This window comes from Pinus tabuliformis, chromosome 3_1, assembly GCF_031772625.1.
Source record: "Pinus tabuliformis cultivar Carrire ecotype Pingquan chromosome 3_1, CPIR1, whole genome shotgun sequence".
Classification (NCBI taxonomy): Eukaryota; Viridiplantae; Streptophyta; class Pinopsida; order Pinales; family Pinaceae; genus Pinus; species Pinus tabuliformis.
In genome coordinates, this window is record NC_142301.1 from 316657861 (window position 1) to 316802039 (window position 144179).

Here is a 144179-nt window from a genome sequence, read left to right on the forward strand (position 1 = left end):
TTTTCTAAAGAGCTTACTTCATATAAGCCTCCAGATTTATTTAACGATAATTTTTTTCTACAGGGTGTTTTTGGGCTAGTTCCTCTCTAAAATTTCAAAATCTTTTAAATATTTTGTGGAAATTTTGATATCTAACTATTAAGAGCCTTAGATTATTAGAACTATGAGCGGAGTTGGACTCATACTCCTCAGATCTGATAGATCTGTAAATTATTTGTATAGATCTATTATTTACTGGTGTAGATCTGAAATTTTGTAACATAATTTTGGATTTTAACACTTAGGTTTTTGGGATTTTCTCTATTTTTGTACATATTAGGTATTGAGTTTTTCTCTTTTCATTTGTGTAGAAATAGATATGAGAAATCAGCCAAGGAAATCTTCAAATCTGAGCTAGATCTAGACCCTGGAAGGCAAGATTTGGGCTCAAAGATTGTTTGCAAGAATAGATCTAAGAAATCAGCGAAGAAAATCTTCAGATTTGAGCTAGATCTAGACCCTAGAGGGCAAGATCTAAGCTCAAAAATTGTTTGCAGGAATAGATATGAGAAATCAGCCAAGTAAATCTCCATATCTGAGATTTTTCAAACAGATATGGGGGTTTTGAGACAGATCTAGGCCCTGTAGGACAATATCTTATCCCAAATCTTTTTACAAGGCCAATCATAAAAGATTTTGCAATAAATCTAAAGATCAGAAGCAAAATAATTTTTTTCAAGTTAGAAATAATTAATTCCTACTTGTCTATGGTTGTAATTTTCTATTTGAGGAGTTTGTTCCTACATAATAGGAATAAGCTAGAATATAGTTTCTCCTAGTTAGTGTGTGGTTGAGAGAATCTCTCAACCACACTATTGTACGTCTAAGATAGCATTTCTATCTTGAGACTATTGATTGTATAAATATGTGTGTAATTTCCTCATTCAATATTAATAGAATATTTTGAGTGTCTGCAATTTTATCTTGGTATCAGAGCCTGTGAGGGCCTGGCCCCTCTTGGGCTGAGGGAAAATAATGGAGTGTATAATTTCATTATTTGTTTGTCCATCGAAAATTGTGTGGGTAATGAGCGATTTGCCAGAGTGGAGCTGATCTTGGATGGCAAGCTGGGCTTGGCGAGTCACTGCATTTCCAGTACAGTGAATGAATGGTGGGCAGTGAAAGCAGGTAGCTCGGTAGCATGCGACAGAAAAGGGATGTTGGGAGTATTTGTTTGCAAGTGCGTGCATTGACAACGGAATATGGGTAAAGTGCTCCTGACGTGTCATGTGCTTGTTACTCTTTCTTTCTCAATGGCGGTGGGCCGCAGATGTGTCAATGGTGACGGCGATACGGGAGGCAGTGGAGTGCCAGGCCTTCTCGTGACAGTGACGACGATCGAGGAGAAGAAAGGGGGGCCTCGCATGCCAAGAAAATCTGCGTGGGCGAGAGGACTATTTATCATTCCGGTGCTTTGGATTGTAAGATCCTTCTTGCATTCGTTCGCCTGAATCTTTTCGTAGGGCCCGAGTTCGAATTCCATGGCAGCGACTCTGCATATGGCTGGTTCCATTCCGGGGTTTCGCGTGAATCCCAATGCTGATCAGCGAGGCGGAGTAGGAGCCTCGATCACGATCGCGCCCTCTGCCATATTTGGGGACAAAGTATCACCTTCTCTGAAGAAGGGATTTCTTGCAGATAAATTTGTCGGGGATCATGGCAGCAGGAGATCGGATACAAGAAAAAGAAGTGGAGAGGCGTTCTCTGTGCTCACAGATATTCCGAAGGAAATCCTGACTTTGCAAGTGCCCAAGTTTGAAAAACCCATTGCAGATCCCAAATCAGTTTGTTCTGTCATATTGGGTGGGGGAGCTGGGACACGCCTTTTTCCAATCACAAGGAGAAAAGCCAAGCCAGCAGTACCAATTGGGGGATGTTACAAGTTAATTGATGTGCCAATGAGCAATTGTATTAATAGTGGCATCAACAAGATTTTTATCCTGACTCAATTCAACTCTGCCTGGATCTCATCAGGACGAAATGGTTGTCGATCGATTGTTTCAACTACACCATGGCGACTCTGAGCGGAGCCGGTGGCGTGGAAGGGAAGGAGAATCTGGAGAAATCCACAGTGATCCAGCTTGTTGATTGATTGAATCAAAGTGATTTCTTGGGGGATGATATAATCCAACGGCTGTTGGACGCAAAAGAGAGCAGATCAGCTAAACAAGTCCAACTCTCGGAGGCCGAGATGCCGACAGAAAAATGGAAAGAGATCGAATCCTTTTTCCACCAGAGGGCTTGACATATTCGAGAGCGTCTGTACCGAGCTCTCTGCTAGAAGAGAACATATTGCGAAGAAGACTGGTGCGCCAGAAAACCTGGTGAGATTTGCTGATTCCATGAATGGATGGAGTCTTGTTGTGTTGAGAGCCAGAGAGGGAACTGGCAAGAAAAGCCGTGGCCGAGATATTGCTGGAGTTGTTGTCGTGGGACCTGTGGGGGATAATAATGATGAGAAGCACGGGGAATTGACGAGAAAACATGGAGGCTGAGAATATCTCAATTTCTGTGTTGGGATCTGCCAAGAAAAATCGTGGAGGAGTCGTGATCAGCATGGACATACGCAATGGAAGCGTGGATCTGACCGCTGAAGCAAAGGAGCCGTGGGTAGCAGCTCTGAGGAGCAGCGTCGTTTGAGGAGGAGATCTGTGTGAGGAGCATCGTCGTTTGACTTGCTCGCTTACAGAGGTGACACGAAGGAGATGCCGCGTGTTTTTTTTTCGCGGAACTTCTCTGACTTGCAAGTCTGGTTTGATGACAATAAGGGAAAGCGCCTGTACATTGTGCTCATAAGCTTGCATGGTTTAGTAAGAGGAGAATACATGGAATTGGGTAGAGATTCTGATATAGGCTAGCAGGTTAAATACGGTGTAGAACTTGCAAGAGCATTGTCAATGATGCCTGGTGTATACCATGTTGATTTTGGGGCTAATGCTGTTGTTTTTTCATAATTAGTATTTCATGTCATGGTATTTTATGTTATTATTGAAGTGACTTTGGTCTGACCAACTATTGTCACAATTCTGAATGTGTGTTGGAACTGGTCATTCCAACACTAAGCAAATTTGCAGGGAATGGTGAACCTGACGTGAAAACGACATCAATTGGAGCTACATCAAAAATTGGAGGATGATTGAGATCGTGTTGCAGATTGTTAGCGAGCATGAGGCAGTATGCTTAAAAATAGTGACTAGCCTTGATACTGTGAGTAGGGGAAGTGGCATTATGTTGCGATGCCAAGAGAATTGGATACTGAAATCCGATGGAGGATTGGACCGTGGAGTCCTGGATTACTGTTCTTGAAGGGAAAATTGTGTTATCTTCGTGTGGCTGTGAGTGCCTATGTTCCGGTTTCTTTATTATTGTTCTTGAAGGGAAAATTGTGTTCTCTTCGTGTGGCTGTGAGTGCCTATGTTCCGGTTTCTTTATCAGTGGACCCCTCACAGATGAGGTAAAGGAGCAGCGACAACGTTTATGGTGGACAACAAAATAGATATTTGTTTGAGTTAGTGTGGTTTGTGGAATAGACTCCCTAGCATGTTATTGTAATAGTCATTGTATGTACCCAGAAACTCCAAAATGTGGAATCAAATGTAAGATTTTAAAGGCATCTGAAAGTTCGTGGTGATCTTAAAACCACTTTGTAATGGTTTATGGTTGGTGGTGAGCCAGAAACCATCTTTTTTCACTGTAAAGTGATGGTTGGTGGTGAGCCAGAAACCATCTACATAGTCTGTGTGACTGAAGTGCCTTTGTGGCCAGCTTGCCTTTGTGGCTGAATCGCCTATGTGGCTTGAGGTGCCTTTGTGGCTGGAATCGTGGATGTCAATGCGTTGTTTGACAAGCTTGCCTTTGTAGCTGTGTGTACACGAGAGCTTTGTGCTCAATTGAGCAGGTGGACTGCAGAACACCTGGCTCGGACTCAGATGAATTTTTCTGAGTAGAAGGGGATTGGCGCATTTTTCACGCTGACAGCAGTGCCAGGAATGCCAACTAGCGAGTCTGTTAGACCATTAATCGTGCCAATGGGCGCGGGTTTTTCATTAAGGATCGTGCCAATTCACCTTCAAGGGGATCCGCGGGATCAGAGAAGTTGTGGATCTGTCTGAGGGCGGCAGATTGTGTTTTTGGAGGTTTTGACATGCAATTCGCCTGATGGTGGTGGATTTGACTATCATGACAAGTAGTCATTAAGGGGGGGAGTTAGAAATAATTAATTCCTACTTGTCTATGGTTGTAATTTTCTATTTGAGGAGTTTGTTCCTACATAATAGGAATAAGCTAGAATATAGTTTCTCCTAGTTAGTGTGTGGTTGAGAGAATCTCTCAACCACACTACTGTACGTCTAAGATAGCATTCCTATCTTGAGACTATTGATTGTATAAATATGTTTGTAATTTCCTCATTCAATATTAATAGAATATTTTGAGTGTCTACAATTTTATCTACAATGATTTCAAGTTTTGGGGCTTCTAAGCCCAAATCTGCCTTCTCCTAGCCCAACGTTAGTTCTATTGGGGCCTAGTGCTAGCTCTCATTGGCCCTAGATTACCTTGCTCCATTTTTTATTTGAATATTTGATTTTCTTAAGCTAATCATTAGTGGGTTTTTGCAGAAAATTTGGTAAAAATTTGTTTCAGATATTGAAATTTTTTTTGGCAACTTGGGCAAAGTGATATTCAAGGCCTAGGGCCTAAGGGTTTGATCTCGAAACTATCTTTTTCCTCACTATTTGCTACAACAGTCATATACCTTTCTAATAGTGGTGAAAAACACATTTAAGTGGTTTGAAATTAACTAAAAATTTGCTAAATACATTAATGAGTCATTTATGTTTGATGTGTATCAATAATTTGGCCTAGGTACACATTTTGAGTCACTGTTATCTCTGAATAATTCTATTTCTGAAGTCTGAAATATAACAGTGGAAAAATTTCATGTGGGTTAGCCTAAAATCAGTTCTTAAATTGTCTAATACATTAAGAAATTAATTTCTTGAGTTGGGCATTCATCATTAGGCTTATTTCATGTTTTAATTGTTGACAGTAATAAGTATATCAGATCTGATATAATTCCGGAAATCACATCACAACAGGCTGAAAAAAAAATTATAATTCATGTGGGCAAGTTTGGAAAAATTTCGGCAAATTTTTGACATAAAGATATCATTGATAGCTTAATGTTTTCATTGTCATATTGCTACTGTCATAAAGTTTTTCTTACTGTTGTCCTAAAAAATAATTTCTGAAAATTAAGTACTCTGTCATGGAATTGTGATAAAATGCATATCCTTTGTTTCATAAACTGAGTATTTTTTTGAGCATCTCTTGACATTCATATCGAATTGCAAAATTGTTTTTGTTCTCTTTGAGCTAAATTGTATCAAGAAAATTTGAAATAAGCTAGTGGTTTAACTATGGTATCTTCAAGAGTTTATTTTCTAAGTCTTCATCTAAAAAAATGTGAGCATTTCATTTGTGTAATTGAAGGCTTTTGCGGCATAAGTGTTTTTCCATTTTCGAGTTTAACTTCATCTCATTTTCCAGTGCATTTGCATATAAGTTAACTTTGCATAAATAAAATTTACTTCCAAACATAAGCTTGGTTGATAAACAGATAGATCTACATGTCTTTTCTTGAGAAACCTGTTTTAATAGTACTTAAACGGTGACCTTGCAGTCGTCAAAGCCACAGTTCTCTGCAGCGCCGGAGACACTGAGTATGTTAAAATTTCAGGAGAGGTATCGTTAATCACACCTTAGTGTGCTTCTCCTGATCTTCTCTCTGTCAATTACTACGAAATAAGGCTCAACATAGAAAGGATTGAAGGGTTCACATTTAAATAGGCATTTAACTAAAATTAACCAAGATTCTTGCATCTCACATTAATTTTAGTATCTGCATGTCATACAAAATACTCATTCATCTAAGCAGCAGTTGCTAATCGATTACTTGATCTTAATTTCCCTAACAAGATCGTTGACTCCATAAGGCACTGGGATCAATCGTTTAAAATCTAATCAAACCCTATAAGTCTTGCTAAATCTTAATCAAGTACTTGATTGCTTCATCGTCTCCCGAACTGATTGGTTCCCAACTAGTTCTTCTTCATTCCACTTTTCCATGGGGTCTACCCCCTTTACCTGTTGTAGGGAAACAGCTTAAACGGAGAGATTAGGGATCAGAGTGACAGCCCCCGATCTGAGCTATTGTCACGGTGCCTAAACATTCTGTGCAACAACATCCGATATTATTGTTATAAAAAAATAACCTCAAATGAGAAAATAACATTATTATTTTTAAATAAAAAAATATAAATTTAAGAAAAATAAAAACAATTAAAAACATAAATTAAATAAAATAAAAATCTTTTTTTTAATTTAAACCAAAAAAAACATTAACAACAACAACAACAAAAAACAAACAACGAGCAAAATTATAAAATACTTCAAATTTTTTATTTTAAAAAAATATATTTTTTTTATAACCATTTAAATATATATATAAAAAATTAAAAACAAATATTTAAAAATGAAATAAAATATAAATTTGACAAATAAAAAAATAGTGAACAATCACCCCTACTCATGAATGAAAAAAAACACTATTAGTAAAGCATCGCTTGAAAGCCAAATACTATTGCAAAAAAAAGTTGTAAAAACAAATAGAAAAGAAAAAAAAATACTTACAGAACAACCAAAATAAAATAAAATAAAAACAAAACATTTTTTTTAAATTACAAATAAATAAATGCTTTAAATTTAAAAATAATGAGTATATATATAAAGCAAGGAATCCCCTCATACTCCCCATAAGTCAAATGAGTGGCCCTATTGATCAAAGAAATGGTTGGTCACTCTTTTGAGCAAGAGGCAAGGTCACCCCAATCTTTCATGGTCACATCCAAAGTGGCCACTTTGAATATGGCACGGGGGTTGTAGTTCCACCCCTCTACTCCACCCTTGGCTACTCAAAGAGCAATCGACCAACCACACTTTGAGTGACAAAAGAGCACATTTTGACTCAAGAAAGAGGGGTTCTTTTCTAATTTCTAATTTTTCCAAATTTGTAACTAAAAAAAATATTCTTAATTGTTTTCACAATTATCTTTACAAATAAGACAAATCATTTTTATGTGTATTCTCTAGTATTAGCAAATGTTTTTATTTCTTTGTAATTGATATTTATTTTTTCTTTTCTAAAAAAAGAGTTCGTTATTTTTCTTTAATTGTATTTTCTATTTTTATTTTTAATCATGATTTTTTTTATGTAAACTTTTCCACCATTTTTTGATATATATATATAATCTTAATATTTCATTTTTTTTCGAAGAGTTTTAAATGCTAAACTCCTTGAAAAATTGAATAAAGCTCTCTTTTGCTCATCGGTGATTGGCTAATGTGTGATATATATATATATATATATATATATATATACAATGTTAAACTGCACTGGAACCAACCGGTTTGGGGACCAAACCGGTCCGGTCCGGAGACCAAATCAGTCCAGTGCGAGGTTCAGAACCGGAAATGGTCGATTCAATGTTGAACCAGTCAGTTCCATATAAGTTGATCAAAAATGTTTGAAACACAATTTTTTTAAGAAATAACAAGAATTTGTGAGTGGGACAACCTAATGTTCAAGTTATGGCCCTAGTATTGATATGCAATTCATGGTAATGTTAAATTCTAAAGTAAAAGTGACACTCCCCTTTATCTTTCATTTTCATCCTTCTACTTAAATTTTTAACATTACCATGAAATGACTCAAGATGTTTGAAAGTGGTTCCAACTTCATTGGATTTCATATGGATAAAGTACAAATTTGATCTCACTTAAAATCCAACAAACTTAACAGTTTTTCAGGATTCAGGATTAAGGTGATTTCAGGATTAGAGTGATTGCAATGTTTCCATCAGATTTGGTGATGTACGTGGGTATGGAACTAGTATTTAATCAAGAGCACCAAGCCCTCTATGTACCTTGATGTTAGTGTCATTGGTTGTCGAACTCCTCTATCACGACCCTACTAAAAATGTAATTATCACTCAAACAAAATCTCGACTCGACATGCTACATTTTTTCTATCTTATTTTAATGCTTAGATGGCAATATTGATGACGAAAATCTCAATATAAGCAATGATTTTGATGATAAGTAGGCATTTGTTATAGAATGATTTTTTTGGGATGCTAGAGGTCATCTAGAGCATATTTGTTGATATATTTTCAGTCCAAACACTGATTGAACTTGATGCTATTTTGGTCATGTGCACTCTTACATGCTATATAAATGAAAACTGTTGTTTATTTGTGCATAAATGATTTGGATTCATATGAATGTACATGAATATGTTTTCCTTTCAAATTTGAATATTTTATGTGTTTTCCATCAACCAATTGTTTGGTCTGATTTTTTTTACCGGTCCCCGATTCAGAGGGTTTTCCAGTTCGTTCACCAATTCCGTTATGATAACATTGATATATAGCTTTTGGTTTTGAAGTTCGTTTGACATTCTTATTCTTATGGCATGATGGTTTGTGCCACAAGCTACTTGCTCTTGCTCTTGCATATCCCTAGCTTGCCAAAAGTACAATACTAAAGTCACCTTCTGGGAGGACGGGCGTATTCTGAATGACCTTTTTAACTTTACTGTCCAAAACATAATAAATACAATGAGAATACAATGGATATTATTTGTCACCAAAGAATAGAGTGGGTATTATGGTGTTATAAATAAGGAATCGCACTAAACTGATTGACCTGACCTACTAAACATAAACATTTGGTACTCGTTTCAATCATTAATGTAACTGTGCCCAAGCACCCTTTGAATGATAGAACCCAAATATTCCAAGAATGTGGATTTTGGCCACCATGTACCTGTGCCAAAGCATCTTTTGAATGATGGAACCCTAATATTCCAAGAATGTGGATTTTGGCCAATGAATTGATTGGAATTTTGAAAACAAAACACCTTAAAGTGTTCACAGCAATATTCACCACGATTTCATTTCTGATAAGGTAGGTTCAATCAATATAGAAATTGAAGTTAAACATCATAGTTTTTCCCTAAGTGATCCTTTTGCCCTTTGAAAGAACGGAACCCGAGTATCATTTTCTTATGACATGACACCAAATATCATAAAATTTGGACTTCTGAAATTGTTTGGGAAAAAAAATTTCAACTACACTTGAACTCGGATGAGCAAAGTTTCTTTGTTGGAAATTAACGCCACTAATCCAGCCATCCAGCACGGTACTCGGAAGAATGTAAGTGCAAGCCTTACGTTCCCGTATCCCAAAAAATCTGGCAGGTTTTATTAAAAGTACAGGACTGTAACCTTCCCAGTAAACAACCATTTTATCAATTAGCTGTCACATTTATCCGCACAAGAGCTGTAACTTCTGGGTGTAACTTAATCTCTGCAACGTAGGTGCCAACTTCACGGATCTCGGGAATAGTGATAAGTCGCTTATCTATATCCCTGTTGGACATCACAAAGTAATCTTGTTACAGAAACTTCATCACAATGACAAAGACGCAGATTTGATAAAAACCCACCAAATTCAGTATACTCACCTCTGTAGCTGCGCCTTTATTATATCGGAAAGGTCTTGTGCAGTGACTCTGACACACGGTAAGGAAAACATTATTAACGCCCTGCTTCTATCTGCAAAATGATATATCTAAAACCTCACAACTATTCCTGTCACAATAACAGAAATTATCCATATAATGGCAAAAGAGTTACGTTTAAAGAACAAAACTATATGATAAAAATAGAAAGGTGCAGTAAAGAGACTCACGAGCCAAATATTAGTTTTCCCTTTCCACCTTTACGCTTCACCTTAAAAGCTCCTGCGTTTTCAAACAGTAATGCCAATGACTCTGCTTCCTCTTTGACCTGATGCCATGCAATGACGCATTAAATAAGCAAGTGGTGTCATTTATCTAGCCAGAACAGTCAAGATGGATGCCGCCCTAGCTAATTCATTTTTAAGAATTAACATTTTTTTTAAACTCCGCTTAGCTTCACTTAAAGGGAGTGTTAAGAGTACATACTCGGTTTAAGTTCTCTTAGGTAAGAAATTAAAAGCTGAATTGGTATATCTGCCAGGCACCTTCTTAATGTATCTGCCAACTACCACTCTTCAGTGCTGGGCTTCTCCCAGTTTATCACATATATGGGTACTCTCCTTATAATTATACAACAGATATAAAACAAACTTAGTCTCTCTCAATTCCTGTTCCCCTGCCATTCTTCTTGTGTAAAGAGTTCAAGCTAACGCATTATCCTGGTTAGCTTCCTTCTCTTTTAACAATTCCCTTCTACTGAAAATAAGGGTTTTCCATGATCTATCATGGGAGTAACTTTCGAAGGGTAAAGAAAACAAGCTCCAAGAAGCCAAAAACTGTAGGAGGCGTGTTCCTATAGTCTGCCTACTTCACAAGGAGAATTTCCTAAAGAGATTTTAACGAGAAATAGAATGATAGAATATATTGTTCTGTCAAGTATACAAAAAGGAGCTTCCTACAAGCGGCTGACTACATAGATACCTCTAACATTGCCTATTGGGTTAAAGAAAAGTGATTTACTCATTCTAGTGAATCCGGTTTAATCTCTATTATTGATCTAAGTGGGTCACGATTTAATCTATGTCTATCACTTTGGAAATTGAGGGTCAGGGTTTTGGCTCAATAATATTATAAAAAAAAATCTTAACAGAGGAGAAAGGCACATTGATTCATTGAAAAAGCAATTTTTTCAAGTGGAGAGTGAAAGAGAATGAAAAGTTGCAGCAAAGAAATTCCGGTGAGAGAATTCTGAAGGGGTCGAAAAATTGGAGAGGGGAAACCGAATTTGCAGGGAAGCCAAAACTCAGCTTGGAAGACTGCACAAGGAGTTGTACAGCCTAGGTGAAGGTAGAGTTATTCTTCCAATGCACAAGCCATAGAGAGCTAGGAGAGAGGAGGCCGAATTGCAAGTTAGAGAAGCTGATTTTCTCAAGGGCTAAAAATTTCTAAGAGGACGAATTTTCAGAGGGACGAAAATTTTAGGGGGGCAAGATTTCCAAGCTTCAATTTGTTATTTAACTTCTGCATTTCTTTGAGGGTCATTTTCTTTGTTAAAGGAGACTTTATTTTTCTTGAGCAATTTAATGAATGATAAATTGAAGAGCTAAAATAAATAAAAAATTATGTTGTGTTTGTGATTGATTTTGACTTGTGTTTTTGCTTGCAAATATTTTTACAAGTTAAATACCAATGCATTTTTATTTGGCAATATTTTCAGAAAATAATTTACTTGGGTGAATAAATTTTTTGGGCATAAAATAAATTGCTTGGAATTTAAATCAGATCTGGTATTGGAAAATTGAAGAGCTAAAATAAATAAAAAATTATGTTGTGTTTGTGATTGATTTTGACTTGTGTTTTGGCTTGCAAATATTTTTACAAGTTAAATACCAATGCATTTTTATTTGGCAGTATTTTCAGAAAATAATTTACTTGGGTGAATAAATTTATTGGGCATAAAATAAATTGCTTGGAATTTAGATCAAAACAATGAACTCTGGAGCGGAAGATCAATTTGTCACAGGTTTACAAAATAAGTCAGCAGTAATATTTTTCTTGGTTGAGTATTTGTTTTGGAAGTTGGAAGGATGGCTGCAACTGAACTAAGATTTGAAGACCTATTGGAGGGTGCATCCAACTACAGTCCTTGGAAGGATAGAATAGCATTGGTATTGATGGATGATTTGGCAGTTTGCAAATCAACAACTCATCCCTCCTATTGATGTTGCACAACTGGCCACACATAACCAAAAGAATATGAAGCCAAAAGGATTATTCTAGATGACATGGTGGATCATGTGATCCCTCATCTTTTTAGAAAGAAGACTGCCAGGGACATCTACGAGACTTTGACAAAATTATATGAGTAACAACCAGAATATGAGGATAGTGCTAAGGGAGAAACTTAGGGGCACCAAGTGTACAGATCAGATATCGTAGCATCTTATCTCACAAGGATCTTACAAGTTCATGATGAGTTGGTCTGTGATAATTCCTTGAAATGCAACAACTGGAATTAATTCTCCTAATTGATTATTCAGTTTATTAATTTTCTGATTAATATTGAATTAATCACACTGCAATTTCTTCACAAAATAAAAATTACGCTGTGGAAATAAAATGTTGGAAACTGAAAAATGCTAGCACACAAAAATTATGATACCATTATTTTTGGACAACTGTCCCCAAAAAAACCCAATGTGGGAAAACCGGTTGCAGCAGCCGAGGCTTATATTATTATTATGCAGCAGAAATTTTGAGTACAATAAAATGTCATCAAACTGGGGATTCTACCCAAGAGAAACACTGGCAAAAATATACTGAGGGATTTTACCCTCTCTCTGAACAATCCTGACACCTGACTACCTCTGAAAAGCAAGCTGTCCAACCTACTCTACATAGACCCTGTGTCACCCTAGCGCAAACCCTCTCACGCTTAGCCTAGAACTGCTACCAATCTAGCAATCCAGCGAGCTGCTGACTGGGAAACTGTCTCTCTGGCACTCTGGAAAATCTTCCCAGCCTCTAGAACTGAAAACGAGCTTCTCCTCAGCTAAATCAAACTGTTATATTGAGGCTCTGCACTACCCCTGCACAGCGTCCAAGAGATTAATTTTGGCCTCCTCTTTCTGACTCTCAGGGACAAGAAAACTTCCTATGGAATAATGTTGTGTTGCCCCTCTGCCACCTGCTACTCAATCGCTGGCTCAATCTTGCTACTGAATCACTTGCACTGCAAAATCGAACTGCCCATATCACTAAGTATTTGCATTGGTGTGTTCTCCATCCACCCATCAACCTCTTCTTATAATCTCCAGTTGGGACTCCAATGACCATGATTAAAACTTAATCGATGTTGAGATCATCTCCAAATCGATCCGTGCGAATTTCTACATGATTCACACCTTTCTCAATTAATTCCTATTAATTAACCACTTTTCCTAAGTTAGACTTGGGAAATTTTTAACAATGGTCGATTAATTTAATTGAACCATCTCTATGTGGAATTTCCAGAAATGATTTTTGGGTTTTAGAGAATTCCTATGTTTTAGCCTCTCCACAAAGTTTCAAGACTAGAACACCATTTGATGCTACAAAAACTACCACTCCCTCTTAGCGAGGAAGGCGTTCTCTCCAACTAGTGTTGCACAACTGTCACAACACCTTGTCTCGCAACATCCTCCAACCACGTTGCTGATGTCTAACAACTGTAGTTGTCTACCACTGTCCACCAACCACTGGCTAACTTTGATTCATCTGCCACTAACTATAGTTCAACCAAACAACTGCATCTGTGTTGTTGTTGACACTACATAGTACATCTTGTATTGATGTCAACTCTACATCTGCACTGCAACTCCCTCTCAATTGTTGTTGTTGCTACTGCAACTCCTGCAACTGAGAAGCATCCAAAACACTGAATCCTCTGTGTCTTTGTGTTGCAACTATCTCCTGAGCATTTGACTGCTACTAGCCTCTACAATGTCCACTGAGAAATTTGTGTTGTCGCCAACTCTACTACTAAACCTCCTGCTCCGCTATCAACACTGCTTTGTGCTCCTCAGTATCTCACTGCAACTACCTGCGACTGCCACTTTGGAACTAACTGCATCAACTGACATTGATCGTACTGCCACTGAATGTTGTGGGCCCTGGTAGCAAGGTAATGATCCATTAGGAACAACCACAGTGATGGAACCGACACAGGTCCAAACACATCACTATGCACAAGCTCTAATATATGTTTCGCCCTCTTACCACCATAGGGAAAACTCACTAGATTTTGCTTCCCATATACACAATTTTCACAGAAATCAAAATCCAGAGAGCTATCAGACATACCTTCTACCATATCTTTACCATGAAATATTTGAAGGCCCTTCTCTCCAATATGTCCAAGCCTTTGATGCCATAGCATGGTCTTTTCTCCAGAGACCACTAGATTTTCTGCTCCACTTTCAGGAACCACATAATTGTTGCACCCATCAATAACAGTGCTACCTTGCAGCTTGTACAGAGTTCCAATCCGAACTCGCTGCATCAATACTAGTGCTCCCCTAGCCATCTTGCAGGTATCTTTCTCAAACATTGTTTTTACAACTGCATCATCCAGCTTGCTTACAGAAATCAGATTTCTGGCTAATGCAAGAATATACAGAACCCCCGAAAGTGTTTTAATCCTTCCACCTTGCAACTTCAAATTGACTTCTCCGCGACCAATGATTCTAGCATTCCTATCATCCCCTAAGAAGACATCACCACCATCATATTTCTCATACTCGTAGAACCACTCTCTATGGGGAGTGAAATGAAAGGATGCACCTGATTCAATCAACCATGCTTCATGATCTACATGTGTACATGAAGAAGAAGCCAAGTACACATCCCCACCTTCATCTGAGGTGGTTTTTGCGTCCGTAGAAGGAGCATCATCAAATCCCTTTCCTTTCTCAGGAGCTTTAGATTTACACTCCCTTTTGTAGTGTCCTTCCTTTCCGCATTTCCAACACACCTTTACAGGTTTTCCTGGAGATTTAGATCTCCCTTTAGATTTCTATCTCCCATTCGAGAACTTATTTTTGTTTCTGTTCTGGGACTGTCCTCGTACAGACAAGGCATCACCATTCTGGCTCTCCATATTTTTCCGTCTCATATCCTCCATCAGCAAAGATGAGACTATTTCATCAAATTGCAAGGCAGTTGCATTGCTACCTATTGCAACAACCAAACTATCCCACAAATCTGGTAGATAACACAACAAATTGATGCAGTTATCTTCATCTGAAATTTTAATATCAACAGATAATAACTGGCTCACCACAATATTAAATGCATTCAGATGCTTTATCACCGAGTCTCCATCTTTCATCCTCAGGTTATACAGCTTTTTCCGTAGGAACAGTTTATTCACCAGAGACTTAGATTGGTACAAAGTCCCTAACTTGTCCCACAAAGCCTTCGCCGTAGCTTCCCCTGATACATTCAACTATTGAATCTGAAACACACAATCATATTGTGCTCTTTGCCTTCTGTTCCAACTTCTTCCAATCTTCATCAAACATTGTCATTGGTTTAGTACCCGGATCTACTACGATCCACTAATCTTTATCCACCAACAAATCCTCCATCTTGAGTTTCCACAACTCAAAACTCTGACCATTAAATTTCTCGATCTCTATCTTTCCACTGCTCGCCATCTTCTTTCACCACAAGAATCGATCTCGCAGATCTCCCACTGAACAAGGTCTACCACAGGCCCGAGCAAAACTCCTCAGCAGCAGAGGCGTCCCCTTGAAGCCAAAACAACTCTTATACCAAATGTAGGTTTTAACCCCGTAGAAAAATTAATCACACTGCAATTTCTCCACAAAATAAAAATTACGCTGCGGAAATAAAATGTTGGAAACTAAAAAATGCTAGCACACACAAAAATTATGACACCATTATTTTTGGACAATTGTCCCCAAAAAAACCCAATGTGGGAAAACCAGTTGCAGCAGCTGAGGGTTTATATTATTATTATGCAACAGAAATTCTAAGTACAATAAAATGTCGTCAAACTGGCGATTCTACCCAAGAGAAACACTGGCAAAAATATACTGAGGGATTTTACCCTCTCTGAACAATCTCGACACCTAACTGCCTCTGAAAAGCAAGTTGTCCAACCTACTCTACATAGACCCTGTGTCACCCTAACGCAGACCCTCTCACGCTCAGCCTAAAACTACTACCAATCTAGCAATCCAGCCAGCTGCTGACTGGGAAACTGTCTCTCGGCACTGGAAAATCTTCCCAACCTCTAAAACTAAAAATGAGCTTCTCCTCAGCTAAATCGAATTGTTATATTGAGGCTCTACGCTACCCCTACATGGCCTCCAAGAGATAAATTTCGGCCTCCTCTTTCTGACTCTCCAGACCAGGAAAACTTCCTATGGAATATTGTTGTGTTGCCCCTGTACCACCTACTACTCAATCGCTGGCTCAATTTTGCTACTCTATCACTTGCACTGCAAAATCGAATTGCCCAGATGACTAAGTATCTGCATTGATGTGTTCTCCATCTACCCATCGACCTCTTCTTATAATCTCCAGTTGGAACTCCAACGACCATGATTAAAATTTAATCGATGATTGAGATCATCTCCAAGTTGATCTGTGTGAGTTTCTAGATGATTCACACCTTTCTCAATTAATTCCTATTAATTAACCACTTTTCCTAAGTTAAACTTGGGAAATTTTTAATAATGGTCGATTAATTTAATTGAACCATCTCTAGGTGAAATTTCCAAAACGATTTTTGGGTTTTGGAGAATTCCTATGTTTTAGCCTCTACAAAAACTTTCGAGACTAGAACACCATCTGATTCTACAAAAACTACCACTCCCTCTTAGCAAGGAAGACGTTCTCTCAAACTAGAGTTGCACAATTGTCACAACACCCTATCTCTGCAACATCCTCCAACCACGCTGCTAATGTCTGACAACTGTAGTTGTCTGCCACTTTCCACCAACCACTAGCTAACTCTAATTCATCTACCACTGACTATAGCTCAACCAAACAACTGCATTTGTGTTGTTGTTGACACTACATTGTACATCCTGTATTGTTGTCAACTCTACATGTGCACTGCAACTCCCTCTCAGTTGTTGTTGTTGCTACTGCAACTCCTGCAACTGAGAAGCAGCATCTGAAACACTGAATCCTCTGTGTCTTTGTGCTACCACTGTCTCCTGAGCATTTGACTGCTACTAGCCTTTGCCATGTCCACTGAGAAATTTGCGTTGTCGCTGACTCTCCAATTGAGCCTCCTGCTCCGCTATCAACACTACTCTGTGCTCCTCAGTATCTGACTGCAACTAGCCTGCAACTGTCACTCTGGAATGAACTGCATCAACTGACATTGATCGTATTGCACTGAATGTTGTGGGCCCCTGTAACAAGGTAATGATCCATGAGGAACCACCATAGTGATGGAAGCGACACAGGGCCAAACACATCACTGTGCACAAACTCTAATATATGTTTCGCCCTCTTACCACCAGAGGGGAAACTCACTCGATTCTACTTCCCATATACACAATTTTCACAGCAATCAAAATCCAGAGAGCTATTAGACATACCTTTTATCATACCTTTACCATGAAGTATTCGAAGGCCCTTCTCTCCAATATGTCCAAGCCTTTGATACCATAGCATGGTCTTTTCTCCAAAGACCACTAGATTTTCTGCTCCACTTTCAGGAACCACAGAACTATTGCACCCATCAATAACAGTGCTACCTTGCAGTTTGTACAGAGTTCCAATCCGAACTCCCCACATCAATACCAGTGCTCCCCGAACCATCTTGTAGGTATCTTTCTCGAACACTGTTTTTACACCTGCATCATCCAGCTTGCTTACAGAAATCAAATTTCTAGCTAATGCAGGAATATGCAGAACACCCGGAAGTGTTCTAATCCTTCCACCTTGCAACTTCAACTTGACTTTTCCATAACCAATGATTCTAGCCTTCCTGTCATCCCCTAAGAAGACATCACCACCATCATATTTCTCATACTCACAAAACCACTCTCTATGGGGAGTGAAGTGAAAGGATGCACCTGAGTCAATCAACCATGCCTCATGATCTACATGTGTACTTGAAGAAGAAGCTAAGTACACATCCCCACCTTCATCTGAGGTGGTTTTCGCCTCTACAGAAGGAGCATCATCAGATCCCTTTCCTTTCTCAGGAGCTTTAGATTTACAGTCCCTTTTGTAGTGCCCTTCCTTTCCGCATTTCCAGCACACCTTTACAGGTTTTCCTGGAGATTTAGATCTCCTCTAGATTTAAATCTCCCACTCGAGGACTTATTTTTGTTTCTGTTCTGGGACCATCCTCGTACAGACAAGGCATCAGCATTCTGGATCTCCATATTTTTCGTCTCATCTCCTCCATGAGCAAGGATGAGACTATTTCATCAAACTACAAGGAAGTTGCATTGCTACCTATTGCAACAACCAGACTATCCCACGAATCTAGTAGAGAACACAACAAACTGATGCACTTATCTTCATCTGAAATTTTAATATCAACAGATAAAAACTGGCTAACCACAGTATTAAATGCATTTAGATGCTCTGTCACCGAGTCTCCATCTTTCATCCTCAAGTTATACAGCGTTTTCCGTAGGAACAGTTTATTCACCAGAGACTTAGATTGGTACAAAGTCCCTAATTTGTCCCACAAAGCCTTCACTGTAGCTTCCCCTGATACATTCAGCGATACTGAATCTAAGACACATAATCGTATTGTGCTTTTTGCCTTCCGATCCAACTTCTTCCAGTCTTCATCAGACATTGTCGTTGGTTTAGTACCCGGATCTAATGCGATCCACTGATCTTTATCCACCAACAGATCCTCCATCTTGAGTTTCCACAACTCAAAACTCTGACCATTAAATTCCTCGATCTCTATCTTTCCACTGCTCACAATGTTCTTTCACCACAAGAATCGATCCCGCAGATCTCCCACTAAACAGGGCCTTCCACAGGCCCGAGCAAAACCCCTTAGCAGCAAAGGCGTCCCCTTGAAGCCAAAACGGCTTTGATACCAAATGTAGGTTTTAACCCCGTACAGAAATGCGCTGCATACGAATTCTAAAAACAGAAAATAAACAATGGCAAAAGCATAACACATAAAACAAATATACACAGAGATTTTCCCCTGGATCCCAAAACCGGGACTACCATAATGATTTTTCATTATGTTCCTTTCAATGTTACAATACATATATATACATGTCGAAGCATCCATATACCTCAATCCATTAAGCTTGGATTAGAACATAACCATAGTTCCCTTGACCGAATCTACAAAATGAAAATACCATGGACCGAAAACGCACCCAATACCATGTGCGAAATCCATGCACAAAACCATAGGTAGGTCCACCCACCTAATATAGGGTCCAAAAAAAAAAGTCTTGAGGCGTTGCCCCGGACCCCGTAGAGGGGGGCTGGCCACCCCCCCTCTAACCCCCCTGGCTTCACTACTGGGGCTAGTCGTGGAAAGAATATAACACAACCCAACACTGCAACTGTCACTCTGAAACTAACTGCATCAACTAACACTGATCGTACTGCCACTGAATGTTGTGGGCCCCTGTAGCAAGGTAATGATCCATGAGGAACCACCATCTGATGCTTACCTCAATGGACCCTACCCAAATCTGCGCAACTCTAGGACTATAGCTCCATATCGCCCCACCTCACCCTTGGAGGTATAGCTACAAACATAGCAAAATCTTCCTCCAGCCTGGAGGACAAGTTGTTTGTCCTTCTTCCTCTGAGGACATTGGGTATTGTAGTGGCCAAACTCAACACACCTGAAGCACTTAATCTTAGATAGATCCTTCTTTTTCATTTTCTCCCCCTGTGAACCTTGTTCCTAACTGGGACCCTTTGATGCAAGGGCCACATTATCTTCCTCCTTCACACCTTTCGATCCCTTGCCGCTACTACCTTTGATGGAGGTCTTCACTAGTGCTCGCCTCATCTCCTCCTACTGCAGGTCTGACCACATCCTGTCCCACCTTGGTAATGTATCTCGTCCTAGAATGCCTTGGACAGATATTTCCCAATCCTCAGAGACATTGTTCAATGCCAAACACACAAGCTCTATATCTTGAGGCATTTTTCCTACGGCTACAAGTTGATCCTGAATTTCTTGAATTCTGGTGAGAAAGAGATCAATGCCTTCACCTTTATGTATCATGATGTTCCGTAGCTTCTCCTTTAGAAACTTCTTCCGTTGCTCGGAAGGATTTTGATATAACCCTGCCAAAGCATCCCACATCTCTTTGGGAGTGTTCTTGCCAGCTATGTGTAAGACTATATGATCTCGAACTCCATCCAAAATCATCCACTTTGCCTTGGCCATTTCCTTCATGAATTTCTCTCGCTGTTGCTGATCAATAGGGTCTACCACAACATTCTCTGCATAGGTCTTCAAACCATGTTCATCGAGCAAAAACGACATCCTAGTCTTCCAAATGACATAGTTGGAAGCACTATCCAATCTATCTTGATCTCTAAGCCCAACCGTGGCCATCTCTGCAAAAACTAGAATCTCCACCTACTTTCTTGCTCGGCTACCTATTCTGAAACTCGCACTCTCTTCTGGAATGCGTAGAACTACTATGTCTGCCTCGCTCTGCTTTCAACTATTTTCTGGAACCAATGATTTAGCCTTTCTGAATGTCCTTCTCCGGAAAACTAGCATATGAACTGTAACCCCAACAACTTGAACTAGCTAGTTTGGGAAACTCGTATGACCTTCAGCAATTGGAAAATTATGGATCTCCTCCATAAAACTGGAACTGGAAATCCTCTAGGAAAATCTGGAAATTCCTCCCTCTGTGTGTGTACTTTCTCTTCCACCTGGCATTGATTCTGCTCTAGCAAATCTGCTACAAGACCCTTCTTGCCCAGACAAGAAATCTACTCAGCGAAAATACTAAGTTGTTGTTGCTCCCTCTGCCTGCTAGAATCATTATTTCGGACAAATCAAACTTTCCTGCAACTGCAACTAGAAAATCGAACCCTTGCCCAGCAATTCACACTGCCTGGCTAGGCACTGCGCAACCCTTGAAAATTTCAACCTGATGCTCCCTCTGAACAACGACTAAGTACAATAAAATGCCGCCAAACTAGCAATTCTACCCAAGAGAAATACTGGCAAAAATATACTAAGGGATTTTACCCTCTCTCCGAACAATCCCGACACCTGACTGCCTCTGAAAAGCAAATCATCCAACCTGCTCTGCGTGGACCCTACGTCACCCTAGCGCAAACCCTCTCATGCTCAGCCTCAAACTGCTACCAATCTAGCCGTCCTACCTGCTGCTGACTGGGAAACTGTCTCTTTGACACTTTGGAAAATCTTCCCGACCTCTAGAACTAAAAATGAGCTTCTCCTCAGCTTAATCGAACTACTCACTTGAGGCTTTATGTTGCCCCTGCGCAATGTCCTGGAGATAAATTTCGGCATCCTCTTTCTGACTCTCTAGAACTAGAAAACTTCCTCCAGAACACTGCTATGTTGCCCCTCTACCACCTGCTACTCGATCATTGGCTCAATCTTGCAGTTGAATCACTTGGACTGCAAAATTGAACTACCCAGATCACTGAGTATTTACACTGGTGTGTTCTCCATCTACCCATCGACCTCTTCTTATAATCTCCAGTTGGGACTCCAACGACCACGATTAAAACTTAATCAATGGTTGAGATCATTTCCAAGTCAATCTATGTGAGTTTCTAAATGATTCACACCTTTCTCAATTAATTCCTATTAATTAACCACTTTTTCTAAGTTAAACTAAGGAAATTTTTAATTATGGTCAATTAATTTAATTGAGCAATCTCTAGGTGGAATTTCCATAAACGATTTCTAGGTTTTGGAGAACTCTTGTGTTTTAGCCTTTCCACAAAGTTTTGAAACTAAGACACCATCGGATGCTACAAAAACTAACATACAATTGGGGAGGCCGTGTCAAATCAAGAATTGGTGAGGACGGCCCTGAATGGCTTCACTTAGCCATGGGCTCCCTTCATCAAAGGTATTGTGGCATGAGAGAAACTTTTGGACTAGTAAAGATTGTGGGATGATTTCATCCAAGAGGAAATTCAAGAGAAATCTCTACAAGGTGGTCAACTAAAGAGTGATGATGAGAACCTTTCCTTACTAGTCAAGCAAGGAAGGGCAAGGGGAAGACCAAGAAGAATTCCAGATAAGAGGCTACCTCAAGCGCTAAAAAGAAGAAAGACGGGTGAAGTAAAATGCTTTGCATGTCATAAATTTGGCCACCATGCAAGTCAATGTTTAAACAAGAAGAAGGGCAGGGGAAGGCATAGATTACAACATCAACAAATCCACAAATCAACAAGTTTTCCACCAAGTTAGAGAAGGAGATCTCGTTGATGTCGTGTCTTTCTAGCACCATATCCAAGGGTGCATGGTTCGTGGACAATGATATTTCTCGTCATATGACAAGAGCATGAGAGTTATTCACTAGTATTTAGAGAGAGATTCAAATCTACATGTGGAACTTGGCAATAATGCCAAGTGTGCAGTAGAGGGGGTTGGAACTATTCAGTTTTAGCTAGAGTCAAAAGGACCTTTGTGTTGAAAATTGGCAGCTAAGGGATGAATTTTCTTGAATAAAATTTCATTTCTGACTATTCTAGAAAGTCTATCATTTAGTAAGTCACTTTGTTTCAATTGGTAATATATATATATATATGATGAAAATCACTTAACTTATCCTTAATCAATCTCAATTGTTTAATTTTTAATTTAATCATCAATATATATATTTAATATTATTATTATCCTTATGATACTATAATATTATTATTAAAATGAAATTCCATGTCACCCTCTCCTACTTGGCACTCAATCATGCCACTTCACATCTCTCTCTCCTTGATGGCAAATCAAACTCTCTCATTCAATGATACGTTACTCTCTCTTCCTCTCTCTCTTTAATGCTCTTATGCACCTCTTACTCTCTCTTACACACTTTAATGACTAATCATAAAAAAATTCCTCTTACACCTCTTTAATGCATGTGTTACACTTCTTAATGGCTCGAATTCTAAGGCATGTGTACTCCCTCTTGATGGCATAAGTTACTAAAGCAAGCATACCTCCTTTATGGCATAAGTTACACTCCTATTTTGTCATAAGTTACTCCTCCTCAAGACATGGGAGTTACTCCCTCATGAATTCGACCTCGCTTTTCTTATATATGTGTGCCTCTCATCCTCTTTATTATTCACTTGTGCATTGTGAAAAGAGAATACGAACTTGAGAAAGAGAGTTAGAAAGACTAGAGAGAATTGTGAGAGAGAGAGAGAGAGAAAAGGCCTTGAAGAGTAAGAGCAGATCTTGGTGAGCCAAAGTAATTCAGATTTTGCATCAGCCACTGTTATCAGATATCTTTTTCAGATTTGGGTAACTTCTTTTTCTCATTGTATTATGTATCTCTATTGAACAATTGATTTCTAATTGAAAAATAATATAGTTGGGTTTTCCCCTTGTGGGTTTTGCCTTGGTCAATGGACCTATATTCTCTGTGACTACTTGTGTTCTTGGTTGTCTTCTATTTTCCATATGGTTTATATGGTGTATGTTCTATCTACAATTGCTTAATTAATATTGCAAAAGAAAGAAGTTTTGGAATAAGTAATTGTTGCATCATAGAACTTCAAAATTTCAACATGGTATCATAGCTTTGGCAAAGACAAGTTCCATTTCCAACTCTCTTTCTACTAGAAAGTGAAATATCTCCTGTTATCCACTCCATTTGCAACTCTCTTTCTGCTGAAATATATTTTGTTGTCAGCTCCACTTGCAGCACTTTTTCTGTTGAAATATCTCTTGTTGTCCGCTCCATTTGCAGCTCTCTTTCTGCTAAAATATCTCTTGTTGTTCCTTCTACTTGCTGCTCATTTTCTGTTGAAATTTCTCTTCCCTTTTATCGCTGAAATATCTTTGTTGTCTATTTCTATTTGCTGCTGAAATTTTGAGCAGATCAAGATGTTTTCTTTTTACTTAAAGAATGAATAAAAGTTGGTCATTGCTTCAAACTTCTTCCCTTGGAAGTCCAAATTGGATATTACTCTTGAGGAACATGATGTTCTAGAGTATGTTGAACGAGAGGTAGCAGAACTAGCTGAAAACTCCAATGTTGCTATCAAGGCCAAGTACAAAAGAGGAGAATTCAAGGCTAAACAGATTATCCTTGACTCTCTTGGAGACCACCTCATCACTTATGTCTCCAAACTGAAGAAATTCAAAGAAATATATGACACGCTAATTGGAATGTATCAAGTGAACAACTTAAGTCAAATTCTTGCTCTGAAGAATTAGCTCAAGGATGTTAAAATGAACAAAGGAGAAACCATTCAAGCATACTTCATGAGGATATTAAAAATCGAAGCTCAATTGTCAACTTCCGGTAAAGTTGTTTTCGATAAAGCATTGGTATTGATTACGCTTGGAGATCTTCCTTCTTCTTGGGAAACTTTTATTACTACCATCAATAATAATGACAAGTTTCCTACATTTGATGATGTTAATTTTAGATAACAATGGTATGTTCAATGCTTGCAACAAGTACTTCAATGTCTTTTTATTAGCCCAATGATAATTTCTACTTAATTTCCAATAGCAATCACATTAACCGTTAATCACATTGACAGTAACTGTAGATAGAACATAAACAATAAATGAAGAAGACAAGCCAATACAAGAGAACACAAAAATTTGACTCAAGCCAGGGAAAAACCTCAAGATGGGAAAAACCCTTGATCAATTCTTCTTATTATAAATATCAAATGTTCAGCAGAGAGAGTACAATAATACAAAGTCAAAGTCAAAATTGACTTGCCAAATCACTATCCAAAACAACCCTATCAAATTTGGAATTCTACTCTCAGTCAACAGCAATCAAATCAGTGCTAACTAGAAAGTCAATCGTAGTCAAAGTCTGGTCAAACTTCTCCAAAACAGGTCAGTCAAAGGAGAGAGGAACTTGGCCTCTCTTACTGGTCAAAGTCAGCTCAAAATAGTGATAAAATGGTTAGTCAAACTTGGTCAAAGTCCGCACTTCTTGTTGCAGTGAACATTGGTCAACTAGCCTAGAAATCCTCGATTTTTGTGCCAATTAATGTGGCCTGCCTAAACAGAACATATCCCACAAAAATCATAGTCAAAGGAGGTCAAATACACCCAAGTCAACATTGGTCAACGCTCTGCAAAAACTCTGAAATTCGACCAATTTGAGTTGTATGAACCAATAGAATGAGGAGAGAGAAGATTGTGTTCAGTGAGTGAGGTGGCAAATGAGGTTGGAGGATACTCTTATTTATATGAGTTGATGAGGGTCAAAAAACATGTCTCTTGGGCTTCATGAGCCTACATGATGATGTGGTCGACCTTGACAATTTGCACATGTGTGGGCTTTACTTCAAAAACATATTTCTCCTTGTCCGAATTTAGTGATCTTTAGGTCGATTTTGGTCCTCTCGAAAAGAGGAATTCAATGAAATAATTATCTCCATCAAATGAGTTGTCCAAAGTGGAATTTGGCACTAGTTGCACAATTTAACACTCCCTCTCAACTAGGGAGAATTCCACCTATCAATATCTGACCATCAATCATCATGTCATCATGTATCATCTCTGCATCTCGTCTCAACTCCGTTGAACACTAATATAGATAATAAGAAGAATTGATCGAGAGTGAGTCACAAGACCTTACCACTCTCCACTAACAAAAGTCAATCCACATAACCAGGGGTAGAACCCCAAGCAAACTTGATCCTGAGCGATCAAGTTGTTGAACATTGTTAATTTTAGGTATGTTCTATGCTTGAGCAATTTATTTAAATTTTCCCAGTTAACAATCACATCAGCATTAAAGTAAACTGCAGATAGAACATAAATATAAATCGCAGAAGACAAGCCAAGACAAGAGGACACAAGATGTGGCACCAGCCAGGGACAAACCACAATGTGGGGAAACCCTTGATCAATTCTTCTTTTATGTTCTTCAAAGTTCAGCAAAGAGAGAGATAGTACATATACAACAGAAGTCAACACTTTGACTTATCTAGATCTGATCATAGATCATCTCCTATACCGATGAGATCAGTTGAAGACATTCTACTTCAATTGATTCTCCAAGGTGACGGCTTCACCTATCATAGTGTTGCCTTTCGTCCATTTGTTGCACATAACTGTGCGACACCATGCTGTACTGTCACATGTGTTAAACCTTGATGACTGAGTTGCTCCTATTCTCATCATCATGCTGCTCATTATTTATCATGCCCACTGTTTCATTCATCATCATGCTATCCTATTGTAACACTGATGTCTTTAGTACTACTGTCATCATTGATAACATTATTGCTGCACCATGACTGTCCCTTAGAAGTTACCACAGAGGTGATCTCTAAATCTTTAAGAAGATCAGGATCTTACAAGAACTTAGATCATGACTTTGTCACTGATCATTCTTGATACAGCTTCTTCCATTATGCTGAGAATGTAACTATCACTGTCATTACTACAGCAGCCTTCAACAAGATCTTACTTGATACTGAAACCATCGTCGTTGCAACTTCACAACTGTATCACCAAGATCACTCACTATTGCATCTTTCCACAAGGGTATCCAGACTGAGACAGTGATCACCAAATATGTGTGGTTGAGTCAAGAATGAAGGATGCTGAGGTACACTGTTATGAGATCATCAAGTTACAAGTATGCTGAGAATGACAGATCCGGTCTTATCATTGTAATATACTCCTATGTCGAGTTATATTGTTGTCTGCTACTGGGATATTGTACCTTAGACCCTCCCGAGGATACTTCTAATCCATTTGACTGCGAATAATAGGTGGACAGGACTGCGTGTATCCTTTGCGTGAACAGGACTGCGTGTATCCTTTGCGTGAACAGGACTGCGTTTATCCTTTTCGTGAATCAGGACTGCGTGTATCCTTTGCGTGAACAGGACTGCGTATAACCTTTGCGTTTTATCCTTCGCGTGAATCCTTTGCGTGAACAGGACTGCGTATAACCGGCTGCACAATTTGTCTGCGTATAGCAGGTCTCCTTGTTGTGTTAGGATGGCTCCATTTCAACTGTGGCTGTGCCTCCTTTTATCACTGCAGCTAGGGCTTATTACGGTCACCTTTATACAGCATATAAGGATCCTCTGTGACTGCATCTATAGGGCCTGCGTCTAGATGTCCAGCATTTCATCTTCATTAGGGCAGCGTAGATATTAGGGCACTCCTTTTAGATCTCTTCTCCATCAAACCCAAAACAGGATGACGAGAGATCACGAGAGAGTGAGTGTATCGAATGACTTAAAGTCTTCTTCTATTTATACTAAAACATGGATGATGAATAGACACGTCTATTGGGCTTTTGAGCCTACTCAAGTTGTTGGCCGACTTGACAATTTGATTTATAACATAAACAAATTCATAACTTCATAAATACTTATCGGAATCGGATGATCTTTAGATCAATCCTACACCTCTAGATGAGAGGAATCCAATAAAAATATCAGCTGCCATAAATAAGCTGACCCACATGGAGTTTGGCCTTAGTTGCCAATTTAACACTCCCTCTCAACTAAGGAGAACTCCATCCGTTGATCCATATGTCCAACTGTACTATCTCTACCATCAGTGCCTTGCACTGCTTTGCCCAGCTCTACTGGCTCTGCTCTGCTCTGCTCAACTCTGCTGGCTCTTCTGGCTCTATTCTGCTATTCTCAACTCTGTTGGTTCTGCTGGCTCTGCTCAACTCTGCTCAGCTCTGTTGGCTTTGCTCTGCTCTACTCAGCTCTGTTGGCTCTTCTCTACTCAACTTAACTCTGCTGAACTATGAAGAAGAAGAATTGATCGAGAATGTCTCATAACATTCTCCACTGACCCGAAGTCAGTCTCAGAGTGCGTACCACTGGTCCCAGACCAGGCCCAACCGACCCAAAAATCAGCGTCATAGTGGGTACCACTCCTACCACTGGTCCCAAACCAGTATCATCAGTCTCAGAGTGTGTACCACTGGTCCCAGACCAGTCTCAACTGACCCGAAGTCAGCGTCATAGTATGTACTACTCTCATTGGTCCCAGACCAGTCCTATACTGACCCGAAGTCAGTCTCAGAGTATGTACCACTGGTCCCAAACCAGTTTCAACTGACCCGAAGTCAGCGTCATAGTATGTACCACTCTCACAGGTCCCAGACCAGTCCTATACTAACCCGAAGTCAGTCTCACAGTATGTACCACAGGTCCCAGACCAGTGTCAACCGACCCAAAGTCAGCGTCATAGTAGGTACAACTCCTACAACTGGTCCCAGACCAGTATCATTGATCCCAGATCAATGAAGGTCATCCTAACATAGGGAGTACAGTAGATACAACGATGCGTCCATCGGTACTACTATGGTCCCTATCCTCATTTCCCTGCTCATTGATCAGATGAGAGGTGCTTCCCATGAGTCCCAGACTGCATGGGTAGGATGCCTCGACAGGAGAACTTGATCAATCCTGTACTCACAAGAGAACTAATCAACTTGCTACACAAACGCCAAGGAGAACACAGGCTTCACAGGAGAGCTAATCATCCTGCTACATAATCGTCATGGAGAACACATCATCTAGACCTCGCAAGAGAACTAATCATCCTGCTATACAATCGTCATGGAGAACACATCATCCAGACCTCACAAGAGAACTAATCATCCTGCTACACAGGAGAGCGAATCATCCTGTCCCATAAGACAGCGAATCATCTTGTCCCAGTGCACACCACCAGGGGAGGGTGAGTCACCCTGTGGTCGTATGTTTCTCCAGTAAGAACTGTAAGCCCCCAGAGCTCCCAGAGCTCAATGTATGAAACATGCAGGACCCTTGTACAAGGGTCTCTCGACGACTCCAAGTTGTTCGGGAAAATCACAAATTTGATCTTTCCCCGGGGCTCTGACAAAGTGTAGCGACCTGTACATCATCTTAATGCGATGGAGCCTCCTTGCTCATCGACTTACCATATCCCAGATAAGGCAGTATCTGATGTCTATCTGCTGGAGCAATCGTCGAATACGAGATTCCTCAAAAATTGAATCCCACCTCTGGTTGTCACAGAGAATCACAGTGGTATTCATCATGTGTACTCACTGAAGAGTTTTCAGAACCAGGAAACTTCATACGAGGTCATACTCGTAGTTATGTATCCGGTCTCGGCGGTACTTATAACAATCGACTTCTGCTTCCAACTTCGCATCAGAATCCAAAGAGAACCAGCACTGAGAAGTGCTCTAGTGTTCCTCCACACTGCCTGCCCAGTCAGCATTCGAATAATCATGCAGTTTTCATATTTCCGGCAATGTATCTCAATCCATGAGAGATTGTGCCCCGAAGATATCTCAGAAGATTCTTGGCACCAATCTAGTGAGGCTCAACCAAATATGAGCTCACCATGCTAACTGCAAAACATATGTCCAGATGGAAGTTCACCAAGAACATCAACGCGAATGAGTTTATGAGACTCAGAGGCATTTCCCAAATTTGGTCCGACATCACTACCATATAACTTCTGAAAGTTGAGATCCTCGAGGTAGTCACAAGTTTGCAGTTTATCATTCCACATACGGAATCCAACTCTCTCTGTCTTCTACAAATGAGAGGGTCTACACCAGTCAGACCTAGGTGCCAATATGAGAGGTCTATCATCCACAAACTTCGGATGGTTTGGATCGATTTCACTCCTAGTGAATCTCAGCTTCATCAGACAATTGTTGATCCTCTCATACTATGCCCGAGGTTTTTTGCTTCAAGCCATAGAGGGCTTTCTACCACCTGCATACATGAGATTCCCGATCATGAATCTCAAACTCCTCGGGTTGTTCCAAACCTGTGGACCTGTGGCATGAGGGGAATGGTCCCCTTGTAATATTTTCCTTCGGTACATCTTAGACATGTACCTTCATGTTCTTTTTGAATTCAGGCATCCCTGTCACCATCTGACTCACAGACCTCCGGTGTTGTGTTAATGGACATGGTCCCCAGTGGACTTCCTGCAACTTGATACAACCCTGAACTCAAAAACATCTTTGAAAAATCTATTTTCAAACACGTACCTTTCCATCGATGAGTGCCACCCTATAACCTTTGACTTCCATTGCTGAAATGGACACCAAGTTCTTCTTGCGATCAGGTACATAAAAGAGATTCTGTGAATGAATCGAGTTACCCTCATTCAATTGAGGGGTAATATTTCCTACACCCTTAGATCCGAACTTCCCAATGAAGTGATCTTTAAGTAGGCCATCAGAAACTTCCGCTGCGCCATTCTGATAATATTCTCTGCTTCCACTTCACCCTTAGGGTGAATTTGGAGAGGGATGAGAAACCCATTGATCCTTTTGTCTTGTCCCAACTATCTTCAGTGATTGTTCTTTCACTCTTGCTTGGGCATTGTCTTCACCTCAACTCTAATACCATGTTAATTTTAGGTATATTCTATGCTAGAGAAATTTATTTAAATTTTTCCAGTTAGCAATCACATCAGCATTAAAGTAAACTGCAGATAGAACATAAATATAAATCGCAGAAGACAAGCCAAGACAAAAGGACACAAGATGTGGTGCCAGCCAGGGACAAACCCCAATGTGGGGAAACCCTTGATCAATTCTTCTTTTATGTTCTTCAAAGTTCAGCAGAGAGAGATAGTAGATCTACAACAGAAATCAACACTTTGACTTATCTAGATCTGATCATAGATCATCTCCTATAACGATGAGATCAGTTGAAGACATTCTGCTTCAACTGATTCTCCAAGGTGACAGCTTCACCTATCGTAGTGTTGCCTTTCGTCCATTTGCTGCACATAACTATGTGACACCATGTTGTACTGTTACATGTGTTGAACCTTGATGACTGCGCTGCTCCTGTTCTCATCATCATGCTGCTCATTATTTATCATGCCCACTGTTTCATTCATCATCATGTTGTCCTACTGTAACACTGATGTCTTCAATACTGCTGTCATCATTGATAACATTATTGCTTCACCATGACTGTCCCTTAGAAGTTACCATAGAGGTGATCTCTGAATCTTTACGAAAATCAGGATCTTACAAGAACTTAGATCATGACTTTGTCACTAATCATTCTTGATACAGCGTCTTCCATTATGCTGAGAATGTAACTATCACTGTCATTACTACAGCAGCCTTCAACAAGATCTTACTTGATACTGAAACCATCGCCGTTACAACTTCACAACTGTATCACCAAGATCATTCACTGTTGTATCTTTCCACAAGGGTATCTGGACTGAGACAATGATCACCAAATATGTGTGGCTGAGTCAAGAATGAAGGACGTTGAGGTATACTGTTATGAGATCATTGAGTTACAAGTATGCTGAGAATGACAGATCTGGTCTTCTCATTGTAATATACTCCTATGCCAAGTTATACTGTTGTCTGCTACAGGGATATTGTACCTTAAACCCTCTTGAGGATACTTCTAATCCATTTGACTGCGTATAACAAGTGGACAGGACTGCGTGTATGCTTTGCGTGAACAGGACTACGTGTATCCTTTGTGTGAACAGAACTACGTTTATCCTTTGCGTGAATCAGGACTGTGTGTATCCTTTGCGTGAACAGGACTGCGTCTAACCGGCTGCACAATTTGTCTGCGTATAGCAGGTCTCCTTGCTATGTTAGGATGGCTCCATTTCAACTGCGGTTGTGCCTCCTTTTATCACTACGGCTAGGGCTTATTAGGTCACCTTTATACAGCGTATAAGGATCCTCTGTGACTGCGTATAAATGTCCTGCATTTCATCTTCATTAGGGCAGCATAGATATTAGGGCACTCCTTTTAAATATCTTCTCCATCAAACCCAAAACAGGCTGAAGAGAGATCACGAGAGAGTGAGTGTATCGAATGACTTAAAGTCTTCTTCTATTTATACTAAAACGTGGATGATGAATAGACACATATATTGGGCTTCTAAGCCTACTCAAGTTGCTGGCCGACTTGACAATTTGATTTATAACATAAACAAATTCATAACTTCATAAAAACTTATCAGAATCGAATGATCTTTAGATCAATCCTACACCTCTCGATGAGAGGGATCCAATACAAATATCAGATGCCATAAATAAGCTGACCCACATGGAGTTTGGCCCTAGTTTCCAATTTAACAAAAATCATGCATCCTGTTGGACACCTAATCCTCAATGGGTTAGTGTGGAAGCAGAATAGACAAAAGGAAGTCCAAGAGACCTTGGGATGTGAAGCCCAACGGCCAAACCATGTACTATAAATGTTTATGTTTTGTTAATAAAATTGTACTCTCATGTTTTATCTTTCCTATTTGTCTTTGCCATGTGTGTGTTTAACATGGTATCAGAGCAGGCGTATTCCTGCCCTGCATAATTACTTTGAGCCATTTGTTTTATGGCCTTTCTGTGCAGAAAAATAAATTCTTTGTATACCTCTCTACGCCTCTGCTTTATTTATGCAATAGTAACATTGGTAATTTCGTTGCAGTTACTCTCTGCGCACTTAAGAAATACCAACACTGACCCTTGCCAAACCTGCACTCCATACATTCTCCAACAGCCAATTTCTGTCCTCACTCTGAACCTGTTGATGCCTGAGCGCGTTTTCCTCCTCGAACCTCTCGCGGGACCAATACTAGGCATCCAACGCAGTCTACTAATTTCCAGAGAAGGAGCGTTACCTACATAAATAATGCGAGTTCTTTTCCACACCTGTCAAATATGCCTCTAAATTGGTCAGATTTTTCCAGTCCAACAGTCTTCTTGACAACATTAATTAATGCCCTATCTGCTTGTCAGAATTGAGCGTTTTATTCCTCATTTTGCGCCTGCCCGTAGGGATCTTGACGCTCCACTAATTTGGTGTAACTCCTCTAGCCTGAATTGCAAGTCTGAGAGGTAGATAACGTGCGGAATCTACCCATAATGAAAATCTGGACAAAGGGATGTGTTGAGTGTCAGTAAGCTGTGCGCCTATCCTGCCCGTTACTCGAATGTGTTGATGAAGTATAGCATTCCATTTGCATTTCAGGAATTCCTTTTTTGAATTGTGAGTTTAACATGGTAGAGTGAAGCGAAGCATTGATATTTAGAATAGTTGTTATTCTCTGCAATGAATGTTGGTCCTGAATCTGGACACTAGTTAGTTGGAATAGTACATGCGTGGTGTATGCGTTGTTCTGTGCCAAGTACCACCAGAGGCGATCTAGTCGTGGGAAGAGCACAACCATGGTCATCAGTATGAGTCCTGCACGAGTCACATTTTCCATTAAAACACTCGCTCAGTGGTGAACATGGAGCCGTTGTAACTGTGTTGTGGCATAGATCTATAATAACGCGTGCTTGCTTTAACAAGCATCTAGGCGGATCAATGAAATAAGCATTTGTGGTCAGTTAAAAAAAATACAGGTCTGTCTTCATAATTGTACCATATATTTGTATCATTGAAACATGAAATAGACACTGCATGAGAAGCGCGTGAGAACTTATGGCCTGGTTTCATGTGTGAAGCTGAGCATATTAGATAGTTGATGGGTTGCATATCTAGTTCAACGAAGATCTACGAGCGACAATTGAGTCACGGATGCTTTCCAAAGTGAAGAAGCAAAGGCTATGTCAAGCTTTAAACAAATTGCTGCAGAACTCGAACTTTGTGCTACATCTGTCTGTCAAACAAAAAATTTTGTTCGGTGTTGGTCTACCTACCGCAGATTGTAAGTCTCAGTTCAGGGGTGCATTTGGTAGAGCAATTGGGGTTGTGCTTGATATCATCTCGAAGAAGCCTCATGTAATACTCCAAGTCAAAATCATCAAAAACAAGTCCCATTTGTTTGTTAATCTCCAAAGCTTCCTTTCCTTTCTCGAGTAATGGCACTTGAACGACAGGTTCTGGCACGGCATTTGTCTTAAAAGATAATAGCTTTGAGGGGTAAATACATTCTGTCATTTTATCATGGACCATTGCCACGAAGTCATCTAGCTGGCTTTGTTGCAGTGTAGTGGCATTTATTTTTTGACATAAAAAATATTGCCTTGATCTTTCTATGTGAGTGACTTCAGTCAATGTACAGGCCTTGCATATTGATACAGCGTTTGCTGACCATGCAGTAGTAAATGAAAGGCGAGGGCCTACTTCAACTAATATAGTTGAGCCAGTCCTCCATTACTATGACCGCTTTGAGGGATTCTGCTCGAGCTTGTCTACTGAGGGAATGAGCATGGCTTGAGGCAACATATCTGTCGAGGCCTCCAATATCGTCATTTGAAAAGTTGAGGAGGACGTCTATGTGAAATGCCTTTCTTTCGTTATGGAAATTTACAACCATTATGATGCCGGTGGAGTAAAGTGTTTGTTTGAATATTTATCTCCTTTTTGTGTTCATTAGGAGGTAATCACAAAGGTGCATGTTAAGACAAAAAAAAAATCTATTCGAGATTCGAATGTTTTGATTCACTCAAGATCGGTCTCATAGAAGTTATGGGAACGAGTTTCTATACACCAGTGGCACGATTTTTACCCTCTTAGTGAGCTGAGTTATTTCAATTTTATTATTGGGCAGCGGACATAGCAAGCAAGAGTTTTCTGAAGAGAAAGGGGACGAGTTACCTAATATATTGTTGTTGGTTGGTCTGTTGGTATTCTGGGTCAATTTCTGCCATACCAGAACGAGTTTGTCTCAGTTTGGATGCCATTTAGAGGTTGTGTGTGTGGTTGTATATTCTTTTCACTAGGTAGAGTATCTGAGTCTATTTGTTGACTGTGGGAAGTGTGACTTACTGCTGGTGTGATATCAGTCAAGGGGATTATTGATAAAGGGACGTGGACTTGTCCTATAGCAAATCATGAACTAGTTGAAGCGTGGCACCTCTGGTAGCAGCGTACATCACTACAAATATATTCATGCAATTATCCCAGGTTGAAATATCTCATGATAGTCTGAGCACATAAATCCAAATCTAGGCCTGTGAGGACGAATTCCATTGTTAAACAGAGTTAGTGTGAAGTCCTTACGAAAAGGGACAATTTCCCTTGAGTTAAAATGTTGAAAGTGTGGCTTCTCTATGGGCTGAGAATTGGCATCATTCTTGTGGTTGAATTCTGTTAAATAAGGGCCAAGTTTCCCTCTGTTCACAGCTAGTTAAAGTTTAAACACACTCCACAAGGTACCACATTTGGAGAGTTTTTCTGTGCTGATTTGGACACTGTTCTAGAAGAGAGAAGGAACAAGTTTACTGCCTGCTGGTTGATTTACCCCTTGTGAGCTGAGTTTAGCAGAGTCAAGGGACGTGTTTATTAAAAGTAATCTTTTGTGGAGAAAAGTTTAGTCGGTTGTATTGTCAAAACATAGTGTTGGTCATGAGTAAACTCTTATTTTTATGTAATGGATTGTAATTGGTGCTTGTTGGTTGCACATTGATCATCTACTGCACATTTATGAAGGATATTGTTGTGTACTGTGAGTGGGTATTACTTTTCTGCATTGAGTAGTAGTTGTGATCAGTTTTTTAAGGTGTAATTCTGACATTTAAAAAAAAATGGCCAGAATCAATGAAGTATTAGAGTTCCTCAAAACTCTAATATTGTCTACTAATCATGATACATTAAAAGTCAGCAAAGTTTCTCTCACAGACATTCAGGTCTGTCTACAAAATGCACAAGAGAAAATTGATTTTTTGCAGCTCGAATCTCAACTACAGCAAGAAGAATTAAAACAAAGGAGTCATTTTGAACATGTTTCTGTTCAGAAGATTGAAACAGAATCCCATAAAGCAGCAAGGTTACATGCAGATGTAGAAGTTCAGCTTGCACTTCCCAAGCCCATCATCAGACCTTGGGAAGAGCTTGTCCACAACAAACACAGAACTGGTCTCGGATATGAGAAGGATTTGTCCTTTCATATTCCAGACTACTCAAAGCCCATTCAGTTTCAGAGCGCTGGATTCCTTCATGACAGTTCACCTCCAACTGTTCTAGATTCTACTCCTCTTCCACAGCAACAACAACAACAACATATTGTGAAATGCCAACACTGTGACCGAGTTGGCAATCTGAAAGATCACTGTTTTGATATTCATCCATGTAAGCACTGTCATAAAACCAGTCATTCTTCAAACAGATGCTTCAGAAACAAACCTCCTGCAAGAACAAAGATTCATCTTGGATGGATCGCTTCTTGGCAATAGGCATCAACAGCCAAGAATATATTCCAGTCACATGTTAGAACTTGTTCTAGAGTATTGAACAGTCTTGCAATTGAGTTTTCTCCATCATCTCACCTTGTATCTAACAGGGGGGGAAATGATGGTCATCTACAAGCTTCACAGTCACATCAAGCGAGCTTGAGCCACAACCTGCCACACCAGTTTCAGAATTGTAGCCAGAAACAAAGATGCCCCTGAGCATGCCTTCAGTTGGTAATCTGGGACACTTCCTCTAGCAGAGGACTTCAGTGTCTTGCCAGTTTCGGAAGAATTCTAGGAACAAAATTGAGAACACTTCCTCTAGCAGAAGACTTCATTTTCTCGTTAGTTTTGGAAGAGTTCCAGGAATTGCATTAAGCATTCCAGAGTTTGTCATCCTTAAACCATCACAGGTTGAGACTTCCCTTTTCAGATTGAAGTTCTCCCTTTTATGTTGGGTGAGACCTCCCTTTATTGATTGAAGGTTTCCCTCTTCAAAACATCAGGAGCACTTCCTCTAGCAGAAGACTTGAGCTTCATGCCAAAATTGGAAGAGTTCCGGGAACTGCACTAAGCATTCCAATGTTGGTGGTCATCCTTAAACCACCACCCTTTATACCAACATTTCAGAGAGCACATTCAGCCTAGTGCTGCCATGCATTTTTACACATTTTGTATTACAGCTCTCTTCTTGGACTCATACATAACCCTTCTGATTAAGGGGGGGAATGTTGGACACCTAATCCTCAATGGGTTAGTGTGGAAACCAAATAGACAAAAGGAAGTCCAAGAGACCTTGGGATGTGAAACCCAACGGTCAAACAATGTACTATAAATGTATATGTTTTGTTAATAAAATTGTACTCTCATGTTTTATCTTTTCTATTTGTCTTTGCCATGTGTGTGTTTAACACATCCTAGTCATAGGGAGCACGACAGTATACGATGCGTCCATCTATAGTGTTATGTGTTGATTTTCCACAATCTTAAGATCTAGAATAGAATCTTAAAATCTCTGGCACTACCAAACCAAGAATCTCAACCAAGTTACTTTGCACAACGGAATATAAACAGCAGTAAATCACACATGCACAAGTATAGACAACTTTTTACAAATTTTAACCAAACTTCATTATATTAATCAACATATAATACAACTGTCTAGGGCTCCCATACAAGGGATAGAGCAACAAAACTTGTAACCTGTTGACTTTAATGTTAAAATACACAAAGGTATTTGCAATAATAATTTAATAATTAATATATATATATAAAATGTACAAGGATGTAGAATGTTACAATGAGGACCTGCATATATACCTAGGCAGGTGTCCTTTCATGACTAGGCATGTCTTTTAAACATGCCTTTTCACTTAACTTAATGACTATTTAACATAATCAATATTTGATTATTTATTATTTACATTATTTATATTCATTTTATTTTATGTAATTTATATTCGTAACATTGCCTTCTTCTTCGAAAAGCTTTGTCTTCTAAGCTTATTGTTGACACTTTTCTTCATGTTGCCAGGTCATTTTCGGCATGTATATTTTGGCGTCACTAATACCTCGGCTTGTACAATTTGTCGGTAATATTATTTTGGAACTAGTTTTTTTTCATATAATTAAATTAACGTAATTATATAATTAATTTGTTATTATTATGTAATTATATAGTAGTATAGTAATACGAACTATATAAATTGTTGTGTTAAGCATATGAAAATCTAACCGGGTCGTCGTTTGACCGTGGAGTAATCGTTTGACCGTGGCCTCTAAGAACAACAGCGGTAGAGTTTTAACTGTGTTAGACTCGGGATTGAAGTTGACGCAGAAGACTATGTTGTTGTGGCCCTTAAGGGTCTTAATTGAATCGCCCATGTGGACATCCCAGATACGAAGGCTCTTGTCGTCAGAAGCTAAGCAGATATAGCAGCGATGGACGACCACGCGAAGTCCAAGAGAAGGGAGATGGTCGAGGAAGATTCTAGCAAGAGGACCTCAACCACGGCTTTCGAATGGCAGCTTTTTGTTCGACATGCTCCTCACAAAAAAATTCTTAAAGGGTATGTCCTAGGACTTAGTAGTAGTATTGTCCTGCACATTGGGTGCTTATTACCATGATCCATGGATTGAAGAAGGCAGGCACAGCAGAATGTATGTCCACATGGAGTAGTCACGAGATCATAAAGCGACTTCAAACATAAAGTACATTCAGTTCTCTAGATTTTGGCCTGTTTAATCCTATTTGTCATATTGTCTGACGATCCTAACCCAATTCGTCTATCTAACTAAGATAATGTTCCCTTCAAGGGAATGTTGAACGGATCAACCTGCAGCCCAGAAAGACGTCTTTCTCTGGCATCATCATATCGTTCTAGCATGATAAGTGATACTGCTTTCCGATAATATGATATTGGCCAACTACTTTAGATTTCATGTAGCTTCTCCGCATCCTTCAAGGCAAGCTCTATGAGCTTTTGAATATATACGAATTGCCTCTTCGAGTTTGTTTTCTCGAAAACTATGTTGCCTTGCAACACGAGATCATATATATTACTCCTCTGTTGCTCCCAATGGTTACTGGAACTCGAATCCCTGAACGTAGGGAGCTCGTCAACGTCGTCGAGCTCGCTATTGCAAACAAAGAAGAAACAAAACTATAGCTTGTACAGATTCCTTGAGGTTCCCTGCCCCTTATTCCATCCGTTGAAGATTGTTTCTTATCATTGTTTGAGGCGTCAACACAAACCTAACTTTTGCTTGCCTGGTGGTGCATCCCAATTGCACTGCTTAGATTGTTTCCAAATTCAGATTTGCTTTTATGGCTTGTTTTATCATACATCAAAGAATGTCCCAAGTCATAAATATACGATGTAGATTTTCGCATCGCGTTGACAGAAGGAGAAAACCTTCCATTGGCCTTGGGTGAGCTCTCAACATGACTCAAAACAGGAGAATTTCTATCATCATAAGCAGAAGATCTAGCACTTCCACGAGGAGATTCATCTCTATGGCCATCCAACCTCTTTTCAGCCTTGTTTTTGCAATGCAATCTACCAGGCTCTCTAGAATGGCCATGAAGTTGATCTAGGTTCCTTCTAAGTCAATAATTTCTAATCCGTAGAGGCTTTTCCTCAGCCAACTTATCTTTGGACTCAGACTCTGAGTGCTTGAATTTAAACCTGCATTCTTTTCTATCAGTGTCCAAACCAATTCCGTGGAACCTTTTGATCTGTTTATCAGCTAAATTGTCCCCTGCCTGAGAGCTCAAAAGAACCAAATATGGCTTTTCATGGTTTAGATTATCATCTTGATGACTTGTATCCAATCCTCTACCATCACCTTCACCAGCTGTAATTTTATTTTTGCAGTCGTTGGTCTCTAGAGCCTTCATGAGTACGACTTAGTCGGCCTTGGTCACGTTGATCTCTCCTTTGATTGTATCGATCATCACGATGTGAACTGTAATCTCGGTCACTATCATAATACTTGTTTTCCTTATAGCAACTATCTGACACCCTCGTAGATCAAGCTCACCCATGGGCCTACTTTGACGGCTCTGCACAAGACCAGGGGTGTGGAGGGGGAATTTTACTAAACTTATCTGAGACACATTTTTTCAGTGTTCGTATGGGTTTGGGTGCTGGAACAAACAATTTTGCTAGGCTCCTATCGCTTCGACATCTTTTATACTTTTCATTAAACAAAAACTGTCGACATTTACAAGTCTTTGGGGACTCTAAGATTGTCATTAATTGGTTCAACTGCATTGCTCCATGCCACGTTCATACACTCAGGAACATATTGGATGATGCATTGTTGTTAAAATCTCATTTTGATCAGATTTCATGTTCTCATATTTACAGGGAGCGCAACCAACTTGCGGATAAGCTTTCTAAAGAGGCAACGCACCATCCCAGAGGGGAATGGCTGATCCGTGAGGAAAGACAGGAGCAGACCTACCAGTTCTACCATAGGCCTTATATTGATCAGGACTTGCAGAGGGCTGATAGGCCCTAACTTATTATAGTTTTATTTTGAGAACTGAACAGAGACTCACTGATGGTGAATTTTTGACTAATTTTTGCAATTTTGCACATATATGTATATGCATACAGACACATGATGGTTCACCCACTTCTCGGTTTATTGTACAGACTATTACAGACTTTTCTTCTTATTGATGACTTCGGTCACTCGTTCTACATATGCCAATGGCATCTACAACATGTAATTTTCCACTATAATGAAAATTACGATTTTTTCCCCGGGAAAAAAAGACTATCTGACACCCTACTTCCCTCTCTGGAATGTTTGTTGTCATATTTGTCAACGACAACATCTCGGGATGGTCGTCGTTCCCTGTGCTTATTATCTTGAAGGTTATCATCCTAGTAACGGTCCTCTATATATGTCTCTTCTCTATACTTGTCATCTTTATGCCTATCATCCCCATACTTATCATCCTTGTGTTCATCATCCCTTTGCCTATGATCTTTGAACCTGTCATCCCATAGTCGATCATCTCTGTAAAAGTGTTTTCCTTCTCCATCTCTATCATCATCTTGATCTTCATAATTTTCATCCACATCACAATCAACTTCATCTAGATTCTCATCTTGATTGATATCATTTTCATCAGAATCATCATCTTGATCTAGATCATCCTCATCCACATCAAAATCAACTTCATCTAGATCCTCTTCATCTTGATCAATATCATTTTCATATTCATCATTATCTATCACATCTTCATGATCATCATTATAATCATCTATTGCTTCACCTTGTTTTGTTTCACCATCGCTATCATCTTCCTTATTATCGATTTCTTTTAGACGTGTTGTAACTTTTGCATATCATTTTTCCCATTGCTGGAGTTTTTCTTGAATTTTACTAAACTGCTCAATGAATTCAGGATGTAAACGTAATGGCATATTGTGCGGCAGATAACGTTTAAGTTCTCGCATGGTTATATTGTGCGACGGATAACGTTCAAAGTCTTGGATGGCTCTGATACCACTGAAGCAACAAAACTTGTAATTTGTTAACTTTAATGTTAAAATACACAAAGGTATTTGTAATAATAATTTTATATATATATATATATATATATATATATATATATATATAATGTACAGGAAGGTAGAATGTTACAATGAGGACCCGCATATATACCTAGGCAGGTGTCATTTCATGACTGAGCATATCTTTTAGACATGCCTTTTCACTTTATCTTAATGACTATTTAACATAATCAAAATTTGATTATTTATTATTTACATTATTTATATTCATTTTATTTTATGTAATTTATATTCGTAACAGATAATGGACCTCAATTATCACAAGTACAAGAATACAAGATACACTAACAATCTCGTTGCAGTCTCTATGTCGTATCTCGTCATGTCGGTCCTTCGCTTGCATTCTGCTCTCTAGCTTCCCCTTAGTCCATCAAAGGACAAAACAGAGTCTCCAAGAGGGCTGCCACCTATCACTACTGCAAGTCGCTTCTGCTGCAATGAACACGGGCTGATCTAATCTACTCTTCTAGGTTGGCCAACACTTGACCTCCAATCTTCCTTTTAGTAGCTTCTTTTGTCCATCAAAGAGCTACACAGGCTCAACAACTTCCCCCAACCTTCAGCGATCAAGCTCTCATTATCACTGCTTGTCAAGGCTAAATTGTGTGTTGTGTGGATGCAGATTCTGAATTCTCACATTCCTCCGGTGCAACAACGTATCCCCAAGTAGAGCCAGATGTTGACCACTACGTGTCAACAACCCATAGCAGTACACCCCCTATTTTCGCAAAAGGGATAGCACTTGATCGATGTGTCTGTGTCGTCCAACTATCATCATCAGCTTGACTTCCAAGAAGTTATATAAACCATTTTTGCAAGTGTATAATGTAAATAATCTCAGCAGACCCGTGTCATGTACGTATTGACCTAGGTAAACTTATCTTTCTAGTGATGATCTTCATTCTAAGAGGTTCTTTGTCTCACTAGTCCATTCTCGGATGGTCGGCAAAGTTTTCCCCTCCTGTCTTACCCCAAAGCTAGAATGGATTTTGTCACTAGGATTTTAAGTGAGTCCTAGTGTTCTAGATCAAGTTTATGTAAAAGTAATTTGGGAATAATCCTAACTATTTGGTTAGGTTATTTTATTACAAATTGTTTGGTCTGCTAGATTATGTTTGTGTCGCATAAGTGGGTAATCTGTGAAGGTTTATTACAAATAGGTCTCCCCTTTATGATGTAAAAATATGAAAAACATGATGTAAAGTGTCTTGAAGGTTGAACAAATAATTTATACCCTCATAGTTAATTAATTAAATTTTCTAGCCAAAAATTAATTAAAATCCTAAGCCATAAATTTAATTAATTCTAGGTCCTAGGTAAATTTAAATTCTTCAAAGGCAAAATTCGTCGATCCTAAAAAATTAAATTTTAAAAGGTCCCGGGACTAAAGTAAATTAATTATTTTGTTAAATTTAAACCTTTGATCCTTGAGGATTAAGTCAAAGTCAATTTTTTGGGGAAATTAACTCGAATATTCTATTTTTTAGTTAATTAAAATGCATTTAATTAAAAAAAATTGAATTTCCCCAAATATTTAAATATTTCGACAGATGAGATTAAAAGAAATTTTAATCTTTATCAACGGTCGAGATTGTTTTGACGAAGATCACACGAACTAGCCATTGGAGGATTTATCTTTAACTAAAAAGTCATTTGTCAGTTGATCCATCCGATCTCTAAGTCATGTGCTAAGCAAAAAGCTCTTGCGTAATTTTTTTTCTAGATAATAAAGAAAGACTTTGGAGTTAAATTCTACTGGTGTTACTCTTCATGGGAATATTATAAGATGTGTTGTTTTCATGCATAATTTTTTCTAAAGCCATTGATAATAGCTTCTGAAGAGTGATTTGAGTACAGGTATCTTGCTCAGTCACTAGGGTTTAAATAATAATTTAAATTTTGAACGTAATAGCAGGTATCTCTATTGTCTGAATTTTATTATTATTTTCTCACTATTTTGATGGCTGAATTGAGTTTTGCAGGGAAATCTTGAATTTTAGAACCTCGGGCGTTAGGGGAAGTTTTCAGTTGGACCAGCCAACTCTCGATCCGTGTTTTCGAAGAGCCTAGCTAAATTAGCTTCGGGCTTATCATAAGATTTTATTAGTGATACACGAAGGGTTTTGAGTTAGCACCTCCTTTAAAATTTAAAAATTTAATTTTTTGTGTGGAATAGATCTGATTGTTGAGAACCTTAGATTATCAGGTTTAGGAGCAGAATTGAACACATACTTCTCAGATATGATAAATCTACCATTTTTGTGTATAAATCTGTAAAAAAAAAAAATTGGTTTTCTGAGTTGGGTTTCTGGGGTTTTATTTATTTTCGTATATCTGGGTTCTAGGTTGTTTTTTGTTTTCGTTTTTACAAGTAAAGGGTGCAGATCTGAAGGAGACTTTTTTGTTATTTGAAGCCAGATCTAGGCCCTGGAGGGTAAGATCTGGCCTCAATACCTTTTTGCAGGGGCATTATTCTAAATTATTTTCAGTTTGAAGATCTCAAAATTTAAATCTGGGGTTTTTCTACAAGAGTTTCGACGACAAATTTTAAGCAGAAGAATATATCATTTTAATCATAAACTTCTGGGATATTTTCTTAGGGTTTTTTGCTACCATTTGTCTCTTGTCTGCTGCCGTATTGAACCTCTCTCTTCTGCTGCTGCATTTTCTCCTTTCTGGGAAAAAAATTATTCTCTCTGACTGCATTTTTGGGTTTATTCCTTTCATCCCTTCCTACATTTTTTTTGTTGCCTGCAAAAAACGCACCCTGAAGCGTCTTCCTCATCTTGTAAATCGATCTGCATTCCTTTCATACCCTTTGTTGGCCATTCCTCCTTGCATTGATCTTTCTGTCCGCTAACCTTTGTCTCATTTTCCTCTAACCTGACGACTCTCCCTTGCTGTCTGAAGAGCTCCATCCATCAAAGCCGCAACTCCCTCCTCCATTCTTCATCGTCGCTACTTTTCTCCTTCGCAGTATCATCTTCCCTCTCCTCTCTTGCAGCTGTCGTCGAAACCCAAAGAGTTCCATTCCTGCCCCATGACTTTTCTCCCTTGCGCGCAGCTCCTTCACTGCTTGACCTGCAACACATTTCATTCTCCTCTGCGTGCTGCCATCATCGTTCTCCTGTCGAATTCCCTTGTCGCCGCCATACCTGCGAGCAAACTCAAACAACGATTTCTCCTTCGCTTTTTTTTTGTTTTGTATGTTATGCATTAGGGTTAGGCTCTTAAAATTCGATTTCATTTTATTGATTTCTTTTATTTTGATTTTTTTTTTAGGCCTTTTCTAGATTCGATTTTGTATTTTTACTTTTTGTTGGTCTTTTCACTTTTCTTTTTTATTTTATTTTTTTTATGACTTTGACTTTTAATTTTCAAATTCGATTTCATTTTTACTTTTTACTTTTTATTTTGATTTAATTTTTTTTTTTTGAATCCTAGGTTTGTTTTATTTTTATTTTTCTCTTTTTGATTTTTTTACATTTGTCACATTAAACCATTTTTTATCATTTACCACATTAAATTTGCTTCATAAGCTTAACACATTAAATTTGCCTAAGGAATAATTAAATTGTTAATTTAAAGTTCCTTCTTGGTGTCTTTTTGTGTTAAGGATAAAATTTAAAGGGAAAATTTTCTGGTATTGACAATTTAATTTCTCTATAGTCAAACACACAATATTTTTTAAATCATCTCTAAAGATTGACTATAGGAAAATCAACAATTTTTTTCTAGATCTGGGTCATTAAAGAAACATCATTTTTCTAGGATTTTGAATTGCTTAGCATTTGAATTTCATGGTTCTTCATGGTATTTAGATCTTTCGAAATTTAATGATAAATTTTTAAGCATTTGCATTTGATCGTTCATGATCGTCACATTTATAAATTGCTCTAAATAACTTGTTTTTATTTAATCTATGGTTAATTGAATATAAAGGCAATGGTCTATAATCATTTCTATCTTGTGGTTCTGTCTTAGTTGTATTAGTGTTTAATCTATTCATCTCAATTAACCAGGACTCATTTACATTCGTCAAGTTGTCCATTTTTAAGTCTCCTAGAGCTTGTGTTTCACAAGCTATCATCATTCATTCACCCCAAGGACTACCCCCCCTTGACTTGTCTAGGAGAGAGTCTAAACGGAGTAAGGATTAGAGTAACAGCCCTTACTTTAAGCCTTGTCGTGGTGCCTAGACACATTGTGCGACAACATTTTTTAGCATCGTTGTCAGAGACAGAGTTTCTCTGTCCTTGGTCCTCTCAATCTCTTCTCGTCATTTGACCCTTTCATCTTCATCTCATTTTCATCATAACATCTTCCGTGTCCAAGTTAGATTCATTTCCAAGTTCCGACTCCATTTCCTTCATCTTCTACAGGGGCGTGTACTAGGAGAAACCCAAGCAGCTTGGCTAATCCTGCTCCGGATACTGAAAGCGCTCTCAGAGTTAGATTAGACAAGCTCTCTTCTCATACACTCCTTGACAATCTCGGCCAAGAAGCTCTCTGTGACATCCATTCACTCTTCTTGAATCCTCTTGTTCCAGACATCATGGATATCTATGAGCCTCTTAACTTTGGTAACATCCAGGGTTATCCCCATAACCTTCCTAATAATGGTCTAGACAAATTACCCGCTTTCCAAGGAAATAATGCAATCACTGTTAAAAACCATAAAAACCATTTATATGCTTTTCAAACTTGGAGGGCTAAATTCGCTAATGCTCATAATTATGAGGGGATGTGCAAATGAAATGCTTCATCTTGACCCTTGAGCAGGATGTTATGGATTGGTTTACGGATAAGCCTGATCATAGCATTGATTCATTTAATTCCCTCCTCAATGCTTTTAAAGACAAATTTGGTGATAAGAAAGAAGATCGATTTCTGGCAAAAGCCATTAGCGTCATTAAAAAGAAAGAAAATGAGACGTGTGAAGAATTTAATAGAGGGTTTAATGGTTTGCTTAAAGAGATATGTACTGATTACAAACCAACTGAAAAAATGCTTCTAGAATACTATCTCGATGCTTTCAATCCTGACACTTCTTATGAGCTAAGAAGGACCAAGCCTGGTGACTACAAGGCTTGTCAAATCATAGTTGAAGAGCTGGAAAAAGATAAGAAGGCTTCTGGCAAATCTGAAATTCCTAGGTTTGATAGATCTATTGTTAAATTAAAAGAACCTAAAGGAAAGGACAAAGAATCCAAAGAAGAACTTATGCAAAAACTACTTAAGGAATTGGAAAATATGGAGTTAAATCAAGCTAGGATGATTGTTGATCATGCTAAAGAAATAACTACGTTACAGTCTAGGTTAAGTCAAATGGAAAGAGCTCAAATGCAAAATCATCAACCTAGGGTCAGAATAATAATAATAGTAATCGAAATAATTGGCAGAAGAAAGGTTAGTCTAGTGAGCAGAGGCCCCCTCACCCTCTTGAAACGAATAATCTTGTGGAGGAGACCCTGCCTTATTGTAGAGCATGTGATGAGCTTCATGAAGAAGCCACTTGTCCTATTATCAAGAGAATCACGCATCATGAGATGCTCGGGACAAGCAAACATATAAATGTGGTTGGTAAAGAATATTGTTTGTCGCAGGAAAATTGGGAAGAAGTCAAGGGAAATAGTCAATCCGTCAGACCTTTCACATCTTCATATAGTATCAATAATTTTGGTCAAGAAACTGATGTCTTAGTTAAACTCTTTGGTAAGAAACCTCAGCCTGAGCGAGTCCTTGAAATCGCTAAGGACAAGGGATTAGCTTATCAAAGGAGAAATCAAAATGATAATCCAGTTAATTCTCAAAGTCTTAACTTTAGATCAGCTTCTGGAACGAATATTGATTTAGGAGGTTGGTTTAATAACTCTCAAGTTTTGGTCCCTATCACCGAAATAGTAAATATCCCCTCCCAAAGGACTAAGTTATTGAATGTTATTAGTAGCACCCAGGTAAATGCAACTCAAGAGGAACCTCCTGAGAATTTCTATCAGGATGCTCCCATATACTTGCAGAGTATGGATTCTGATAATAAATAACACTCTCCGTTCTTCATTACTTTTCTTGTGAACAATTATCGCTTATATAACTGCATGTTTGACTCTGGTGCTTCCGCTTGTGTGATGACTAAGGGAGTCATGGAACAGCGTAACTTAAGGATATCTAGGCTGTACTATAACATATGTTCCATGGATTCGAAGAAAATTGAAGTTCATGGGTTGATTAAGGACTTACAAGTCCATCTATCTATCTACCCTGATATCATGATTGTCATGGACATAGTTGTGGTTGATGTGCCTGATGCTTGGGGTATGCTGTTGTCTAGGAAATGGGCCTCTGATTTAGGAGGGAGCATACAAATGAATTGGTCATATGCTATGATTCCTTCCCCTAATGGTCAAAGATATCTTAAGTTAAATAGAGAGCCTGAAAGGAGATTCCATGTGGAAGATCCTAAAAGTCCCCACAATGAAATCATAAGTGAACAACCTAGCCCAGGGAATCATGCTATCTTGTCTAATTCTATTATTCCCTTGGAGGCCAAGGTTGAAGAAAAAATGGATAATTTAAAAGATAAGGTTTCATATTTATACTTTGATGGTGCAACCATCTAGGCATAGTAAAGGTGTGGGGATTGTCTTAATATCTCCCCTTGGTCATATTTTCAAATTTGCCTATCGGTTAGAATTTGAAGCGACCAACAATGTGGCTGAATATGAAGCCTTCTTGTTGGGTATTGAATTGACAAAAGCTTTAAAAGTTAAATTGCTAAGTATCGAGGGTGATTCAGATTTAGTTATCATGCAAATTAAAAATAAATTTACATGTAAAAATCAGAGATTAAAAAATTATAGGAATGTTGTGTGGGATACCATGGAGTATTTTGATGCCATTAACCTTGAAGCTATCCCAAGGGAGCAGAATTGCTTCACTGACGAGTTAGTTGTTGTTGCTTCTACCATGCAGTTGTCTGATAAATTAATTGAAGATAAAACTAAGACGGACATTATTTTTAAAACTTCTATCCCTGATAAGTCTGAACATGGGCAGGCCTTTGATAATGAAACACATGTTATTCACTTTCTAAGTAATTTGGAGAAGTTTCAAGGTTTTCGAGTAGATTGTACGGAAGACGAATCCAAACGGCTTAATTTTCAGAGAGGGAAGAGTTCTACCATATGCACGATTGAACATGGCACATCTGAAAACCAGCCTACAGATTTGCTTGAACGCAGGCAAATGCTCAGCATGCACTACAATGAACGTATTTGATGCCATGGGGCATCCTTTGTATTGTATTCCTAACCCTACACCTCTTTATTCAGTATTTCATTTTGTAGGTAGAATTATGTTTTTCATGTTGTTAGACTAGTTAATAAATGAAGAGCTTATATCTTTCATGTGCTTAATATTATATGATGATTTTTGGATGGGCGCTATTTATGTTATATTGTGTGTTGCATGGATGCAGATTATGGATTCTCACATTCCTCTAGTGCAGTAACGTGTCCCCAAGTAGAGCCAGGTGTTGACCACTACGTGTCAACGACCCATGGCAGTACACCCCCTTTTTTCACAAAAGGGATAGCACTTGATTGATGTGTTCGTGTCGTCCAGCTATCATCATCAGTTTGACTTACAAGAAGTTATGTAAACCCTTTTTGCATGTGTATAATATAAATAATCTCAACAGACCCATATCATGTATGTAACGATCTAGGTAAACTTATCTTTCTAGTGATGATCTTCATTTTAGGAGGCTTTTTGTCTCACTGATCCATTCTCGGATGGTGGGCAGAGTTTTCCCCTCCAGTCTTACCTCAAAGCTGAAATGGATTTTGTCACTAGGATTTTAGGCAAGTCCTAGTGTTCTAAATCGAGTCTATGTAAAAGGAACTTGGGAATAATCCTAACTATTTGGTTAGGTTATTTTATTACAAATTGTTTGGTCTGTTGAATTTTATTTGTGTCGCAGAAGTGGGTAATTTGTGAGGGTCTATTACAAATGGGTTTTCCCTTATGATGTAAAAATATTAAAATCATGTAAAGTGTCTTAAGAGTTGGAAAAATAATTTATCCCCTCATAGGTTAATTAATTAAATTTTCTGGCCAAAAATTAATTAAAATCCTAAGCCAGAAATTTAATTAATTCTAGGTCCTAGATAAATTTAAATTCTCCAAAGACAAAATTCGTCGATCCTAAAAAACTAAATTTAAAAAGGTCCCAGGACTAAGGTAAATTAATTATTTTGTTAAATTTAAACCTTTGATCCCTGGGGATTAAGTCAAAGTCAATATCTATTTTTGAGTTAATTAAAATGCATTTAATTAAAATTTTCGAATTTCCCCAAATATTTAAATATTTCGACGAATGAGATTAAAAGAAATTTTAATCTTCATCAATGGTTGAGATTGCTTTGACGAGGATCACTAGAACTAGCCGTTGGAGGATTTATCTTTAAATAGAAAGTCATTTGTCAGTTGATCCATCCGATCTCTGAGTCGTGTACTAAGAAAAAAGCTCTTGTGTAATCTTTTTTTCTAGATAATAAAGAAAGAGTTTGGGGTTAAATTCTGCGGGTGTTAATATTCATGGGAATACTGTAAGATGTGTTGTTTTCATGCATAATTTTTTCTAAAGCCATTGATGATAGCTTCTGAAGAATGATTTGAGTACATATATCTTGCTCAGTCACTAGGTTTAAATAATAATTTAAATTTTGAACATAATAACAGGTATCTCTATTCATCTTAATTTTATTATTATTTTCTCACTCTATTTTGATGGTTGGGTTGAGTTTTGATTTGCGTACAGATATCTTGCTCAGTCACTAGGGTTTAAATAATAATTTAAATTTTGAACGTAATAGCAGGTATCACTATTCCTCTTAATTTTATTATTATTTTCTCGCTCTATTTTGATGGTTGAGTTGAGTTTTGCAGGGAAATCTTGATTTTTAGATCCTCGGGCGTTAGGGGAAGTTTTCAGTTGGACCAACCAACTCTCGATCCGTGTTTTCTGAAGAGCCTAGCTAAATTAACTTCGATTTTATCATAAGATTTTACTGGTGATACACGAAGGGTTTTGAGTGAGCACTTCCTTTAAAATTTTAAAAATTTAATTTTTGTGTGAAAATTGATAGATCTGGCTGCTGAGAGCCTTATATTATCAGATCTGGGAGCGAAGTTGGACTCAATCCTCAGATCTACCATTTTTGTGCATAGATCTATAATTTTCTTTTGGTTTTTTAACTTGGATTTCTAGGGTTTTATTTATTTTTGTATATTTGCGTTCTGGGTTGTTTTTTGTTTCCGTTTTTGCAAGTAAAGGGTGCAGATCTGAAGGAGATTTTTTTTTATTTGAAGTCAGATCTAGGCCCTAGAAGGTAAAGATCTGGCCTCAATACCATTTTGCAGGGGCATTATTCTAAATTATTTTTAGTTTGAGGATTTCATAATTTAGATCTGGGGTTTTTCTACAAGAGTTTCGATGACAAATTTTAAGCAGAAGAATATATCATTTTAATCATAAATTCCTGGGAACTTTTCTTAGGTTTTTTTGCTACCATTTGTCACCTGTCTGCTGCTGTATTGAACCTCTCTCTTCTGCTGCTACGTTTTCTCCTTCCTGGAAAAAAATTATTCTCTCTTACTGCGTTTTTGGGTTTATTCCTTTCATCCCTACCTGCGTTGTTTTTTGTTACCTGCCAAAAACGCGCCCTCTAGCGTCTTCCTCATCCTACAAATTGATCTGCGTTCCTTTCATATCCTTCGCTAGTCATTCCTCCTTGCATTGCTCTTTCTGTCTGCTACCCTCTGTCTCGTTTTCCTCTAACTTGACGACTTTCCCTTGTTGTCCGAAGAGCTCCATCCATCAAAGTCGCAGCTCCATCCTCCATTCTTCGTCGTCGCTGCTTTTCTCCTTCGCAATACCGTCTTCCCTCTCCTCTCTTGCAGCCACTGTCGAAACCCAAAGAGTTCCATTCCTGCCCCGTGACTTTTCTCCCTTGCTCGCAGCTCCTTCGCTGCTTGACCTGCAACACATTTCATTCTCCTCTGTGCACTGCCATCATCGTTCTCCTGTCGAATTCCCTTGCCTCCGCCACACCTGCGAGCAAACTCAAACAACAATTTCTCCTTTGCTTTTTTTTGTTTTGTATTTTATGCATTAGGGTTAGGCTCTTAAAATTCGATTTCATTTTATTGATTTCTTTTACTTTGATTTTTTTTTTTTACTTGGACCTTTTCTAAATTCGATTTTTATCTTTATTTTTTGTTGGGCTTTTCACTTTTCTTTTTTCTTTTTTTTCTTTTTTTACGACTTTGACTTTTAATTTTCAAATTTGATTTCATTTTTACCTTTTTTTTTATTATTTTTTTATTTTTTTGAATCCTAGGTTTGTTTTATTTTTATTTTTATTTTTATTTTTCTATTTTTTATTTTTTTACATTTGTCACATGAAACCATTTTTTATCATTTACCACATGAAATTTGCTTCATAGGCTTAACACATTAAATTTGCCTAAGAAATAATTAAATTGTTAATCTAAAGTTCCTTCTTGGAGTCTTTTTGTGTTAAGGATAAAATTTGAAGGGAAAATTTTGTGGTATTGACAATTTAATTTCTCTATAGTCAAACATGCTTAATATTTTTTAAATCATCTCTAAAGATTGACTATAGGAAAATTAACAATTTTTTTCTAGATCTGGGTCATTAAAGAAAAATCATTTTTCTAGGATTGTGAATTGCTTAGCATTTGAATTTCATGGTTCTTCATGGTATTTAGATCTTTAGAAATTTAATGATAAAGTTTTGAGCATTTGCATTTGATCGTTCATGATTGTCACTATTCGTTACATTTATAAATTGCTCTAGATAACTTGTTTTTATTTAATCTATAGTTAATTGAATATAAGGCACTGGTCTATAATCATTTCTATCTTGTGGTTGTGTCTTAGTTGTATTAGTGTTTAATCTATTCATCTCAGTTAATCAGGGCTCATTTACATTCGTCAAGTTGTCCATTTTTAAGTCTCCTAGAGCCTGTGTTTCACAAGATATCCTCATTCATTCACCCCAGGGACTACCCCGCTTGAGTTGTCTAGGAGAGAGTCTAAACGGAGTGAGTAAGAATGAGTGATATCCCTTACTCTAAGCGTTGTCACTGCGCCTAGACACTTTGTGCGACAACAGCTTCCATTGTGAGCCTTTAGGATTGAGTCATCTAGTCATAAAAGTCAAATTTAGTCAATGTCATGTATGAAGGACCCTATTACATGTCCACCTGAGGAGCTGCTATAGGTCCTTAATTAAGAGGGAGCCTGGAAATAAGTTTCCTACTTGGAAGGAACTTGGAAATTCCTAAGCCAAAAAGGAGCTTAGGTACATTCCTTCAATAGGAATGAGTATATTCCTTTATTGGAATAGATGTGTCCTCCCTAATTAAGAGGGAGAGACAGACACATCATTCTTGTCTTCACTTAGGAACACAAAATGGAATATTGGGTAAACATCTGGCATCTGGTGCTCTTTGAGGATGTATTACGACATCCAAGATAAGACTAGTCGTTGAGGACCGATATTCTTTGAGGACTGGGAATCCAAGATAAGAATAGTCCTAGTGGAACACACCCTGAGAACCCGGGTGGGGTATGTTCCGAAAGAGACAATGATGAGGGTGTCTATACATCATTGGTCTCGCCAATATTGTGCTTTGATCTTGTGGAGAGATGGAGCTATTAGTCAAGGCCTTGCTATGTGACAATGTGAAGCGACAAAATTCGTTCTTCTCGTTAAATACTCCAAAGACTTGGAATATAAAGATCTCCATTGAGATACAAGAATATATATTAAAATGTATGAATGAGAATGATGATACAAATGAGAGGGAGAGGCCTACTTATATAATAGGCAGGTACCTCTTCATAGAGAGTCATGTTTCATTAGACATGCCTCTTCAGTGTTAATTACTAATTAACTAATCGTTATTACAATTATCCTCATTATTTATATTTATATTATTTATATATATTTATTTGTAACATTGCCTTCCTCCTCAAAAAAGTTTTGTCCTCAAAGCTTGTTGATGCAAAAGGATTGATCTCTCTTTCGGTTTTGAATATCTTCTGGTCTCGAAATTGTCATCTTCGTTTATACCAGTTGATATGATCTTCTAAGTGACAAACAAAACTATCGCACTGAGAAGGGATCAAACCATCATAGATTAATCTTCTGTGGAGTATTCTGATCACTGGAATTTTGTAACGAATCGTCATCATAGGACTGGATTGAGGTTACATCAATATTCTTTGGAATATCAATTTGTTGTTTCTGTCCTGAATGGTCTCGATACGTAGATTGGTTGAGTTGTCTACTCTCATGATTCGAATGTCGATCGGGAACTTTTTTGGTTTGACTTCCCCTTATTAAGTGTGTGGAAATTTTTTAATTTTCTTCTGGCGAAGATATTGTTGAGTTAGTTACAGAACATTCATCAGAACATTCATTTGGGATGTTCATTGTTTGAACTGCAACATTTAAGTTTGTATTTTCTTCAACTTGTTTGTCTTCTTCCCGAGTTGTGACATTCACTGGATCGATATTTGTTGCTTTTTCGTCAACTTGAATTCCTACATTTGATGCATTCTCGATAAGTTGTTCTACCTTGTTTTCTAATGACTCCTTATCCCTCTTAAGCTTCTTTATTTGCATCATTAATTACCAATCCGACTCTTCTTACGAGAAATTCTTCAAATTGAGAATGACTAAGTACCGTTATTAATACCTTCCTAGTTAAGAGGGAGTGTTGAAAAGTAACTAGGTTCAATCTTCATAATGACATGTGTAAATGTGATTTTATGTAATCGATGAAAAGAAGAAAAATAAAATTATTGTAACACTTGTCTCATGGGTTTCATGAGCGAGGAATTTATTTTAGTAATGGCTTCCATTGTGAGCCTTTAGGATTGAGTCATCTAGTCATAAAAGTCAAATTTAGTCAATGTCATGTATGAAGGACCCTTCTTGGGCATGATACACTTGTATATGAGTCAATAGAAGTGTCAAACAACCCTCCAAGACAAGCACAAGCATCCTCCTACAGGTCGGCTTCAAAGAAATAATAATATCTTCATAAAAAGGACACATCGGTTCACCAAAAGTCATGTCAGCTAATTATGAGACTCCAACCACTATAAATAGGCAGCTCGACCTATTTCAAAGCATAGAAATTTGTTCAAGGTGTAGTCTACAGTCTGAAGTGCGAAGTACAGCAAGGATTTCGGTGGCAATAAAGTCTGCAATTCGGTCAAGGTTTAAGGCAGAAAATAAGTGTGAAAAAGAAGGGACGGCAACCTCTCATCAAACACAGAAAGAAGAAGAAGAATCTTAGTTAGTTTGGCACTGTTTTGGTTACTTTTTCTTCACACGTGTGACCTGCATTAAGGGTTTTGCAATAAGGTTTCTTCAAACAGTAAAGAAGTCTAGAAAGGATCTCTATATCAACTCACATCCTAGCCGAAGTCACTAAGGTGAGTCTCCTAGTCAAGCAAAGAAGGAAGATATCTCATATCAGCTCACACATGGAAATTGCAAGGATATAGATAAGTCGAGAATTGCAGATCTATGGACAAGATTGAAATTGCAGAAGTGCAAATAGTTTGACTTGCTTTGACATAGAAGGACAAAAGTGCAACAAGGTTGTTTCAAGAAGGATCTCATCAAAGAAGGGTTGTGTCTTGGTCTTGGAGTGGCAAATAGGTCAAGGGTCTTGGTCTTGGTATTGGTCAATTGAAATCTCTATAAGAGGAAGAATTTGTGCGGGTTTTCCTCTCAAGTGGGAGAGGTTTTAGCCCTGGCGAATAGCCTACATTTTGCGTCTCTTGTCTCTTTATTGTTTATGCATTGGTAATTGTTTGATGAAAGAAGAGCACAATAATAATCTAAAGAGGAGAATCTAATCTAAAAGGTAAAAAGAATTCACAAGCAGTTATCTCATCAAGAGAAATCACCTAATACTTGATGCCCTAGATTTCTCAACACTTGGAAACCTCATTTGTAACATAAGTGGCACTTATGGAAAAGAAAGAAAAAGGTCATCTAACACAAGGCTCATGATACATTTGTCAAAAGGAAACAACTAATGATGGGGATACTTTAGATCCTCAAGATTCTCTGATGGAATCTTCATTGAAAGATTCACTAATCAAGAGGGGAAGCAAGTGTTTCATCAAGAATTCCAAACTTGTGGAATTCATGGGATGATGGTATGATTACATAAAAGGTGAAGCAGATCAAGGGATTGAAGCTCTTTCAATTAAGGAAAGTTGTTGCAGGAAGTTTGAATGACCCAAAATAAAATGAGGTATGTATGCTTATATTCAATATTGAAGAGGCATGTCATATGGTTGCAGGTAACATGAATCAATGCTCTATCTTGAGAACGTGATCAAAAGAAAAAGGATCTCCTCCTCTGAAAGGATGCAAGAAGGCATGAGTCACACAATGTCTAGATGAAATCAACATAATATGTGCTCATATGTAATATGAAGTGGTTGAAAACAACTGGAGGAATTCTAATTGGGAATTCCTTGGAAAGAAATGTGTGAAAAGGAAGGAAGAGATCATGGGATATGCAACCATGGAAAAAGGCAATCAACATCCAAAGACCAAGAAGATTTGACTATGATATCTCCATGAAAGATATGAAGACTTTAATGGAGTCCAAAAAAGAAAGAAACCCTTGACAACATATATTTTTTGGGAGATGTGTCAATATGTATGCAAGATGTTGATACAAATTAGAAGATGTCATGATGAAAGGCCATCACAAACGTTTGATTTTATGTTCATTCCTTTATTTTTGAACAAATATCTAGATGGGCTTATGCAGGGTTGTCGAGGGAAGATCTGTGGATATCTTCCACCACCGATGCCCATGTAGTAGGATGAAAAGATCCTTAAGGAAACATGGCATGAAGAAGGCAGCATAGCATGAAAGAAGGCTAGATATGGTGATGACATTACTGACTCATGGATGAAAGTGATATGTGGATTGTGCCCTATAAAGAAGTCCCAAACATGAAGACTCCTGAATAACGAAAAGAAGTTCATGACATCGTGAGGAGGAATTCTTCAAGTAGTTGCTTGTCCCATCATCTCCACCAAAGGAGCTTTTGTAGGTCCCTACTTAAGAGGGAGCCTCAGCCTAGAAACAGGTTTCTTACTTGCTAGAAACTTAGAATCGAAATCCCTAAGCCAAAAGGGAGCTTAGGTAAATTAATTTTGCGGGAATCAGTACATTCCTTTAGTGGAATAGATATGTCCTCCCTAATTAAGAGGGAGAGATGGACGCATCATACTTGTCTTCACTTAGGAAGATAGAATGGAGGATTTGGTAAACATCTGGTATCCGATGCTCTTTGAGGATGAGTTAGGGCATCCAAGATAAGAGTAGTTGTAGAGTACCGATATTCTTTGACGACTGGGAATCCAAGATAAGAATAGTCCCGGTGGAACACACCCTGAGAACGCGAGTGGAGTATGTTCCGAGAGAGATAATGATGAGGTTGTCTATACATCATTAATCTCGCCAGCATTGTGCTCAGAACTCGTGGAGAGAAAGAGTTGTTACTCAAGGCCTTGCTATGTGACAATGCTGGTTGATATGATGCTAAACAGATGGGTTACCAATCTGACTCTTCTTATGAGAAATTCTTCAGATTGAGAATGACCAAATACCATTATCAATACCTCCCTAGTTAAGAGGGAGTCTTGAAAAGTGTAACTAGGTTTGGTCTTCATAATGACGTCTAAATGTGATTTTATGTAATTGATGTAAAGAAGAAAAAAAAATTGTAATGCTTGTCTCATGGGTTTCATGAGCAAGGAATTTTATTTTTAGTAATGGTTCCCATTGTGAGCCGTTAGGATTGGTCATAAAGTCAAAGAGATTGAATGTCATGTATGAAGAACCCTTCTTGGGCATGTTCCATATTTGTATAAGTCATTGAAAGAGTCAAAAGGCCCTCCAAGACAAGCACAAGCATCTCCTAGCAAGTCGGCTTCAAAATAAAATAAATGATCTCCTCCAAATGGCACGTTGGCTCACCCTCCAACAAGCCAACTTATTTGATGGGGAAATAACTATAAATAGAGCAGCTTGGCCTCATTTCAGGATCAAAATTCCGGTCATCATCAAGTCTGCAATAAGAGGTGCGAAGTTCATCAAAGAAGCTTATTATCAAGTGATGAAGGGAAGAGTATAAACCGAGCTCTTTTTCTGGTCTATTTTTGGGTTGATTCTCTCTACACGTGTGAGGAAACAAGAGATCAATCGCAGCAAAAGAAGCCAAGACAGGTTGCAGTCCTCTTGGGTAGCCGAGTTGGAAGAATATCAGGTCAAGAAGGAAGCAAAGTCAAGCTAGAAGAAGACCCTATTCAAAGCGAAGGAAATCAAGGCATAAGAAAAGGTCTAGTGCATAAGCTAGGGCTTTTGAATTAGGATTGCAGACCTAATTCAAGAAGGCCGAAGGTCTCAAGTAGAAGGAGGTCGAGATTGAAGAAGAAGCCGAGAAGGAGGAAGGAGCAGAAGCATAGTTGACTAAGGATCTCATCAAAGAAACCTTGTGTCTTGGTCTTAGAGTGGCAAATAGGTCAAGGGTCTTGGTCTTGGTATTCATCAATTGAAGTCTCTATAAGAAGAAGAATTTGTTCAGGTTTTCTTCTCAAGTGGGAGAGGTTTTGGCCCAAGATGATAGCCTATATTTTGTATCTCTTGTCTCTTTAAGGTTTATGCATTGGTAGTTGTTGATGAAGAATAACACTATATATAATAACATAAGTAAAAGAAGATCCTAATCTAAGAAGTAAAAATCATTCACAAGCAGTTATCAATAGAAGAGAAATCACTTAATCTCGATGCCCTAGATTTCTCAACAGTTTGAAGCAATGTTGACAATATCGCCGATATTCGCAAATATCATGATATTTTCGGGGAGATGAGATATCGCCGAGGAAATATCGCGATATTTTGTCTCCCCGAAAATATCGCGATGTTTCCGAAATATTGGCGATATCTTGAGAAAATATCACGCTACGACGCAAAATATCGCCTAGGCGCAGAAAAAAATTGTCGCCGCGGCTAGAAAAGACCGATTTTGTTTTTTTTCATTCATTTTCATTTCTGATTACTGGAGAAGGAAGGGGAGAGTTGTGTGCTTGCTACCAAGGAGGATTTGAGTGTTGAATAGCCATTATCGCCACCAACAACAAAGATTTTGTTGATCTAAGATTGAAGAACAGTGAGACAATTTCATTTCTTCCATTAACAAGTATGTTCAAATAAACCCCTATGTTAATGAATTTTTTGATAGTTTTAGGATTATTCTTGCTTGCCTATTTGCCTACAAACATTTTGCTTGTTTTTTTTTCCATTTGCTATGATTTTCATGCCCATGAGCAAATGCAAGGGTTTTCTCCATATTTGGACAGCAAACTCCATTTTTTTTTTAACTTTCAAATGCACCCTCTTATTGTCATTTATGGTTTTTCATTGAATTCACATTGCAAATAATGTAGCAAAAAAATTATTTTGTAAAATGAGGTGGTTATTACTTATTAATTCCAAAAAAAAAAAATTGGTACCCTAAGTTTGAGTTAGCTCACTACAAAATTCAAATATGTCAAAAGCCTTGGACCCATTTTGGGAGTATGGGGAAACTAATGGTGGGACAAATCGGGCATATCTTACATGCAAATTGTGTGGGACTAGGATGACAGGAGGGGTTACACGATTGAAATACCATCTGGCTAGACTCACTAGACATGATGTTGGGTTTTGTACAGTTTCTAGTCCGGAGCTTATACAAAAAGCTCGAGGCAATTGATGAAAAAGATAAAAGGAAACAAGGTTGAACGTGCAGGTAGATCTTTCGGGATATCTGATCCTGATTTTGATGCTGAGGGTACTGGGAGGGGCTCCACAACATCACCTGCTACTACTAGTGCAAGGTCATCATTTTTTATTCCACGAATAGGACATGGATCACAACCTGGCATAAAATCACTTGTTAAAAAAAAGGAGAAGCAAGAAGCAGATAGAGTCATGGGGAGGTATCTTTTCTGGAGCGACTTACCTCTCAGCATCACCATAACCAATCCATTTTGGCAGCGAATGTGTGATGCTATTGCTATTGTGGGGGCCTAGGGTACAAAAGTGTTACATATGAGGAATTGGGGGGGCCAATTCTTCAAACAGAAAAGCAGGACATCAACTCTAGATTGGCAGAGTTGAAAAAAATGGTTACTGGATGAACAGTGATGTCTGATGATTGGACAGATAGGAAGGGTAGGACCCTTCTAAATTTCTTGGTACATTGTCCTAAAGGTACCATGTTTATTAAATCAGTGGATGCATCAGAACATATCAAAGATGCAACAACAATATGTGAGTTGTTAGATGGGTTCATTTGGGAGATTGGTGTGCAGAATGTGGTGCAAGTCATAACAGACAATGCAGCTAATTATATGTTTGCCAGCAAGATGCTTATGGAGAGGCATCGCACATTGTTCTGGACTCCGTGTGAAATACATTGTCTCGATTTGCTGCTTGAGGATATGGGGAAACTCTCCTTCATCAAGGAGGTTGTTAATATGGCTAGGAGCGTCCCGAAGTTTATTTATAACCATGCTTTTGTTCTTAGCCTTATGAGGAAGTTCACTAGAAACAAGGAGTTGTGGCGTCTTGCAATCACACGTTTTGCCACAAACTTTATTACTCTTCAGTCTTTGCTTCGATGTCAGTTTGAGTTGAAGCAAATGTTTGTGTCTGATGACTGGCGTAATTGTAGATACAGTAGGAGATAGGACGGGAAAGCCATTGCAAAAATGGTGTACTCTGAGACGTTTTCGCGTGGAGTAGAAGAAGCATGCTCAGTTAGTGAACCTATAGTAAAGGTTCTCAGATTGGTAGATGGGGAGAAGCCTGCAATGGCTTATTTGTATGAGGCCATGGATAGGGCCAAGGAAGCCATTTGTTCTTATTATGCAAACAAGGGTTATGCTGGCCTTGATAGGCATATGATGTTATGAGATGTGATTGATAGTCGATGGGCAAGGATGCTTCATCGACCCATTCATGTAGCGGCACTCTTCCTCAACCCCGCATTTTCATACAAATGCGGCTTTGATTTTGATGGCGAGGTGATGAAAGGGCTCCATTCTCGTATTCATAGGATGGTACCTGATCCTGAGCTTCGTAGCAAAATCAATCGCGAGATACAGTTTTATCGGGATTGTGTTGGCTTATTTGGCTTTGATGATGCTATTAGGGAAAGGACCCTCTTCATGCCACGTAAGTGGCAAGTCATCACTCATTAGAAATTAGAATTTTCAATTTATGATTTCCTTACTTAAAATTCTATTTTTAAATTCAATTATGTAACTTTTATTTGAAAGTTTAATTATGTTTTAAGTTTTTGACTTTTTTATTTCTTTATTTTGTTGTAGATATTTGGTGGCGAAGCTATGGTGCAAGGGCACCAAATTTGCAGAAATTGGCCATAAAAATCTTGAGTCGAACATGTAGCTCTTCAGGGTGTGAGTGCAATTGGAGTGTATTTGAGAAAATACACGCAAAAAAGTGCAACAGGTATAACTTTGAGCTCCAGCATTCAGTTGAGCAATTACACTTATTGTAATTTTTAATTTTTAATTTATGACCTTCAAGTGTCAAGAGTCAAGAGTCAAGACTCATTAGTTTTTTTGACACTCTTACAGGTTGGAGTTCGTACGCCTCAATGATTTAGTGTATGTGCATTACAACATCCGACTTCGAGTGAGGCAAACAGAAGCACCAATGGATCCAGATGCCATTTCCTTAGACAATATTGATGTATTGTCTCAGTGGAGGGTGGAGTCTGAGGAGCCCATCTTGGAGGAGTCACCTTCATGGTTAGAGCTATATGATCCATTAGAACAGGGGCAGCAAGAGGAGGAGGACTCGGAGGAGGAGCAGCACTCGGAAGAGGAGCAGGAGGAGGAAGAGGAGGAGGAGGAAGAGGAAGCTTCAGCATTAACACCATCTGCTATAGATATAGGAGAGCACAGCTCCATACCTAGCACTCATTATTTGACATTCGGTGCAGAGGCAGGGCTAGGGCCTTCTACTACTAGGGGAAAGCCTGGCAAACAGCCCATCATGTTTTCCCGTAAAAGGGGGAGAGGGCAGTGATTTCAGATAGATGGCTGCTAGTTTTATTTGTTTTGCTACATATAACTCATGATGATGAGATACTTTTATATATGTGACGTTATTTTGTATTGGTTCTCCACATTTGAGTCCTTGATTGGACAATTATCAGGGATCAGCAGTATTTGGTATCGCCTTTGATGTATCATTTCTATTTGACCTCATATATATCAGTGTTTTCTTCATATTTATGTACCAATGTGTTTATTTCATGTTGTTATTGCTTTATATGTTTAAAAATCTGAAGAAAAAAATGAATATATTATGCATTTTTTATGCTTGCTGATATTTGCTGATATTTTCGCCAATATTGCCGATAAGATGTTTTCTGGACCCTCGTCGATATTTTGCCAGTACCGATATTTTCAACACTGGTTTGAAGTATATTCATGCCCTTAACAATTAAGTATAGTCCACTATGATGCATCTATGGCTATTGTCCCTAATGATTGGTAACTTTCACTTGAGTTTGCGATGGTTTTCCCAGTTGGTCCTTCACACAGCAACAAAAGCCTTGAGGGCCATTTCATGCCTCCACTACACATCATGTTGTTATAGCACCATTTACCACTCTTGGTATATATGATGCTTTGTTTATGGCCTAGGGCAACCCTTCCTTCCAGACTTGATCCAAATATATAAAAAACAGTGTTTTATTCCCTGTACGCTACTTTGCCCTGAACTAAAAGCATGCACACACGGGTCAGTCAATACCCAACTCGCGTATATGTGTTAAAACACTTAAAAAATTAAATTTCCTTAATTTTGGGCGGATTTCACGGGTTTTACCTATTGATTACCTCCTATTGCCCGTGGCCCAATTGTTTCCCAACTAAAAAACTAATTGGGAGAGGTATAAATAGACCTCTATGGGAAGGCCTTGAAGAGGAGAAGAGATAGAGTTGTTATACTGAGATTATCCCTCATTGAGTCTGATGAATCCCTGTGCCTCATGCACTTCCCCAAACTTTAAGAAACCCTTGTTTCCTTGATTATAGATATCATTTCTTTTGCTTGAGATATCATGGTGTTGGTGATGTAAGAAGATTGTTGAAAATTGGGAAAGGACGAATCCGGAGGACAGTTCCACTTGGAGCCAGAGAAAGACTCAAGTGAATTCTCTCCATGTTATTTATAGTTTACTGCAATAAAAGAAATGTTGTCTTGTTTCCGAAATTAACTATGTCTATGCATCAAATTATGTTTTAATTCATATATGAATGTCGTTTTGATGTATGATCAATCATTTGTTTATATGATATAAAGTCAATTTTGTGAATATGCTTTACTTGTATACTGCTATGTATGTTCGAACTGAATGATTTTCAGGATTGAAAAACATCGGGAATTGAAGAGGGTCTAAACCCTACGGGACCTACTCGAACGAAGGAAATTCGGGTACGGTCACTCTTACGTAGTTTGATAATATAAGCATCTTGCCTGAGTTGTTTGAGTATTTCTTGTTGTAGTTTGCTTCTGCTCTGTTGGGGTTCTAACCCAAAGCCCTAGGGTGCTTTCACCCGAAACAGAATTGGCAACTCCACTAGGGATAACAATCTTGTTATTCCTGGTTTGGGTTGTTCATTCTCAATCAAGGCTCAGTCTTTGGTTTGCTTGCGGTTACAGTCTTATTTGGTCTACTAGAGTCCCAGGCCTCAAGTCTGATCTTTTGGATCAGACTTTGTTTTTTATTTTTTCTTGCAAAGCTTTGTATACGCTCTTTACTTTGTTTACAGTCGCATATACACACTTGTTTTTGTAAAGTGAACTCGCGTATATGTGAGTTTCCTATGTCAGGAGCGCGTGTGCACGCCTCTGTGTTTGCACACAGTCGCGTATGCAAATTTTTTCATTTTTTTTTCAAATCTTTCAGCCCAGATAGATTTGTTGCTTGGTCTTTTCAATCTCTATGTGGTCAATTGTTGTCTGAAGAATTTAATTATTCTGCAAGCTTACTGTTTTGAAGTCTCTTCCTCATTGAAAAGATTTGGCCTAGGTTTGCTTCTTTAGCGAGTTTGTAATTTGTGTTTTGGCACACAAGACTTCGTCCTGAAGTTCTTCACTGTTTTGGTCCTCCAGAACACGTGATTTTTTTTCAGTTTTAGTGTCAAGCCCGGATTTCAAATCTACTTGCTTTGCTCTCCTTTGTTTTGTGGCCTCATAGCTTTTCTTGCTTTTTGAAAGTCTTTTTGACGAATTTGGAAGTATTTCTTTCCTGGCTTCTTAGTCAGTTTGTCAAACTCTTTGCTGCTATTTGGGTCGTTTTGTACAAGTTGAAGTCTTTTTGCTCAAGTTTTCGTTCATTTTCGAGTTTGTAACTTGCAAAGACTCCTTGTGCTCTTTTTTTGATCTTTTGAGTTTTAGTAGCATTTGATTTCAAAAAGTTGTTTTGGTTTCTTCCTTAAAAGAAAAATCTCAAAAAACATTGCTTTTGTTTTTCTTTTTCCAAGTTTTTTGGTTTACGGTTTCTTTTGTTTTGTTGTTGAGAAGTGAATTGAGATCTTTTGTGATTTGTTCTGCTTGCTTTGAAGAGAAATTTGTGTTCAAATTTTTGCCCTCTTCATTTTCAAGTGGACTTATTGTCTCTATAAAGAAACACGTTTTTGCTTCTTGTATGAGCATCCATGCACTATCATTATAGTTTGCATTACAGACATTTTAGTCTTTTTGTTAGGTTTTGGGTGTGTGGAGTGTGTTTTCTAGAAAAAAAAAGTTGCTTGTACAAGTTTATTCGTAGAACTCTATAGAAATCCCTTTTCATTGAAGAAAATAACTACATTGGCATGTAGCTAAGTTTCTATTGGTTTTTGTTGCATCAAAACATCAACAGTTTCACTCTCATAATTCCCCTGACTTAAAGAACAGCTATATAAAATCAAGCGATTAATAAAATTAACTAGACTTTTATTGTTGTCATTAACAAACACCAACAATTTTAGGCTCATTAGGGCCTTGGATTAGGTGAGTGGAGAGTTAACTCTCCAAGGCCACTCAAATTACAAAACTTAGAAGTTGAATAAAGAGCGAAACCCAATATCGTTAGAAAGACCGAGAAAGCTCCGTGACTGGGAGTTAAGCATGAGGGAGAGTGAAGACAAGGAAGAGAGATACCCCCTCTCCTACTTGTTGGATCCCGCCTCACGACTGTTCTGCCTGGCTTTTGATACAAGTTGGTATCCATAGTGGCCTTTCCTAAGGATCGCATAGGTGGCTGCAGAGGGAATCCCGTGGCACCTAACGCTGACGTTGCATCATGTTCAGCAGTACTTCTGGAGGGTACCCTTGCGAAGCTTGGGTGCTTGCCCCAGCAAAGGCTGTTGTCTGGAGGTCAGCGTAACTACTTTTGATACCTTCGTTGGTAGGCTTGGGCCGTTATTATCCCAAACTATCTTCGGAAGGTCCCTTACTTCGCTTTCTTGTATTTTGGTGTCCGGTCCTCATCACTCGGAGCAGAAATACTTGGAAGTTGCTTGATTGGTTGTATCTTTAGGGATTTTATAGTCGAGTGCTCTTTGCTCTTTGTATATAGTTGGCTTTAGGTATTTTTGTCGTCACTTTTGGACTTTAGATTCTGAGTGACTGACCTACCACTCCGTCGATCTTGAAAGGCTTTTGATCTTTCTTTCGAAAGTTGTGGAGTTGCCTCCTCAAGGGCAAAGGTTTTGATTGTGCATCTATCTTCCTTGGAAAGTCATTTGTACAATCCCATAAGGGAAGGATCTGCGAATAAGTTAGATATGGCCAATATTCCTGTGGAAACCAACCAAGGTACCCTCCCAAAAGGGGATCCTTGTGCTTTTCCTTTCTTTGGAAACATTGGTACCCCCTTGATGGCCACTTTGAATATTCCTGGATTGAATGTTGGACTACCAGTTTGGCTGTGGTCCACTCCAAATATTCCTGATGTTCTTGAAGCTTCTCAGATGAATGCTTTATTTCAAGGGCATCAAAATGGTGTTAATTGTTCATCTTCTTTAAAAGAGAAATCTAGTATTCCTTTTTCTCCTCCCTCTTGTAATAAGAGATCTAAAAAGAAGAGAAAGAGGAGGACAAAGAAGAAGACCAGTTCTATCCAATCATCATCAACCTCTGCAAGTCATGTTGGAGATGAGCCTTCAGCCGCTGCAAGTCATGCTGGGGGCACAAGTCTAGTCACTGCAAGTCATACTAGCAATTCATCATCAACCTCTGCTAGTCATGTTGGAGATGAGCCTTCAGCCACTGCAAGTCATGCTGAGGGCACAAGTCTAGTCACTGCAAGTCATGCTAAGGGCACAAGTCTAGTCACTACAAATCATACTAGCAATTCATCATCAACCTTTGCTAGTCATGTTGGAGATGAGCCTTCAGCCGCTGCAAGTCATGCTGAGGGCACAAGTCTAGTCACTGCAAGTCATACTAGCAATTCATCATCAACCTCTGTAAGTCATGTTGGAGATGAGCTTTCAGCCACTACAAGTCACGCTGGGGGCATAAGTCTAGTCACTGCAAGTCATACTAGCAATGGGTCACCTACTTCTATGAGTCATATTTCTGTGGACTCACATGCTTCTATGAGTAGGGTTGGGGGCACAAGTCCTATCTCTCTGGGGAAAGAGTCACTGACCTCTGCAAGTCATGTTGGGGACTCTCCGCAAACCACTGCTAGTCATGTTGGCGGAATGGTTGTTGATAAGAAACCTAGGCGTGGAAGTTTTAAACCTAAGTTCCCTTGTAAGATATGCAAGGGAGACCATCTTACTCATTTGTGCCCTAGTATTCCAGAGGTACAAAGGATATGATCCGAGTCTGAAAATTCTTCTACTCCTGAATCTAATATGGTTTCTCAACAGTCTCATCAACCATTAGTTGATAACGTGGTTGTGCCAGTGCAATCACTGGCTGATTACACTCCTCTTTTGGGGGGTGAAGTGCTTAACAACAGAGTCTGTTTGATTTCTAGTATAGAGTCTTCTGGTAGAGGGGGCATTCCGATTTCTTTGAATGTTCCCCCTCCAAGTTCTAGGAGTGTCTCCTTTGATTGGGATAGCCTTGTCAAGCCTCGTCTTCCTTCCGTTGCAACTTTCCAAATAAAGGTTAGAGTTAATTCCACAAACGTCTATCGATGAATGGTGGATGAAGGATTTTCTGCAAGTATTATATCCTCCTTGACTTGGAAAGCTTTGGGTTCTCCAAAGTTGTTGACAGCTGAGAGTCAGTTGTTAGCTTATGATAGAAGACCTGGTGAATCTATGGGTGTTCTTCCTCAATTGCCTATTACTTTAGGTGGGAAGATTGTCTTAATCGATATGATGGTGGTTGATCGCCCTTTAGACTTTAATATGCTACTTGGGCGTGATTATGTCTATGCGATGAATGTTGTGGTGTCTTCACTCTTTCGAGTGATGTGTTTTCCTCATAAAGGGAATATTGTCACTATTGATCAGCTTGCATCTGATAATCACCACCCTAATTTGAATTTACTGTAGAATACCCCTTGGTTTGTTCCAAGTGTTCAAATAGACTCTACCCCGCCACGAGTGAATTATGTGGCATTGAATCCTCAATGTTCAATTGCTTTTGAGAAGGATCCTTTGACCTATTATTCTCCTTCTTGGGACTTGGTCCTGGCAATTGACTGAGAGATTCTTCCTATAGGGACATGGGACCCCTTAATTCCCTCTTTTGATCCTTGTAGTTCTCATGATTTCTCAGAATTTGATTTTCCTTCACAGGAGGAACTCTTTGAAGCCATGAGTTTTGACTACCAAAGGAGTCCTTGGCCCGAGCCTCGAGAGGGGCTTGTTTTGAAGAACTATTATGCGTAAGCCGTAAGACTGCGTGGTTCCCTATACCATATTGTACATATAAGGTACGCATTTTCAAGTTTTGTATTCTATAACACAAGATTTTATCTGAAATGTATATGTGGGATGTATTAACTTCTTGTCTAGTGTTCTTATTTATGTCTACAGTACTTGAAAGATTTCTCCTTAGGACATTTTTATGGTTGATCCATTCTAACAGGTATTGGTTCTCGAAACTGGCATATAGGTTAGGTTTTTCACCTACATTGTGCATTTATCAGTTTCCTTTCCCATTTTGGCCTTAAGATCGACCCCACCAAGTTATGGTGCAGAACCTTCTCATTGCTTAGAAGTATCATGACTTGTGTGGTAGAGCCTACCTTGTCATGGGTGCCCTAGATAGTACCTTGTTGTCACTTGGCACCCATGCTGAATTTTTGTTCTTAGGCTCAGGAGTCCTCTTTAGTCCCGCCATGACTTATGCTTTGAAGCCTCATTCCTCTACTTCTTTGCTATTTTTTTGGCTTATACCCTAGAAGCTCCTTTGTGTTGAGTTGTACTGCTACATTGCATATTACTTGCACCTTTTGGCCTTGAGCTGGCTTCACTTGGACTCGTCTTTAAGCCACTTATTTGACCATGTCTTCTGCAAGTCAACCATGCAATCACTTAGCTTCTGCAACTTGACGCATCCTTTTACCCGTGTAAAGAGCATCCCTTTGAGTGTCCTTGACCAATTTCGTCTCCCTGCATTGAGCATAGGAATGTTCCCCTCCCAGGAACTAGATCATCTGTTTCTCTGACACTTGTTCTTTCCACTGTACTATAGCATTCTTTTATTCTTTTTCCAACTTAAAGAAAAAGACAAAAAAAAAATTATATATTCCAAAAAGAGCGGGAACGGGACGACATTTCCATATTTTGTTGGTAGCTAGAGTCAGTCGTGTCGCCCTTGAATAAAGCACTCAAAAGAAAGTCTCTCCTCCATTGGGGTGGGATTTAGTTTGACTTAGGAGCGCCTTAACCTTGTTATTGAGTCAGTACTCCTTCGATTGGTTACCTCTTCCAATCATATGGAGAGTTTGCTTATGCCTCTTGCATGACAAACTTATACAGAGTTATCATATGCTACCATATAGTCATCATTGAGTCGTGCTTTTGTTCAAGGGAAGTAAACCTGAGTCGGCCTCTCTGCGGTGTCTCTTGACCTATTTTTTAGTCGGCCATCCCTGGTTGTCAGTGTCATGTTTGTCATCACATCAGTTATATTGGTCCTTTGCTCGTGCTGGTTTGAGAAGGTCTCCATTGACTTCTTGCTAGCGGGTCTTGTCCTTATCGACTACGACAAATTGCTCTGAGGGCAAATCTAGAGTTGCACCCTGGCCCTATTTTCATTATTGATAGGTCACCTTGTGCTCAACATCGATCAGTATCATGGGTCTTTAACTGAGTGGTTTCCCTTGTGTTCGACATCAGCTTTCATTATCACACATTGGGATTCGTGCAATGCCTTGGTTTCCATTTGACCCTATTGGTGGATTCCTCGCCTCTGTGTCAGCTTTCATTATTGGTTGGTTCAGAGGGTTTCTATCATGTGCTAGCTACATCTTGTGTATGCCGGAAACGTGCTTCGGTTGGGTTACTACATCTTTTTCGTCTGATTCCTTCCACATTATTGGCCTATGGGTTACACTCGCGCTAGATTGATGAAGGATGCCTTAATGCCTTCCTTCTAGCGGATCTTTTCCTATCGACTACAACTCATTTTCTCTAGGAAAAAGATCTAGAGTCCATTTGGCAGTACCTTGGGGTTTGCAGTCATCAGTGGCAGATTCCTTCGCTATCGACAATGGGAAACCATCATTGTCTCCTGATTGATAGATTCTTTCAAGTGTTCGACTTCAGCTCATTCATTCACACTTGTTAGATTGTACTGGGTACCTTGACTCTCATTATCATTATCGGTGAGTAGTCTCGCGTTTGTTAACGGTATACATCAATGACCGATAATCAAACGATTTCTCACGTGGTCGACTTCAGATCATTCATTCCCATTGTGTAGAAATGTATCGCAGCGATCGGTGAAGTCCTCGGGTTGCATCAGCGTGTTTTGATTCACTTGTCAATTGCTCTTGTCGCTGCTAGTTGACACCATCCACCTTATATGTTGTTGTTCTTTACAGCGACATCTTATATGCTGGCATCGATTTGCGATGTAGTATCATTTTATTCCATCATGTTCATTTGGTACTATTGGGATTAGTTTTTGACATCAGTGATTAGCTTCATCCTTTAGCATCATTGATCGTCTTCTTATATGTGATATTCAGACATGTACTTTTTCGATCACGATCAGATGATCCATTATGTACTTTCAGTTCCTTTATACTAGTATACATATTGGATCCGCTTGTACTTGATATGCGGACATGCTTTACTTTCTCTGAGCATGGGTATGCCTGCCTCAGACAGCAGTTTCTTTTTGATCTCTTTTGATGGCTTGGCAGGCTAAATTCTGGTGAAGTCCTTCTCAGTCTCAGCATGATTCTTTTCATACACTTAATACCTTTCGACCATCATGTACTCTTTCTAACCTCATATATTACGGGGCATCTGTTATAGCACCATTTACCACTCTTGGTATATATGATTCTTTGTTTATGGCCTAGGGCAACCCCTCCTTCCAGACTTGGTCCAAATATATAAAAAACAGTGCTTTATTTCCTATATGCTACTTTGCCCTGAACTAAACACGTCAGTCAATACCCAACCCGCGTATATGTATTAAAACACTTAAAAAAATAAATTTCCTTAATTTTGGGCGGAGTTCACAAGTTTTACCTATTGATTACCTCCTATTGCCCGTGGCCCAACTATTTCCCAACTAAAAAACTAATTGGGAGAGGTATAAATAGACCTCTATGGGAAGGCCTTAAAGAGGAGAAGAGATAGAGTTATTATACTGAGATTATCCCTGACTGAGTCTGATGAATCCCTGTGCCTCATGCACTTCCCCAAGCTTCAGGAAACCCTTGTTTCCTTGATTATAGATATCCTTCCTTTTGCTTGAGATATCATGGTGTTGGTGATGGAAGAAGATTGTTGAAGGTTGGGATAGGACAAATCCGGAGGACGGTTCCGCTTGGAGCCAGAGAAAGACTCAGGTGAATTCTCTCCATGTTATTTATAGCTTACTGCAATAAAAGAAATGTTGTCTTGTTTCCGAAATTAACTATGTCTATGCATCAAATTATGTTTTAATTCATATATGAATGTCATTTTGATGTATGATCAATCATTTGTTTATATGATATAAAGTCAATTTCGTGAATATGCTTTACTTCTATACTGCTATGTATGTTCGAATTGAATGATTTTCAGGTTTGAAGAACATCGGGAGTTGCAGAGGGTCTGAACCCTGCGGGACCTACTCGAATGAAGGAAATCTGGGTACGGTCACTCTTATGTAGTTTGATAATATAAGCATCTTGCTTGAGTTGTTTGAGTATTTCTTGTTGTAGTTTTCTTCTACTCTGTTGGGGTTCTAACCCAAAGCCCTAGGGTGCTTTCACCCGAAACACATGCCCAGGTCGTACCACACTTCCAGACAGTAGTGATGACCTTGCAAATGCAATGTTGCCCCTTCAGAACAAAGCATTGAGCATTTAGATGATTGACTCCTTAGAGCACCCCTACATGCTAAAACATTGAACTCCTCTAGCTTGGTGTTTGAGATTCTTGATCATGTACCCAAAGGACCCAACATGCCACTAAGATGGCCTTGACACTATTTGATGGATGACTTGTTGCAAAGTCCAAGTGATGATGGTCATCGTCGGGATGACAAGAAAGGGCTTGTACTACCACTTGGAGCTCCAACATTGGAGACAGAGGATGGCATACAAGGCTCAATACACCAAGTCAGTCTTTATTTATGCCTTGTTTAGCTCTGATTACTCTATATTGTTTATTTCTTACTTCTGAAGCTAAATTTCATGTTATTTCAGTCCTAAAATTCATTACAAATAGCTGAAATAATTTTTTGGGTCATTTACTCCAGGGTTTTGACCCCAAGACCTCCAAAAGAGAATTTTAAGCTAGCTTAAAATTTATCATAGTGTTGGTCCAAGGCTAAAAGTTGGCCTTAACCAGCCAAACTTTAGTCTTTCAACTTTCCCACCCTTAGAATTGATATCCGGGAGTGTTCTGATACTTTTTGGTGACTTTTCAATGGCCTTGCTTGCAGATTTTTGCATTTTTGCAGAAATTTAGACCTATTAAAACAGGGCAGCAAGCAACTTTACATAGAAACCCTCCTAACCAACCATTAAAACTCAAAAAAAATTACATTTAGAGTTAGAATATTTTAAATAAACCAAAATCCATTACCCATTTGCTATATCTAACAAATGTTTTGAGTTTTAACTAGTTGTTAGAAATTTTATTTGCAAATTTACAGACTTGTAAAAATAGGACAGCAGCATTTTTGTTTAGAAGCTTATCTAACTAGGTATTCATTTATAGGATAGACACCTTTTCTGGTTAGCATACTTTTAGTACACCAATTTCTATTATTTACTTGTTAAATTCTATTGACGTTTGGCGTACTTAAGTGCTAGTTTAGTTAATCTTGTGTTGCAGATTTAAGTATTAAACCAGCAAGACAGCAAATACAAAATTCTTCCCTTCAGCGACCAAACCCCATTATAAAGGCACTGGTATTCTAGCAGTTAGTTGAAGTTGTACTACGGGGATCCTCCCTTGGCCTTATGATAGGAGTTGACAGTGGGCCTTTGTCCTGTGTGTGTCAGCCACAGTGGATCATACGATCTTCCAAAATCTCTAAACAGAGCGGTAACAAGACCCACATATGTATGTGATTTGTATGTGGGCAGTTCAAGTATGGAATTTGAAAAAGTTTTTTTTAAAAGTCAAGTCCATGTAGGGATACAAGGATGTTTCCCTGGCCAACAAGTGCATCTAAAGAAAAGTGAGGCAAAAGATGCTATAACAATATTGCAAGCTACGTGTACTTTCAAGATGTGTATATAAATTGATCTTATTGTACCATCAATAGCCTGAATTCTAGCTCTAGTAGTCGTGATTGTAGACATGCATTGACTCCATCGACAAACCAATGTGAAAATATAAAGATTATGAAACACAATGTAAGAGTAACAAACATAATCTTGTGAACCTCTTGCTATTTTAAGAGGAGGTTGTTGTTGAGCATTCGTTTGGGGATTATTATATTGTTCATTCTCTTGTGCATCTTAGAGGGCACAATTAGTGAGTTCTCCTAGGTGGACCTTGGAGCACATCCTCCTATGTGGAGATTTATTTTATTATATTTTGCATGCATGCATAGTTGGAGGTCATATTCCATGTGGACACTTGGAATTCGACTTGATTTGGTGCCTATTTTTAGTGGTATGCCCCCCTCTCATCAGCATTATCTTGTTATTTCACAACTATTTTTAGATGGCACAAGTTGTCGTTGAGAGGTATTTGTCCAGATGATGTGACATCGTTAACCATGGATCGAGGAGAGATCTAACTACTCCAATATTTTATTATTTGTTTGATTTATCAAGGAGTTAGAAGGATAATAATATCTTATTGTATGAGAAAAGAGACTCTCTATAAAGAGGAGCTCTCTCTCTAGTGTAAAAATTATGAAACATGATATAAGAGTAAAAAACATAATCTTGTGGACCTCTTGCTTTTTTTAGAGGAGGTTGTTGTTGAGCATTCTCCTTTGGGGATTATTATATTATTCATTCTCTTGTGCATCTTGGAGGGCACAATTAGTGAGTTCTCCTAGGTGGACCTTGGAGCACATCCTCCTATGTGGAGACTTATTTTATTATAATTTGCATGCATGCATTGTTGGAGGTGACATTCTATGTGGACACTTGGCATTTGACTTAGTTTGGTGCCTATTTAGTATTTTTAGTGGTATGCTCCCCTCTCATCAGCATTATCTTGTTATTTCACTACTATTTTTAGATAGGACAAGTTGTCGTTGAGAGGTATTTTTCCAGATGATGTGACATGGTTAACCATGGATTGAGGAGAGATCTAACTACTCCAATATTTTATTATTTGTTTGACTTATCATGGAGTTAGAGGGATAATAATATCTTATTGTATGTGAAAAGAGACTCACTCTATAAAGAGGAGCACTCTCTCCATTGTAATGGGGTTTGAGAATTTTGGGGCCGAGGAGCTCTCTCCTCGAGCTACATCGTACATCATTTGGCACGCTTAATGGAAGATTGGAGGTATTGCATCTATTTCTATAAGATTTTATTTTTGAATTCTTTCACATGTTGTTTATTTTTGTAGGGAAACCTTGTAACTAGTCCTCAAGGCCTTGTAATGGAGCATTATCATTTGGATGATGTAGGGTGAGGACCAAATACCTCTTATGTTCATTTTCATTATATTAAACTTGCATCTAACAAACTAGGTTGTTGCTTGAACCAATATAATATCACCTTCATGGGTTTGTTTTAAAGTAGCACTCATAACTCTCCAAGTATAATTTTATGTATCAATTTTCAGCAAGCTAGGGCTCATTGTGGCATGCATAGCAGCCCTTTTGCACATGTATGCATTAGCCCTCTTAGATCCATGCTTTTTTCCTCCATTTTGCCCAATATTTTCTGGGCACTAGTCTTATGGTTTTCTAGCACCTTTTTGTTCTCACACCATTCATATTTTCACCACTTTTACAACCACATGCTTTTTTAGGCTTACTCGTCAAGCATCACCTACAGCCTCATTCCATAGCCTTAGTGATTCTATCTTTAGGGAAGCCCCACTCGAATTGGAAAAGAGCTACTGAGATTATAGTGGATAGCCTTCCTAAGTTGCTCAAAACTAGCCCCTTAAGGCTTGGGACTTTACATCATTTGCTGGTGCTAGATTTTGTTTTAACATGATCTATTTTCACAGAAATAAAGTTTAATTGGAATTTAATCAGATTTCATATCAAGTATATTGGGTTTTTAATAATTCATTTGTGGTTGAGCAGCTCCGTTTTGAAAATTTCTAGTTCATTTTAGATCTCATGTGACAAGGTATCTTGGAAAGAATTACATGGGTATATATGTTCGTATTTATTTCTAATGTACTAGTAGGCCATAAAATCTAGGAGGAAGTGAATGTCTTCCATGGCTTTCATAATAGAATAGATTTCTGCTGTGGTTCATATGTCAATTATTGTTAGGGTTTCTACAATTTAGTTCCCTAATAAATGGTAGCAGAGCATAAGCGTTATCCCAGACCTAGGAAAGCACAAGTCTTTGTATTGGATATAACTTTCTACTGAAGTGTTCGACAAAAAGCACCATTTGTTGCAAAAAATGTCAAGATCGAAAGCTTTCAAGATCATATAATTTGATGTATTCGGTATTCCTCTTCACAATTGATAGCACAACAGCCTACCAAAGTCTTCTGAGTCGGCCTGAGGACACTATCAAAAATAAATCCTTCATCTTTAACAGCTCATATATCTGAAATTGTACATCAAAATCAGGTCCGATTTGATCCATTATAAATGCAGGTTCTGTTGTTTGTTTTAGCATATTATATTCCATGATTTGAAACAAGAATAACAGAGATAAAGGAAGTACAATTTGACATTTAGATTCAATCTAAAATCCCTAATTGTGTGGAAGCATCAGCAATGACTTTGAATTGGTGTTCCTGAAATGAATCCAGTTCTTTTCAGGTAAAGATACAGATCCTGGTTATTTCGATTCTATTATTTTTATTCATAATTCAATTACTAACAGTTTGACCAAGTTTGACTTCAAAAACTCTAAGATTGTGAATCTATGGGATAAGGATACTCCAAGCCAATATGGAGGAAATGAAAGAAAAGAAACAATTTTATAAAATAAAATAAATCATAAGAATAAGATGGAAGAAAGAATTAAGAAACTAAAAGAACCAATCAGAAAGGGAGAAAATGAATTAATATATGGGATAATGATACGACAAGCAAATATGGAAGAAATGAAAGAAATGCAACAATTTTATAAAATAAAATAAATCATGAGAATAAGATGGAAGAAAGAGTTAAGTAACTAAAAGAAGCAATCAGAAAGGAAGAAAATGAAAAAGAAGGGCAGCATGAATAATGAGATAAAATGCAAGGAATTCAAATCATGCAGCGAAATGACCCCATAACAAATTTATATGTGCCTTAGGCAGGACAGGATAGTTGTCTTAATGTGCTATATGTTTTGGGTGCATAAACACATGGCTTAACCTGAATTCCAAAACAACATACAATATCAATAGAACTAGAATGTCCTTTTGACCAATATGTCCTCTTACCCTTCTCTTCTCAGCTTCCTTCCTTTCCTGTTCCAATCTTATTTCCCTGTTAAAAAAATAGCCACAAAGATATTTTAGTCACTTCTGCTTCATAGACAGCTACGTTTCCAGCTGGACAAGGTAAACAAAGTACCACAAATTAGCAGGAAGAAATTTTATAATTGCAATCTCAACATAGATAAATATTTTTTGGGTAATGGTTACTGGCACAAAATAGTTATGAATGCTCTTGGTTGCAGAATATTTGTCCTCTAAGCCAAAATAAATGCACAATTTTGAGATGATCAGGAAATAAGATTAATACAACACCCCCTGGGCCACCTGTTGTCAACATGTCCACCTTTAAGCCACTCATCCTGATAGCCCTTGCAACATCACACTTGCCACCCACTATATCTGAGGGCCCTTTGATGAGCCTAAAATTTCCTCTAAGATTACTATATAAACCTCAAATTAAACCAAGAACCGCAAAAACTTGGGGCATTTATGATTGTTTTATGGACAATAACTTGGGCTATGACAACTTCCACCGACTCTTGAGTCTTGAAGCACTCAAATCTTCATAAGTATTGCTAAACTCTTAGGATTCCACATTTTCTGTTTCAATATTTCTTTCAATGATGAAAGTCGAAAAAGACACATGAATTCACTTATTTCTTGTAAACACCAGCTATGAAAATTAGGATTAAAAACCCTAAAAGCTATCAAGAACGCCCAAGAGCATACAAGATATCAAAATCACCACTTGGCCATACAATAAATTAGCACCTATCTGTAACCATCTAAACTAGCATTCAAGTGGAAAGTCCAACCACAGATGCTACCTTGGGGAAACAAGACGGGAATTGCACCACTTTTACCTCAGTACAATGTCCCCTTCACTTTAGGCCAGCTCCAAAGGCCAAGGGGGATGTCCCTACTTCTCAATGACAGACCATTAAGTAAATTTTCTTTAGTGAATTAATGCATAGAAGCTTATGATTTACTTCAATGAATCCAACGAAACTGTATGACAATGTAAAGTACAGCGATTCCAATAAGTGATTAAATGCCTTAAAAGTTAAGATAACACTTCAATATTAAAGGCATAGAACCACAACTATCCACTTAAAGAGATATGAATTAGGAGTGATGGCCCCTCTGGGATAACTACTTCTAGAGCCCACCTTCTCGGCTATATGGTGTTCCAACTGGCATGAACTCTATTGCTCATCTCATCTAATATCATACTTGTTCGTTTGGTTCTCCTTCAGACATATGATGATCTCGATTCTCACCTCACAGCAGTTCTCATTAGTTCTTTTGAATGCCTCCAAAATGGTATACCAGCTCTTATCTCCTAAACCTCATATGACATATGTACATACAAATAAAACATTGTATGCTTTCACACACATAGTGCTATGTTCTCTTGGTTTAGTTTGCTCACTTCAGTTGTTGTGCTACCACTTTGTGTATGGGTTTCTTGCTTAGACATAGTGCTAACGTTTCTTATGCAGGTTGTGAACATGGTTGGCATAGATGTAATCAAATAATGTATCCTAACACTCTAAACTTTTGACTTTTGTGTTAGGGGATACCATGATCAGTCATAGCTTGCTTCTAGATAAGTGTCATCACCTTTTGAATCAGGTTGTACTATTAGAGAACTAAAATTCATATTCCAACCATACTCAACATTTTCCATCTTTTTGTTCACTTCTGTTTCATCCATCATATTTCCCCACTCAGTAAACTTATCATAAGTCATTCACCAAGGTCCTAAGCAATGTAAGACCAGCATTGAAAACATCGACATTGGAAAAAAATAGGCGAGAGTCTAGAAAACATCTTCTCATAAACATTGGTGAAAAAATTGGCAAAAAATCAGCAAAGATCAAAAATAATTAGGAAAAATTTGGAAAAAAATCAATATTTTTTCGGACTGAAAAATGGCGGACCGAAAAAGTTGCGATTTTTCGGCACATCGCCAAAAAATTTGTGATGTTATCAACACTAATGAAGACCCATGTGTAAGAGCCATCAAAATCAAAAAGAGCAAAAGTGCTTGAGGTAGTCACAACCAATGTTGCACAAAATGCCCCCCCCAAAAGGATCTGGACTGGGATTCGTCTTCGAATCCGCAGTTTGGAAAGCCAGAACTGCAGATCGGGCCAGCAAACACGGTTTCTGGAAATTCGGAACCGTGTCGGCCTAATCTGTGGTGAATCGGACACGGATCCGTACGGATCCCTAGCAGATTCGATGCCTGATAGTTGGTTCCGTGGCGACTGACTCAAAAAACTAATTTTTTTTTTTTTCTCTAACTTGAGTTGGGTGTGGGTTTAGGTTGAGTTAGGTAAATAATAAATGGGGATAAAGCTCATTTCCCCCTCATTTCCTCACTCTTGTATTTTTGGAGAGCTTGGAGAAGAGAGGAGAAGAGAGGCTTGAGGTGAGCTTGGAGTGAAGGAGGAGGAGCTAGGAGTAGTGAAGGAGGAGGAGCTTGGACGAGTAAAGAAGGGCTTCTATCTACAAGAGCTAAAGAGGTAAGTGCAAACCTCAAACTCCCTCATTTTTCTGTCATTGTTGTTCGTATTTTTTCTCCTCCCTCTTCTACTCTTTCCAATTCTTTCTGCTTACTCATTTCATTGCAAGTTGTCCATCTATATTCATATTCCAAAATGGTGTTCTTTTGGCTTCTATGTATCATTCCACTTTTGGTTTTCATTATGGCAAGGGGGAGTAGGAATTGAAGGGAAGAAGAACAAGAGGATAGTGGATCCCATATGAGTGACCCAATGTATGATGAGCGGGAAGGGTTTGAAGAGGAAGGGGACGAAGAGGACACTGAAATGCTAGAGGGGAAAGTTGCATGACACCCTTGTGGAATTATGTGACCAAACTTGAAGGGGGGAAAGGTGGTAGAATCTACAAGTTTTTGTGCCCTCATGGTTGTCATGGAGGAAAACCATATAGTGGTTCATATACCCGTGTGAGGAAGCATCTTTGTGGGGTGTTGGACGGTGATGATAAAAAGGGTGTCGTGGGGATAGTAATTTGCCCAAAGGTTTCAGCTGAACAAAGAAGAAAATACATCCAAATAGAGGAGGTTGCACAACAGAAAAACAAGAAACAAAAAGCTCATTCTAAATCAAGTGCAACCTCTAGATTTGGTAGCTCATCTCCTCATGGTACTTCTGCAACCTCTGGAAGTAGAAGAACAATAGGGGATTTCCTGAATGTTGTTGGGAGGGATGATGTGGATGGAAAGATAGTCTGATTTCTTTGTGCTTGTGGTGTACCATTCAATGTGCTTCGCTCTCCCTATTGGCATGATATGGTTAAGGCCATCAATGAAGCCCCAAAAGGATACAAGAGCCCCAACTATGAGAAAGCTAGAACATTGTTATTAGAAAGAGAAAAAGCAAAGGTTCAAAGAGCTTTGACATGTTTTACAAATGAGTGGGTGGATTGTGGGGTATCCATTGTATCAGATGGGTGGACAAATCTTAGAAACCAACATTTGATAAATGTTCTTGGTGTTTCTGCTAGTGGTGCAATGTTTATTGCATGTCATGACTCCTCCTCCATCAGTGCAACTTCCCAAAACATTGCAGATATCCTATTACAATCAATCAAAGATGTTGGTCCTAATAATGTGATTCAAGTGATCATTGATAATGCGACGTAGCAGGAAAAATTATTGAGTGTACTCATCCACGCATCTCTTGGTTTGGGTGCTTGATGCACACATTGAACCTTTTGATGCATGATATTGTGATGGATTAATGAGCTTTATAAGAGAGGGAAGCAACTCATTAAATTTATCACAGGGCATACAAGGGTAAACTACTTTTATGGCACTTACTCCAAGTTGCAGTTGCTTAAACTTGCAAAAACAAGATTTGCAAGTTATTACCTCATCTTTAGGCGACTAGTGAAGGTGAGACAAGCTTTAACTAATATGGTGGCCTCTGAATCATGGGAGGACATTAACATTGATAAAGATGGTGCTAATGTAACCAAAGACACTATTCTTGACAGTTACTTTTGGTCACAGATTAAATATGTTTTGTAATTCACCAAACCAATTTATTACATGATCAAGTTTGTAGATTCAGATCAGCCAATAATTGGGGAGGTGTATGAGCAAATGGATAGCATGTTGGGGCAGATTGAGACATTGTTGAGCCTAGAGATATCACCTTGTACAATTATATTCGTGCAGAGGTGGAAAAATGATGGGATATGCTAAACATTCCATTGCATACCTTAGCATATGTTCTGACACCTAAATACTATCATCCATCATGGCTTTCAACACCAGCACATGCGGGAGGAGCAGGAGAAAACCACACCTAGATCCCTAGGTTCTATCTGGTTATATGAAAGCATTAGATAAATTAGTCTCTGATGAGGAGTTTGCCATGCTACAGAAACATTTGAGCAACTATACGCTTAGCACTGGTCCATTTGGGAGCATGCATGCAATTACAGATCGAGAGAATTTATCTTCTCTTGAGTGGTGGAACATGCATGGAGGTGCTACTCCCCTTCTACAAACTTTGGCATTGAGAGTGTTATCACAGGTGGTAAACACTTATTTTGCAAACAGGTGTTGGAGCTCTTATTCTTTCATCCACAGTGTTAAAAGGAACAGGTTAAGTTTAGATCGTGCAGAGAACCTGGTTTATGTTCACTACAACTTGCGATTGTTGTCCCATTATTGTGATGACGCAAAGACTAATAAAGACCTTAAGGTTTAGGACAAAAATCCAGAGGAGCCCAATTTGGAGGATGCAGTGTTGCAATTAGAGCAATTGGAGGATGCCCTTATCCAGGATGATGATGATCGAGTTGAGATGCCACCCCCATCCGGTCCCTTGGTTCCCAGGTTCCATGCTTCAACACCAACACAGGGGCTTCATCTTCATCAGTTTCACTGCCACAACTTCCAAAGCCACCATCTTCACCATCTTCTTCATTGCCACCATGTGGAGGCTCACGTCTTGTTCGTGGTGGAAGGAGGAGAGATTAGTAGATATATTCACAGTTTACTACTTTTGTCATAGATTAGAACTATAGTCTTATTGTGAATTTGAACCTTTTTGTCTTACTCTTCCTAGTTCAGTGTGTACTTGAGTCTTGGTGGTGGCCAAGTGGCCTATTTTGTAAACATTATGATTTGAATTTTGGACATGACTCATGTTGACACTCACTTACTAGATAAGTTACTTGAATGTTTGATGATTTATCTCCTAAATGTTTTATGTTTTATGATATGCTTAAAAATTTGACGTATGTTTGTAATTGCTAGAATCTAGATGGTTGATGCTCGAATAATTAATCATTGATGTACAATGGAATCATGGATGCCATATTTATCTTGATTTATGTAAAAATATGCATGTTTTCGTGTCTTCTACAACTAATTTGGTATTTGGGATGTTTTTTTGAATATAAATGCAAAAAAATATACAATATATATATAGTAGACGCTTCGCTTCCTAGATTTTTGGGAAATGACGCTTCTGCGTCCTTGCTTCCAAAAATGCGTCCCCACTTTGTCCCCGCTTCGTGCAACATTGATCACAACATATTAAAAAAAATCAAAAGACGAATAATAATAATGCTAGAGCCATGCCACCTCATTAAAAGCCCCTTACCCCTAAGTCTTATTCTTAACAATGCATAAACAAAGAAGGGCTAAGTCATCAAAGGATGCTTTAAAAAAAGAAACGAAACACAAAGAAAAAGGGAAAAATAAAAAAGGGATGGTAAAATAAAGTGCCAAGGTGGTAACTCTAAGCCTAGCGCTCTCTCATGAAGGCCTTAATGGAAGAAATGAAGACACTAGCTCTTCAAAGCTAGACAAAATAGAGCTATGCATCATCATGACTATGAAGGTTAATTCATGAATATGAGATCAATACCTTAGACTCTAGAGTTTACACACTAATACCATGTTAATTTTCTTACCCTAGCAATCCAGGAGTAAGTTCCAAGCACAACTAGGGTATTAATTTAGCAAAAAGAAAAATATACTAATCTCGATTACAAAAATGACACAACAAATTCTACCAAATCAGAGTTCTTCATTCAAATTCTTCAAAACTTACTTGGGCTCCCTTCCGAGGAAAATGGCCCAACTAAGGAAATACATACAGCATTGGGTATGATCCAACTAATCAAGTCCTCCTTGATTGATTTGGATCTCCCTGTTGCCCCTTCCTTAGACCCAATACACTCATTAAGATGCATCTCTCAATCTTGTTGTGTTGTATGGTGTGTCTTCCCCTTCTCCCTAGCCTTGCTTTTATAACTTTACCCAATGTCACAAGGTTCGCCGAATTTGAACCTTGAGGTTTGAAATTCGGCGAACCTCAAAAATATCTTGGAGTTTTAGTCAAGTTCAATAAAGTTCGGTTCGAATTCGCTTCTCTGTCTGCTTTACTTTAGGTTACAAGGCTTGGAAGTTTGCTTCTCTATCTGCTTTGTTTTAGGTTACCGGGCTCGGAAGTCTGCTTCTCCCCTTGCTTTGCTTTACATTACAAGGTCTGCAATGTTTTGGTTTTGGAGTTCAAATTTCATAGAATTTTGAAGTCTCATTTAAATTCAAACTTAATTCACCCCACTAATTTGGTTTGGGCCACTGAGTGTGCGGATGAAAGGTTTCTCTGATAGCCAATGCAGTTATCTATACAAATTTTCCCTGTAATGAAAACGCCCACAAGTCGTATGTTGTATGAGGGCCATCGTGCCTCCCAGAGCAAACAATTGTATGTAAAGCGTGTGCCTAGAGACCATTCACAAAGTTGCACTCGCACAAAGGATTGTCATTTGGCAGGTTAGACAATAAGCATTATTCCTTTTTAAGTAAATCATGTTGACATGGTTGTATAATTTACTTTATTCGTACTGTTGATATATATTAAAAATATATATATATTTAAATATTATAATGAATTATATATTAAATTTAATTATTTTTTATCATTGTTTAATTGACTATGGTTAAGTTAATTTTATAGATAATTTACTCTTTATATACTGTTTTATGTATATATAAGATAATATATCAATATTATAATAAGACTATGAGTTATATTTTAAATTTAATTAAATTATGTGTGTGTAGATATACTTTATTTGTATTAGAAATATTACAAACTTAATATATGGACATTATATTAGGTTATATATTAAATTTAAGTAAATTTTATATTAAATTTGATTACATTATATACACACACACATTCGAATTTAATGATGAACCCCATATGAAACTTATCAGAAAATTCGAATTCGAATCAAACTTAATCGTTGCCGAATTCGAACTCGAACATGAACCATGTGACATTGCCTACAACAATGGCACATGAAATTAATCAATCCGATGAAATTTTTTTCATATCAAACTACAGCGCAAGACTAGCTTTAAAATGAAATGATCGAAATTGAATATACTCTTATACCAGCATTTCCATTGCAATGATTTCGCTTAATTCAATGCAATCACAAGGTTCGTTGAATTTGAACTTGACGTTCCAAATTCGGCGAAACTCAAAAATACTTTGGAGTTCAAGTCAATTTTGATAAAGTTCGATTCAAAATCGCTTCTCCTTTTGCTTTATTTTAGGTTATAGGGTTCGTGAGTTTGCTTCTCTGTCTACTTTGTTTTAGGTTACAGGGTTCATAGTGCTTTGGTTTTGGAGTTCAAATTTCATAGAATTTTGGAGTCTCATTTAAATTCAAACTTAATTCGGTTTGGGCCGTTGAACGTGCAGAGGAAAGGTTTCTCTGATAGCCAATGTTGTTATCTATACAAATTTTACCTATAATGAAAACGCCCACAAGTTGTATGTTGTATGAGGGCCATCGTGCCTCCAAGAGCAAACGATTGTAAATAAAGTGTGTGCCCAAAGACCATTTATAGAGTTGCACTCGTGCAAAGGATTGTCCTTTTGGCAGGTTAGGCGATAAGCGTTATTCCTTTTTAATTAAATTGCATTGACATGATTGTATAATTTTATTTATTCATACTGATGATATATTTAAAAAATAGTATTTTAATAGTTTACTGAATTATATATTAAATTTAATTAATTTATATTGCTTTTTAGTTGAGTATGGTTAAGTTAATTTTGTACATAATTTACTCCTTATATATTGTTTTATATGAGAGCTTTGTCACTTGAACTTTTGGAAGAGAGGATGGAGAGCATTGTTAGGGTTTCGTCACTTTGCGCTGTGGAGTTGGATGTCGTCGTCATGTTTAATCCCTATCCTGGTCTTTGTCTCAACCCTGGATAGGGGCTTAGTGTGTCTCCACCTACAAATAATGATGGGAATAGAAATATTTGGCTCATATCTTAAGGGAGTCGGCACTCTTTTCTCTGGAATACTCCCATTGTGGTCTCAGGAAGCAGGGCACTCGAACCAAAAAATGCCTTTGTTGAACAAAATCGCTCTAAGTTGGACCGCGGTCTTAAAAGAATCAACGAGAAACCTACTGGCAACTTCATTGATAACTCCATCATGTTGATGCTAGAATGGGAGGAATACATTTATGGTATTCTAATTCCCCCCTTACTATATCTTTATTTTTCACTCCCAGGTCTTCATTTTTCATGAAATATTCTTTGTCCCATTGTCCCCTGCGTCTTTGGGATTTTTGCAAGTACTGCAGCCGACTACTTCTGGCCCATTGACTCTATGTAGCGCCCTTCCTCCTCCTCAGTCGGCACTGGAACAGACAAACAATTTTCAAATCTTCATCAGGAATATCAGTGGGAAAACAAACACTTTCTGGGTCAAAAACTCTACATTTGTTTACTCTCTCAAGAAGGTTATTGAACATAAGTGATATATTCCTTTAAGTTTTCAGTGCCTCCAATTTGAAGGGAAGGTTTTATATGATTATGCTATGCTCAAAGACCTTAAAATCTCAAAAGATTCAACCATCATCCTGAACATAAGGCTTCGTGGGGGGGCTCCGTGTACAAAGAATATTAATGGGACTCCTGTCCCTTTTAAGGCAGCAGTTCAAGGTAAGGCTTTAGCATCAGCAGAACAGACTCAAAATATCCCAGGCCCCTATATAGTAGAACAAATCGAGAATGCTCCTTTGGAAGTTAAACTTCCTAAGGTATCCTCTATTTTTTCTGTTCTACAGTCTAAAGCTATTATTTGTAGATTTAATGGCTATTGGCCTAAGTCTAAAGCTTTAATATAGTGGATCTTCTCCACATGGACTCCGAACATTGACATATTCCTATGCTCAAAGGGCATTTTCATAGTCCAATTTGAGACTCAGAAGGATCTGGACTATGCTCTTAATGAAGGGCCTTGGTTCTGGGGCTAAGTCGGACTTTTCATCATGCCATGGTTCCCTGAGTTCAACGCCAACACTATGGTGGTCTCTACCACGCCAATCTAGGTGAGACTTCCAAACCTACCTCTCTCGTTCTGGTATCACAAAGTTCATGAAGACAGGCAAAACATTGGGCAAATTCAAAAAAATGGATATAGAAAGAACAGATGGTCTTTTTACATATGCTAGAATTTGTAGAGATTGATCCTAGCAAAGGGCTTCCAGATCATATAAATCTTAAAAAATAACTTCCACTGATCACATGTTCTTGATTATGAGAATATGGCATTCTGATGTCGTGTATGCTTTCAGACAAGACATTTACAGAATTCATGTCCATGGGCAAAGAACCCCAAGAAGAAGAAGACACAACCCAATAATCCAAAAGGATGGCAGTTCACAGAGCAACATCCCGATGAGGATGAAGAAGAAAATAAGGAAAGTCTTCCCAAAAAAGAGGATATAAATGGTATGACTCAACAAGTAGGCAATACAAATCAGGACGAAAGTGTTCTGACAAGGATAGTCACTATTCAACAGAAAGAATTGAATCTTGAGGACACTTTGATTTTGGATGGAAGTGGAGGAACAAAAAGAGCTCATGTCTCTGAGAGCTCGGATTCGGACAAAGAAGCCCCACAAGTGCAACAAGAATTGGCTTCGGTCCTTGTTCATACAAATCCTAATCGTTGGCAGAAAATGCAAAAAAGGAAAAACAAAAAAGAAAATTTCAGCTCTAACTGCCAGTCATAATTTCATCATTTTTTTGTTTGTTTTCTTAGCATTTGCTACGATAGTTCTTGGACATTATATAAACCATATGATGCCTTTTGTACTTTTTTCGTTCTATGTTGTTTCATCTTGACTACTTCTGCATACACACTATGTGTGTCTACAAAATGTAATTTTTATTTTCATTAATAAAAGTTACGTTTTTTCCGAAAAATAATAAAAAAAATAAATAATATATTGTTGGTTTTTGTAGCATCGGAGGTGTTCTAGTCTTGAAACATTGTGGAGAGACTAAAACACAAGAGTTCTCCACAAGCCATAAATTGTTTCTAGAAATTCCACCTAGAAGTGTCTCAATTAGATTATTAGCCTGTTTTTAAATATTTCCTAGGTCTAAACTTAGGAAAAGGGGTTAATTAATCGGTATCAATAGACAAAGACGTGAATCATACAGAAACTCACATGAATCGATCCAGATATGATCTCAATCATCGATTATGATTTAATCTTGGTAGTTGGAATCCCAACTAGAGATTATAAGAGGAGGTTGATGGGTAGATGGAGAACACACACAAAAGATCGATTTCTTTGGGTAGTTCGATTTTCTAGAGAGCAACAGCAATTGTCGGAAGAGTTCGAACCAGAGAAGGGAAGTAGAGACAAAGAGGGGCAGAGATAGTGATCCAGAGGAAGATTTTCCAGTTCTAGAGAGACAGAAAGAGGCCGAGATTATCTCAAGGAGGCTGCACAAAGCCTCAGAAGGGCAATTCGATCCAGCTGAAGAGGAGCTTGTTTTCAGTTCCAGAGGTCGGGAAAGTTTTCCAGACGGCCGGAGAGACAGTTTGCCAGTCAGCTGTAGGCAGGACGGCTAGATTGGTAGTTGATTCAGGTAGAGCGTTTGAGGCACTGGGCTAAGGTGACACAGGGCCTGCATAGGCTAGTTGGATGGCTAGCTTTTCAAAGGCAGTCAAGTGTCGGGATTGCTCCCAGAGAGGGTAATGCTGCTTAATAATAAAAACCCTCAGCTACTGCACCAATTTTCCCAAGTTGGGTTTTTCCAGGGACTTTTGTCCAAAATAACTGTGTCATATTTTATGTGTGTGTGCGCCAGTATTTTCTCAGATTCCAATTTATCTTCCGTAGAATTTAATTTGCTAAAAATTGTAGTTGTGAGTTATTCGTTATTTGTGTGGGCAAATAAACTGTTAATTAATTTATAGTTAGAAGAATAATTTCCAGTTGCTGCAATAGTTGAAATTTTCACACACACACACACACACACACACATATATATATATATAACTTGAGTGGGCGTAATGGTTAAGAGCATGTGTTTCCTCCTAAAGAGGTCATAGGTTCAAAACCGAAGGGGGGTAGAGTATGTATGCCTTCATAGACTTAGCAATCAAATCACTGCATGGAGGTGGGTCCCTTGTCCCACAAACAAGGGGGTCTCATACACCAATTTGGTGTCTGGCTTGGCCGTGACCTTAAAATTGAATTATATATATATAAGATAATATACTAATATTATAATGAGACTATGAGTTATATTTTAAATTTAAATAAATTATATATATACACATTTGAATTTAATGACGAACCTTATCAGAAAATTCGAATTCGAATAAAAACTTAATCGTTGTCAAATTTGAACTTGAACCTGAACCATGTGACATTGACTTTAAATTGACCTAAATCCCTAACCCTAATCTCCAATGTGATTGATAGCCAAGATTAGATCTCAGCTCGCTTGAGATCAAGGGTTGAGATTAAAACATCTTCACTGAAGTAATTTACTTTAATTTTCCTAAGATTACTTTTAGCTCAAAAACCAACATAATAATTATGTTTTTTCCCTAAGTAACTTAGGCTAATAACCCCAAGGGTTTCGCTCAATTGGTCGAGTCCCCATCGTTAAAAAACCTTTGCTATTGAGAGGTCATGGGTTCAATTTTCTCGACACTCTCAGGGTTAGGCTCCGTGGTTGAGTCGATAGGAAGTGATCCCTTCGAGCAGATCTGCATGGTACAAATATTTTGTGGATATAGCGGTCACCAATCTTTGGGATCCATGAACCAAATACAAAAAAAAAAAAAAATCAACTTAGGCTAACTTACAGACGCAACTTTCTCACACTAGAGCAAGTGTTTCAGGAGACTTTGGGTGACTTTTGCATGCTTAGACACTTAGGCATATGAAAAAGTACCTTCCTTAGCTACAAACATTAATAGAGCGCAATTTCCGGCTAGGTGGAAATTGATACTCAGATTTCAGGGTTATGTGTATTTGTTAAACACACATGGGCAGCAAGAATAACCTAAAGATAAGTCATGAGAGTACCATTTTTATTGACAAATGATATACATTTATAGTACAACATGTGACCGTTGGGTTTCACATCCCAAGGTCTCTTGGACTCCTTTTGTCCATTCGGCTTCCACACTAACCCATTGAGGATTAGGTGTCCAACATTCCCCCCCTTAATCCGAAGGGTTATGTATGAGTCCAAGAAGAGAGCTGTAATACAAAATGTGCAAAAAATTCATGACAGCACTAGGCTGAATGTGCTCTCTGAAATGTTGGTATAAAGGGCGGTGGTTTAAGGATGACCACCAACACTGGAATGCTTAGTGCAGTTCCCGGAACTCTTCCAATACTGGCAAGAAGCTGAAGTCTTCTGCTAGGGGAAGTGCTCCTATTGTTTTGAAGAGGGAAACCTTCAACCATGAAAGGGAGGTCTCACCTCACATAAAAAGGAAAACTTCAACCTAAAAAGGGAAGTCTCAACCTGTGATGGTTTAAGGATGACCAACAACTCTGGAATGCTTAATGCAATTCCTGGAACTCTTCCAAAATTGGCAAGAAGCTGGAGTCTTCTGCTAGAGGAAGTGTCTCAGATTGCCAACTGAAGGCATGTTTAGGGGCATCTTTGTCTCTGGCTACAACTCTGAAACTGGTGTGGCAGGTTGTGGCTCAGGCTCGCTTGATGTGGCTTTGAAGCTTGTAGATGACCATCATTTCCCCCCCTGTCAGATACAAGGTGAGATGATGGAGAAAACTCAACTGCAAGACTGTTCAATACTCTAGAACAAGTTCTGACATGTGTTTGGAATATCTTCTTGGCTGTTGATGCCCATTGCCAAGAAGCGATCCATCCAAGATGAATCTTTGTTCTTGCAGGACGTTTGTTTTTTAAGAATTTGTGTGAAGAATGGCTGGTTTTATGACAGTGCTTACATGGATGAAGATCAAAACGGTGATCTTTCAGATGGCCAACTCGGTCACAGTGTTGGCATTTCACAATCTGTTGTTGTTGTTGTTGTTGCTGTGGAAGAGGGGCAGAATCTGGAACAGCTAGATATGAACTGTCATGAGGAGCAACTGAACTATTATGAATGAATCCAGCACTCTGAAATATGAAAGGACAAGTTCTTGTCATATCCAAGACCAGTGTTGTGCTTGTTGTGGACAAGCTGTTCCCAAGGTCTGATGATGGGCTTGGGAGGTGCAGACTGAGTTTCTGCATCTGCATGTACAACTGCTGCTTTATTGGGCACTGGATCTGAATGAACTTGAAGAATATTGACTTGCTGTTTATGGGAGTCTGTTTCAATCTTCTGAACAGAAACAGGTTCAGAATGATGACTCCACTGGTGTAATTCTTCCTGTTGTAGCTTTGTCTCAAGCTACAAAAACTCGATATTTTCATGTGCATTTTGGAGACAAATTTTGATATTGGAAAGAGAGGTTTTGTTGATCTTAACCATCTCATCAACAGTGGAAAGTATTAAATTATTCAGTAGTTTCAATACATCATCTATTCTATCCATTTCAGACCAATATAATCAGAGAAGTGATGTTATCTTCAGCTACAAATTGGTCTATAAAATGATAAATAATTGCAACTATTAGATGAGTAGCAGGATGCCAATATCACCAAGTCACTGTAGCAGACAGCACAGTACCAATTTCAATGTAGCAAATGACTCGCTGCTTTAATGTACTTCTCAAATTATTCAAACTACTCACACTGTGAAAAAGAGAGTCAATCTTTGACTTTCTTTGCAAATGAAATTTGTCAACAGTCTTAGTAGAGCAATCTCAACCATGTTTTGTCCATTCCATAGCAATGATCAAACCAACAGTGGTAAAGATACAGCAGTGTATCAAGGCTTGTCAAGCTCTCTGACATAACACTTGGCCCGTCAATTCAACATCATCATCAGACTCTATCCATCAGCATATTCAATCAATAATACTTTGGTAATGCAAGACTTATCCCTAAAACCCTAGAATGTGAACTCATACTCCACTTCATCAATACATGTCTATAGATCAACAATGTCATAGTACCAACTCAATAGTTGCTTTATCATAGGCATTTACAAAGAATGATCTATCAATAGTGTCATAACAAATCTCTAAATCTAATCTCTGTCTAATGCAAACAGTCAACAACAATCCTTGCATCAAATTAATAGATTACATCAATTCATAGACAAGTTCACACAAAACTTTGCCCTTGGTTGCTGTAGATGACACCTGTTCAATGAGGTAGTACAAAATCATAGATCAATAATCTCACTGCAAATGAATTTTCAAAGATAACAAAGTTTGATATACTAAGTGTAACCCTGAAATAGAGAACTCAACATAAACTCAGCATTAATGATGCACTAGCAGTGCTTAGTACTATATCATAGCAATTTCTCTTTATAATGTCTGCAATAGCTCCACTCAACGACAACAAACAACAATATCCTTACTGGCATACATCGACCCCACAACCACACAATTTCTGGAAGAGTCTATCAATCCGAAAATTTAAGGTGCCTGTCGTAGCTGGATTTTCGCTGTGGAAGTCCGTGGCAAACCTGTGATTGCGCAGTTGTCTATTTCATTTTTTTTTTTAAGCTTAACTCAATGCAGCATATCCATACCACTCACGGTGGCCATTAACAAAGAGATCAATCATAGTTCAAAGGAGCACACGTGCCATCCAATATATAGCATCGCACTTCAGAATTAACTCACGAACTTCAACATAAATCGCTGAGCGCATAGAATTCAATCCTTAATTAATGCATCAAGGACTTCAATGCATATATATGAACCAAAATATAAAACTTCTTTGCATATGAGGTCAATCAACGCAAAGAATTTCACCGAGAGAGCTTGGGATTTGACTTCACAAGTCTGCTTTCACAACCAGTGTTAACATTCAATGGACACAGGAAAAAGTAGGGAATCACGACAGATTTTCCAATCAAGGGAGAGATGCAGAGGATAGAAAACAATGGCAGACAATGGTAGGAAGGGCGAGGCTCCTCAAACCGCCTTCCTCTAGTGATGGTCTCCAATTATGGTGGTAGTCTCCTCTGACTGGAACAGAACTCTCTTTACGATGACAGTTCAAAGCCCAGCGCTCTGCGTCGCCAGCAACTCATCAGACAATGCCAATCCTTCAAACGTCAAGCCAACAGCGTGAACTATCAAGCCATCGAAGTGAACTGCGTAATATTCATTCGAGCTGGGAAGTTCCAAGGAGAATCCGTTGAAACGGAAATATATCACGCTGATACCAATACGACTCCTCAAGCTATCAATAAAAACGACTCCTCAAGCTATTCAAACATTGTTAACATGGCAATCAATCAAATTAATACAGAAGATTGTTATACCAACCAGCACCACACGCTGCGTGTACATGCATCAGTACAGGCATCCAATTAACAGACCCCACACACCATAACACAAGCGTCCAGCATTCAAACGTATGAAACGTCCAGCGTTCAAACGTATGTCAGGTGAACGTCAGATGAATGTCAGACAAAGAGCGCAGATACAGAGAGCGCAGGTATAAAACGTCTATGATACTGACGCAGTGAGACAGCGTTTGCAGTTGGTCTCTTGACAGAGGGCGCAGGCTTGACAGAAGGTTCAGACAATATCAAAAACGTATATGACAGACAGACATGTCAGAACAGCTTGGACAGTGCTGGCAGTGTCAGGCAGAGGAACGTTTCATCATTCAAGTGAATATGGCAGACAAGGCGCAGGTCTGTATAAAGGAATATGGCAGAAATAAACTGCACATAAATGCCATAAAACAAATGGCTCAAATTAATTATGCAGGGCAGGAATACGCCTGCTCTGATACCATGTTAAACACACATGGGCAGCAAGAATAATCTAAAGATAAATCATGAGAGTACCATTTTTATTGACAAATGATATACATTTATAGTACAACATGTGACCGTTGGGTTTCACATCCCAAGGTCTCTTGGACTCCTTTTTTCCATTCGGCTTCCACACTAACCCATTGAGGATTAGGTGTCCAACAGTATTAACCCAAAAAATTTCCAGAAAAATATGTATTGATTTAACCAACTGGAAAGTGAAAGAAAATCAAGTCTAACAATAAAATACAATTATAGATTAATTTAGAGCTGAATATAATCAAGTTCTAGTGTAGTATACTTATTTGTAGACCTGTAGAACTTGTTTTTGGTGTCTGAAAATGCAGGTCCAACAAGCAGGATCCCCTCTTAACCTGGTAATCTACAACTAAGAGGCTAGATACAAGTGTAAATTAAAAGAAATGGGAACTTGTATCAATGTGGGGTTTAGATCTAGCAATTTAGTTAATTTTTCCCAATAGATAGCTTGTTGTAAATTGATATGAAGTAAAAAGTAGCAAGCAAAATCCTACTCTAACTACAGAAAAATAAAAGGAAATTTGGATTTTTTAGTTGTTGAATTTTTAGGCATGGTTTGGCGCCTCAGCCTTGTTGGAATGTGAAGTAGATGTCCCTCTAGATTGCTATGCCAGTTTTGTCTAGGGAGTAGGCTTGGTCCTTCCGAAAATCGCTCCTACTATATCTTAATTTACCCTACAATTTGTTGAAATTCGATTGCAATGTTGAATTTCTGATCATGATAATTATTTAAGACTAATATATATGTTTTCTTTTTAGCATTCACCTCATTCAGTTAGGTCATCAAGCAATTATTCAAGTATAGAGAAAATAGAGATCACAATGCACAAAGAGACACCAAAATTTCAAGTCAATGACCAGGGCAAAACCCACAAAGGGGAAATCTCACAATCCTTTCCTTATAGAATCATTGTCAACAAGAGAAATCCAAGTCATATCTAACCTGACCAGTAGACCGATTATCCAAGTGCCAAGTGAGCCCTCCACCAAGCAACAATTGTCCACGTGAAGTTGTTATAAGTATGTCCACAAGATGACATATGTTTGTTCATAAGTTTACTTGCTAGATTTTGTCCACAACATTGTTCATAAAATCCCACTTCTTTGTCCTCAAACCAGCCTTGGTCCACAGAAGTGAAGTGCCTTAGATAGCCCATTTATCACAAAGATGTGGTTCCACAGATAGTTCGCTTAGTAGAGAGAAGTAGTGCCACAGATAGCTCGCATAACCACAAAAAATTGTGCCTCGGGAAGCTCATATAGCCACAGAAGAATGTGCCTCAGACATCTGAATTTCTCCTCTATAGCAGTTGCGAGTTGGTTTTCAAATGGTGGAGAAATAATGCCAATAAATAGTGTTTTCTTCATCCGAAAAGGTGCCTCTAAAGGCTGAGCGAACTTGTCTTCTGGAGGGCCGACTTGGTCAACTTGGGGACACAAATATACTTTAAAAATTCAATTTTTCTTTTCTTTTCAATGTCCAAATGGGACATGACAAAAACAAATTTTCTTTTGACTCAAATAAATTCTTTCGACTTTTTACAAAATCATAATGATAATATACACTATGAAGACCAAACCTAGTTACAAATTCAACACTCAAGCTCTTAAATAGGGAGGTGTTGTCGCACAGAATGTTTAGGCACCACGACAACGGTTCAGATCGGGGGTTGTCACCCTGATCCCCAATCTCTCCATTTAAGCTGTCTCCCAATAGCAGACTAAGGGGGGTAGACCCAACGGAAATGGAATGAAGGAGAACTAGTTGAGAACCAACCAGTTCGGGAGACATAGTTAAGAAACCAAGTACTTAATTTAGATTTAGCAAGACTTATAGCATTCGATTAGATTTAGACGATTGATACCAGTGCCTTATGGATTCAACTATCCTGCTAGGAAATTTAGGACCAAGTGATTGAGGAGCAACTGCTGCTTGGATGAATAACTATCTTGTATGAAATGCAGATCCTAAAACTAATGTGAGATGCAAGAATCTTGGTTAATTTTAGTTAAATGCATATCTAAGTTTTAACCCTTCGATCCTTTCTATATCGAGCCTAATTTCATAGTAAGTGGCAGAGAGAAGATAAGGTGAAGCACACTAAGGTGTGATTAACGATACCTCTCCTGAAAATCTAACATACCCGGTGCCTCCGACACTGCAGAGAGTTGTGGCTCTGACGACTGCAAGGTCACCGTTTTAAGTACTATTAAAACCAGGCTTCTCAAGCAAAGATGGATGGGTACCTATCTTTCTATTGACCAAGCTTATGCTTGGAAGTAAATTTTAATTATGCAAGGCTAACTTAATATGCAAATGCACGAGATGATTAAAAGATGAAGCTAAATTCAAGGATTGAAAGTGCTTATGTCACGATTTATTTCTAAGTTATATGACAAAGCCTTTAATTGCCCAAATAAATATTCACTTCACTAGACTGACTAAAAGATAAATTTCTTAGCAATATGCTTAAAATATCACAATCTAATGCCCAGTTAAATCACAAGCTTATCACTTCGATTTATCTAAATTCTTTTCAATGCAATTATAGCTCAAAGAAAACAAAAATTTCTTCACAATTCTTCAATATCACCTTCAAGATAATGCCAATTATATAGATGCTCAAAATACTCAATTTAGGAAACAAAAGATATGCAATTTTCCACAAGTCCACGATAGAGTATTCAATAATTACTTGAAAAATTTCTCAAAATTAAATATGCAAGAAATATCCAATAATTTCAAGTAAATAGATCCACACTTAAAGCGATTAAAGATATCTAAAATCTAATGCCAATGATCATGAAACTTAACGTGGAAAAGACCTAAGCACTTAAATTTCGAAAATTAATTACCATGAAAAAACCATGAAATTCAAATGTTAAACACTTCAAGCAATTCCGTAATTAAAATGATTTTCTTAAGTAACCCAAACCTAGAAAATTTTCTCCTATAGTCCAAACTTAGAGATATTAAAAAATTAAAATGTGCCTTGACTATAGAAGAATTTTTAAATAAAACAATTTTACCACAAAAATTCTTTAAGTTTGTGGGTCCCAAAACCCTTATCACATAAACTCAAGAGGACTTAGACCTTTCAATCAAATTTATGTCAATCTTTAAAATCCTTTTAAAGTTAAATGTAATAATGTTTGTGAATTAAAACTTTATGAAAGGGGCAAAGTAAATTAAATGTGGAAATTTTTAATTTTTAATGGGCCAAATGCCACTTAAAAATTAAATTGAATTTTTATGAAAAGTTTAATTTTTAAAATGGGAAAACCAAAAATCGAAATGAAGATTGAAAGAAGGCATTAAAGTAAAGAAAAGCAAAATTGACTTTTTGTTTTTTTATCGTTAAAGCTAACCCTAAAAGAAATAAAATAAAATAAAAAGGAAACCAAATTAAAGGTGAGGGAGAGGAAACGCTACAGAATAGAGTTTGCAGGTCAAAGGTTTGCAGGTGGGAGCAGCGATAGAAAAAGGAAGACGCAGTAGCCAGTGGAGCAAGGAATGATGGACATGGATAGCAGCAAAGGAAAGATGCGAGGAGAAAGGGACACGTTTGCAGAGGGAAATGAACAATGACGCAGAGAGATGAGGAAAGTCGACCGAGCTAAAGAGTTGGGCTCACGCAAGAGAAAGGAGAAAGCAGAGGAATAAGGGTTGAGGGCCAGCGTGGAAGGAGGGACAAAACACAACAGGAAGAGGACTGTGATTTGGAAAAGAGAGAAAGAGTCAAATTTTGCAAAGAGAGGGGAGCAAAAATACAGCAGAAAAGAGGAGCAATTTCGAGTAGAGGAAAAGAAAGGAAAAACGCTGAGGGTTTAGCAACGAAATTTGAAGGGTTTCGAAATGCCGTGGAGCAAGAAAAGAGGGAGGAGAAGGCTGGATTTTCCAAGCAGCGAATAGGATAAAAAATGGTAGCCCAAGGACATTGAAAATTTCCCAAAAATTTAAATATCAAACTGATATATTTCTACTTTAAAAAATGTTCTCAGAGAAAACCTCAAATCTGAAACTTCCCTACAAACAAATTGTTTCTGAGACAAGATCTTACCCTCCAAGGCCTAGATCTGTCTTAGATCTTGAAAATTTTCCTTGAAAAATAACTTCAGATCTACACCTGCAAAATGGATTAAAAAAAAAATACCCAAATCCCGATATATACAAAGAATAAATAAAACGCCAAGACCCAAATTAAAAAATAAAAAATAAAAATAAAAATAAATAAATAAATAAATCTCAGATCTATACAAATGAGTTATAGATCTATCAGATCTGAGGAGTATGAGTCCAACTCCGCTCCCAGATTTGTAGATCTAAGGCTCTTCCTAGCCAGATCTATCAATTTTGCACAAGTTATAAAAGATATTTAAAATTTTTAATGAGGTACTAGCCCAGAAACACCCTGCAGAAAAATAGATCGTTAGATAAATCCTGAAGCTTCGATCAAGTAGGCTCTTTAGAAATTATGCTTTGAGAGTCGGCTGGTCCAACCAAGGACTATCCCCAAACGCTCAATTAAAATTCGAATGATCTTCTGCAAACACTAGATCCAACTGTCAAATCAAGTAGAGAAATAAAATAAAAATATAATTTTCAAGAACTAGATATACCTGCTAATTCAATCAAATCAAAATTGTTACCCTAGATCTAATAAACTGAACAAGATACCTATGCACAGGTCATTCCACAAGAGCTATTGATTGACAATTTTCAAATAATATTTAGCAGAAAAATTTAAAACAATATTACCATAAATTCGAGAAGAGGAACACCACCATCAATGGAAACCCCAAAAACTTTTGCATTATATTCCAGAAATATTACAAAGAGAGCTTTGAGAGCTTAGTACACGATCTAAAGATTGGATAGAATAGACTGACACCAACCTCTAATTTATCAATAAATTCTCCAACTGCTAGATGGCTTGATCCCTGTCAAATTAATCTCGACTATTCATAAATATTTAAATAACTTTAATCATCACCGTCGAAATTATTTATTTTTTGAGGAAAAATCGAATTTTTCATTTAATTGATTTTTTATTAACTCAAAATTATTATTTTGAGTTAATTTCCTCAAAAATTGACCTTGAGTTAACCACCAAGGCCCAAGGGTCCAAAATTTCTTGATTTCTTCAATATTCCCTTGGCCGAAGACCTCCAAAAAATAATTTCTTTAAAACCCACGAATTTTACCTTTGGAGAAATTAATTTTACCTAAGACACAAAATTAATTAAATTTCTAGCTTAGGATTTTAAATTAATTTTTCTAGAAAATTCAATTAATTGACTGATGAGGGGATTAATAATTTTTCCAACCTTCTAATATTTATCCATGGTGTCTAATTATAAGGGACCACACACTAAATATTTTTTACATGAAAATATTACAATTTAATACATGAAGGGGGAACACCCATTCGTTATAGACCCTCAAATATCTACCCAATTCTGCGACTCAAAATATGATCTAGTAGACCAAGTAATTTGTAATAAAATAATCTAGCCAATTAGCTAGGATTATTCCCAAATTACTTTTACAAGGACTCGATAAAAAACACTATGACTCACTTAATATCTTGACGACAAAATCCACCTTAGCTTTGGGGTGAGGTTGGAGGGAAAAACTTTATTGATCATTTGTGTCTAGAGACACAGATGAATCAATGAGACAAAAAACCTCCTAGGATAGAAATCGTCACCAAAATACTATGCTTACCTAGGTTGTTACATACATGATGGTCTTACTAAGATCATTTACATTATAACCATGCAAAATGGGTTTACATCTTTAACAAACTATCGACTGATGATGAAATATGAATGATGCAAACACTTGAACATGATAGATCCCTTTTGCGAAAAAAGAAGGTATTGCTATGGAGTTGTTGACACAGAGTGGTCAACAGAAGGTATTCATAATGACTCATCAGGATATTCTCAAGTTGAAATATTCTATAAGAAAGGATCCAGATTGATAAGCATCATCAATAAATCACCATAACCAACATTGTTTAATTACCAAGGCCTTGTCAAGTAAGCTCTATCTCTCCATTAGATCAGAGCACAATGTTGGGAGGAATTTCAACAAGACACTACACAACTCCTCTCTGAGGCACATACTCCACCTAGGTTCCTCAGAGTATGTCCTCCACAGGACCATTTCCTAATTCAGTGTCACAATACTTGACTTAGGGGTGTCATTCCTAATCGGTCACAGTACTTGACACAAGGAAATGTTGATCCACAAACCATTCTTAAATCGGGTCAATGTACTTGACTTAGGGTGTTAATCCTAATCGGCCACAATACATGACACAAGAATGTCAGTCCATGATGCTTATCCAATCTACCATTCTCCCTATCCGGGTCCATGTACTTGACTTAGGGTGTTAATCCTAATTAGTACATGACACCAAGAGAAAACAGGTGTCCATCCTTACTCCCTCTCAATCTAGGAGGAGTTATCCACAAGCCCAAAGCTTGTCTCATTAGCTACCTGTTCATCCGTGGAGATCTAATGTAGCTTCTTAGCACCCATCAGCTCCATATCTCGAATAGTGGTACTTAAACATAATGTACTTCGACCTTTCATGAAAAAACAAGTTTTCTGACAATCTTCATAAAGCTTATTACAGACTATCACGATCGAGTCTTGCATGCCATCAAACGATCCATCAAACATTTATGGCGCCAAACAACTTCACAGCTAATTGCACAAGCTGCCATATATTCTTCTTCCGCAGTGCTAGAGTTTTGCTTCTTGCTCATCCAAGAAACCATAGCAAAGCCCATGCAGAAACAACCACCAGTAGTACATTTTCCATCATCAGCACTACCAACCCATTAGAATCAGTGTAACCTTGCAATCGAGCCACATGGCCTGCAACATATCTGCCCACAGCCATACATGATCATCCACGAAATTTCAACTAGGCCCCCACTGAATCTCGTTTGAGGTCAACTCTTTCTTGAGGTCAAAACATGACTTACTAACAACTCCGTCTTGAAGCAATACATTCTCCACAATTGCTTCCTCTGACATATGAGCCTACTTTTTATCAGAAGCAAAAACATATGAGATCATCCTTGATCCAATCAACCAAGCCCAAAGTACAAGGTCTTCTTCAGTCATTCTTCTTCAAAAATTTGAGGTAACATTTCTAACTGAGACAGATGCCTTATCATGATTCTCTCCCTCTTACTTGGGAGAATCTTCTTGCTTCCATGTTGCCATTTGTTGCATGCTAGAACTTGACTTCTCTTAGATACAATCAAGGGATACGTCAGACTCCTCCTGCAATCCAGTCTTCTATAATTCTAGAAAGTCCTCTTGCTTTTCTACGTTCTTCCATTTCCTTCATTTGCTGCCAAGGCCTAGGAAGCCCTTGTCATCAACCTGCAATCCTCACTAGGATGGAAGAACAAATACAATTGAGCAAAGTACATAGACAAGAGATTATCTAAAGGTAAGAGTCAAGACACTAACAATAGCAGTAATCAAAGAGAGAATATATAGAATACTTATCTTTTGACAAAAGTCAACTCCCTCATACTCTTGGACTTCTTGCATTTATCTTGCAACTTCATCATCCACGTCCTCAACATCAACATGATGTCATATTCTTCTTGCAAAATCTAGGGTTCCTTCTTTATAGCAAAAACTAACATCCCTATGGTACAAACCCTAGAGCTTTCTTGTTCAAACCTTCACTAGGGTTCATGGACCAACACACTTGATTATAGCTTGATAAATCAAGATTTTTCCTTTCAGCCTCTTCTCAACTTGCTATGGTTTTGTAAACCCTAGAATCCCAATCTGCAGGTGCCCAAATGCCAAAACCCTAGATTCTTTACGTCATCAATTAATCAATATTTAACCTTGACTTCATCAAGCCAAGTAACCTAGTTTCTTAGAATCATTGTATCCTATCAAGGTAGATTTCAATACCCAAGCACATATGGCATTAATGCTTTAGAAGTTCAGATCCCCTTAGTAACTCAACATCTTTTAGTCCAAAATCCTTGGCTTGTAATGATGAGGCAACATTAGATCTCACAAGTCAGACTTCAAATTGTATTGATCAAAAGGCTTATGCCACAAAAGATCAAACTTCCACAATTATGTCTAACAAGTTCAAGAAACATCCTCCAATTCTTTGTCCTATTGCTAATAAATTTGCCTTGTCAAGAGAGACGAACATGGCCTCTTATATAATGATTTTTCTCACTAGAACTTATAGCCCATACAATGTATCATATATAGGGCCTTAGATGCTACAGTGGAGCATAAGATTGTAGGTTCATACTTCATATCATTTCTTATCTTGCTTTTGACAATACTTGTATATGATTCCTTTATACATAGCAGATCTAGCATTCCATACAATGTGTGTAGCCTCATTCATGAGCAATTGTCTTCAAATTTTGATAGTTGATCTCTTACACATATTGCAGAGCATAAGGAGTAATACTTCGACTTTACTGGTCCCCAATCTTTGAGTACAGTGGTAAAGCAAAATTTCTTCAAGGTGCTTATCAAGTCGGCTCCAAGCACTATCATTGGTCCAAAACTAATGCAGGAGCATGAGACTTGAAGACAAAAGGCTTCGAATTTTATTCCAAAAATACAAAAAAAAAGTTTACAAGCAAAGGAGTGGGATCCTTTAGCTGTCACTTTACAAAGCTTTCTAGATAGGATTTGAACTAGAATTCAGGGATTTGGATTATCTTGTAATTAATTCAAGTAGTTAGGCTTAGTTGAGATTCTCGAGGAGAATATCATGCAGATTAGATAGGATTAGGCAGTTTCGATCCATTGATTTAGGATCTGGTTGTTGTATGTACAGGTATTTATGTAAGTTTTGAATTAATGTAAAGGGATTTGGCTGTGGAGGATTTAGATGGATTTATGTAAAATTTGGAATCTCTCTATATCTTTGTGTATTCTGTGCATGAATGGTCAATCCCGGAGGTTTGAAGTTCCTTCGAAATATCTCTGAGTGTTGTTGATTTCCAGTTTGCCCTTTAGAATTAGAGTTTTGTATAATCTTGTGTTATCGCATTTAAATCTTCATACACTGCACATTTAAATAATTTGAGTGTATTTCAAAACCACAGGGTTTAGTTAGCGATATCCTGAATATAACTTAGAGACAAATTAAACTTGGCGGAGCGCTAAAACCTTGGCAGAATGAGGAAAACCTGATAAATTCGCGAGAAACCCAGGAAAAGATCTGAACCGTCTGATCGACAGATCTAATAGATCTAACAGTCATCGCATGCCAACAAGCGCAGGCGTTAGTCAGAATAGAAAAGCGGTCTTCATAGGTGAAAGTCGTATCTCGCGCGGTCTCAAAGTGGTAAGTTGTATTTTGAAAATTCACGTGATTAGTCTTAACAGCCGACACGTAGCACAAGAAAACTGCTTTTCTCGCGTGCTCTCGGCTCGTTATACATCGCGCATTATTCCACGCGAGATTACGCGACAACCATTGGATCAAGCAAGATTGATCAACAGTGGAGATCGTCCGGCTAGTTTGCAAGCGGGGAAAGCGATAATCGTCAGATCGAGGAATGAGATCGACGGTGGAGGTTTAACGCGCTAAAGGTTTATGGAATGACAGACGTGATAAGGTTATAAACTAGGATTTTAATTACTTTCGGTTCCGTGGAAAAATAGAAGGTTTGCCATATATTAGGTAAATTTAATAGTTCTGTTGTTTTTAGTAGAATAGATAAAACTGGAGGTTGATGACTAATTCTCCAAAGGAAACATGAGAAGAAGTTCCACCCGAGCTTGAGGAGATCGTTTCTAGTTTTAAACGATTATCCTTAACACCTGCAACTAGCCCACCAAGAACTTTTTCCTTTCTATTATGTATTAACCAGAGATCTCGTAAGCTAGCATCATATCCAGCTTCATCAGAGACATAAAGAGAACTTAAATTCTAAGATCAATACTTTCCGTTAGTAACATATAATTTATGAGGTAATCCGAGCTCTTGGTCTCTTAGCAAGTCTTAGCTATCTTTGTTTAGTCTCCATGTAAATCCATTATTCCAAAGCTCTCGTTCCTTCTATAAGATGTCTTGGTCACAACTTCATAAAGGTTTCGGTTTGCCACATAGTGATCTTGAATCTTCAGCATAAGATTTGAATGCTTGTTCCCCTTTTACAACGGTTTGCTTCCAGCACTATTATATAAATTCAGGTCTATCTTTTTATGCCACAGTGCTCTGAAAACATGTCATGGGAACTTTCATGAAAACATGTCCTTCTTCTACAGAGATACATACAGACCATTGATGTTATGATCTGCTCCCTAATGGATTTGAAAGTTGATAAGAGAACTTGGGTTTGAGACCTTGGCAAAGCTCTCATGTCCATCATAAGGCTTCTTGTGACTTGAACTAGGGCAAAGGATTTGATTGCCCTAGCTCTGATACCATGTTCAAATTCGATTGCAATGTTGAATTTCTTATCGTGATTATTAATTGTGACCAATGTTGTGATAATCGCGATTGGGATTAAATTGGCGAGAGTCTGAAAAAAACAAAAACAAAAAGCAAAAAGCAAAAATTGTAAAAATCGATAAAATTTAAAAAATACAAAAAAAAAAATCATTTTTTCAAGTTTTTTAGTGTCTAAAGCATCTACAATATAAAATAAATGCATTGACAGATAAATATGAAAAGAAAACTAATATATAAGATGTATATTATCATAATATGTATAGTGCTACATCACACATAACAGCGAATCGTGTCCTAAATCCTGAGTCCTGACTCAGCCTCAAAATATCAACAAAAAATATAATAATGTATCTCATATCATGAGTCAATTGTCATATACAATGAAATAAAACAACTAACTAATGATTTCCTCTGCCCAGATTGCGAGAAAATGTAACAGTTTTCCCTCTAAATGAAGAAGGCCCTGGGGCTAGCATTGGAGTCTAACGTCCTATAGGAGCCATAGGAGGTAAACCATGTCCTCTACTGGTGACCATGGTAGGTGGTGTCAGGTCCTCCTCCTCCTCTGCAATTGCTACCCCCTCCACTACCTCCTCCTCCTCCTTTGCAACTGCTACCCCCTACACTACCTCCTCCTCCTCCTCCTCCTCCTTTGCAACTGCTACCCCCTCCACTACCTCCTCTAACCAATCAGGGGTTGATTCCATGATAGGCCTCTCGGCCTCAACCCTCCATGCAAAAGTGGTGTCAATCCCATCCAATGAGATGGCCTCCACATCAGGTGTCCTCTCAAGTTGCCTCACCCACAATCTGAGATTGTAGTAGACATAGACCATGTCATTAAGGAGTTTGGACTCCAACCTGTACAAGGGTAATAAATTATATAATATAAAATAATAATTATAAAAATAATTTATTATATTTTTTATTATTTAATGAATTCAAAAAATTAATTGGAAAATTTTTAACATGTTGCGCTTCTTGGTGTGTATTTTTTCAAACACACTCTAGTTGCGCTCGCATCCGGAGGAGCTACATGTTTGGTTGAGCACTAAAATGGCAAGCTTTTGGAGATTGGGTACTCTGCCACCATAGCTTCTCCACCATGCATCTACAACAAATAAGAGAAGCATAAGAAAAAAATTGAAATTTGAAAGTTGAAGCAAAGTATGAACTTTGAAAGTTTGAAAAGACAATGAAATTTGAAAATTGAAACAAACTAAAGCTTGTTGTTTTTCCACGATTCTAGTGACTAGGATAGAATCTTATATCACTAACGCTACCAAACCAAGAATCACAATGAAGCTACTTTACACAGCGGAATATAAACAACAGTAAATCTACGAGTGCACAAAATATACACAACTTTTTAGACAATTTTGTACAATAACCCAACTTCGTTATATTAATCAACCTGAATAATACAACAGTCTAGGGGTCCCGTACCAGGAATAATGGCTCTCAAATATCCACTAGTACAAGAATACAAAACTAGGGCTTGGTGTCAATCCATCGACAACCAATCTACCCTCAACAAGATACTCAGATCATCTAGGTAACGTAGAACTCCTCACCGTTGCCTTGGTCGTACTTTGTACCTGCCCGGTCCTTCGGCTCTCAATCTGCAGAACTGCCTCTATTACCGATCCAAGTCCATCTAGCCACTGAACCTCAGCTATCCAATATGCTCACTAGTTGTGCCTTAGTCCATCAAGGGCACAACGCATCGAGACTCCTGTCGAGTTGTTCACAACTCCATTTGTGAACAACTCTCCACTGCCCATTGTTGCTCGTCAGCTACTCAGGCACTTCAGCGCACTATAGTCTTTTTGTGTTGCTCCAATGAAGACTAACATAGGGCACGGAGGGTTGCCACCTATCACTACAAGATGTCCATCTCCCACAATGAACACGACCTAAGAGGACTGCCCATCTTCTGTTGCAGATATCCTTCTCCACACGCAAGTCTAGGGCTACACAAAACTGCTCCTGGTTGATCAAACTCTTGAGCTCTTCTTTTGCCACTCTATAAACCACCTGAGTCCATGAAGATGGTACACACCAGGCTCCAACTTGGGTATTATCACGCTGTCCTCCAACAAACCATAAATGCCCAATCAAATGTCCACACTTGATCCACTCTCACACTACCCTCCAACAGACCATGAGTGACCAATGTCGTTGTAGCATCTGCCTCTAGTTCGGGCATCTAATCATCTAGGAAGACCCTACCTCTTTGGCTGTTATAGACTCCACCAAATTGTCCTATCCTAGGACTTCATCAAACCATCAATCAAGGGACATCTGCAAGCAATTTGTTGCTACCCTCTTGCCCAGGATTGTGTGCACCAGCAAGTCTAGTTAGAGCACATCAACAGCCCTTAACTCTTGCTCCAAACACTAGTCTCCTTGTCCAACCTTGTTGCCTTCCTGCACTGCCCTTCTAGCCACCCTTCTGCACTATTATGGCTTCAACACACCACCTTAAGGCTCCTACAACACCACAGAAGATTATAGCAAGGTTTTGGCCCTCATAGACAAGGAAACCATCTCTATTTGGGTTGCGGCCTACTTCAGAAGTCTCTGGCTAGGGTAGAGTTGCCTTCCTAGCCCTCTTAGCCCACACAAACAATCCTCCAATGGTGTTGTTCCTACAACACCTTACTGCGGCCCTAAACAGAGATACTAAGCATCAAAAACATGCACAGAAATCACATCAACTTCCCTCATTTTTCCTTGATTTGGGTTTGCTCCTCTGTTGTAGATTTCGATGACCTGATTAGGGCTAGTATCCTCCACTTCAATCATTGGAATGTTGCTCCACTATGTTGAGTTTTGGGTTTGATTCTAGCCCTACAAACAAGCTTGCAGCCCCTCACAAACTCTGATCTAGGGCTGCAGCCTTCCTAAACTCAAAAATAGACATGCGGCTCCAATATACTAGAGAAACCAACCTTCAATTAATCGATAAACAGCTCAGAAGATACCCTAAGGAACTTGGCCTTGCTGCTAGGTCATTCTGGCATCCAAACAATCACAAAGAGGCCTAAACTAAGCCTCTTCTCCTTTGCTGGAATCAACCCTAACCTGCATCCCAAAACAGAAGTATCCTCCTCCTCTTTGCCCTAATGCGAGTTCCTCTCTTGTGCTCTAAGATCCTCCAAATGATCTCACACCACTCTCCTTTTATAGGATACATAAGGGCTCCCACGAATTCTTCTAAGGTGGCTTGACAACTCATCATGTGGCTTGTCCAACTCAAGCCTACATGAAACTCAACCCACAAGCCCACCTTCTAACTTCAAAAATTAATATCTCTTCAACGACAACTCAGAATCGAACAATTCTCGATGCATTGGATTTGTCTCGTCATCTACGATCATTCTCATCCATCACATGTCGCAATCTCGTCACAGTTTTGGCCCAACAACATTGGGTGCAATACCCCAGGCTTGGGTTTCAAGCTTGTTATCTCTTAGAGAAACCTTGGTTGTTAGGGAAAAACTCTAAGGTAACCTCGAACCTCTTTGAGGTTGAAAGTTGGCCCTTCAACCTGGAGAGGGATCTCTCCCTAAAACACAACTACTCTAGGTCACTGTAGTAGTAGGTTTTACACTTTAAGCTCTATGGCCAGATTTAGTTTGTAGGATGAAATTTGGTTGGGCTGTATATAAAACACACCATTGGGCATGGAGTCTAGTTTTATCAAATGATGTTATAGATCTAATGAGCAGGACACAAAAAGCAAGGTAGTAATAACTCCTTTGACAATTTGAGAGATTTAGAAGAAGAAAACTGAAAAGAAAACAAAATTATAGTTGATAGAAGCAACAAGTACTAATGACTAAGAAATACAAGAAAGGAGCATGAATGAATCCCAATCTCAAAAACTAAAGTTTCCAGACATGAAGAAGATTTTTCATAAACAAAGAAATAAAGGACAGGGTACTACAACACGTGAATTTTTTGCAAATGCTCATCAAAACTGCAATATATTTAAGATCGGCTCAAATACACTAGAATGCTAATGTTTTTAAAATAAAAACCAAGCTTTTTCCATTCTTCAGAAATTGTCTTTATGGATATTACATCAACTTATCACAAGATTATAGTTTCAAACTTAATTACAATAATCCAAAAATATCAAAATATTCTAAGTTCATGCATGTGGAAAATATCTTTAATTACATTAAGTTTTTTCTAAAATAAAATATCTGCCAAAAAATATGCTAACATAGGCTAAGAAAAAGTATCTTCAAAATATCTTCCTCGAAAATTGAAACAGGTCCCTAACTGATAGAACTGAAATCCTCGTTGGCAAACAAGTCCCTCTACAAACAGGTTCAATTCTTCACCAAAAACTGCTTTTCTGTTAGAGTTCCTTTTCCCTCGGGCTTCCTGGTGAAATTTGTTGATATTGTCACTGTCAGCTTCTTTGGTTTCCTGAGTTGAAGATTTCGCCGATAGTGGGAATGTCAGCTTTTCTCTTGCCAAAATTTGTTGACAACAGAGATGTCAGCGCTCCTCTTCAAAATTGCTGACAACAGAGATGTCAGCACTTGTTCCTGAAAATTGCTGACAGTGGAGATCATAGAAAATTTTAAGGGCGAATGTTCACCCTTTGGCGAAATTAAGGGGTTTTAAATTTTTAGTGGGCGAATATTTTGTATCATAGTACATTTTTACAAATCACCTCAAATAGCCCACCTTATTTTAAGGGAGAGGGTAAAAAAGGTAAATTTAGCCCCTGAAATTAGGAGTTACAACCTTCCATTCGCCCATTTTCAAAAATAGGTTTTATTTAAGTGAATCCATTCGCCCATTTTCAAGAATAGGTTTTATTAAGTGAATCATATGGGCCAAAGGCCCAAATACCATATTTATAAAAGAGGTATGGTAAATTAATAAAAATATAAACAAATGAGAGGTATGGTAAATAAATAAAACATTTTTTATATTTACTCCATAAGTCACCTTATATACATGCAAGGGTGTAAACAAATAAAAATATAAGTAAAGTGGAGGTATGGTAAATAAATAAAACGTCTTTTTATACTTACTCAAAAGGTATGGTAAACAAATAAAAATATAAATAAACTAGCCACATGGTAAATAAATAGAACTTCTTTTTATATTTAGTCCATAACCCTCGTTCTATTTATGAAGGCTCAAGAAAGAGGTTTTATTTAAGTGAATCCTATGGGCCAAATACCATATTTGTAAAAGAGGTATGGTAAATTAATAAAAATATAAATAAACGAGAGGTATGGTAAACAAATAAAACATTTTTTTATATTTACCCCATAAGTCACCTTATATTTACGAACACTCAAAAAATGCTTTATATTTAGGTGAAACCTATGGGCAAAATACTATGGGACAAATACCATGGACTAGATTGTTATTAATACCATGCAAAAAAATCATTATTAACCCTAATATTGGTATTAATAAAAATAAAAATGGCACATGGTATTGACCCATGGTATTCACCAAAATGGCACATGGTATTGACCCATGGTATTCACCTGGAATGTAGCCTATTTAAATGGGGGAATTAAACCAGCATAGATCCATCTTTACTCTGGATCTACTAACCCCCGAGAGGTATCAAATATCGTGATATGCAAACTCGCATAGAGTGAAAAAATATTTGATCCGATCAAGAGTAAAAATGGATGTTGTAATTTAATGTATGTTAAACATTTTAGCTTGGCTAAATAAAAAATAAAATAAAAATCAACTATTAATTTTATTAATTTTTATAAATTACTAATAGTAATTTTTAAGCTCCAGGTTTATGATAACCCATCGTATTGACCCATTGTAATACCATGGTATTCAAGTGAGCATAGACTATTTAAAGGGGAAATTCTATCTTCTTAGATCCATCTTAATTCTAGGTATACCAAGTGCTCAGAGGGATAAATAGATTTCATCCCCCTAAGAGTGGTAGATGTGGAGTTAAGATGGATATAGGTTGGTTTTTATGATAATGAAGATATTAAATAGACTTAGGAAATTATATTGTAAAAACATCTTAAGGTGAATGGTTAAAGCATAAACATTGGACAAGTATATTTGTATACTTCTGTTTTAAACTGAAACAAATCCAGGGCTAAAAGGAATGGATTGATTGCACTAGTCATCCTTCTATAACTTTCCAACATATGCTGGAGTAAACAGATTGTAATTTGGGTAATTTTTCTAATTGCAAACAGGAACATACTTGTGTATTGGCAGGGTGGTTACGAGGTCCCTAGAAGTGATGAACTTGAATTTTTCTTGGTTTTATATATAGTATTAAGTTTTTTCTCATGCTTTCTGTGAATGGCACGAGTGAATTTTATCCTACACCCACTAGGTTATCGATATGTAATTTCGGTAATTTTGATTTCAAAAGATATTTTAAAGAAATGCAATGATTTCATTTGTGTATTCAATAAACACAAGATTTTATAATTGAGTAAAATATTCGCCCTGCTTGGTGAGAGATTCGCCAAAAAATTATATATACATATCATATTATTGATAAAATCGCCTTCCATTTTTCCTATATATCATGGAGATTCGCCCATTTATTATACATGTAAATTTAGGGGGGGTTCTTAAAATTTTCCCTAGTGGAGATGTCAGCTCCTGCTTCTTTCAAAATCACTGACAGTGGGAATGTCAGCTACTCCCTGCTCTGCTGTATGTAAAGACGTTGTTAAGCACACTATCAACAATAAAGCCAAAATTGTTGTTTCTTAAGTGCATAACCAAAATTTTCAAAATGACCCCAAGCCTCCTAGTTGATGGTGTTGGCTGCTTTTAGAAGCACATCCACCTTCTCCAACCTCTGTTTCTTGCTTTGCCTTGTCTCCATAGGACCTTTTCCTTTAGTTTCTTTGTCTCTGCTCTTTTTAGAGCATGCAGTCTTCTTTTTGTTGATGATAAGGTCCTTCAATGGCAAATTATCTACATCAATTACCTCCTTGGCCAAATTTGGTTGCTTCTCAATTTAATTTTAAACCTTAACTTATTTGTTGGCCTTGTATGAGGTTGTTTGCCTCCTTTAAGGGTTTCAGACAGTGTTTCTTCAGCTTGGGTCTCAACTTTGACCTCTTTGCCTTTAATGATCTCTGGCATAGTTGTGTCTACAGGGGAGGCTTCAACAGGTGAACTCATGGCCTGGGGAGAACTGATAGCAGAAGGTAAGCTTACAGGGGATGCAGGGTCTAGTTTACTAAGCCTGGCACTCTTTCTTTGGTAAACTTTGGGGATTTTAGGGCCAGAGGATGTAGAAGGGACCTCTGTGTCTTTTTGGCTAGGAGTTGGCTCAATAGGGGCTATTTCTTGAGTCTTTTCCCCTGTTTAACAGTTTTCTTCCTTCCTCTTAAGGCCTTAGGGGATTGAGGTTGAAAACCTCCCCAAAATAGGAAGTGGCTCCAAGTTCTTCCTGCTTTAGCCAACTGGTTTTCAATCAGCATTTTAATGAGGGCTTTGTGATAGACATAGTGGGAGGAGGGGTCTGTTCTTGCTCTGAAACGAGTTGCCATATGCCTGAGACTCTCCAACAAATAGAAACAAGTGTTCATCCTAACCTGACTAGCTAAATGTGCTAGGAAATGAAAGTGGTAAAGGTTTACCCGATTGAAACGCCCCTCACATGTAAAGTACTATTGAGTTATGTGAAGCAGGTCATGCCATTTATCCTCCAACCACGATTTTTCCACCCCTGTCTTCCAATTTTTGTCTTTGAACTCTGTCTTCAAGAAAAATGGGACATCGATCCCAGCTAATACATGGCTTTTGAAAACCCGCTCTCCATCTGCAGGTAGGGTCGTAGCCTCTGTTATTAGCTCCTCCGTAACTGGAAAAGAGAGTCCGCCAATTTCCACCCGGTTGCCATCGAAACCCTGAGCAAACGCATGAGCTACGACATCGTGAAAATATGTGCATCAGTGGAAGAATTCTTCCCACCCTGCCTACTGAAATTATTGTTGGATGTCAGGATAGATCATCAACAGATCTGGTGCTTTGGGCTCGGCCCAGTTAGCCTTGTCGCCTTTCCCCATCGCAGACTTTAGTTGGAAACAAAAACACCGAGATTTGATCCTGGATCTTTGCGGGAGAAACCGGATGAAATCTTGCCAGACGTTACCAATTTCACAGCAAAATAACCAAACTTACAAACGAAATCACCAATTTACAAAGTGAAATGAGTTTAATTGGTGGAGAGGGGAAATCATTACAATTCGGGGTGAATTCACGTTTTAAACCATGATTAATCGATAAACAATATACCGATGGCGGCAGACAAATCAATGATTTAACATTACACTTACTCGTGGCATGCTTGCAAACCTTATCATTGTCGCTAACATGGTTAGCGTAATTCCAAAATTTAAATTTGAATTTTGTTTTTGGCGTTGACAGTCAGCCTGTCAATTATATTGGAAATGCTGATAGGCCCGTTGTCTGCGAATTTCTTCAGAAAACATTATCGGAACATTAAAGCGCTGATAGCCCCACTATCGATGATTTCCCTGTTTATTACGGCTAAAATGTTGACACTGAAACTGTCAGCATTTTCTGAAGAAAAAAAATTAAAACAGAGTTAATGCGACAACAAAGCCCACAAGTCACTTTTGTGGCACTCCAACCTCCAATCCCTGAACCCTAGGGCTTGCAGTACCTCCCAAGCTACAAAAATCAACACTCCCTCTTAGCGAGGGAGTTATTTCCAATGCTAGGAAGTATCCATCAACATCATCCGGTGACACTAGCCCACCTGGCATCCATCATTACAACATACTCTGTAGAATGAACCCAGCAACCTCACTAGTGCCTCTACCTCATCACATCTGAACCTGAAGATCCCAAACCTCCATAGAGCTGCTCCATCTGAGGCTAGACTCCCTCTGAGCCTACATGATCTCCATTGGCTCAGTCCTGCAAGCACTCATCCTCCTAGATCAAATACCACTCGTGCAAATCCCTCCAATCTCGAATATGCAACATCACGATGCGATGAAGACTCTAGCCTCCCAATCTGTAGTCCATCACATGAAGCTATCTCGATCAACCTGATCTCGTCCATTCCAAAGAAACCCTTGAGTTGTCCCAACCATTCATGGTAAGACATATGAAGCCCACAATCTGCAAACCGCCACACAACATATTGAAGTGCACCAAGTTCACCACCAATCCACCAGAACTCCCATCCCATCTCGCCATGTACCCTGTCAAGACAACATCTCCATGTCTCCAGCTAAACCCTCTGCTCCATGATCTAGACACCCACAACTCCCTCTGAGTTGCTTCGTTGTGCACACTCTGATTCACTGTCCCTCAAAGTCGCTCAGGCATGCTTTGATACCATGTTGTTTTTCCACGATTCTGGTGACTAGGATAGAATCTTAGGTCACTGACGCTACCAAACCAAGAATTACAACGAAGCTACTTTGCACAACGGAATATAAACAGCAGTAAATCTACTAGTGCACAAAATATACACAATTTTGTACAATAACCCAACTTTGTTATATTAATCAACCTGAATAATACAACAGTCTAGGGCTCCCATACCAGGGATAATGGCCCTCAAATATACAAAACTAGAGCTCCTCACAGCTGCCTTGGTCATACCCTTTACCTGCCCGGTCCTTCGTCTCCCGATCTAGAGCACTACCTCTATCACTGATCCAAGTCCATCTGGCCACTGAACCTTGGCTATCCAATCTGCTCACTAGTTGTGCCTTAGTCCATCAAGGGCAACACATCGAGAATCTTGTCGAGTTGTTCACAACTTTGTTTGTGAACAACTCTCAACTGCCCATTGTTGCTCCTCAGCTACTCAGGGACTTCAGCCCACTATAGTCTTCCTGCGCTGCTCCAATGAAGACTAACATAGGGTACGGAGGGGTACCACCTATCACTGCAAGATGTCCATCTCCCACAATGAACACAGGCTAGGAGGACTACCCATTTTCTGTTGTAGATATCCTTCTCCACATGCAAGTCTAGGGCTACACAAAACTGCTCCAGGTTTATCAGACCCTTGAGCTCTTCTTCTGCCCCTCTAGCAACCACCTGCGTCCATGAAGATGGTGCATACCAGGCTCCAACATCGACACTATCACGTTGTCCTCCAACAGACCATAAATGCCCAATCTAATGTCCACACTTGGTCCACTCTCACACTGCCCTCCAACAAACCATGAGTGATCAACATTGTTGTAGCATCTGCCTCTAGTTAGGGCATCGAATCATCTAAGAAGACCCTACCTTGTGGCTGCTATAGACTCCACCAAATTGTCCTCTCCTAGGACTTCATCAAACCATCAATCAAGGGACATTTGCAACCAATTTGTTGCTGCCCTCTTGCCTAGGATTATGTGCAACTACAAGTCTGGTTAGGGCACATCAACAGCCCTTAACCCTTGCTCCAAACACAAGTCTCCTTGTCCAACCTTGTTGCCTTCCTGTACTGCCCTTCTAGCCACCCTTCTGCACTATTGCGGCCTCAACACACCACCTCAAGGCTCCTACAACACCACAAAAGATTACAACAAGGTTTTGACCCTCATAGATAAGGAACCCATCTCTGTTTGGGTTGCGGCCTACTTCAAAAGTTTGCAGTTAGGGCAAAGGTGCCTTCCTAGCCCTCTTAGCCCACACAAACAATCCTATAATGGTGTTGATCCTACAGCACCTTACTGCGGCCCTAGGCAGAGATATCAAGCATCAAAAACATGCATAGAAATCACATCAACTTACCTCATTTTTCCTTGATCTGGATTTGCTCCTCTACAGATTTTGGTGACCTGGTTAGTGCTAGTATCCTCCACTTCAACCCTCTTTCTAACCTCCAAAATCCTTAACTGTTGCAGTCAGTCCTCATTAGAATGTTGATCCACTATGCTGAGTTCTGGGCTAGATTCCATCCCTCCAAACAGGCTTGTGGCCCCTCACAATCTCTAATCTAGCATTGCGGAATCCTTGAACTCAAGAATAGACCTGCGACTCCAATATACTAGAGAAACCAGCCTTCAATTAATCCATAAATAGCTCAGAAGATACCCTAAGGAACTCAGCCTTGCTGCTAGGTCATTCTGGCATCCAAACAGTCACAAAGAGGACTGAACTAAGCCTCTTCTCCTTTGCTAGAATCAGCCCTAACCTGCGGCCCAAAACAGAAGTATCCTCCTCCTCTTTGCCCTAATGCAAGTTCCTCTCTTGTGCGCTAAGTTCCTCTAAATGATCTCACATCACTCTCCTTTTATAGGATACACAAGGGCACCCACGAATTCTTCTATGGTGGCTTGGCAACTCACCATGTGGCTTGTCCAACTCAAGCCTACATGAAACTCAACCCACAAGCCCACCTTCCAACTTCAAAAATTAATATCTCTTCAACGACAACTCAGAATCGGACGATTCTCGATGCATTGTATTTGTCTCATCATCTACTATCATCCTCATCCATCACATGTCGCAATGTCATCACGGTTTTGGCCCAACAACATTGGGTGAAAAACCCCAAGGCTTGGGTTTCAAGCCCACAAGTCACTTTTGTGGCGCTCCAACCTCCAATCCCCGAACCCTAGGGCTTGGAGTACTTGCCAAGCAAAAAAAATCAACAAAGCTTACCTGGGATTTTGATCTTCCTATCATGGATAGCCATGTCAAAGCTAAATGTGTCACCTGTCATCTTGTGTATCTCCATTTCTTTGGAGATTTATGCACGTTCTGTTGGAGATGACACCATCATTTGAACACAAGTGAAGAATCCATCCATGACCTCAGCATCAAATATGAAACCACAAGATGAAGAAAATGTGGGGTTCAGGTAAATCCCTACAGCATGAATGGGATGATGGAGTGTATTATTCCATCGCTCATCAATCACTTCCCATATGAGTTGTTGTTTCTCAAATCCCTCATCCCCCTTAACATCATAATAGATATGAATGGATTCTTTTGCCCTATCCATGACCTCATACAAGTAGCCCCTTGCGGGTTTGTCTCCATCAACTAATCGAAGAACCTTTACCAAAGGTTCAGTAATGCTACACACCTCCTACACTCCCACCAAGAAGCTTTCATGGTATGAAACTAGCCTGCATATGGCCTCTCCCTCTGGTTTGCAGCTATATGACAAAGCACACCACTCTTCTGAAAGAAACATTCTCTTCTTATCCCACATAGAATTCAAGAGGGATTGAAGAGATATGAAGCTAGTGGCAAACCATGTAATGGCAGGGTGTTAATTTTAGGTATGTTCTATGCTAAGAGCAATTTATTTCAATTTTCACAGTTAACTCCATATCTTTTCCAGATTAGTAATCACATCAGCATTAAAATAAACTGCAGATAGAACATAAACATAAGTCGCAAAAGACAAGCCAAGACAAGAGGACACAAGATGCGGCGCTAGCCAGGGACAAACCCCAATGTGAGGAAACCCTTGATCAATTCTTCTTTTATGTTCTTCAAAGTTCAGCACAGAGAGAGAGAGAGATAGTACATTTACAATAGAAGTCAACACTTTGACTTATCTAGGTATGAGCATAGATCATCTCCTATAATGATGATACATGAGATCAGTTGAAGACATTCTGCTTCAACTGATTCTCCAAGGTGACGGCTTCACCTAACATAGTGTGGCAACTTGTAGTCATGTTGCACCTAGTCACTGAGCTGCTCCCATCTGCTCCCATCATCACGCTGCTCCTTGCTAACATGCCCATCATGCTGCATCATTCATCATCATGCTGTTGGGATCATCATCCTTGCTGCACCTCTGAGATCATCACTACTGCATCAAGAACTTCATTATGCAAGGTTCTTGAGAGCATCATTGCTGCACCATGACTTCTCCTTGAGATTATTACTGAGATGATCTCTGCACCTATGAAGATCACGACTGCACATTACTGTAGGATGAGATCATTGTGAGATCATGATCCTAGACACTGATCCTTGCCAAAGCTGACTCTCCTTGACTTGGTGATCATTGCTTCTTTCATCATGTTGAGACTGTAATGATCATACTACTTATGATCCTTATCATCTTGACTGCCTCTAAGATACTTATTCATATCAAGAATACTAGATTTGAATACTGTGATGACTATTGACACTGTATGTCTCCTTTTACAGGTATGCCGAGAAGCTCTTGATCAATACTGAAACCTACTTCATCATTGTGGTTATGCCGAGATAGTAACATATACATATGTGAGACTGAGATGACACCCAACGTAATCCTCATTAAGCCGAGACAATGTGCAAAAGAGTAGATCTGCTTTAGGTAATCTGAGTTACTGTTGTTCATTGCATCTAAACTGCCACAGGGATACCACCGAGATCTATATGCCGAGACTGATCCTTGTCATGCGAGATCAGATGCCGAGACTGCTCCTTGTCATGCGAGATCATTCTATCTGTAATGTCGAGATTGTCATCATGAGGATTAGATCTATGCCGAGATTGTATCTAGCCCAAACTTCAACTCACTGCTGCGTCCTCACACGAGGTCATTTCTGCTCCATTTATCCGGGATCATGACTGCACCTAAAACCCAAACGAGGTGCAGTCAAATCCTTACTGTGGCTCTACTCCTTCATGCGAGATTTCAGAGGAAAATGCGAGATTCTTTCTCTGCGTGAACATGTCTCCTTGACTGCGTGAACAGGTCTCCTTGTTGTGTTTAGATGTCTCCATTGACTGCGTATAAGGTGTCTCCATTGACTGCGTTTTAGCTGTCTCCATTGACTGCGTTTAGATTTCCTCATAAGCCTGCGGCTTACTGCGGCTAGGGCATCATCTACTTAGCCCAACGTACTCTTAGTGTCTTTCTCCTTCACCAAAAACCCAAAAACGTGGAGAGGAGGAGATCACATGAAGAGTGTGTGTCTCAAATGACTTCAAGTCCTCTCCTATTTACACTAAAACGTAGATGATGAATAGACATGACTATTGGGCTTCTGAGCCTACACAAGTTGCTGGCCGACTTGACAATTTGTCTTATAACACAAAAAAATTCATAACTCCATGAATACTTATCGGAATCAGACGATCTTTAGATCAATCCTACACCTCTCGATAAGAGGGATCCAATAAAAATATCAGCTGCCATAAATAAGATGACCCACATGGAGTTTGGCCCTAGTTACCAATTTTAACACAGGGCACACCAACTCCTTCTTGTTGGTAAATGTTCTCATCAAATGAAGCACATATGCATGATTATATATAAATTTTGTAACGTTTTTTGATGATTCAAAAATATCCTTGACAAAAGGAATTTTGCCTATGTCCTCCAACATCGAGTCAATGCAGTGTGTAGCACAAGGTGTCCAAAATAAGTTAGGATGCCTCTCCATAAGCATCCTACTAGCAGCAACATAATTTGCAACATTGTCTGTTATGACTTGGACAACATGTTGTGGACCCACCTCCTGAATGAACACGTCCAACAAATCACATAATAATTGTGCATCTTTGATATGTGCAAATGCATTAACAGATTTCATAGACATTGTCCCCTTGAGACAATTAACCAAGAAGTTAATAAGGGTTCTACCACCATTTTGATCAATCGAACCATCTAACATCACAGTGCATCATGTTTGTGCCCATGAGCCCCTAAACTCCTCCAATCTCTTAGTGCATTCGGCCTTTTCATTTTGAAGAATACGCCCTCTAAGTTCATCATAGGAATGGGCTATTGTACCTCAGGCCAACAATAGCTAAACCATTTAACATATTTCCTTTCTTTTCCCCAGAGTCTGGACCTTTACAATTCCATGTGAGGATTTGTGTACTTGTTTTTATTTTTCAATGATCTCACCAGGACCAAGACAATAGTAGACTACCTTTCTAGGGCTTTCTATATAGCTATAACCAAATCACGAGTCTCCATTTTGGATTTCCTTCCTCCAGTGGATCTAGGATCTTCCACCTCTGTGATCAGCTACTTGAGTCCATCTCTCTTAGGAGAGGATACAGAACTACATTCTTTGAAAGTTAGAGATCACTTTAGGGGAACCTTCGACCACATTTCTCAAGGCCTCTTCAAGTAGGCCCTCCTGACCAAAGGAACTAAAATATTCTTCATTATTTGGTTGTGGAGATTGCACCCTACCATTCAGGTTCTCTAAGTTCAAGGTTTTTTCTCTTTCTTAGCTTCTTCCGTGATGTCCTATTGTATTTCCCCTTCCTCTCTAAAGGTTATATGGGGCACTTAGGTTTTCTTGACCTCCAAACACTTTATTTACTGACCCTGAGCCCACTGCACTGAATCTGTAGTGATTGTGGGATTGCCTTGTTGCTCCTACTTGCTATTGGTGTTTACGGCCTTGATTCTACTTCCCATTATTACCATTAGCTACCTACGTGAAATTCAGATTCATTTTCATTCACTTAAAGGAGATGTCTCCTGTTTTGGATTACTCTGCAAAATGGTTGTATTCATAAATGACAACATCCAATACACTAAAAAGGAATTTATTGTAGTTCATCTTCTAGACGTGAGTCCAATTGTCAAACAAGTTCAATAGCATTTGGAAGTCCCTTTCCAGGTCAACGTTTATGCAGGTAAGAGTGCAAGTATAGAAACTTGCTTTTGGCTCCTTTGCCTCTCAAATTTCTAGTTAATCCAAGTATTTTCTGAGAGAGTGAGCAATCAACTCTAAAGTTTCGAGTTTGCAAAGGTTGAGAGGCAGAAGAGGAAGACCAACCCATAACAGGATGGCCTTTGGGACCTGTTTCTCTTGGTCATAGTTCAATGGCCACCACTCTAGGTACAGGCCACAGAGACCTAAAAGCCAAGGGCCATTTCTAAAAACAAAACCCTATCACTCTGCAGTGAAAAACGGAATGGGCAATATCCTTTGCCACAGCCACAGAAATTTGGAAAGGACTTGGGCCTTCAAATGAGATATCCAATGCTTCTTAATCAAGCCCTCGAGGGTTTTATTATTAAACTATGCCCTAGTAAATTTCTCCACCATAATCTGGTCTGCATGACACAGAGTCTTCTTCTCCAGTTTGATGGAGAGGACTTTAGGTTTCAACACTTATTCCATCTTCTTAACAATCACCCTCTGGAAGTTGCAGATGCTTCTCTAGCTTTCCAGGAAGAAGCTGCAGAAGGATTTTTCAAAGATTTCGTAGCTGCCTCGATGGATCAAAAAAGGAGGGGAAGCCACCCTCTCCCCCTTGGCGAAGCCATTGCAGTTGCTCAGCACAGAGTTTTTAACTGCAAAATTTATTATCCAGGATTCCTGTTTAACTATATGAAAGTGGGTTAGTAAAACAAACATTCTATCCCATGGGATTTAAATGCACAAGCACATTTGCAATCGCAAATTACAATTATTGATATGATGGCTATGCCATCGTTGGAAATGCAACTGCTATTCTTAACAGAGACCATATTTTCTTTGATAAAGGAAGGTTTCGTTTTTTTGAGAGGGAGAATGATAAAGGAAGGTTGTTGTTTTTCAAGTGCTTCCTTTAAAAGCATTATAACTGGCCCAAAGAAGTTAGGTACTACAAGCTGCAAATTTGGGCAGATAAAATAGCTCAAAGAGTGAACAATTCATACAAACATTATGACAACAGGACATTTTCATCAAAATCACTCCAGATTTAGAGCTGACCCCAACCTCTTATTCATTTCTAAAGGGAAATTGAGCATTGGTAGTTGGCCTGACATGCCACTCTCTTAGCGGACTGCCCCATTAACGTAAGGCTGTCTTTTCAAACTTGATAAGCATTGAATTGAAAGTTAATTAGTTAATGCCAATCTTCTGCCTCTTGAGATTTGAAATTCGGCGTTCAGCTATTGAATCAAGAAAAGGAATGGGAAAAAATGCATAAAAGAAAATGTCATTGAAACTTACTTCAGAAATTCTGGGGTAGCTATCTGTGCTTGGCCGCGTGGAAAGAGATAGTTGCGGAAGTACCCAGTTTTCACTGTCACTAAATCACCCTTGTTGCCAAGCTTGGATACATTATCCGTCAATACGATCTAACAGTATAACAAAAAACCAAAAAAACACCCTTCAGTACAAAAGCACCTTATAATAAAAGGCCAACCCATCCTAAAGGAATTTTCGAGAACAGAATGTGTCTGACCGACGAAAAAACTAATGTGTAAAGAAGATGCATATTACCTGACGAGTTTTCTGAACTTTTTTCTGTGCAAATATGTGAAAGGATGGGCATTTTCTAGTGTTGGCCTGCACTTAGAAACCATGGCATTGCATTGATGAAAAGACAATAATCATTCAACGATTCAAAATGGTGGGGGAAAGAAATGGAGTAGAAAACATAGATACCGCAGTTGATTTCGTAGCTTGCAGTGGAAGATTCTGTGGCCAAATTGAAGAGTGCAACGAGAGTGCCATGGTCATATTCCTTTGTCTTCTGTATTTTCACTGGGTTACTGGCACAAATAAATAGATGCTGCGGAATTCTTGCCTCCTCCTTATCCTCTTTCCGAGTGTGGACATACAGTGCTGAGCTATCTTTCCGTGTAAATCAACTCTTTTTTCAACATTTTAAAAATTGTGGGGAGACCTTTCTGTTGTGTGCCTTGTAAATAAATCCCATATTTACGAAAATCGTGAGATAAATATCATTCGCTTTTTGCTCTGAGATATCAAATAGAAAGTTAAATATGCATAGTATAATGTTAAATTTAAAAAACATAACTTCGAAAATGTCTTTCGATGTCATGCTGTTATTGGTGTCATTGATATTGGTTGATATTTATTCATTCTACTAAGTTAGTGAATTTGGTAGGTTCAGACTCAGATGTTTTATAAATAAGGTTGTATAGTTAGTGTTTTTTGTCATTTAGTTTAATAAAATATTTTAATGTGTTGTATATATTGCAAAAAATATAAAATTGTAAAATGAGTTATATAAATATTTATTTAATTTTTTTTAATATAATTAAACATTTTTTTGATAGATAAATGTTATATATATATATAATTGACGTTGAAGAGAATGATAACAAGTTAATAATTATTTATTTATATTGAATGATGGCAATTTTTTATATAATGCTCATATTATAGTACACATGTCATGTCATTAGAGTATAGATTGATATAATGAGAGTTGTACAAATTGTATACATGTTATTTTTATATATATTTTTTTTTTTCAAATTTATATTTTTCAAAATATCTTTTTGTAAATTAAAAAATAAAGCCCATAAAAATTGTCTATTCAATACTTTACACCAATGAGAAAATGGAATTTTTTAATTTAATTACAAACCATTTGTGTTTATGGTACATAGTAATTAATATATAATGTTATTTGTCAAATTATTTATATTTATTGTACATAGTAATTAATAATAGAGTACACAAAAGTCAATTTTTGTCATCATTACACAATAAGAGGAGAGACATTTCAACCAATCATATTTGAGATAAATAGAAATAAAATTAATTTCATAATGTTAAACTTTGGATAGATTTAAAAAAATAAATAAATAAATAATTAGTCAAAGAAAAACTAATAGCAAGTCAATGAAAAACTGAATATGTTATACCCTGCCAGCAGCAGGTATAATAAGGATAAGTGAATGCATTTAAAGTTTATTTATGCAGTAAGATGAAGAATAAACATGGTGTTGAAGTATGAGGCTCAAGGAGCAAGTGTGAAGAGGTATGAGGTTTGACACCAAATGCTTTGTAAATAAGGATAAGTGAGTTTCCTTAAAGTGTATCCATGCATTAAGATGAAGAATAAGCATGGTGTGGAAGTATGAGGCCTGAGGAGCAAGGGTGAGGAAATTTGAGGCTCGAGGAGCAAGTGTGAAGAGGTATGAGGCATGAAGTTTGGAAATATTCGAAAACATTGGAAAACCTATATAACATGAAAATTTCACCAAATTCTTAGTTTCCAGTTGCTGCATCAATTAAGGAGCCTAGTCAACAAAACCATTGTCATCAATTAACAGCGTGTATATCGAAGCCCCACTATACAGGGACTTTGTGTTAAAGTGCATCTTTCAATTATTCTGGTATTCCAATCCCATCACTTATTATGCCTAGAGAACATAGAATTTTTCCAACAACCGACAATCCATATACTAGAGCCCCGCCATACCGAGACTTTATAAAAGGTGTATTTTCTATTTCTTTCGTATTTTAATGTCTGGTAAGTGCTTGTCTCTCAGGTGCTTGGTTATAGAACTTGTTAGGGCTTAAGGTCATCAACAATATTGAATAGTAAGACTTATAAAAAGTGTATTTTAGGTTTATAGTAAGCACTTGGTTATAACACTTGGTCATTGAGGCGCTTGATTATAGCACTAGGGGGCTTAAGGTTCTTGTCAATATCGCATACCGAGCCTTTTATAAAAGGTGTATTTTCTATTTCTCCAATATTATGATATTAGATATCACGTAAACACTTGGTTATAACGCCTTGTCATTGTGGTGATTGGTTATAGCACCAAGGGGCTTAAGGTTTAAGTCCTTAGCAATATCGTTTGGATACTAGTAATGGTGCATTTTATTAAAATTTTAGTGGCCCAGTATTATGTTAAGCGCAAGGTTATAGCACTAGGTTGTATGTAAAGCTTAGATACTACATTGGGATGTTGGTGTTTCAACGATAACACATAATTGTTAGTGTTAAGCACTTCAAGGTTCAGTACCAATTTCTATAAATAAAAAATGGGTTGAAGGAAGCGCTGGTACACTCTTTTATATTTGTTGTCCATTGCAAAATAGATTGTAAAGCACGATCATGAGTATTGATTACACAAACTAAACAAGAGAGTAGATCACATAGAAATAGTTGTCCATTGCAAAACATATTGCAAACCAAGATCATGGAAAAAAGTTAGTTGGCCCCTAAAGACACTTGTTATTGATTGGATTAGTGTCTCCATTAGGTTGGTGCCTATAGACATTTGTTGCTAAGAGGATTGGTGTTTTCAGTTTGTTGGTGCCTACAGTTATTTGTAATAAGTAGGTTGGTGCCAACAAGGAATCTTATAAAGAAGTTTTGTGGTTTTCTCCCAAAAGGGTTTCCATGAAAATATTATGTTTCATGTTTGATTATTGATAGATCTCATATGTAATTGTTTTCTTATGGCTCATGAATGTTTAAACGGTAAAAATTGTCTTATATTCATTCACCCATCCCTGCTCTTAGTATAAGTGTGTGCTCAACCATTTTAAGATTATCTGAAGTTTTAATAGCTAGAGTGAGTGATTTGTAAATCTTAGCCAACACTTTCTGCACACAACTTGACCTTGGTAATCAATAATGGTTGAAGCCAATGGTGGAGCCAATAACACCCCTCCTATCTTGGACTTTGAAGCATTTTGATCTTTGGTAGCTTTATTGGAAAAATCTATAAAATCAGGGTCATCTCCCTTTGTTAAGAAAATCCATGAGATCTTGATGTCCTATTGTACCCAAATTCATGTCAAATGATTATCAAATTGGCTAGTAGAGGATTGATTGGACAATTTATAGTTTATGGCAATGTCACTAGGTTATAGTGATTTGGATCCAAAAAAGCTAGGAACCCTTGATCAAAGGGAGAATGTCTCACTATTTATGCAGGCAAGGGTTTTTATGCCTTTCTCTTTGAGGCAAAAGAAGACTAGGAACTTGCCTTTTGAAATGGGCCTTATTTCTATGGAACTAGATGAATATAACTCAACTAACATACCTTCAACAGTCCTACTATGGATTCATCTTCCACACCTTCCTCTTCACTACCAAAATGAAATTCCCATGAGATCTATAGGAATGCTCTTGGAAAATATATTGATCATGCAAAATCAAAGGACTCAATGTTTTATTTGTAAGAACATATGTAGAGGTAAATATGCAGAAAAGCTTCCCTAAGGCCATCCAACACATCCAACAAATAGACTATGATAAATTCCCTAATTTCAAATGTCACCAATGCCATGACTATGGTCATTACCAAGAACTGCCCCAAAAATACCCCTATAGAGCAACAACCTAGGATAAAGGCAACAAATGACAATAAGCCACCAAATAAAAAGCAATGATCATAAGAGAACTTCTTTGTATCCAAATCAAGGACCTTCTACAATAGCTCCCTCAAAACCCTTATAAAACTGGGATAGAATCAAGGCAAATGGGATAAGCTAGATCTACAACTGAACCAGCCCACAATAATAAAGACAACTCAAATAGGGGATCTCAAGGTAAGTGCGAGTTTTAAACATGTATAGTAAAGCAATGCATACATAGATTATTTATAAAACAAAAAAAATTAACAATATAAATTACACACAATACTCAAATATTTATGGTAGGAACCCTGAACCGAGAAAAACTGGCAAATGTTTAGAGCCATACCTCTAATTATCCATGTATTAATTTCATCATTTGCAATACAATATATAGGATTCCACAGTGTCAAAAACCCTAATCCATTGACCTATATTACATCACAACCTTAATTCCTTAATTGAAATTAGAATCTCGGGCTTAAAAACTATGCCGAAAATTGCAAAAAATTAACCTGAAAACAATAAAAAATAAAATCCAGTGGCTCCATCCTTAAACCCTCAAACAAGAGGAGCGTATCAACTCGTGTCCAATGCCTAATACAACACATGAGGTTAATTATTCAAGTAATACAACACATACCCAAAAAATTTCCACTTATGTTTTCTCTGCATACATAGGCCTTGAGAATTACATGATCAACAATCCAAAGCAACAATGCCCATTATTTCTCCACGCCAAGAAAACATTTCAATGCTAACAAACTTTGTCAATAAATCTGCAACATTCTTCAAAATGTCTAGCTTCTTGTCTTTAACCATGTCTCTCACAAAGTGATATTGAACATCATTATGTTTTGTCTTAGAATTATAAGTTGGGTTCTTTGCTAGAAAAAATTCCCTTTGACTATCACAGTCAAACCTTATAGTTTGTTGTATGAACCTAATACTTTAACATAATATTTTTAACTATACAAATTCCTTACTTGCATGATTGGCTACCATGTATTTAGCATTTGTAGCAAAGAGTACATCTACACGTTGTCTCTTTCTCATCCAACCGATTTCTCCTCTGAATAGGTTAAAGACATAACCACTTTTAGGGACCTTTTCTTATTTAAATTCATGCATATTAAACCTATGGAATACTTTCTCAGCATATTTCCTATGATTCACCCAGAGTTTCCTATTTTCCCAACCTCTTTTAATTTCCACACCCCCATAGAAATTGCAACACCAAGATTTTTCATGTTAATTTTAGAGGGCAATTGAGTTTTGACATCCTTAATGATTCCCTTATTATTTTCAACCAAGCATGTCATCTGCATACAAGACCACATAAATAAAATAATCAACAACTAATTTGAAATACATATAATGATCAAATTTGTCCTTGTGAAATCAAGTCTCAATAAAATGTCAAACTTTAGATGCCACATCCTTAGAGATTTTTTAATTCAACATAGGGACTTTTGCAGCTTGCAAACCAACGCTTTATTTCCCTTCACTACAAAATCTTCTGGTTGTTTCATGTATATTTCTTCTTCAATGTCCCCATGTGGGAATGTTGTTTTTAAATCCATTGACGCTATTTTATAATCAAAAGCAACAACAATTGACAAAAAAATCTAATAGAAGTCAATTTAGCAACAAAAGAATAAATTTCACCAAAACCAATTTCCTCTACCTAGGAATATCCCTTTGCTACTGTTAACCCCTATATAAACCCTATGTTAATCATAAACCCCCTTATTAAGCCCCAGATATTGAGTTATTACATTTCTATTGTTATATTGTTATGTCAGCTATAACCTTTCATTGTGCAATTTTATTGTAATTGTACCCTTTGCCATATATATATATATATATAACCTAGTCTAAGGATCATCCCCCTTGAATTGGACTATAATTATTAGTTTCTTATCATTTTCAAGGTGCATGGTTCACAACATTTGGTATCAAAGCTATAACACTAGGGTTTTGCTGCTTCAAATGAGTCATCTTGGCATTTTTGCTATAAATTTTTCACGGATGTTTCATATTGCGAAATTATAAGTAGATAGAAAAGACATCACAAGGTATGTTTGGTAAAAAAAATAAGATTATTTTTTGCTATTATTTTGGAGATATACTTTGTGGGAGTTAGGGTTTGTGAGTGGTCTTGAAATCAATTTCAAACAAGTGATTTTGAAATTTTTGGTATAATTTTTCTATGGGAAGATTTAGAACATGAAATTTTGAGCAGATTAAGAAGTCATCTCAAGGTATGTCTTTAAAAGCTTTAGATTCTAATTCGCTATAATTTCATAGATATACCCTATGGAAGTTAGGGTTTGTGAATGATCCTACAATCAATTTCAAACAAGTGATCTTCGAATTTTCGCTATAATTTTTTGTGTCAGTTTAGATTATGAAATTTTTAGATATCTGAAGAGACATGCCAAGGTACCTTAGGTAAAAATTTCGTAATCAGATTTAAAAAATTGGACATGTGGCATACCTTACAAGTTCACATTTGGGAAGAAGTCAAAAACTCAACAAGTTTTGGGAAAGTTGCCATAAATTTCACTTGGCAAATCAAATTTTGGTCAAAACTATAGAACTATTGAGAAGACATATCCAAGTATTATAGGCCAAAATTTCAAATTTAGAATGGTTCAAATCTTAGAGATATATCAAGACAAGTGGAAATCTTTTAGATAGTCTCCAAATTAAAGTTTTAAATGTACATAACTTACAAGTGACAACTTTTGATTAGGATATCCATTTTTTTGGGTGATTGAAAGTCGTGATAAAGAGGAGTACTATTATGGCTCCAAAGAAAGATGCAAAAGCTACTACACCAATTAAACCTCCTAAAGGCTCATTTGTGACTCATGAAGAAACAAACGACTTTGGGTATTGATTATCCACATTGAAAAGTTGATTTAAGAAAATAAGTGGTACTATGAGGGTTGAATTATCATAGGTGAAAGGATCAGTAAAAAATATGGAACAAAGATGATGGATTAAATGGAAAAGGATATCAATGAAAAAAAAAATGAATGCAAATAAGGAAGAAATAGAAAACATTATACTACAAAATCTCCAAGGAAAACATGAAAATAAGGAGAATAATGGTGTTGAGACTCAACCACGTATGACAAGTATTTTATCACCATTTGAGAACACAAATATTATATCATAGAACCATAATCATGATTTTTTCAATCCAATATCCACCTCATCAAGGATTCAAGTTAACGTGAAGGAATGACTACATTCCAAAGATCAATGTTAGGTCCCTATACTACTAGTGTAGCCCCTTATTGTTATTAGTGCAACCCCCTTATTGTATTTTTGTGCCCATGTTGTTATTATTGTGCCCCATAGAAGCCCACTATTGTTATTGTTGTGCCTCTACAATATTATTGTTATGTAGGCTCTGATTATATTGGGACCACTTAAACTCCTATATATAGAAAGGAGGTATTGTCATTTGTATCATCCAAAAATTGTTCATTTGTGTAATGTAAAGGAGGTTGCCCCCTCAAAGACGCTGATTTTGAAGGCATTGATCTATCTTTTCTTATATTTTGTGAGTTGGTTGCATAACAATCAATATGAGGAAGTTTGATTGTAACGATGTAATCTTCCAAACTTAAACAAACAGTGATACACAAAATCCAATTCAATTATTGCACAGAAAAATTAAACTATCAACAAATACTCAATACACAACAAAAATGGGAACCAACTAAGCCATTTTATTTAGTAATGGAGAAATGTACAATAGTATGGAAAGAGCACCTGGGCTTGCCTCAAGGGCAATCTAGATAGAACCTAAGTGTCGACAGTAATCCCAAATTCTAGAAAGCAACTGCTCCTCTAAAGCTCTGTGTTGTCTCCCTGCTAGGGCAACTGGTGAATGGAAAGGTGCTGCAAGAAACCTCACCTCTGGTGCTCAGAAAATTCTGAAATTTCAGCCACAAACTCCTTGGCCAAAACCTAGAAAAACCCAGAAAGGGTTTGGCCTATCTCCAACCACCCAATTTCGACCTCCTCTATGGCCTACGCCCTCCAAGCAGCTACAACAAAACAACCTGCAAGAAATGGCCACAAAGTCCTCCTCCAAGATCTGAAATGGAAGCAAACACCACTCCAAATATCTCCTCTAACCTCCACAACAAATCTCAGCCTCAAGGACTGATACTCTACCCACTAGATGAGCTCCCACACACTGCTTCTGCGCTGGCCCAGGAAGTGTGAAAATCACACTGCCAAACCTGAAGCCCAATCGGCCCCAAAACTCCCCCAAAGGCTGGAAATCCTCCTTAGCCTCTCCTCCAGAAAATCCCACAACAAAACTCTCCTACTCAGCTCCACAAACAACTCAACTTCCTCTCTCCCTACGTCCTCCAGAAATACACACCACTTGGAAGGAAATGCTACTACTAGAAACCACAACGAGAATATCCTCCTGAAGAAATGAAGGAAACCTTCCTAGGGTGGCACTCGAAGTCCCCCAAAGAAAGGATGAGCTCTCTGCCTGAAGAACTCGTGCTAAACAGCTAGTGACTCGGCTAAGCAGCTCGAGCAACCAAGAGAAATCGATATACACTCATGAATGATTTGAGAAGAGAGAGCTGCCCTCCTTATATAGTTTTCGTGGGGGAATTTTCCCTCCATTTCGTCCTCCATCATGGGCCCCACTTAACCAACGCCATGCAAAAGTTATCTCCCTCTCTATGCATATCGAACTAGGGAGTGTGTAATTCCCTAGTGAGGGTGGCCTCCATGTGTAACTTAACTTTAAAACAAAACATCTTCTCCTAGTCTAATCTCCTAATAGCATCGAATGGGGTCCACTGCTCCAAAATTGGCCCCATAATAGAAAATTAAATCTTGTTCCAAATTATTTAGGAAGGGACATTACAAACGATCCTATAATATAGATATTCTATATGGAGCAATACTTTGATCTACACCATGTGGCAGTCTTACAAAAGGTGAAAATGGCATCCATGTATTTAGAACAACATTAATATGTATGGTATCAATGGATTTGTCAATATAAATGTCTTAGATCCATATTTTTTAGTTTCCTGAGTGAAATTTATGAACATGCATGTGGTATGGCTATGGGTTGCCCCCTCACTCCCATTGTTGCAATTTTTTTCATAGAAGACTTTAAAACCATAACCCTTGAATCTTCTCCCTTCAAACTGAAACTTTGGAAAAGGTTTGCCAATGACACCTTTATCATATGGCCACATGGAAGAGAGAAATAAAAAAATTTCAAACAACACCTCAACAAGCAATCAGAGTTTATCAAATTTACAGTGGAAGTTGAGGTTGATGGTAGCCTTCCTTTCTTGACATTCTCATTTCTAGAAATCAAGACAGTTCCATGTGCCACCAATTCTATCGAAAAAAGATTCACACTAGGTAGTACCTCCATGCTAACTCCCATCATCATCCTGACCAAAAACTTGGTGTTCTTAGAATGTTGGAAACCAAGCTCATGAGAATTTCTGATAATAAACATTTTGAAATGGAAAAGACCTATGTTATTCAGGTTTTCAAAAATATAGATATAAGAAACACATAGGCATTAAGACATCCAAAATGCTAATAAAGGATCTAAAGAAAAATAAGAACAATGTTGCAGGAAAAGTCCACCTCCCCTACATTCATGGAAGTATTGACAAGATTGTCCACATTCTAAGAAAGAAAAACGTGATGACCACCTTTAAACCCATAAACACCATTTGAAACCACCTTAAATATGTCAAAGACCCCATTGATCTTGCAAGTTAAAAAGGAGTTTATTTAATCGCTTGTTCATGTGGGGTTCTATATATTAGTGAAACTGGGCGCTCCATAAAAACTAGGATTCAATAACACAAAACATAATTGTTCTATATCTTATGCATTAGTTGAACATTCTAATAAGGCTAAACACCACATTTGCATTGAAATACTTGCATCCTTGCCAAAAATTGATCACTATCACCATGTATAATTTAAGGAAGTCATTGAAATAAATACGCGCCCTAATAGCCTTAATAGAGATGAATGTTGGAAGATTAGTGAAAATTAGATCCCCACCTTAACGTCAATGTACGTCTTTAACTAACCTCTTTCCTTTCCTCTTTTATATTAATACTTTAGTTATTAATTTAATATAATGTTTCAAACTATATTAATGAATATATTTATATTCACTCTTTGGTCATTAATGTAATATAATATTCTAGATTATATTAAAGTGTAATATTTTGTGTTCTTTAATATATCAAATTATATTATATTGTATTCAATATATCATATTACATTTCTTAATAGTATATTATATGTTATATTATATTACATCATATTATATTATATAATATAATATTTTATTAATATACTAAATAATATAATATTATTTATTATCATAACATAATATTTGATATATCAATATTTAATATTAATAATATTAGTTTTTACCATCAAATATTTTTTACCATACATTTATACGCTAGGGTTTTTTTTGGAGTGTATGGTTCCTTTCTCATTATTCCTTTAGATTTACTATATATAATATTTCTTATGAATTAGTCTTTCTCATTTTACATTCATCTTAATGATGAGCCACATATGATGGTTCAAAATGTTGATTAAAAAAAATAAAAAATTATGTGATGGATCCATAAGTATTTCAACATAATTCATGTTGCAGAAGTCTCAAACCTAAAAAAAAATAAAAATCTTAGTATCTTGGACTATTTTTTATGGAGGAATTAATAGTACATTACAAGACATTAAGAGCAATACCTTTTTTAATCAATTAGTAAATCTTCGACAAATCGGCCCAATTACAAAACACATTCAACAATTTCAAAAGTTGATTAATAGGGTAAAGAAAATTTCGAGATAATTTGTTAGACCTCTTTATGGGGACTTTAAATTAAAGCATCCAAAGTTGAAGGTAAAAATATGGTTACTAGAAATGGGTCATTAATAACCATAGAGAAAATCATGCTCCCTCTCCCAAAGTGATAATGTTGACACCTCAAGAAATGGATGAAATAAAAACAAAGGGACTATGTTTCAACTGTGATAACAAGCATAGTAAGGGGCATAAATGTGATCATAATAAATTATTCTACATATACTATGAAGATGAATAAGATCAAGAATTAGAACCATCACAAGATCTAAATCTAGAAGAGACTACTCCAATAATATCTTCTCATGCATTGGATAGCATCAATAGTCCACAAACCCTCAAGGTAAAAGGATATATCAAAAATAAAAAGGTAACAATGTTGATTTATTCAAGTAATACCCATCACTTCATCAATTACAAATTGGCAAAGCTTCTTAATTTCTTTGTATATCCAACACTAGAATTTCAAGTAATGATTGCAGATGGCAGTACCATACATTGTCCAACTAATTATTATAATATTAAGGTGAATATGGGGGAGTATTTATTGGATAGTCTCATGATTACAATCCAAATTGGTGGTGTTGAAGCTGTATTAAAGTCTAATTGTTACAATCACAATCATTGGGAACAATAACCCTTTTTTTTTTTTAAAGAAACGATTAGACTGATATATTCCTTCTTGGCTGAAATGCCTCAATTCAAATTACAAAATGGGAGGAGAGGCTCAGCTTTTGCCTCATCCAGTATCCATATAGCTGTCCTCTTAAAGATTTTGCTGATTTTACATTCTGTTCTTCTAGCAGAATTTTCTATCTGTCCTAATTTAAAAATACAAACAAACTGCTTCAGAAGGACACAATAATACATTCTTATTGGGCTGCTAGGGGATGGGATCCCAACCTTCTTCTCCGTCTCTTATATATTTTCCAAGAGGGAGAAGAACTGCTATATTGGCTTCAGCGTCTGCTTCTTTGTTGTTTTCCCTCTTTATGTGAAGAAATTCCAGCTTCTGGAAGGAGGATGCAAGGTTGTTGATTCTGCTCAACAATCTAGATAGTATTAAATCAGAGGGAGAGGATTTGTCCACCATGGCGTTTATAATAATCTGAGAATCCCCAAAAACTACTGCCTCTCTGATTCCCAAATTCTTAATCACCTTGAGTCCCTGGAGGAGAGCTAGTGCTTCAGCTTGAATACTGGTGTTGACGCCTACTCCCCAAGCATATCTAGCTTCCGTTATACCTTCTGCACTTCTAATAACCCCACCAGCTCCAGAACTGCCAGGATTTCCTTTAGCTGCACCGTAAAAAAAGAGAGCTTTCCTCGCCTTTTTGTTGCAGAATTCGGCAAACTCTGTGTCATTTAGACGAATTTGCCAAGACTTTAAGGGGGGAGGGGGGTTCTTTACAATATCTGAGAAGTGAAGATCCAGGGAGGCACCCCAGGCTATATCTTGTTCAGTGAGGTCCTTTATGCTTAACTGGTCTCCCATACATTCTTTAAGATGACTTTTAATTTTAACCCAGATTAGCTTAGGAACGCTCTTCTTATTCTTGAAGATCCTTTGGTTTCTTTCTAACCAGATATGCCAGCAAATTAGCTTGGGCAGGGCGAGCCATGCATCTCTGATTTGTGAGTTTTGAGCGACTCCACCTGGATATATTCGTTTCCAATTAGAAAAGAGCTCTGAGCAGTGATTGAATGGGCCAAATTTTATGCTCCATGGATCTAAAGCCTCCTTCCACAATTCTGTAGCGAAATTGCAGGATAACATCATGTGAGACACGTTTTCCTCATGGTTCTCACACAGAGAGCAGCGGGATGGCCCTGAGTACCCTATTTTCTTGAGCCTGTCTTCTGTCAGAATTCTGTGGTGACATAGAAGCCAGCAGTAGGTATCCACTTTGGGCAACGTTACTGAAGTCCATACCCCCTGCCATGGCCTTGGATCAGGCGGTGCGTTGGGAATTCGGGTGAGCTGGACATATCCCTTCGACACAGTGTAATTGCCTGGAATTGATCCCCAACCTCTGCTGTCAGCTATCCTTCTGTTCAGCAGAGCTTTGCCTTTTAAATGGGAAAGGAATACAGCATAGTCCTGAGCAAGATTCGCAGGCACCTCTAGCTGCTTCCACCGCCACCAATCGTCATTATCCCAAAGGGACAGATCCCACAGAGTTTTGATATTTTCTGTGTTCATCCATTCTCTCAGAGCGGCTAAGGAATGAACTTCTACCAACGGATCACTTCCCATAATGTTATCATCCCAAATGCGTATTCGTTGTCCGTCCCCTGGGATCCAATGGGCGTGTTGTCTGATCAGAGCTGCGAAATTTTCACGTAGTTTGTGGATCAACGTACCTGCTCTTCGCTTTGGATTACTCAAGCAGCGCATTCTCTGCCCTCCGAAATATTTTTTCCACAAAGCTCATTGTGCCCAACCCGGTTCTGGAGCGATGATCCTCCAAACCAATTTGGCACCCATCGCTGTGTTTTGGATGTTGAGATTTTTAAAGTTTAAGCCGCCTTCTAATCTAGGCAGAGAGATCGTTTTCCAGCTTAGTAATGAGATTTTTCTCTCGTTGCCTTTGCCCCCTTTCCAATTTTTTGTTTTAATATACTCCTCCATCTTCCTCATTATACCCATGGGCGCCATCATAACTGTTGCCTGAAAGATGGGCAAACTATTCAATACAGACTTTATCAGTACTGTCTTGCCTGCTAGGTTGAGCCAATTATATCCCCAGGACTGAATTTTGAGCTTGAATTTATCCAACAGCGGCATCCATTCTCTGCTGAGGATCTTTTTTTGGAAGACATGGAGCCCTAGGTATTTGAATGAAGTCCAAGTAGAGGAGGTTGTGAAACCAAGGCAAATAGAAATGGCTTGGGTCAATCTAGCAGAGGTGTTCCAACAGTAAACTTGGCATTTGCCTTTGTTAAGCTTGCTTCCTGAGTCTGCACAGTAGTCATCCACTACCTCTTTAAATCGGTTTGCCAAGACCACTGAAGCGACTCCCAGCAACAGAGTGTCATCTGCAAACAGCGCATGATTTATACTTTTTACTCCTCTTGCAATGTTTATTCCCATTATTTCTTGCTCTGACTGTTTTCTGTTCAAGAGGAAGCTTAATACTGATGCTTGGAGGACAAAGAGCAAGGGGGAGAGGGGACACCCTTGCCTCAGCCCTCTTGAGGCTTTGAAGAAGTCCGTGGCTCTCCCGTTCACCAGTGGGGAAATCCATGGCTCACTAATGCAAGCCTTGATCCAATTGATGAACTTATGCCCAAACCCGAATTTATGAAGGACTTCCAGCAAGAATCTGTGTCTAACCCTATCAAAGGCACTTTCAAGATCAAGTTTGATAACCATTCCTTTCTCCTTCTGGGCCAAACTTGAGTGGATTGCTTCTTGAACCAGAGTATAATTGTCTGCTATTTGTCTTCCCTAAATGAAGCCCCCCTGATTCTCTGGGATAATGTCTGGGAGTATTGTTTTCAACCTGTTCGTTATCACTTTTGTTATCAGCTTATATCCTATATTACAAAGAGAGATAGGGCGAAATCTGGAGAAGGAGTTTGCACCTCTTTCCTTGGGGATGAGGGCCAAGAAAGCCGATTTAGTGCTTCCCCCTATCTTCTGACAGTTTTGAGACTTCCGGACCATCCTACACAAATCTTTTTCGATAATCTGCCAACAGTGCTGTAAGAATCTGGCTGTAAAGCCATCAGGCCTTGGAGCCTTGTCCGGCTCCATAGAGAAGAGGGCGGCTTTGATTTCATTATTTGTGACTTCTGCTTCCAAGGACTGATTCTTTCTGTTAGATATCAGCTTGGGAACCTCATTTACAGTCAATGGAGTTTGAGCCTGTCCCTCTTTTTCGCTATACAGCTTTTTAAAATGCTGAAAGGCCACATTTTTTATGCTTTGAGTGTCTCTATGAATAGTGTTCTCTTCCCTGATTTCGATGATGTTGTTGGAGTTTTTTCGAGCTTGGGCTTGTTTATGAAAGAAGGATGTGTTTCTGTCACCTGCCTTGAGCCAGAGCCTGCGAGATTTGATCCTCCAATATTCTTCCTCGGCCAGGCTTGCTTTAAGCAGCTTTTGTTGGAGATCTGCTTCTTTTTCGAGAATTTCTTTTGTGATCTCCTCATTTTCTGAATTATGCTGGTGGATCTCTAGCTGCTCTTGTAGCTTCTTTCTTTCCACTGCAGGATTTGGGAGAGATTTTGCCCAAACTTTAAGAGCTGCCTTCACTCTCCTGAGTTTTTCCTCCCACACAAAGAACGGAGAGCCATTCACTGATTGCTTCCACATATCCTTTACTAATTGCAAGAAGGATTGCTCCTTGGTCCAGAGAGGATTGAATTTGAAAGGAGTGGGGCCTTTATCCCAGTGAGCTGAGAGTTCTAGCTTAATGGGCCTGTGATCAGAGACACTGCATGGAAGAATATGCATTCTAGTATCTAGACCAAGAAGTAAAAAAGAGCTTTGAACAAGAAATCGATCTAACCTTGTAGCGATGTGGCCTAGACCAAGCCTTTTATTGGACCAGGTATATTTGCCCGACGAGGGTTTGATGTCGATCATGTCCCAATCCTGGAGTAGGTCTTCAACCCACTCTCGCGCTGGATCCCTTACTATGCTCCCACCACGTTTTTCAGCCGTAGATAGTGTGAGGTTGAGATCTCCAGCGATGATAATATTTGCTAGATCTTCAGAGTCTGCCAGCTCTCTGATAGATTCCCAACAATTCTTTTTTTCTCCTGCACTGACCGAGATATACACATTAAAGAGACAAAGGGTCTCATCTGAATCAACGTGCTTTAGTTTTGAGAATAGCCAGTGGGTGTTGGCGATCTCTTTCACCCTTGTGAGCTTGCTTGGATTCCAAAGGGTACCCAGGCCTCCTGAGGCACCTCTGGCTGAGACTGCTTGCCCTTCACTTTTTTTCCACAGATTTTTGCCTATGTGGAGGAAGGCCTTGTCCTCCATTTTAGTCTCCTGGATGAGGAGTATGTCGGGATATTCCGATCTTATCAAACTTTTTACTGCTTCTTCCTTGATTTTTCTCCCCATACCCCTACAATTCCAGGAGACGATTCTCATTACTTATTTTTGGAGTGGAGAGCTCCTTTAGAGCTCTGGGGCGGGTTTCTATTCATCTTCGGAGTCTTAGCCAGGAGTTTCTCGAGAGTAGGTTGGCTTCCTTGCAGTTTTTCTTTGTATGTCTCTTGCTCTCTTTTCTCACGGGTTGATTTTCGGCCCCTCAAAGATCTTCTGGCCGAGGTTTGTGTTTCTCCTATCTCACCTTCTTCTTCTGAATCCTCTGAGCCTTGTACTTCCTCAGCCTCTTCTGAGGGTGTATCTTCCATTCTGTCTGTTTTGCTATCTGTTTGCTCTGGCTCCTGGGGGGGGTTCTTTTTGGGCCGATTCCTTCTTTTGTGTCTCTAGATCATGGACTTCCTCTGATGCTGAACTGAGTTGTATAAATTTATTTCCTTGCTCTTCCTTATGTGGGTTTTGAGACCCCATTTGAAGAGTTTTCCCATTGACATTTCCTGTTTTTGGGGCTTTGCTTTTTGTCCTTTTGACCTGCATCCACCCGTCCTCTTTGCCTTTCTCTGTTTCAGCGTTTTTTGGACATCCTCTCGCGAAGTGGCCATAGACCTGGCACTTCCTGCATTTGAACGGCAACTGTTCATAATCCAGCTTTTGGAGATGCGTCCAACTGCCAACTCTGATCTTTATTGCCTCAGGCAGACCCACCTCAAGATCAACTTCAACACAAATTCTCGCACAGTCATATTGATCTTTACTGTTAGCTCGATCAATGAATTTACCCAGGGTATTTCCGATGTGCTTGAGGGATTCCCAGTTCCAACAATGCATTGGCAGATTAGGCAATCTAACCCACACAGGCACGGCAGTGGGCACGTCGACTGCTGGATCAAAGTCTGGCGTCCACTTATTGAGATACAGTCCTTGGGGGCCCATGAAATAGGGTCCATTTCGGAAGATCAGATCCTTATCTTCCTTTTCTGAAAATTCGAATAGGAAGAAACCCTTCCCCAGAAAGTAAGAAGTGACTTTGCCCGATATCAGAGGCGCCCAGTTCCTTGAGACCCAGCTTTCAGTGGATCTGGGCGAGGGCCAGAGACCAGTGAACTGTCCCACCAAGGCACGTTCAGACAAAGAGAGGGCAACCTGGATCGGTTTCTCAGGCGGGAGTGAGATCTCTGGGATATCATCAAGACGTTTCACAAATTTCGAAACCTCTAAAGTTTTCTTTTTTGGCAGTGATTTCAGCAGATTTGAGAAGGCCTCTGCTTCGGCGGGAGAGGGTGAAGAAGACTCCATGAAGGAGATCTCAGCTCGGACGGATCGAGCTCCTCTAGATCTCACCGGGCATAGTCGCTTGGATCAGCTTGCAGGTGGTGATCGATCTAGCCTGCTAGATCAACGAGAATGCAGAGGTTCTGGCTGCACCACTCGGGAACCCTCAGGCGGCCGCAGGGCCGAGAGTCTCAGCTCGATGCAGGGTCGGCTCAGCGCAGTGCTAGTCCAAAGCAACCTATTGATAGTAGTCTTAGTTCGGGAACAATAACCCTTTATTTTTCAAGATCTTTTCATAATATTTTCCTTAGAAGGTGTTGAAGCCCTGGAAATCGGGTCTACAACAAGGGGGAGACCCGCCCGGTCCGGACCTTGGTTGGCAGCTCCTTATCCGTTTGGTATAGCGGGTCCGATTGGGGATATGGGACCAGTTTCCCAATCTATGAGTGCGTGTGTGTAGAATTTGATGTTCCTGATCTAACAGTTCCTAATTAAGATATTCTAATTCTAAATTTAATCTAATGCTATGCTATTGTAATCTAATAAGCAGCAACATCTAAGTCTATACTAACCCGGGATGTAATTCTTCTATTATGCGATCTAGAAAGATTTCAAATAACAACTGGTAATAAAGATCATTCAGCTATTATGAGAAAAGAAATCAATAAGGATGAACCACTTCGTATAAAAAGCTAGACGAAACAGTCGTGAAAAACATATTGCATAATGAGCTATTCATACATTAAGCATAAATAAATAGCTATCACCATACAAAAGTGCCAAATGATAACTCAGGCATTCATGCAATAATACATAAACAACTAAAAACTGTATATCACTTTAACACATAAGCAGAAATGGTCAAGAGATAAAAGTACCATTTACGACTAGTCCTACTCATGAGCTTCAAGCGACAATGATTTATCTCTCTTTGCTCTAACATCCACTAAGAGTACAGAAGTGCAACATTGCTAGCAGATATCAAATGCAAACATCAACAAATCCTGTTCCATTCATTCACCAAAACCTCCTCTGAGGGTGCAAAAGTGCATTTTCTGAGGACAAGTTTTTGATAAATTTCTGGACCCTTCTCTAAATGCATGAGAAGGGTTTAAATACTACTAACTAAATAACTTAATTACACAGATTCAGGATACGGTTTAAATGACCGCCCTTTTTCTAAGCAAAAATAAAACAAAACTATTTCTAAAAATTAAATCTAATATCTAACTATTTCTGCATTTGCTCCTTAATGTTGCAAGCATTCAGTATTTGCTTGAGTAGAGTCGGCTGACTGTCTTCCGCTTTTGGTTGAGCTAAGAAAACAGAATTGGTAAGAGTTGGCACCATCTTCTCAGCAAAATCGATGATATACTCGAGAGTCATCCTTTGACTATGTGGCTTTACCACGTATGCCCAGTAATAATCTCAGTTCAACTTGGTTAACCCTTTGGATTGCTTCTGCCTTTTCTTTAGCTTTCTGTTTCCAGTTTGTTTTTTACCATTGCTTTCTTGCATTTTTCGGGCTTACAGGTGACTGAGCAGTTAGAGGCTTTCCTTCTCGAGCAATTTTCTCAGCGATGCGCGATTAGCGCTAGGCGCTAATCGCGCATCGGAAACTGCCTCCGTTCTTTGATCCGGGCTTCTCTGATGCGTTTTTCGCCTTTTGCGCCTCTTCATCTTTATCGGGTATAAAGCTTCAAAATTTGTAAAAATAATGACCTCGTGAGCTCTTGACCTTGAGCATTAAACTGCCTGTTGATATCAGCATCGCTTAGTACCCATTTAATCATGGCTGTATATGAAAGATCTGTAATGGATGGCTCAGCAACATTCTGTGAATCTGCGGCTCTGTTGCATGCGGTATCTGTTTATGAGGGCGTCTTTTCTCTGTCTTTGAACATTGGAGCTCTACCCTTTTTCCTCATAGCTTCCTGCACATTGCTTTGTGTAACTTTTGTTTTTCGTTCCTGCAGTTCACAAGTGAGGAGAGAGTAATGATAATAAATAATGACAGGAAAGCTTTAAATGCTACGGATATGCAAAAACACACCACCTTACGTGAAATGGCTCTTCGAACAAAACAAAACCATATTTTATTAACAACTGGCATATAACTCATTAATTATCATTAAAGCGCGTATCCAGTTCTTGGTTTATGGAAAACTTTTTCTTGAATATTGAGCCAGGAAAATCTGCGATGGAATGTTTCTGCGATCTGCATCGCAGTATCGCATTACCGCAATTTCATCGTGCTGTTCTATCGCAAGGTTGCTTGATTGCAATATCGCAAGGATGTTTGATCGCGATATCGCAAGGATCTTTGATCGCGCTATCGCAAGGATCGCAGATCGCTTAATCGTTTAATCGTTATGTGTCCTCCATGCAATTTTGCGAGATGCGATATGCGATATCGCATATCGGTGATTTTTAAGGTTTTCCAACGTGAGTGTTTCTTAATGCATGCGATGCAATGGAGTTCGCGTTGCAATCTCGCATTTTATCATTTTGACTCATAAGAAAATGCCCTATCATTCTTTGCGCGATGCGATATTTCTTTAGGAGTGACATATATGAGCACTAATTGATTTTTTGAATTTTTTGACTAAGGGTCCCCACTTACATAGTGTTATTGCTAATACTAAATAAGGAGGGGGGTTGTTGGTGGCCACAACAATTAGCAATTCACTTGGAAGAACCAGTTATCTCTATTTTTCTATTGAATTTTCTAAACTTCCAAAACAGAAAATTTTTCAGAAAATTAAACTTTATTATGGAAAGATAAATTACATTATGCTCTAACCTGTCAATGATATTTTGTTTCGACTATTTTCAACTTTGATTATTTGCTTCCTCAGGCTAGTCCTTGTATTTACATCAGTCATTACTTGGTCTTGTAAAGATAAAACAAAGTCTTCTCTGTAAACTAGTTTTAAATATGCTCATTTGTCGTAGGTAGAGCCTCTGCTGCTAGCAGGCGTTTATAGCCTCGACAGGGTTACCTGTTACCCAGCAATGATCCTGTATCCTACTTAAGGCAACCTACAACTTTCAAAGAAAAATCCATATCCACACTTATTGCTTTGATTTTCTTTTTACTCTTAAAGAACAATGTCTTGGTTTGGTAGCCAAATTATGACACAGTCATTCACTTGATTTATAACTTTGCTGAACAAGCTGGCTCGTGATGAGACCCCTTGTCTTTTGATTGCAACAATCTTGAGTCATTGCCCTGTTGTGGTGTACAGTATTGGCAAAGTCAGCAAGTTATAATATCTGTGATTATGATAAGTCGGCTCGTGATGAGACCTCTTATTCTTCAAGATAAAGTGTATCCTTGGGTTGTTCCTCTGAAAGTTGTGATTTCCTTAGTAGGGAGGAAGTCATTGTTTCCTTAAGATAGCTCTGGACGACAATAATAGAGTTTTTGGAAACAACTGTTCTACAGAGAATCTTTATTTTGTTATTGATACCTTTCATTGCACTAAGATAAAACAATTTCTTCACTAAAGGTTGTTTTCATCAAACTTTTTGAAGTTGAAACTAGTATCATATCTAGGCTAGAGTCTTTAACTGTATCTATCAATAATAAAGATCAGTTTTCCAAAAGATTTGCTATTTATACAAGCGAAAAGTTCAAAATTTGAAAGAGAATTGGTGTCTTTTTCGTAAATGCCTAATGTAACTACTCACAACTGGTTTTATTATGAAAAAGAAAAACAACTACTCTACAAAAATAGAAGAATAATCTTCTATGGAAAATATTTCTTGAGAATTTGTCTGTTAACAGGCAAAGAGTCTCTTTTACTTGCTAAATCCTGTAACACAAACGTTGATGGACCTATGACTTCTAAAATTTGAAAAGGACCAAGCCACAGTCTTTGAAATTTTGTATGTTTGCCTTTCTCTTCATGAGCCTTGTCCCATTTTAAAACTAAGTCTCCCATTTGAAAATCTTTTCTGGTCATTATGTTTGAATCAAAAGAGGATTTTACTAGTGCTTGATGATGAGCATGCGTTTTCTTAGCCTGTTCTCGTTGTTCTTCTAATTTGATTATTTCCATTTGTCTTAGCTGTAAGGAGGAAGTGGGTACTTCATCAATGTATTGAACTAGAGACAAAGAGGGAATTTCCAAATGAGTCGGAAGAACCACTTCTTTTCCATAAACTAAATTAAAGGGAGAAGTATCGATAGAAGCTTTTTGCGTTATTCGGTCTGCCCATAAAGCATATATCAAAGCCTTATGCCAATTTTTATGATTTTGGTCAACTATTCTTTTGATAATCCTGATTAGGTTTTTATTTGTGGACTCAACTAACCCATTGCCTTGTGGGTAATAATTGGCTGAATATTTAAGTTTGAATCCTCTTTTAAGTACCAATTCAGTCATTGCATTTCCAGAAAAGTATGATGCATTATCAAACATTAAAGCGGAAGGCAATCCAAACCTGGTGATTATAAATTGATCTATGAACTCAATGATATTTTCAGCATTAGCCGTCTTGAGTGGAACTGCTTCTACCCACTTAGTAAAATAATCTGTTGTTGTAAGGATGTATCTATGCTGCTTAGAAGAGTGAGGAACGATCTCACCTATTATGTCCAATCCCCACTGACTGAAAGGTTGCTCAATGTTAACCGGCTGTAGTGGAGCATGATTATTTAGAGGTCTTTGTTTTAGCCGGATGTATACCCTAGGAAGATTGTACACCCCTCAACATGGTGGGGCGCGTGGGGGACTTTTCCCCCTCGCGGGGTTTGGGGGGGTTAATCCCCCCCTCGTTGGGGGGTCCGGGGGCCAGCAGTCCCTTGGCGGGGGTTTCGGGGGCAGCGCCCCCGGAGCTAAAAACAGATGTAAAATTGCCTTGTAAAATTATAGTAATTTCTAGTCAATCTGGGCCATTCATTAGGCGGATGATCTGAGGGTAGAATTTATATTTAGTTTAGGGTTTTTTGCCCTAGAAGACAACCCCTCTCTTTGTATGAGGCTATTGTATTGAGGCTGTGGAATAGAGGTGTATTCTCAGAGCGAGAAACAAAGAGGTAAGACTGTGAGAGGAAACAGAGGATATTACGACAGATCTGCTGTAGGTTGTGTCTCTTCATTTTGCTAGATAATAGAAAGGAAGGACTGGCTGTTCGAGGTGGACGTAGCCCAAACTGGGTGAACCACGTATATCTGTGTCTCTCTGGTTTTATGCGTTTGTGATTTTCCGCATATTATGTGTCTTGCATTTCTCTGTCATATATAATATTTTTCTAACAATCTACAAATGTTGAACCAATAGCAAACCTAAGTTTACATTGTCTAGTTACTTGTAGCTTTGCTTTATCACATAACCAACCTAATGGATATGGCTTCTTGTAAGGTGTGGTTAGTAATCCCAACTTCTTTACAATTGCTTCAGAAATTAAGTTTACTTGTGAGCCACTATTAAATAAAGTATCAATCTTTTGATGCTTGGAAATAACTCTAATATGAAAAATCTCATGTCTTCTTCTCTCATTTTCTTCACTATCAATAGCTTGGGCAGAATTACTAGTAGATGCTTCAGAATTTTTACCTTGGATACCTGTGGCTGTGATGGTTGTTTCATCACCTGAGTTTGACCCCAAATCTTTCTGAACAACAGTAGCAACCTTCTTCTTCTTGCCATCGAACTTCTTGGGTTTCAGTTTCGGATGCAAAGACTAACAATGTTCATCATCATGTCCATCCTTCTTGCAGTGAGTGCATGAAGGTTTGGCCTTTTGTACAGCATTGGCCTTCCTCTCTTTCCATTTCTGCTTCCTCTTTTCCTTGTTCTTGCTTGCAGTGGGTTTTGATGATCCCCCAATCTCTGGTTTCACATTCTTGCCTCTAACCTCTAGATGGGTAGCTTGAACAGATACCTCATCTATGCTATTAGGGATAAACATGAGAATGGCATGTCCCAAATAACTATGTAGACCACCTATATACTTCAGTAGAGTTTCAGGTGAGTCTAAGGAAATTCCTAGAACTAAAGCTCTTTTCCTAAATTCTTGGGTGTAACTTTGTACACTTTGCCCTTTTAATTGGCGAAGAGTCTACCAACTCATCATAGCTTGCTGCATATAAGCTAGTGGATAGAATTGTTTTTTAATTGTAGAAACAAATTCACTCTAGGCAGAAAGAGTTTTACCACGCTTCTTCAAGTTAGCTTGTGTTCTTCCTTCCCACCATACCAAGGCAGTTCCTCCAAGGCGTAGGCTGGCCAGCTAAATTTTACTTATGTCTGAATCAATGCTTTGCACCTTGCAATACACATCAATATCTCTAATCCATTTATCTAGCTTCTCTGCATTTAACTCTCCATAATATATTGGCAAATCAAATTTAACATCTAATTTAATCAAAGACGTCTTCTTCTTTGTATTTTCAGGGCTATCAGGAGGTGTGGATAGAGGGGCCTTTTTTCCTTTCCCTTTGCCTTCAAAATGGCCATCTATAAGAGATTCTTCTGTTCCTTTGTCTTGTTTGGAAGTTGAAGAATCTTCACTTCGATCTCTTAAATTCTCTATACATTTCTTCTACCATGGCTCTCATGGTCATGAAACTGTCCATGAACTGAGAGTCTGATTCCAAGGAAATTTTTTCTGTCATTTTCCTCTTAGGATAGGCTCTACCAATTTCTGTGTTAGTTTCAACGAGTTCTCCTTCTCCTAATTTAAGCTTTGACCTAGTTAGCATTCACAAACAGTCTAGCACACGCTTGTCTAACCTTAGCAACCTAAAGCTCTGATACCACTTGATCTAATAATGAGATCTAAGAAAATAATAAGGTATTACAGACTTATGTGCATGGATTAGTCTATGTCATTTTATGCAATGGATCGATAAGTTTGCGAAATGCACAGATAATGAAGCAATAAGAAAAACATAATAGACAACACATAACACAACAAATTTAATGAGGAGTTCACTTAATACTCATGGGCTACATCTCTTGGTCCAGCCTTTAGTGGTGGCCTCTCTATTATGTCTTCAAGCAGAGTTCTTTTTACAATAGTGAGCTCTATTTGAGCCTCACACACAACAGATTACAATAACAAGAGCTTTACTTGATCCTCTCAAGTTTCTCTGTGAGTACACAGACTCCCTTAGTGCTCTCTGTTTCTGTGCAAACTTTGTCTCGGCATTTACCTGAAAATACTACCCCCCTCTACTGTGCTCTCTGTCTGTGGATTTATAGCCAAAAATTCCTTGCTTGTTCGTTTTATGTTCCCGTCTCTCGGTCTCCCCAGCCTCTGTCCACTTCAAATCCCTCTCTCAGTGTGATAAAATCATTGTTTAACGCCTAGAGAGGAGGTGGCCACCCATTCTGTAATTCCATAGTGTTGTGGGCCTCTGAAACTCGTGAAACAATTGCGCTCTGTTTAAACACAGGGAAAATGTGTTTTAACAGAGAAAGTCCACCAAAACTCAATATATTAGACTTTTAAAATTCCTTAAATATGATTCATTTCCCTATTGGGTCTGCCCACAAGTCCTTGTCGCATAGTGGAAGGCTCCATTCCCTTTGTGTTTTGGAAATACAATGAAAATCACGAAAATACATTAAAAATGGCTTTGTTATGGACTTGAAATTATATCAAATTTCCTTTATAATGCTATCAGGTTCGGCTGTTGCATGGTGTATTGATATC

General features: G+C 38.3%; 1 protein-coding gene across 1 annotated transcript; it reads right to left on the reverse strand.

Moving 5' to 3' along the window:
* Window positions 1–9026: 9026 nt before the first annotated feature.
* Window positions 9027–119811, reverse strand: RPL9 (ribosomal protein L9). The gene is made up of 7 exons (XM_089411272.1): window positions 119571–119811; window positions 119406–119471; window positions 119133–119260; window positions 75440–75485; window positions 9853–9950; window positions 9626–9673; window positions 9027–9530 (listed from the first exon to the last, which is right to left on the reverse strand). Exons 1-7 carry the CDS (start codon window positions 119643–119645, stop codon window positions 9410–9412), a joined length of 582 nt encoding a protein of 193 aa, XP_089267398.1. The 5' UTR covers window positions 119646–119811; the 3' UTR covers window positions 9027–9409.
* Between the last annotated feature and the right edge of the window lie 24368 nt (window positions 119812–144179).

Bases quoted from the DNA above. Each gene is read 5' to 3' on its own strand.
- RPL9 (XM_089411272.1), bottom strand. From the start codon at position 119,645: ATGACCATGGCACTCTCGTTGCACTCTTCAATTTGGCCACAGAATCTT. The intron at 119,472-119,570 runs GTATCTATGTTT...TTCTAAGTGCAG, and splicing joins AAGCTACGAAATCAACTGCG to GCCAACACTAGAAAATGCCC. The intron at 9,951-75,439 runs GTAAGAGGACAT...GCATGGCATCAG, and splicing joins AGGAAGCTGAGAAGAGAAGG to GTCAAAGAGGAAGCAGAGTC.